Consider the following 112,378-nt stretch of genomic DNA (forward strand, 5'->3'; position numbering starts at 1 on the left):
AAAGCAGGTGGAAGAAGGGTCAGAGGTGTCTACAGTGTGCTGAAACTCAAGAAATGGGGATACTGCAGGTTTTTTCTGGTTTTTGTGGAAAAACATTCTCCTGTTCAACTGAGAGAAGCTGGTATATCCTCAGATAAGACAAACTGAAAGCTTTTAAAAAGTAGGAAATTAAAAGACTATTCAGTATTTGAACTCTTGCAGATACGAAGATACTTCTGATGCCATTTTCACAAATCCGATATCCAAATTCTGTCCCTCTGCTTTGACAGCCATTACAGTAATTTCTGATATAAAAGTGAAATAAAACCCAAGCTGCAATATATTCAGAGTGTCACCATGCCTGAACATAAAATTGAAGTCATACCCAAATTTCAAGTGCCTATAGTGTAGTGGTGCCTTACTTTGTGCTCATTGGAATTATTCTCACTCCATACAGCTGACTTGAGACCTTGGAAGCCACCAGGTGCCTACTCCTGTCAGAGCATGCACAGCTCAGAATGACAGAATGGCTGCTGTCCTTTTCATCACCTCTCTGTAATAATGAACCTCCAATATTCAGAAATAAAGACCTGTTCCTTCCTTTTTGTGTTTTTCTTGAAAGAAATATTGGAACACTAATTAAAACCCAAATTACATCAATGACTTACAGTCTGTATGGTATAGTTTCATTGCTTAAGAGGACTTTGCTGCCCTTGTCATACTCACACCATTCTGACTACGCTATATATGCTTCTACATCAGAGGTGAATGTACACATTTAATACCCAAAACATAAAGAAATGCAAGATGAATACATGAATAGGTACAAATAAGGATTATTATGTCAAATATTAGCTAAAAAAAATTATGTACTGATTTGTTTCACCTGTATTTTAAAATACGCATGAAACTTTGAGCAGCTATATTTCCACCCCTCTGGTCTGTGTTCCTACAAAGAGATTTAAACACAACCACCAGCACCTGTATTTGGCACCTTTGGTGAGGATGTGCAGAAGGGCTCTGCTCCAAGTGATTTTCCTTTAATGCCCTTTGCACAGACAGTGCTATTAGGCTACAGTGAGAAGCACTTCTCTAAAAAGTCACAGGGCGTGGTGGGGGAGGCTTTGTGAGGAAGGAACTCTGCCTATGCTTGGATAACATCAAAGTCCACCCTGCTCACTTCAGGAAACAGATGTCTGAGCAGGCCACTCTCAACAAACAGCCCTAAGAATGGAAGAGTCACTGGCAGGACCTGGCTTTTAAAAGCAGTCTTATCACTTAAATCAAGCATGCAACACACACAAAAAGCCAGAGATCCAGCTTAGCAGTTTTAAAACGCCTTGCAAAAAGCGCATTTGCTCCTTCTGTAAGTCTCATGTATTCAGAGTATTGCATATTAAATCCAAAATTCCTCTCCAAATATATTTCCAAAGGTATCGATCAGTAACTATGGTGCCAGGCTTGAACATCCCACTAGCACCTAGTTTTCATTTTGAAGGTAAGAAAAGTTTTATTCCTGTGACCATATAAGTAATTTAAAATTCATTTCATGGCTTTCCCTGAACAGGTTACACAAACACATTTTTTCTTACATAACCGCATGATGTTAAAATTGAGAGGGGCACTTTGAGAGAGACAGTACAATTACATTTTGGCATGACAGTAAAAGCCAAAAATTAAGCAAAGTGGACTCTGTGTATTCCTCTTTGCTCTTGGGGTTCAACAAGTAAATGGATCTTCAGAAGATGATTTCATCAAGTCTATTTATTAATGCATTTCAAGTTTCAAAAAACCTTACATATCTTTGCACAATACTTTATTTTTTGCATTTTTTAGTAAAAATTTCCAAAGTGAACAAAAAAGAGACTGTATAAAACACAGTGGACATGAAATCGACAGTAGTATTTCTGTTTCATTGTCTTGAACTTTCTTTCGGCTTTACCACATCTTGACTTGCAGTGGAGAGTTCAGTGCACATTTCTGTTTTCAAAAAACACTTAACTTAGACTCAAAATAAAATAGGGCAGCATTTGTCTGCCAAAATCCTACCACAGGATAACATTACAGGCAAAAAATTTACATGTTCCAAAGTCTACCACACTCAAGAAGTTACTAAGAACTCTTGCTGAATAGAAGTCACCATTTTAGAAATGCAAACCCACTTCCAATCTTTGCACAGTCTTAAAACAAATGTATTTAAAATTACTTAAAAGCAACTACATACACTTCTAACTAGTTAAGATCATTTAGAATTATTTATATCGTCTATTGGACCTGGGGTTTCATGTACAAAATTTGTCTCTAAACCATGTACAAAAAGCTGTATTTTGAAAAAGTTACCACATACTGTACAAGTTTACAAGGAAGAGATCCCATTATATTCTGTAACATTTTTGGCCTTGCTGGCTTGCGTCACATTATGAAAATGATTGTGTAAACCTTATACTCTTAAAAAACAAAACAAAACCAAAAAAAAAAAACCCAAACAAAGGACACCTGTCCAACCCTTAGTAAATTTTCTCCTAAGCAAAGCCAGGAAAATTATAGCCATTTGCATCTCTAATTAGCTTGGTGCTTTTGGGAAACAAGCAATAAATACATCACAAGCTTAAACATTTTGTAATGCCCCCTTTCATCTCCTGCATAGCAGTAAGCACCTTAAGACATCTTTTATTTCATCTTCAAAAATGCCAATTATTTACATTCGTAATAAAAACTCTGGAATGGGACATTGTGCTGTTGAACTTCACTACTGGTATAAATGTGGGAAAATTGGTAGTCCTAACTACAGTTTTAACGCTGCCACAGTAGCTGGGCAAATCACTACTTTAGTGGTTATCAATCAACAGTATCATGCTGAAAAGTTATCCAAACACTTGATAAATTAAAAAAGGAAATAAAAAACTACAGCTTTTCTTTCTTTCCACATCCCTTACAACATGAACTTGATTACCAAACTGTAAGAACATCTGAACAGCCCAAATAAAGTGGTTGCAATTTTTAAAACAAGTTGAATAAAGGCAGAACTTTCTAATAAAGCATGGAAATATTTGATCAAACTATTCATTATTTCACTGAATAATCAGACAAATTAAAAATATTTATGCTGAGCTACAAGGAAGACACTTACATAAAACATTTTTGCAACATTTCTGACATTTGCAAAGTTTGCAGAACACCTGTTAAATCTCTCTAAGACCATCCAGTCTTGTATGCTGTGTCTTAGCAGCTGTTGGATAAAGATGAAATGAGTGCTTGAAACAACTTTGATAATGATAAAAAAAGTGTGATTGGATTCAAAATTGCTGTGTAAAGCATCACAGGACCCTTGACCACTACACACCATCATCCTCTGTTATCCTGAGTATGTCAATTAAACAGTAATTTCTTCATTAATAGCGGAAAAGTTTTATAATACAAAGAAACATCCATATTGCAATTCTCTTGTTTACAATTGCACACAAGTACGGGTGTACGTTAGAAATACATGTCTGCATATAACAATGTATATACATTGCCAAGTAATGTCTCCAATGCTGAGGTGGTCTAGCTTCCTAGCCTTGTCTGGCAGTTGAAAAATATATATTTTTCTCAATTCTTGAGTAAAAGTTTTACTACAGCCATATTTGCCTGCAAGTGAAGAAAATGCAGCAATGAAGAGCACAGAAGGGGGAAAGAATCATGATATGCTAGGACTTTGTGCCACTAAATTAAAAATATTCAAGAAAAACATTTCTCTTCTTTTTGAGCTGGAAGATTCTCTCATTAAAAATTAACCACTTCCACTTGTTTTGAGGGCATATCATGCTTTTTGTTTCCTCTTCAATTTTTGAGAGTTAGGCTGGGGACAATGACTTAGTAGGTTTTCTTTGGAGTGAGTTTTCCCATTGTAGGCACTAGGAAGAACCAAGGCAAAAAGCTGCAGTCAGCGTCTCATATGTCCCATCTGATAACTCTCTCGGGGCCTTTGCCGCTGTGGGGGCTGAGTGGTTTGTGGTGGTCTCCTCCTTTTTAAAGTGCCTGTTTCAAAGAAAAGTAGCCATTATTAAAATAAATTGTAAAAACTCAAGTTATTTCCAGAAGTATTGCCCTGGCCACGCAAATTAAATACAACTATTTTTCTGGAAGGCTTCAGATTTAAACCTGCCAAGTTTTAACTAGATGGGTAACTGCATGGAGGACATACAGAATACATTTCAGGATCTCAACAGTAGTTCCTTGAACAGGCCAATTCTTACAAAGTGTAGCATGGAATAGGAAATAAAAGGAACTCTGACACTGGAAGTAGTCTTCAAAGCTTTCTTTTGATATGCATATTATGTTATAGGAAAATAAAACAAGAATTAGATTTTCATGAATTGTTTCACTGGCATCAATTCCATTTGTAGTATCACAGTGCCAGTGCCAGACTAAGAACTATAGGTAGAGACACCTGAAATTTCTCTTTAGGACAAAACACCTGAGGAGAAAACATTTCCCTGTAATTAGCTGGAGTACTCACCTGGAAGTGGTTTATGAGGAGGCAACTTTGGATTACTGCTTGGAGTATGAACACTGCATATCTTAATGAAGCCAGCCATTAGCATGATTAATGCAATTCCCATAAGCAACACTGCCCACCAATAAGCCTAAAAAACAAAACCACAACAACAACAAAAAGATTTTGTGGGGGCTGGCACACATGCACAAGAGACAGAGGACACTGAATATGGCTTTTCATTGCGTTTTAGAAGTCATCAAAAAGCTTTACTGAAACATCACCGAGAATATGAGACCATAACAGTCTAAAGAATGTCCCCAAACTTCTTCCACAGAAAAATCCCCAATACTTCCATTCCAGTATCAGAAGGGTACTTCACAGAAGATACACTCCAAGAGAGCTGGATAAGCCTAAAACAATCTATAGCTTACACAAAATTGCCTATGCAGCTCTCCAGTGTTTTACTCTAGCTCTTTTTCCAGTACATTATTATTAAAGTGTCATCCAGCACAATAAAAATGATGAATGCTAAAGATCAAAATATTTAGTTCTTTAAAAGAAGTCATAGCATTCAAATATGAAGAGTTAAAACATGAAAGAACAGTAAACTAAAAATGTGAATGAACAGAGGTAATAACAGATACTACTTATTTGTTTGTTATTTCTTTCCATTCCCTTCAACCTAGCAAACTTATTTGTTGCACACAGGGTACTTACAGAAAAACTAGTAAAAGGGCTAATTATATTTTGAAGAATGCTGAAGCACTCTGCATATAGAGCAACACTTATCAACTATGAATCTTGATTACCAAGAACATTTCATATTAGACTTGTAATATAAAAATAGACTTACCACAATCCATTCTGCAATGTTTTCATATAGTTCTGGATTAAAAATTGCTTTCTTTAATCTAGCTAGAGGGCCATCAGCATCTACTAGCCGACACCTCATAAACACATCACAGTAGCCTTTGAAATCATTACAGGGAGATCCAGGTTGCAAAGTAATGGTTTCAAGATGAAAGTATTCCTGCCATCGGCTCGAGCCTGTGCTTGCACAAGTAGCTGGGTCCACTGAAGTGAATAGAAATTAATCAAACCATTATTGTATTACAACATCTGTGTACAAATACCCACCCTAGTATTCAATTGTTCAAAATGCTTTTCTAATAATCTGTAAAAACACAAAATACGTTATTTCCTACAAAATACAACGCAACGTGTCTGAAACTACATATGAAAAAAATTCTCTCAAGCTCTCAAGCTAACAAAAACTCAAGTCCAAACACCATGAGCAGATTTCTCAGACCCCTCCTGCTCTATATACACTTATGATTCAGACAAATCTTACTTTTTCTCATGCAGCAGACATGGCACAGTTCTCTATCATCCTTGCCATCTGAACTAGCACATGTACACTCCTCCAAACCGTGCTTCTCACAGATAGAGCCGGCACATTGCTGTGGGAGACAAAAGCACACCACCACAAAAATCAATTTCACTTTTAAGCACACCAACATTAGGAAAGATATTAAAAATTAATACCTGAAAGCATAATTATAGGTCTAAATATGCTTATCAATAAAAGCAACTGCTTCAATTTTTTTCTAAAGCTTATAAATGAAAAATTATTACCGTTTTTTAACTACAATATTTTGGTATATTTTCTCATTTTTTAGAAGGTGATTTACCCTATTTTATTTTATAACACAGTATCTTCTTTTATAGCCTCAGAGTACCCTACAAAACACACACAGCAGAACAGTTCACATTGAAACACGACTACTCAAAACCATGGTCAGAAAAATAAATCAAACGTATGTATTCACAAATAATTCTCTAGGAAAATAATAAAAATTAATGGCAGAAAAGAGTCTGTATTTAATTTCACTGTGTGAGGATCCTTCAAACTCATAGTTCAGTGTATTTATAACCTTGTTTCAAAATCAGTAACTATACAAAGACAATTCCTCTATCTTTAAGACGGCTATAAATTAGCTGAAAAATATTACAAGCAGTATTTGATTAAAAACCTGGACTGTGGAAAACAGACTAGAGCAACACAAGTTACAAGTCTTTAAGAGGATGATTTTTGCTTGTGTCTGCTTTCAAGTAAACACAGATCAGCTTATAAGAGACTTCCCATCAATACTTCATAGCAACTGCCATGTTTCCTTTAAACCAGGAAACTAATGGCAGTTCAGAATAATTTTAATTCCATATGCTTTCACATCAGTGCTGTATGTACATGTTTGGAGGAACTGTGTATTACCAATAAACGAAATTCAACCTCTGTTGACAGTATATCCAGTTTTCTAAGTCAAAAGAATTACTTCACCAAGCCTGCAGAAAAATGAAAAGGTGGAACCAGAAAAGAAAACACTTTTATAATCCTGATTTTTACAAAAAACTTTAAATGTAACTTTCTCAGACAGTACAGCTACCATGGGACTTGTTGCCTACTTCTTAATCCTTGGTGTACTTTCACTGTTATCTTGACTGACACCAATAAATCAAACATCTGTACTGAAAAAAAGACTGAGCTTGCACTCCTCTGCAGTAAATATACAAACCACATCAATTCACAATACAGTGCCCTGCAATAAACAACATTAGCAGATACATAAGACTGTAAAAACCATACCCCTTTTATGCAAACTTGGGTGTTCCTGTTGCACACTGTGAAGTTTTCTTTGGGTTCAGATACAGGACAGAGAGCACTGACACCATTACACATTCCCTCCTTAGCACAGTCGGAATCATTCCGACACTTATCTGTCCTCGATTTGAAATCACACTGGGCAGTGCAACACGGGCCTTGGCTGGGGCTGGAAAGAAACACAAATTGTGGATGCCAAGAAAAAGCATGAACCATTCCAAATGAACTATTCACCCTGAAACCTACTCCACCACTCAAAAAATTTCTGATTTGTGCTAATCAAACTGTGACTTGAAAATAATTTTTTCCATGCCAAAATTATGAACTTCTCACTCATTTTAAAGCATTTTAAACAAAATCAATATTTTCATAAAAATGCAGGTAAGCAGATTCAGATTCTGAAATACCCATTAGAGTTCCCACTAAATGCCCAAAATTAAAATGTAGTGTAACAAACATGCACCATACCTGCAGTTTTTGCCTGGTTTTAACTTGCATTTTTTATCTTCTGGCTGGTTTGCATCATAACAGCATTCATCTTTACACTGGTCACTGTATCCACAATCACACTGTTCTCCTTGCTCAACCAGTCCATTACCACAGATGGGCTGCCCAGACTCTGAAAAATGCTAGCATATTTATGTACAAAGCAGGACAAAGCATATGCAAATACTTACAAACCTTAACAAGCATCCAGCTAATCACAACTGAAAGAGCCTGGTCAAGCTGGACTTCAGACTACAGCTCAAGTCAACTTGCATTACTGCTTGCCACCCAGCTTAGTCATTCCCACAATTCATAGAATTTTAAGCCTCTGAGTAAAAGGTTTTGGCTGATAAGAGTGGGAGTGTAAGAACAAGCTTTCTGCTCAGTCCCCAAAGGAGCTGCATCCTTTCCTGCACTCCTTTAACCACCAGAGGACCTTAAGGCAAAGGCTGATGATACTGGGGTGAACTACTCCAAAATCCAGACCTGAGTAGATGTGCAAACCTGCGTGAGCACAGACTCACAAAATTTGTGAGAGCTCACACGTCAGACTCCAGGAAGAAAAATTAATGCAAAATTCTTTTTAATGTCTAAATAGGATTCTCTGTAGTTTAATATGTGCTCCTTACTAGTCCTTTCACAATGAGCATGACTGAAAACAGTCTGACCCTGTTCGTTTACTCCCTCCCACCAGGCATTTACAAAGACAGAGAAGAGCCTCCCCCAGCCTTCTCTGCTCCAGACTAAACAGGCTCTCTTGGACTCTCCTCATAGTCAGATGCTCCAATCCCTTAATAATCCTTGTGGCCCTTTGCTGAACCTGCTCCAGTATGTCCTGCTGTTTCTGTGCTGGGCAGCCCAGAACTTTACATAGTACTGGAGATCTCAAATTCAATTCTTTACTTGCAGCATCTTTCAGTAAATTAAAAAAAAAAAAAAGATAAATAAAAATAAATAAAAGAAATTTTAAATTAAGCATTACAGTAGTATTTTAGCCATTCTGCTTTCAGGAGGATTAAATACATACCAACAAAACAATTATTTCTCTTTTTCTCTAGAACTTGGCTGATATTTCGAATACTACAGATTGAGAACTTATTGTTGTTAAGTTTGTCCCCAGACGTAGCTCTTGCATACATGATATAATTGCCATTTTCCTTCTGTCCCAAGTTCTTGGACTCTCCAGGAGTGCACTCCATTCCAGAATCATGCTGCAAAACAAATATTTTATAACTATCTCAATCATGGCAGGTGCAAAAGTAACCTGGATTTGGTAGCTTGAATGCAGAATTAAAAAAACAATAAAGCACCATCTTATGCTCTCAGATTTCTTTCAATACAAAAACTACATGTAAACTCAAGGTTTGATTTTGGGTTCTCTTTGTTCTGTTGTTGGTTCCCCCCCCCCCCCAACACAACAGTAGCAAGTATCTAATTTCTTAAGTTTCATCATATTTGTATGCTTGGTAATGTACCCCCAAGTGCATGTCCCAGAATGAATACTGACTTGGAAAAGCTGCCATCTCCTAAAAAGAGTGGCTTTATGATCACAAAAGGGTAATCAGTAGTCTCTGGAATAAAAGCAGGAGGAGTTAACAGAAACCACAGTCCATTCCTCTTGTTTGCTTTGAGGGAGGTACAAAGAGAACTTCAAAACAGAGCAGGAGTCTGTCAGCCAGGGACTACATCTACAATATCCAGCATGAGGAATGAAATGCATTCCACACTGGCAAGACAAAAAGCCTCATGCTTTCAAGCTTGCCACAAATAAGTTGCATCCCTAAATAACTGTTCTGTAAAGTTCTGTTCAAAAACATTCTTCTTGGTATCTTAATTCCCTCCACTTAGATAAACTTCTAAGTATAAATAATCTAACATAAGCATGAGCCATTTGTTGAATAAAGTGTCATCTTAATCAATTTTGCAGTGCTTCTTCCTCCTCTCCAGGATGAAGTACAATACATTTAACAAGATGCATGTGACTCTACTCTTCATAAAGACAGGGAAGTATTTAGGGAACAATAATAAAGCACCTTTGTAAGGGACTGAACTAATATAAACAAACAATTCACAAAATGCACTGTTGCACCAGTGCTGTCAAATAATCATAAAAGGGCTCAGTTGCCATCCATTTTGTTTGTATACAATGCACATATCTCATGGAGTCAGGATTCTACTTTCCTTCATTATAAGAAGTAAAACTTCCATTTGTAAATCACACCCTTTGAAATGGCTGAGAATGAGTTAACAGATCACCAGTAATACTTACAGGGGAACCAAAGTTATGCCCAACCTCATGTGCAAAAGTAATGTGAGAAACCTTGGGGGGCACATGAGAGCCATAGTTCTGGACAGTGATGATTCCAGTGTTCAGAGACTTCTTCTTACCATCTGAATACAATTTGCTTTTTTCACATATCCCACCAGAGCTTCCTGCATTCAGACAAAAGTACAACAGTCACACATTTAGGGAAAGAAGTGTTACTTACCTACCAACATCCAGAGCAACAAACAGTTTGCCTCTGCAGGTTTACAGACTAAGAGTTCTCTATAATCAATATCAACACAACCTTGAAAGTAGATTAGATTTATTCACACTAATGCTCTCAACAGTGATTGGATACATTCACACAAGAAGTTAGCTGGTTTAGAATAGCTTTTGAGAACTACTTTGGGCATTCAATGCACGGATGAGTGCTTATATCATCACACATGTAGTACAAGACTAGCAGGGTGCAATGTCCAACAGAAGTAGCTTCAATCTACATCCCATTTGGATTTCACTGAGTAAAAAAATCCATGGTAAATGCGGAGATCCTCTCTCATAGCAAGAGCATTTATATAAAATGCCTAAGGTTATCCATTTATCATTGTCAGAAAAAGTACAAACTAAAGCTGAAAATGCTTCTGATGTGTTGGTTAATGAGATCCACGTTTGGAAGGTTGGCAATCAAGTGCATCACATTTCCTGTTTAAAGTCAAAATTTTGGGAATTTACCAATTTCACCAAATTTTTCCATAACTTGGGTTTTTACTGAAGCATTATTAAGGTTCTAAAATTCAGCTATTCTATTGCTAATGCAAATGGTATCTAAAAATCACTCTAAAGAAGTTTTCCTTTCTGAAGTAAAATTTCGATTTAGGGACATATCCCATTTAATCTATGTCAGCATGTGTGTTAAGGATGAGAATCTCAAAGATCATAGTTTTTCTCAATTAAATTCAGCTTTGGAAGCAGTGTTTAGGGACTGCACATTCCAATTCATCCTGTGCTTGCTCAGTGTATACACTAGAAAAGTCATCACAGACCAAATTTCTCATTTCTATTCACCATCTGGGCATTATTTTTCTTATGGTTCTTCCACAGTCACTAAGGTTAGTCCACACAGGTCCCTCTAACATACTGCAGTCATGGGTCTATTGATCTCTTACCCTTTATGAACAGTTTCATGTTTCTTCCACCATTACTCAAATTCTGTTAAAGCTCTCAATAAAGTTCTCATTAAGGTATCCAGTCTCTTGCAAAGTCTCATAGATTGAGATTTTTTTACATCGAAGAACATACTTTAGACCCAAAATAAACAACTAGACTGAAACTAATGAGAATCAGTTCAAGAAGAGTCACACAGTAATTATTCTGTTATCTCCCAGAACAAGATCTCACTGATTTAAAAAAAAAATTCTTTCAATACTACCTAGAAAACCTAAAGGTTCTGCAGTGTAGTTCTACTACAAAATTTAAACTGCATAGTTGTAAGCTCTCTTTATATAGAGCAGAAATACTTGTTTCATCTGTCACTTTACTGGTCACTCATACCTACCATAAATAAAAAGCAATCCAAGTAATATCACCTTTGTATAACAAAATAAATACGCTTTTCTTTATTGTTCATATCCTGCTCATCAGAACTACAGAAAGATGAATTGAAAAGACACACTATACTAAAAAAAAAAGTAATAAACCTTCCAACCAAAATTGTGAAAAGCTAGGAGATTTTTGTGTTCGCTGTCAGTTTAAAAGACACAGTCTACCTTTCTCCTAGTGCCTACGTACAGTACTTCATCTCATAGCTCTGAAGGCTCATATAGAATTACCTGAAGGGGCTCCAACCCAAGCCAGACCAAGGACTCCATCATCAAAATCACGGTCTGTAAACACATAGGCCAAGCAATAATCATCATGATTCTGTTCTGAGTTCAGTTCCAGAAACTTTTCCACACCAATGTTAGGAAACCTAAAGGGATTGGAAGAGTCCTTCTCATCTACGGTTGTGTTAATCTAAAAGTAAATTGAAACAAACTGTAAGACAGGATTCATTTCCACTTGCACATGCCAGCTAAGAGGCTTACTGTTGTCAGTACCTTGCTATGTTACGTAGTTAAAGATGATGTCTAAAATTTACATGCCTTGACAAGCTACCATCCCAATATTTAGAAAAAAAAGTGCAACAATAAATGAAGAATTGCATTTGTGTAGTACATCACCATTCTCTTATTTCCTTCTATTTCTTTTCCATCAGTACCCAAAAATTTTTATTTATCCTCCTAAATTACCACTTTTACAAGGAAGCCTCAACCTGGATAGCCATTCTCTATTTTAGTAATAAAGTTCTTGGACAGTAGCAATAGTCTATTCACCACACAACAACGGTGCTGAAACAAAGTAAGTTGATTCCCATAGAAAAAGTGACCACAGCTTAGTAACAGAAGTAGTGGGCTTTTGACAATAAACACTAAAACCAAACCAAATAAATGGTTTAGGGCATCATTTACTGCAGAGACACTTGTGCTAAAGAACTGTAACAAAACTAAGTGAACAGGACCAGGACATTTGAAGAATACAGCCTCCAAACAGCATCAGTGAAGCTGAAAACATTTCCAACCCAACTTACTCTGATTCGTTTCACCATGAAGCTGATGTTACGGATCCCTGAAAAATCTGTTGACTGGTAAATTGTGTCAATCGCTTTAACATGGCTGGAAATCTGTCAAAAACAAAAGTATCTACAGTTCAAAGATCTGTGTGCTACACTATAGCTCATCTTAAACAGCAACAGCTGCAAGGCCTACAGTTCTACAATATATCATCTTGTGCTCTAGGAACTCTAACAAGCCTTTTTAATTAATGATGGCCCATGATGGAAATAAATCACTACCAGCACTTGCATCACCACCATGCCAGATACCACCAAGGGGTTTTGCCATTTGCCTTTATTTAAAGACATAATTCCATCAACTTTCAGATACCTGTTTGTGATACCTGTTTATTCACCGCTTTGGTAAGACAACACTGTAGTTCAAATCATATTCAAAGCACTGTATTTCTTTTTTTGAGAAAAAAATTTACTTGGTAAGAATTATTCTTTCATTTCTGGCAGAACACAAATGTGGAAAAACAAATCATTTACCTTTTCTAGGAGCACACAGAAATGCTAACACTAAAAAGCTGATTTTGAAGGTGACTTCAGAGCTTTGAAAAATATTACTCGAATTGCCTACATAGTGTGATGAATAAATAGTAAAATTCAGATCTGCAGGTGGCAATGAAACTTCAGACTTCAGGAGAAGTACATTAACATGCTTATTTTTAGCAAATTATGAGAAAACCACTAAATCAAATCGATCCTTTTCCCAGTTAATAGTATATTGACAAATGAAAAGCATCTGCCTTTAGCTGCCACTGCTTTTTTAAGCATCCACTCCACCAGATACTACAGGAATAGATCTCAGCATCATTAGCTCACAGTGTTTTGAGCTGAAATTTCAAAGGGAAGCCTATGCAAGTGCTAAAACAGAGGCTTGGCAGGCTGTCAAACAGGACAGAACTCTTCAGGAAATATTTTTCTGAGTAAGAATTGAGAACAGTCGGACTGCAAGTCCTGCTCACAGGTGCTAAACACACCACAGCTGCCATTAAAGGAGGCACAAGTGCCCAGGATTATTGTCACAGAAACAGCATTTTTTTAGCAAAATAAAAAAATGCTGTTTCAATTATGTCAAGACCACTTTAACAAATGAAACAAGAGATTATAAAGTAAATAAGCAAAAATACATGCAGATAAGTTACATGAAATTTATCAGGACTACACGAAGTAAAAGCAGGTGATTTAAAACAAAAGGATTGGAAATACCTGTGCAATCACAGCTTCCCTGGTTCCATAGTGCTTGTAGAATAAATGATCAGTCTGGATGTACAGCTGACACGTGTTTTTTTCAGCCTGAGTGGCACGCTTTTTTCTCAAAAGCTGTGGATCATCCTTCTTAGGCTCTTCGACAGGCTTCTACACATGCACAGGAAAGAAATACATTAATTTTGTAGCTCTACATGCTGAACTAGATTACCTAAAAACAACAATGAATTTTCATAAACATACTCCACTAATACAAACAGATTTTCATTCTTTTTCTTTAACTTGCAAAGTTTGATGAATTTTGAATTAAGTACATTATATTCAGTTTTCAAATACTTTGTATGTCATCTTAGCAAAAGCTCTCCCTGCATTTCATTTTATATTACAAAAGGCAGTTAATGTTACATAGATTTTTTTCATTCATGTGATCTTTGGAATTTTTCTTTTTTATAATCCTTTTCTAAGATGAACAAACAGTTGGTAGATTAGGAAAAAAATCAGTACTGGTGGGACCTAACTGCACCTTCCCTAACACCAGTTATTTCAAATTGTCAGTTATTTCAATTAGTCAGCTACCTCAGCAAACAGAAATGTTTAAGCACTCCAGCATGGAACAAATGGGACACTGAACATGAAGTTAAAGGAACACTGGTTAGTCAAAGTGGTATCTGGTAGCACATTGGCCTTACAGTACTCACTGGTTGATGGCCCTCTCTCTCTCCATGAAGTTTTACAAGCAAATTTTTGGAAAAGCATGTTATTGTTACCAATGCTGAAAAGTGCATTAATGTTGACAATTTCTGGAGTCACAACATAAATAAACTAAGTTGCTAATGCTATTTGACAAGCCATATTGCATAGTTTTCTTGATATATATTTAGCTGACACCACAAAATTATGCCAAGACTTGGAACAGCTCAGAACTCAGTCTAAGAGAAACTCAGTAACTTGCTGTTGGAAAAAAACATTTCATTACATGTGGTGCAAACCTCAAGGCAAACCCACTGTGGGACTCTACGTAGGTACACAAGTTCCTTCCACAGGACACTTACCTCTTACAGAAGCCAGTCTGCAATGTGTTGCAACCCCTTCAAGCTTACAGGGTTGTTAGGAAGACCCTCCCACCAATATCACTCAACTTTCCACTGAAATCACTCAGATATCCCAAGTGTGTTACATTAACATAACTCAAAAATCTAGAAGTTATTACTCTTTAGAACCAATGTATTACTTGGAGATCAAGGGATCTTGAGACTCCTCCTTCTCAACTGCAATTAAGTATATTCCTCATTTCAAGCTTGATTTCCACATCCATCTAAAATTCTAATTGTTTAAAAATTTGAGATCATACAGGATTCATATTAAGACTCTAAGTAGAACATCTATGCTACAAAAGCAATGAGAAAAACAATTTAGAAAAATTATGTAAAAGGAAACCTCCAGCAGTAATTTAAGTATCTCACAATGTAGAGGGACGACGGCTCACCAAAAGTAAAAGAGACAACATACAAGAAATAGGAAGTTACCACACTAACTACTAATCAACATAATCCATTAGCCTTTGTTGTACCTCTGTTGTTGGTTCTTCTATACCAGTCATCTGGTACTTCTGCATTCTTTCAAATACTGAATGATCTGCACAACCTCCTTGTGGTCCATATTTATGTGGATATTCTAAAAAGAGGAAGGCCAGGATGAGTTTTCAAATTCCAAGTACAAGTCCAAAATATGGCTGCATCACTGCAATTTATTCAGTTTGTGTCCAATATTGTGCATGTGGTTTGAGGGAAGCATTAGAAGATTCAAGGTTTATGCAGCCTTTATTCATTAAACATTTCTACTAAGACATTCTTAGTTTTACAAACAGAACAAAAGTGACATTTGCTTCTTAACATTATTTTCTCAGGCAGCACAAGAAAATACGATGAGCAATGTCTAACATAAAAATGAGAGCTTTTATTTACACATCTGTACCCACTTGCTTTAACTAAAAGCAGCCTTCAAAAAATGACATCACAATGGAAAGTTATTAAAGATCAAGTATACTAAAGACTGCTTGGATAAGAGAAAGGGGTTTTTTATGCTACTTGGTAAATGAGCTAAGAAACCTTGCTAACGTTCTTAGAGGATTTTATTATTTTATTCATCTTCCACAGATTTTTTGGAAGTATTCACATTATGCTACTTAGCTACCAATACATAAGAAGGGAATGGATAGAATATGCTAATGGGTAGAACCATGGTTTAGTTAACCACTACATGTTAGTTAAACATGCTGGAGAGCCATACTAGTGAGAATATCCTACAATCACCTGTTCAACAATAATAGTTGCAATAGTTGCTAGTGCAGACTTCATTGCATAAGGGAATGTGCTTCAGACACACACATGAAGGTTTTACTATCAGTACCTACTGCAGATTTGTAACCTGTACTTGCAGAAGCTTCCTCTGGAGAAGTACTGAATACTTGTCCCTTCAATTTTTTTGCAGATTGGACTCCATCATAAAGTGGTGCCCAAGTAAGAAATAATGGAATACAGATTATTGTTGCCACAAATTTGAAAACTTAACAAGTCAGTTTCTGTAGGGCAAACCACAGTTTTAGCATCTCAACAGAGTGCCACTTTTGTCAGAAATGTGCAAACTTTACCAAGATTTGTGGGTTTTGGGAGTTGTTGTTTGGTTTGTTTGTTTTTTATTTTTGTTTGGTGAGGGGATCCAAACTCACAGAGTAAACAGAACAGACATGTAAGAGTAGACTTGTAAAGCCTAGGCACCAAGGCCCACGTTATATGCATTTCAGGTGATTTTGCCCTGGACTAGCTCTAGTCTAAGTTGTGGAGTCAAGGCTTGGCAGCAGCTGGAGCACAGCAAATGTGCTCCCTTGGAGTATGGGCTCTGATATAGTTTCATCTGACAGCTGCCTTTAATTATCTTTGACTCTTGTGCCTGTTTCCTGCAGTCATACTGCATGATACTGCGAAACTATGTCAATATACAGCTTACCTGGTAAGATTATTTCATGACTTTCTGCATATTAGTTTCCCTCATTTCAATTTCTACCACCACCCAAATACCATTTTTGAACTACTGTCTCATCACATTCCTCCCAGCACAATTAGCCCTGGCACAGTGCCAGAAGAATGGAGCGAAAAAGAGAAAAAATATGCTCTTAGTGCAAGTCACCTCACCCAATTTGCTCCAGCACAATAGTGGAACACTGACTTGGCCACAACCAATATTAAACAAAAAGCACTATTCTGTTGGAGTCATCTTGTACTTTTCGGGATCCTGTTTAATACCACTAGATTGGAGTTACAAGCCAAGGACCGTAGATATGATCCTTCCCTTCTCCATCTCCACCACCCTTTTGTCCTCAAACAAGTATGAAAAAATTCTACTGTATTTAGTCTAATGCAAATTTTCATTACCTATGATCTGGCTTCACACCACTGACTTTATCTCTGCAACAACAGCAGGTTACCCAGGGCCCATCCTGCCTTTCCACCACACACTGCCCCTGCAGAAAACCACTGTACCCTGAAAGCAACTCCTGCAGGAGCCCCACTCCGAAGCATTATGACAACTGACAGAACAGTACTGGAAATAAATGCTCTCCGTGTATTACACAAAATAATCTGTCTTTTCTCTCTATCTTGTTTCCCAAAGATGTTAGGAAATCCCTTAACACATTTTTTATACTGACTGCCTGCAATTCAAATATTTCTCACTTCAAAAGTAATCTAGTAAGAAACACTTTAAAGCCATGACAGTTAAAATTACAAAAAACTGAACACAAAACAGTGTGCAATAGCCGAGGTTTTGTATATGCTGGAAAAGACAAATCCCCCATGGATAGATTTGAAACCTCCCTGCTAATCACAGGAGACAGGTAACACAGGATAGTTCATTTTGGAACCATTTCTAACTTACAGGGAAAGCTGCATATGAAGTTTTCATTTGCTAAATGCTGAACTGCCCCCAAACTGGAAGGCACCATTCTCTCTTCATCTTTTGAGACTTCCTATTTCCATCATCCCCTGCAGCAGTTCCATTTTTAAATTTCTGAAGCTAAGCAAGAACTACATGGTGCCAGATGACTTGGACAGTTTTGACCCACAAGACAGAAGTCTAATGCATGTTCTTGTTAAGCTTTTCAATGTTCTGAGATGTGCCAGCTTTCTGTGCAGCCTTCTGCCAGCTCTTTGGGATCAAGAGCTTCTTAGCCTATCCCTACCACAACCCTGTGAAGTGAAAAGGAAAAAAAACATGCCTTCACGACAAATTGATTGCTTACAGTGATTGCAGAGTTGAAGAGAAAGTAGAAGACTATTTTCCAAGAGAGCTACAGAAGAGGTTAATAGCAGGTTCCATCTTCTAACTAGAAAAAAATCATTAGGCAAAAAAACCCCCAACTTTTCCTTTTCTAGTACTGTCCATTTTTGTTTTTTGTACATCCCAGCAGAATGTTAAAAAATAATAAAGAGTAGAATATAGTAACAATAAAGCTAAAAACCACCCACAAAATCTTGTCATTTCATGCTTTCTGACAACCATGTCTTATTCTAACTAGATAGCAGATGATTTTTAATGATATATACAACTCCAGATGCTCAAAATAAGAATTTTTTCCTTTTAAGAAAGTGTACTACCTTCCACAAAGACATTCCTGAACATTTGGTTTTTCTTCTTCTAATTATCAGTAAATAGTATGATCTGTTAAGCATTTAGGTGAACTACTTAATAATTACTGGACTTAGGCATCTGGGACAAGGATGACATCAAATGTCCATTACAAATGAGGAAAACTCAATTCGTTAACAGCCACAGAGATTTGCCCAATACTAGCAAAAGCAATACTGTCAGAATAAAATTCAAATGCAAGCAGATACAAAAAAAAATCCTTATTACAGATTTCATTTGCAGCACTCTGTAACACTGTGCTCCTATGACAACTGTCATTGCAATGTGATGAAAAAGAAACCAGGCTCTCATTAATAACACAGTCTGCAATGGTCAGTCCATTTAGCAGATAGGGCTTTGCAAAATTACAAACGACACCACTTTCTGTTCTTAGTTGTATGGTTCTTCCAAGACCATAAAGAATGAAGTGACCATGTTAATTTTCCTGAAGGTCTGAACAGGATCTTCCTGTATACTGTTGTTCTGATGAAATACTGATTTTGTATTTTACAGTATGAACTCAGGGATACACTTGAAGCAAACATTATTTAAATAAAGTAAATATAGTTCAAATTAAATCCTCAGCCTTAATGTTTCCTAAATATCTTAAATGTAAACAGCAATTTGCATCTTTCTAGCCCTCAATTATAAAACAGTTTGATCAAGACTGGTTTAGAAACTAAAATCATTCAACTTGTGTTTCAAGTCATGAATAGAAGGCTGCCTTCCACTGGTCACCAGATCCACTGTAACGGACAAAAGCTGCCTTATAAAGTTGACAATATAATCCCCATTTACAAAACAACTTTTGTTTAACTACTGAAAAAGAACTCATTGAGATGCTAATCATATGTTGCATTGTGGTTTCTGAAAAGCACTAAAAAGCATATTGTTTCAAAAGGCTGAAAACATGGGTGACCAAAAAAATACCCAAATTAAGGCAAAGATGACTTTTTACCTCAGTCTCTCCGGAGTTAGAAATGTGATTATTTTTGTTGCTTTTGTCCTACGTAATATAGTAGTGGTTTGACTCTATTTCACAAGAGCTGGCTTTAGACTGGAGCAGTAACAACAAATTAACAACGAATCTACTATAAATCTTAGCTTTTTTGAGTTGTTGGGGTTTTTTAGAGCTGTAGTTCAATGCAAAAATAGGTCTCATGAAAGACAAAAATAATTTAGCTTCAAAAGCACTCTTCAGAAAGAGACAGAAGTAGTTTTACACTCCAGATATTTTAGACAACAGAAATCCTAGCAGCATCTATGATCCCTATGACTAAAGTGACACTATACAATCAGACCACATGCACATCAGACTGCACTGGCAGAAACCAACAGGAGTGATGAATTTTTAAATAGTGCTGCTTAGACTTCGCACCAGGATGGGCTATTTTCAACCCTGCTGAGCAAGCAGCAATGCTCACTCACTTGGTGATTTGGAAGCCATACTGTACTGCTGCTTTAATGTGGCTCACTGGAATAGATTTAGACCATACCCTCTGATAATACGATTTTGTTTCTAACTGATGGTTATGATGCACTAGACTCAAGAGGAAAAACAATGTAAGCCAAAATACCATCACCTGAATAATTAAAAACACCCCAACATATCCTGCTCCCATTCACCTTAATAAGATATTAGTAAGAAACCATTTCATCATTACTTTTTCCAGTTTCCAAAACAATCCATTTACTTTTCCAACAGAGATCAATCCTACAAAACAGCAGTAGTAACTCTCATAAAATCAATTTATCTGCTTCTTTAAGGCACAGTTCTATTTCTGTCAGTATTCGATAACAGTGAAGAATATTTTTAGTCACTCACTATTTACAGCACAAGGAACTGGGACACGAGACAATCTTCTTCCTTGTCTCAACCTTTGAAAACTGGGCACATCACTGCCTTACATCTCTTACTTTCCTCCTCCCCCTCTTTTGAACAGGGGTTAGTTAATAAAACCCTTTATGAAGCTGACAGTGACTTATTTACACGAAGTCCTACATAAGTGGAAGTCCCATATTCCCACTATCGGGAAGTGAACTGTTCAGTGAGACCTGTAAGATGCAACACAAAACTCAGAAGTATGTGTGAATTATTCACAGCAGTGTTATGAAAGATGTATCTCAGAGTTTCATGCCAGACTTCTGTAACTTTTTTATTACTTTTCCCCCACTACTTTCCTGCTACAGGAGCAAAGCCAGTAATACTCCAACTGCAGCTGACAGGGAAAAACTGCCTTCTCCCCTTTGGACTGACTTCCCCCCGGTGAACTGACCAGCAATGCTCTGCAGGGATGAAAATGAAGCTCACGCCGCAGCTTCTCTGATAATCAAAAATATGGAATGCAATCCTGTAAAGTTATTCTCAAGTATGGGTCTTGTGAGCACCAGGAAAATACACACTCGTGGGAAACACAAAAAGGTGGAAAAGCTCTTAGGTGTGAGAAAAAAGCAGATTTTAGAAATGAAGCAAAAGAATTTAAGAATCAGCTCTAGCTGCGAAAACTTGAAGATAGAAGAGGATACAATTATATAGCAAGCAAGGACATTAAAACAATGGTTAGAGTTTCTAGGTTTGGCTGAGATAGGTTTTGAAGTTGCAAAAAATATGCTTAGCAAGATAGATAAGTTTAAGCTTAATAATGGAATATTGTGCATTATATAAGGCATAACAAGCAAGTACTATGTACAACAGATGTACATGCGTTACTGAAGATTGGTTAAAACAGTTGTCTGTAAATTTTAGAAGCATGCTATTGGCTAAAAAGCTTTTAAGAATTCTTTGTAACAAGGAAGTCTTGGGATGCCTGTGACAGCGTGAGCTTTGCACCACCTCTGTCTCATCTCTATGTGAGATTGATAATGGAATAAAATAATAAAAGGCTCTTGGAATGCCTGTCCAGGCTCCTCGTCCCATTTGCTGGCCAAAAACGCTGACTCACAGATACTGCTCACAGAATCAGAAGTCAGAAACCAGATACTGTTCACAAATCCAGTAAACGCTTTCGTTCACAAGCTCTTTAAAATTATGGAAATTCTATCTGATTTTGGGTTAGTAATCATATTTACAGAATGAGATAACAGGAAGGACAAACATATTTGCTAGCTCACAGCAATTTTAATATACTCACAGACAGCACACTGCCATTGAAAGTAAAACAAAAACCCACCCAAATTTGCTGAATTTTTAGTAGAGAAAGATCACTTCTCTTCACTGCATTCACACAAGAGAAGTAATCAAGGAGAGCAATATGCAATAACCTTGTTCTTTCAGTGGCTTACAGCACCGAGAAAATTATAATATACAAATCCAAATCACAGAGAGAAATTTTCCTCATCTAACTTCCTATTCTTTGACACTGCTTTTCACAACACAGTCTCATTATGAAATACTTTGAAAATGATTTGTACATATATCATTATCAGAGTGGTTCAAGTCATTTCTAATGATCTAATCCAAGCCTCCTCATCCAATTGCAAACGAGATTTCAAACTCAAGTCCTCTAGGGTTTGCACAATGGCCTGATGGGACATGTTTTTAAATGAAGTTATGGTTTAAATTGATTTTTAAGCAAGATTGGAGTCCTGCAGTTAGCTGGAAAGACAGTTTATTAGCTTCAATAACCAAAAGTTAAACTGACTCTCTGCCAACATTTACTTGGAAGAATTTAGACTTGGAATCAAACTTTTTTGCAGTACTTTTGAGGTTCAGTATAACTTAAGCATCAAACAAAACTGATTTGTATTACATCTGAAGACTGATCATACATAAATAGGCAGGTAGAGTGCCGGTGAGCTCTGGTGCATCAGTTCTGAAGATGTAGAAGTATTTCATGGTACTTTTTCATCCTTCTGAGCATTTGCCACTAAAGCTAGATTTCTGGGGCTATAGGTGTCAAATTTAAGTACTATTCTCTGTACACTTCCATCAGCTATTGTGTAAAATGGGACATACTGGGTGTCACCACCTCTTCTAAAGAGCTCTCTGAAGGCACATGTGACAGACACATGCAAGGGAAGCTTTTATTTCACACAAATGTCACCCTCATGAGATACAGGTAATCATTTAGTGACTTGAACTTTTATTATCTTTTATTTTCCAGATCACATGGAAGGCCAATTAGTACGGATCGTTTTAAGAATGTATTTTCAAAGTATCCATTGGGTAGGAAACGTATTGCTTGCACACTTAAGCCTGACTGCTAAGTATTTCTTAAAATGGCAGAATAAAGAAGACTCATTTTGGTTTGCTATAAATCTCTTTCACACCATAACTGCATATGAATCACTTGAGGACAGCATGATTTACGGTGTCATACACAAGCCAAAGTCTCATTTGATGCTTACAAATGGCTTACAGGTCTTGACATTTAATAAAAAAAATATTTCATCTGTAGCACAAAATGGAAGTACTCACTGATATCATCTTCATGATAAATGACAGAGTGGAATGGTAGGTTTCTGTCCTTTATGTATCTCTCTGCTGGCTCAATATAAAAGGTCCCACTGTGAGTTTGGATGAATCCTTCAAATTTTCCATCAATAACAGACCCATGAGTAAAACTTCCCTGCTCACCTGTTAAGGGACAAAGTGCATTAGTTTTTTTATACCCTTCAAAAAGCTTTCAGCCCTGAGCAAACTTCAAACATCACACTACCCAAGGTGTTATGCTCACTGCTAACACAAGGTACTTGCATAATTATCCTAATCATGTACCAGTTCCCAACTACTAAAAATCTGCATGAATTCTGGGTAATAAGATTCTGGCTAACAAAGACATGTCTGATTTTTTAAGACTAAGATTATCCATCAGTAAGAGAAACAGTTACAGCAAAATCACAGTCACCAAGTTCAGTAGCTTCCCAATCAGGCACATAAATGACATGTTTAAAAAGCATATAAGGAATTCAACTCTGTATTTTAAAGCTGTTACATACACAGCATGTAATTCTATAGTGAAATCCTGTCCGTATACATCTGTTCATACAATCAGAAATATAAAATAAATAGTAAAATCAGAGCATATATGGAACTTTGAAAGCTTTTAAAGACTTTCCTATATTCAAGACATCCATTTTTCTCTTCAAGCATAATCCTCTTTTAAAACTGTAGCTAGGTTTAAACCTGGCAGACAGTGAATTTGTATTTGAAGCAGTCACAATCAGGGAAAAGTACAACTGTCAAAGTTTAATCACTGACTGCTACAACATGCAGCATCTCAACAGCCTTTCCCATATAAGGGAAGAAAGATCATTCTGCTAAAAGAATGTTTATATACGGTTCCATTGAGGAAAGTTCAGAATCCCACTATCAAAAAGCCTTCTGACCTACTCAAAATAACTGGTAAATAAGTCTGCTAAGATGCACATGAAGCCCTAACTGTGTTTATTACTTTTCAAAGTTGAAAATGCTCACTTCAAGACTTCATACAGAAGATCGCTAAGAAAGATCCTCTGGAAAACAGAACAAACAGTAGAAAGAGGGGCAGAGTAAATTTTAATCCATTTCTTCTTTCCATCTGCTTTTAATTCTGTAATTCTTCATTTTTAATCAATTTTATCTTTCGTATTCAGTGAATTCAGGTATATTACCCTTAAGGATGGTAACTCTATATTCCTTTTTTTCTTTTAAACTAAGAATGGCAGTTAATTTCTTTTTTATTCAATGCATACAATTTTTTCCTTTTTTTTTTAATGCATCAGACTTCCATAAGAGTATGTTTACAGAGTTGAAATTCAAGTTTTATGGGTATGAAAATTATTAGATAAAATACTCATTTGTTAAGTGTGACTCATATATGCAGATAGGAGTTTAAATACGTTAGATGCATTATTAAAGTTTAACAATAATCTAATAATACAGATATTAAATTTCTCCATGTACTATTGGAAAATTCCTGTTTAAAACTGCTTTCATCCACTTTGAAGGGTTACACTTACCATAAATGTGTCCAGTGTAAATATGGGAGGTATCATAATCAATTACTTGGTTCGATATTTCTACTTTGAAGTCATCACTAAAAAGAGATGTATCTCTCTTCATTCGAAGGTTGAATTGTCTAAAGTGAATAAAAAAAGAAGGTAAATTGACTTTGAGCTTCAGCTCCAAGAGCACTAAAAAAACTACTTCAAAACAACATTTTTATGCAAACAATTTGCAGACCTTGCAAAATTTATCTGTAGAAAATGTTTTTACTGTACAAGAATTAGACCAGAGCCTAGAAGGATTTTTTTAAGCCAAGATTATTTAGATGCTTTTGATCTAAGTAGCTAAATTTACAAGACTTAAGCCAGAAAGCATGTGAGACTTAAACACATAATTCTAAAATGCTGACTTGGACTATACACTTGTTCCCAGTTCTTCAGAAGACACTCGGGCAGCTTAGGAAAAATGCAACTATTTTACTTCACAGTACCATGAAGCAGAACAGATGAAAACAGCTATCACTTATTTTACTTTCATTGAAGACACTTAAGATTTAAAAAATGTAAATGTAGGTGAGCTACAACTCAGTTTTCAGTTCAGTTTTCAACTGAAACTCAAACAGTAAGATGGGCAACAACATCTAATAAAAATGCTCAAACTGGTAGAATTACATGAACAGCTATGTAAACAGCTCTCCTCATTGAATGACTGGGTTCAAATTGCAACACTACACACTTTAATGCAAATCCTATGACTCATCTTTCTATGAAACACCTTGCTCATATGACAACAGGAGTTTCATTCAAGCAAGCAACATAACTGAAGTGTTTTAAAATAACTGACATTATATGAATTCATACCTGTGACAACCATTAGCTTGCTTCATAATTTCATTTGGTATTCTCCTAAATTTTGTATAAACATTTGTGCAAATACAGATCATGAAGTTGTTGAAACTTCAGCCATTTCAATTTTAGTCCTGATTTTCTTTCTGTATTTTTGTTTTTCCGCACAATGATGAAATTGAAGGAATATTATAGTTACATCACCAATTCCTACACAAAAAGTAACTCAGACAAGTCGAGTACATCAGAGTTAAGAGTCTTCATCTAAAAACCATGACCAACAGAGATGACCTTCAGAGTGAAAGTTATTATCCAAGTATGCTACCAACAAAATAACCCAGGCAATTAAGTGCCATAGTGTAAAGTTGATTAAATCTAGTTACTTTCTACCAATTAGCTGAAGCAAACACAAAATGTATCTTCAGTCTCCACTTGCATGTTAAATACGACACCATACTTATAAGTATTTTGAAACATTAAGAGGTACATTAAGATGCAAACTTCAGGATCAAAAAAAAGCCATGCCTACACTTAAAACCTGGGAAGGGCTGTAGTGACTCATGTTGACCATTCTGTAATGCAAACAGCATTTCACAATCAAACTGTATTTATTATAATTATTGCCACAGTGTTAATAAAGCTTCAAAGCAACTACTCTCCTCTGGCAGTGTGTCAGTCACAGATATCTACTACAAGGTTATGAAATTCTGAGATGTGGCTGGTAGATGGGGAAGGTTAAACTTCAGCAATTCCCTGTGACTCAGGCTTTGTGCCAAGCCCAGCAGTACTCCTCTCACAGTTTCAGTACAGATGTATTTTATGAGGAAGATCCTCCTGTTACAAAGGAAGGAACAGTTCACTACAGGTGCACCAGGATACTGGCATCACTGAGAGACAAGAAATAAGAATTATTGTTCTCCAAGTTTGTCTTTTTACTACCTCTGCCACAACAGTCCTTTGGTAACCCAGAGGTTCATGAGGAAGAGGAAATAACATGAACAAGCAACCCAGAGATACATGGTAGGACAGAATGCTTCAAATTACCCAACATATTTTTCAAGGGTGGGGTGGTGGGCAGTGTGGAGACCTGAAGCCACTTTATGTGGCTCTCCTGGGCAGAAGTTAAAACTGAAGAGATAGAAAGAAATTAAGACCAACACTGATAAGAATATGACAAACTTGACTCAGGTACTTGAAAAAGTTATACTCACTTTGGATGTAATACATTGCTCAGGGCATTTTAGTTTGAGCTTTTTCTGTGACTGAGCTGTCCCACTTGAGGATGGATCAGACTCTCAGTGCATCTGAACTGAAGTTAAATGGCAAGTTCTGGACCCTTTAGAATCTCTCCTTCCTTCTCTAGTATTTGATAGAAGACTTCTTACCGTAAGAAGTCTGTAATTCTGTCTCTGTTATGAACTGAGATATCTACTAATCTCAGCAAGAGCACCTATCATGGCTAAAACTGCTTTTTCTTCATGAAAAAGTAAGTTTTTAGAAAAAAACCCTTCAATCTATATAGCACTTTTCTTTCAGAAGTGTAAACACCATTTCTTTAAAATTAAATTTTTCTGGTTGTATTCATGTGTTTCAAATAAAACTGAGGAGCAATTGTCTGTAACACTCAACTGCATCAGCAATTTTCTATGGCTTTGAAGTACACAGTGTAAGAGAATGCAGGACTTCTGATGTATTAACTCCCATCTATAACAGCAGAGTGGGGGAAAAAACTCAGGACTTGAGCCTGAAAGCTGGTAATGTACCAAGCTTAGCTTAGTAAAACCCCAAGTCCATAGATGGATGAGCCCTATGTATGAATTGTGAAGCCATCCAGGTTATCCTCAGTTGCTGCTCTCACCCTTACAAACCAGCAGGACAATCGTGGTGCACTCATGGACTACCCTCAGGGGCAACCATCTAACCATGCTTTAGGGCCAGCCTGGAGTTTTGCCTACACATCTGACACTACAGGACTCACTTTTAGGGGAGCAAGGGGAAGTTCAGTGCAGTTTAATGAAGCTGGGAATGGTTGTTCCTTCTGTGGGATACCCTTCCATCAACATTACCCATATGTCACTTCAAAATGGACTGTTAGAAGTTATATGTACCAAATAAAAAGTTTCACCAGTTTAAAACTGAGGAAGTCTCTATTCATTCTCCTTTAATTTTCACCCTCTTCTTACTTTCCACATTGCTATATAACAAACACTACAAATTCTAACCCATGTTGCCAATTATCTATCTTTTAATAAAATTAGCTCTGTTTGCAGGATTAGAGAACTATTTCAAATACAAAAAACGTCAGCTGTGCTTCACACTAACAATTCTCTACTTGATTTCTTAACTTAGTTAAACTATTAGATAACCTGATCATCACTCAGCTATTTTTAAACAGGTCTTTTCTTAGTCATTCAAACATGCTTGATGACAACAGGATTATCTGTCTGGACTGCTCACCTTCTTAATAATGAAAAATTGACAAATATTCCCTTACTTCTCCCCCACCAAAGGAGGGAGGAGACAACTTGGGACTGGGGGGCGAAGGGGCCAGGGAGGGTGGAGGAGTAAACAAGCATTTTAATTATCTCTACTTCCAGTAATTAACAACTTTAACAGATCACCAAACTTCAAACATAAATTCTACCATGGCTTAAATCCAGTAACTTCATGATTCTTCTGAGGACAGGAGACTCCAGGGAAGTTAAACAAATTTGTCTATATTATTACTGAGTATGGTCTCTAAGCTAGCCACAATGGAAGAAGTAAGAAGCTTCAAATAAGCCTTTTGGCAATTACCATTTCTACAGCATGCACTGAGTTCTCAGTGCAAACTAAGCTATTCCCTAGCCTAGCTACACACCAGGCAACAGATTAACTAACTTCAGAAAAATAATGCCTCTTATTTACACACTTTCTACCTCGCAGAAGAGATTCCCCAGCAGTAGTGATATCTAGAATAGAATTAAATCAATTAAGGCCAAGTTTTGACCTTGCTTATTTGTTACTGCTTCTGTCTTCCACGGATCTCAAAACTGATCTGGTAAGAGGACACTCCTCAGATCTATGTGGCTGCCCATTTGGTTGCAGACAGAATTTTGGTATAAATTACAGACACATATATACATATATGTATTTATACAATCTGCTTTGATAATAAACTACATCTTCTACATTAACAGCAGTACCCTGAAGGCTACCAAGAGGTAGGTTTTTATTTCTCTTTAGCTTAGCTCAGGGAGACTATGTCCAATTTGCAAGTAACATAGCAATTCAGTCATAATTAAAGAAAAATTATAGTTGAGAGCACCCAGTACTTAGCTAAAACCCAGTACTTTCCCATGGGCTCAAGTTATGTTGATCCTATGGCCTAATCAGAGCAAGTACTTGAAAGAAAAAAAAAAAAGCCACGTTTATATACTGGCAACATTTGGTAAAAGGCATATAAAGGCTTACATGCAAGAGTTAATGCCTAATCTATTATTCCATTTCTTTTTAATATGAGTTACCAATCAGTGATTTCACCAGCATGGAATGTCCAATATATTGGGTCACTGGTACCAAGTCGGCAGACTTTTACAGAACTGACAGAAAAAGCTGTTATCTGGTATACAAAAAGGGCACTTGGAGCTTTCACTTTTCTGTCTTTCCTCAGTCAAATTGCTGTAACTGGTGACAGGCTCACAGAACAACTCAGTGACCAGAGGAGGTTGTATAGAAAAGAGAAAGGGAAAAAAAAGAGATGGAGGAGTTACTCCACAGCTGGAAGAAGTGGCTGGCAAAAGGAAACTGAAGGGGATGGGTTGACAGCAGTATGGAATCTGACTTCAGTACAAGGTGAGTCCATTTAGGTTCACAGTCTTTTCTTCCCAGTAGGAACCAGAAAAACCCTGACAGCTGTGGCTGCATCAGCCTCCTCATAAGTCAGCACCTAGAAAATACTGTTCTGCTTGAGGTGCAAGTCTTTTATCCTTACTTTTCCTACCTAAGAACTCAAAGACTCTTCTCAGAAAAATGGAAGGGGGGGGTCTATAAATGGAAGGGGATAGTAACTTCTTTCCAACTGCTTCCATGTGGCACCCCACAATCTAAACTCAGTTCCCACAAGACTGTCAGACTCATTCCAGCTCTGAACTATAGTAAATAGAAGGCAGCTTAACAACCTAACACTGGATTTCTACTACCCACAATTCTACAGAACGATCACGTTTAAAGGGGTTTTTTTTTATTGTTTTAACTTACTATTAAATCCACACAACATACTTCATCACTTAACTGATAATTCCCATGGTCCTGCTACTTACACTAAAGAAAACTTATCTTTGAAGCAGCACATGATAGGGTCTCCAGGTTTATCACTGTTTCTTTGATCCGCCTAGATGCACACAGAATCATCCCCTGGTATTTATGTAAATCCCAATCTCTACAGCATTTCAACACTCAGCCATCTCAGCTAGAATGCTGGCAGCTTATGTTTATTTTCCATTAACATCTCTAGGATGATACTTGTGGTTATTCAGATGTCTTTCCTGACCTTCAGAAGTCAGACTTGCTAAACTTGGTATTCTAGAACACTACAATGAGGATGCAGCCTTCATTCCAAAGCATTTGCCACCGATTACTCTTGATAAACATAGCTGCAAACACAAGGTAGCTCAGATAACAGAAACCATCCAAGTAGGATTACAAGCATCTACATGTTGGCTAATTTACACTCTAAGAAAGTACCTCTCTGTCCTGAAGAGGACAGTGTACAGATTTTAAAATTAGAATAGCCTTTACCCAAGGTTTGCATTTTTATTTCCCTTCCAGTAAAACCTCTTTGGGAAGTTCAGTACAGATTCTACTCCCTCGTTTCCTTTTTCTTGAAAATAACCTTCCCATTTGTACTTACATAAAGTTGACTATTTACATGCAATGCTGTGTTCTAACAGAAACAACATATCAAAAATCATAAAACAGGTAAAGATGTACTAGAATAAAAGCACAAGCAAAGTTACTACATGAATTCAAACTATGAAAGCAATTAGGAAAGAAGCTTTCTTTAGTTCAACAAGTAAAAACACAAGAGAAATCCACTAGCTGATAATATGAGCACATAGCTTAGATACATTCATTTAAATATATTGCTTTCCATATTAAGAACATGACTTTTTCAGAGTATGGCTGTGTCTACTCAAGTTTGCTGGCCAAGGAGTAGAGCTGTAAACCATTATTACCAATTTCAGCAGTACAGTGGAAATGCTGCATCTCAGCTGGGCTGTCCCAGCAGTCCAACACCACTGTACCAGGTGTCTCCCAGACAAACCCAAGTCAAACATCAAATGCCTTTTTTCCTGAGGGCTACACATAATCCAGCTCACAGTATTTAAACACATAAAATGCAAGACATTTAACTGACAGATTCAGCCTCTAGAATTTTTTAACTTCATTTCAATTAAAAAACGTGTAAGAACTTAGGACTCTGCTTCCCAACTTTCTGCAAGACATATTTGCTTCACCTACATAGGTGAAGCACCAACATAAGGTGGGTTTGGTTTTGGGTTTTTTCAACAAAACAGGTGTAGGAAGTGATTCCTGATTCACAGGCCTCTTGCCTGGCAAGTTATCTGTCAAGGTATATAACTTAAAAGGTACAAAAGAGAGGTAATGATTGAAGAATTGTCACAGAGCAGTGAATAATACTAAAAAGACTACAGTAAGAACTAAAGACATGGTTTTTTATTTTCTTTTTAAATTCAGGACAGCCTAAAATGAGTTGCAGTAAGTGAACCTTGCAAAAAATTCACTTAGTAAAATTCATGAAAATAATTCTCCTAAGTCTCACAAAGCCAACCAGTAGGTTCTATTTGATGACCACTAAACCAACCTGCTTAAGAAGTTGAGCTGTTTAGGGGTGTGCACATGGAACTGAAAGAGACACAAAACATATTTTCAGATTAGTCCAGTAATACTGAGTCTGCTTTTTGTTCTGACAGGCTCATAGTACATAGAAGACAGAGCCATTTCATGGATTGAGCATTGTGCTGTACTCACAATTTTAAATCACTTAAATTAAATGCCATAAAAAGAACATCTAGTATAATAGAAACCTTAAGTTGACAATATAAAGTCCTCTTCAATCCAGGAGTAACCAGCTCAGTTACTTCAGTCCATCTCAGCATGGCAGCACGCTCAGAACACCACTTTTAAAATTCAACTTATCAAGTATTATTTCTCTGCAGGTATCCTTTGTTTTCATAACCTACTCAAGTATGGCCAACAATTATCTTGTTTAAACACAAACATTTACCAGCTCTGAATAATGAGGGCAATATGAAGGATTACAGATTACTACAGAACCAAGAATTAAAAAAAACCCCTCAGACTTAATTAGGAACTGAAAATTTTTGGTCCACAATTTTCCTATAAGGACCGTGTACAGACCATACATTCCTATAAACATGTCTGAACAACTTACAGTATTTTTCAAAAAATAAAATTTTAGGTAAAAATCTACAGAAAAATGTAGCTGTATTGTAAAACATCTTTCAGAAGTTCTCAACATATCTTTAATTTAATAGTAAGCAAGTGTTATCATGTGTTCAAGTACCACTTGAACATTCAACTGTTCACTCAAGTTGTGTGGGCACCTTTCCCAAGCAAGACTCAACAACTAATCTAGGAGAAGGAGTGAAAGTGGGTGTGGATGGACCATTAACAGGATCAAGCAAAGAATTAGAAAGCATAAGTTACTAGTAGCGTATTAAATAAAAAGTTGACCGAAAAAGAGAGTTAAACAATACATAGAGATACTTTTTCCCTTCTGAATGCATCAGCATCTCAGGAATTCATTGTTTTGTCACTAGGTAAAGAAGTACAGTTAGAGCATTAGACATCATCCAAGTTTTTTAAGCTGTCCTTGAAAACACTATGAAGTATTCAGCATGTTTCTGACATTCTACAGTTGATAGGAATTCAGTTCAAGATATTCTATGATTAATATACTGCAAATGTTTATACTGAAAAAGTGAAGAAAACTTTCCAGTTTCTCTGCAGAGGAAGAGTTTTGTCCAGTAAATGAACAAGTGCAAGTACACATTTTGTGATCAGGTGAAAAGTGTGTATGAAATCCAACATCGGGTTAAGTGACATCCTGACTTCCTTTTTGAAACTACTGACATTACCTTGACATGCAAAAGGAAGTTACTCTATTTAAAATGCTTCACTGTATCTCAAGCCAGTGCCAAAGGCATTGTTCTCATTTGAATCAATCCATGTATTTTGGGGAGTGTGTCTGTGCTGTGTTTTGCTTTTTGGGTTGTTTTTTTGGGGGGGAAGGGTTGTGGGGTGGGTTCAAAAACTACTTTATATTAACCAAATTCCTGGTATTAACACTGTGCATTCATTAACTTTGTGTGAGCCTTCCCTGGACTCAAAGGGCACCTTAAATTAACTCACTCTAAAACACTCAATATAGACTGGCAGGTGGAAGAGCTACGATACACAACCAGGATTGTTTCAAACCTTCAGATTCCTTCCAACTTGAAGCATTTTACAAATAAGCACATTTTGCACCACTGGGGAACCAATAATGCCAATTAATCTAATACACGGTTTATTATTCAAAAGAATTAATAAGGATTTGTAGCTCAGTTTCAGCAATTTTAACTGTCCTACTAAGTTAGTATTTCAGCATTGAATAGTGTGGCTGGCTCAGTCTAGTTCATTGCATTTACTGTAAGTTGTATTTTATATAACCAAACAACAAAAATTTTGAAACATTTATATTCTGAACAGTATACTGTGTGGTATCTAACTTTCAGATGAAAGTTAAATAGAGAAGGTTTTTCAAGGATGGCATATTATACATCCATTTGTTGAATTACTGAGTCTGGTGTGAAAAAAGGTAGTTTTGGGTTTAATTCCACCATTTCAGTTTCTATTTCATTATTAAACTATTAGCCCATAGTTAAATGGTCCCTTAAACTTGGTATAAATATGTAATATTTAAATTGTGGTTTTATTTTTTCCTTTTCCAACAGAAGGGTACTATGAGATACAGTTCTTAAATCCAAACAGCCTATGAAAAGAACAGATGCTACTTACACAATCCTAAAATACTGGTAGCTGCCAGCCGTTTTCTGGACAATGGAACTGTAAGTTTGATGAATGCTTATCTGGCATATGTCAGCACTGCCATTGAAAAGGCTGGTACTGCATCCTCCCTCTCACCACTGCTACTTAGTTCTGCACTCTTTCTTCTCACAGCAAATTTGCCTCTACACTGAACAGAAGAACTAATTAACCTCACTGAAAAATAAGCAGCCAAATCACTCTCCCATCTTGACTGGCCACGTGACCAGCAGGTGCTTCCTTTGGCATACACCAAAAGATTAAGTTTAGAAGTTCCAACTGGTCACAGAGATACAGCCTGAGAACCACTGTGGCCCAGCTTCACTTGCTGCTGCCAGCAGAGAATGGTAGTAAATATTAGGACAGCTTTTCCATTGTTTCCTGGCTACAAAACACAGCCATTTCATTAGAATCCAAATCAAGAGACTGTAATTTCAGTCCTCATAAGTAGAAGCTGTTTATTATATTTTTTAAGGGGATGCAAGCTGGACTGCTGTGTGCCAATAAACCACTACACCTGGACAAATCCTAAGGAGCCATTTGGTAAAAGACCAAAAGACCATTCAAAAAAGATCAGGTGTTAGTTTTCAGAATCTCAAATCTCATATTGACTGAATACCTTTAAGTTTCACCATCTGTATTTAAATACCACAGCACTTTAAAAGTCCATGGCCTCTATCTAAATGGTTTAAGTGTTTTGCAAAAACTTTATTTTCCTATCTTCACACAAAGGAACTCGAATACTTGATAGAAAGGTTTTGCTTTTGTCCTTCTCAGTGATGACATAAATCACTTAGTTATTTACAATGAGCCAGCTGAAACAAGCCAATCCTATTTATACAGCTGCTCAAACTGCTACACACCTTCAAAGCAAATAAACAGACTCTGTGAAGTAAAACCCAATTCACTTGATCCTTCCTAACTCATATTTAAAACAAAATGAAAATATTTCATAAGAGCACATCCAAATTGATTAACAGGAACTTTGGACTAAATTTACATCCTGCCAACTACCCTCTCTTTGGCAGGAAGCGTTAGATGTGCCACAGGAAACTACCAAAATCCTAAATTATGGACTGGTTTGACCTTACAGTCAGTTTCCAATCAGCCTAGGCAGTTAATGACGGATTTGTGTCTCAAACCATAGGAATTTAGGATCAATTCCACATATAAACACCAACATTTTCCTTCCTGAGTAACAGTAGCTGTTATCAAAATATTTTTAAACCTGATTGACTTAAGTCTGGTCTTTCTCTGTGAAGTAAGAGAGGAAATTTTTTTTTTAGATCTCATGATCCTAGGCGCAACTACCATTTTTACAGGATAAGGATTTTCAAACCACCTTCACACCACAAAGAGAACTCAGAGGCTAAGCTAGCAGCTCTATCTTACAGAAGATGATTATGGGATCTTTACCAATGACAAGATGAACCTGCTCAAGTGGCCTGAAATGTGGCCTGCTCCCAGAAAGGTCTCATTCTTCTTCTATAACCCCTTCAAGTCATACTGATTTTTTTCCCAAATAATTTTTAGATGGATTAGTTCCCAGATGCTATTCCTTGCATGGCTTTAACACTAGCAGTGTTAGCACAAGGATGATACTGGGAATGTGGTTAGGCCTGTTTCTCTCTGCAGCAGTGCACACTTCAGTGAGTCTAAATTATCCACTAGCCTGCAGCTTAGAAGTAGCAGCATTAGACTTAACTTCACTGTCTTGCTACCTTGCTGGAGATTTAAAAGTAGAGAGGTTTACACTGTGAGGAGCCTCTGAAGCATTCTACTCTGCAGTCTTGTTTATTACAATAATTTAACAGGGAAGACTAGAGACTGCCAGTGAAGTTACAGCAAAGACAGCGGCAATATGACTCTTCTTAGAACAATAAAATTCCCTGGACTAAAAGCACACTTCAAAACGTGGTTTTAAGGACAGGACTTCAAATTCGTGACTTGGGTTGCATTTCTATGGCACTTAGAAACACAACCCTAATGCTAACCTTCTGGGAGCATGCACTGAAATCCAGTCATTACATCATAAACCTCCAGGAACAACCCTTCACTCCCTGAAGAAATGACAAGCTGGCACAAAAAGAAAACACTTACTCATAAAACAATATCCCAGACAGATTCAGGAGACCTGGTTTTACATTTTCTCTGTTAAACTTCTTTCCCTTCTACATATGGCTAATAAATATTTCTCAAGCTCTAAATACTTAAATTGTAACTGAAATAACGAGAAAAACAAGAGGATTACACATTCCTAAAATAAATTAAAAGTGTGGTGCTGCAAAGGAGGGAGTGATAGAAACTAAGATACAGACACAAATATTTTAACTTTCTTCCTGTTTCTCTTGAGTTGTACAAAAAGCAGGCAATTCTAAATTGCAACGAGATCTTCCTAAGGGAAAACGTACAAATTATACTTCAGTTGGTCACACTGAATATCTAACTTTTGTACTGGATCTTACATGTTAAATGCAAGGCAAAGCATGTCTTGTAACACGTAATCATCTTTCCCCATGTCAAATAATTTTTAAATTTCACCACAGGACAAAAAAATCAGATAACACCAGTACACACAAAACAGAACATTTTTTTGGTCTATTTTGTAGCTTCAAATGCAATTTGAAATGTTACTTTTTCTCAATTAAATCTCCTCAGGCAGTTTGGCAAAATTTTTGAAAAAAACAAAAAAAAAAACAAACAAACCCAAAGCTGCATTATAAACCCAGAATCAACTACCATTCTGTTCCCAGTATGATTCCATTGTTTAAGCTTCAAAGTGTAGTAATAGCTACCATCAGATGTTTGAATAAGTGCTTACAAGCAACAATTTCATATTTAAACTGGACATGTGAGAAAATACTTCATAGATGCTGTAAACAGTGAAATTTAGTGTATTCTAGCTAACGTTATTTTGGTGGCTGTATTTCATCCTTTACATTTCTCTACAACTAAGACACATATGAATAAAATATTTAAAACAAACATCTTTTAAGATATCACTAACCTTCCATGAGCATGAAAATCTAGGCGCAAGAACTGATCTTCATGTGATACTGCTCTTTTGGCACGCTGGTGTTTTTGGTGTAACAAATCCACATCATAGGACAATCCTTCATAGTGTCTAATGTACTTATTTAGAGGATTTCCATACTGGCCTGAAAAACAGAGACAAGTAAGGTTATAACCACACTACCAGGCATGGCAGATCCGTGGGGCAAAGCAGTTGGTGACAAGGACCCAAATTCCACATTATATCCATTTTAACTTTTTTTTTTCTCCTTTGTACACTTCACATTCACTGTACTCTGGTCCCACAGACTGGAGACACAATCTGCAGCTATGAATGCATCAGGTGGACCTTGGAAGGCATCTTCCACTTGTAGTGGAAGTACAGTTCATTTACTCCAAAACTACCCCACAATGCAAACTACATCACTGTAGACAGGAATGCTTCAGAGATGTTTCAGAAAAGCACTCCTGAATCAAAATAAGAAGTCCAACAGCTGAATATCTTTCTTCAGGTTCCCTGAAATTGTGCTTCCAACTTCACTGCAGTCATAACACCACAGTATCTGCTCAGAATGTTTGTATTCTACATGTGAAATATCATGGGAAATTAAGAGGAAATCGTGCCACCTAGCAACACATATTGTATCACATGGAATGTTCCACCACATGGAAAAGTTTTATTAAGACATATCTCCAGAGATGTAGATTTAGTTCAGTCTATTTTGCACAATTCCTTCTAGGGTAGTATTTATGACTCATACTAACATGAGTTCATTGCAGAAAATGGGGAAGATTTTGACCCCCTCATCCTGATGGAGGAAGAGACACTAATCACCAAAAAAAAAAATCCCAAAATACAACTTGTGGAGAAAATCAGAAGAACTCTGAATTCTGCAAGAAAAAAAATTAGTATCGCAATCAATTTAACTTCAAACCAACCTAAATGTGAGTTCTCAGGGACTACATTTTTCTTCAGATATCTAAAAAGATGACTAAGTGAATTAATATGTTCAAATGCATTGCTTGCATTTAGCAGCCATGTGCACAGGATGATACTGCCATATCTGTTTAAAATTCAATTAATGCTATACTGCAGAGAAATCACATTCAAATTTCCCCACAGTATTGTAGGCTTCTGCAAACGTTGACTCTTCATTGTTAACTGCAAATACAGCCCAGTATCAAAACTTCATTCTACTTTCCTCTTACTCTTACATGTCCATTCTCATTCAGCTTTCCAGAAAGGGAAGTGTCTTAGGTGTCTGAAAACGTTTAAAATGTGTGGTTCAGGAAAGTCTACATTAATTCCAATCCAAATAAGACACAGACACAGGACCATTGCATAGTTTCAGTAACTAGCAAGAGTTCTGAGGATGCAGGATGTTGTCTGTGCCTGACATTTCTCTCATCACTTCCAACATAATCCCACCAAAATGAACCATAAACACCTCCTATAACCCAAAAACTCCTATAAACCAAACCAGATTAGCCTGAGACTATGCACAATATACATGTGCCTGACTACAGATACATGCTTTCCAATTCCATGTTCATGACCCAGAAATATCAATATTAAAGAAAACAAGCTCCAAAATTAGCTGATATAAGCTAAACTTAAAAGTTTTAATTGTTAAATGAACCTGAATCTAGAATACACTATTAATAACTTGCTTTAAGAACTTGATCAACTAGAGAGTTAGTACGCTGCAGAATGTGTAAACTCCTGTGCTCCAGAATTTAACTTTTCTGTGGTAGAAAGCTTTTATAAGGAACTCCTTAAATTGTTGCAGACCATTTTTTTTCTCAGTGTTGCAAGATACACTTTGAACAGCTTCAGGCACCTAGAAAAAAAGTTTTGAAGTATGACAACTTACTGAAGACCCAATAACACTTGGCACTTGATCCAGGTCTCATGACCACGTGAAAAGATGAGCGACAGCATTTGACTGAGACACAAAGAATAGTTTTTAAGTGCTAACTACTGTGACAAGACAGCAAAAGACTACTGACATTTGAAGTTTTATAACTGTTCTCTCCGCTAAGGAAAAGCAGAGAGAGAGGGTTTTAAGCAAAAACCTTTCTTCTTAACAAAAAAATGTATACACTTGCTGTGATCACACAGGGAAACAACACTCTTTCTTTTTCCCTTTCTCCAAAACTTAAAGAACTCCTTATGTTTTAAGTACTCTCATAGCAAACACTTAACACAAACACTCCTGCTGCTCTCTTCTTGCTTAAGCAGAGCAGCTGCATACCACCTAGAGCATTATGGCTTCTCCAAAAAGGGACTTAAAGCTTCAAAATGAACACTTCCAGAAGCCTCTATAACATCAGCATTGCTACAGCATTCAAAGTCTGCAACTGATCACAATCTCCTTCTAATCAAACCAGCTACCTATCAAAAGGAATTATCTTCTTCACAAAGGTAGCTTAATAAATAGCTCAACCTTGGTAACACAAGAATCTATAGAGGATTCTGAGGCAAAAGTTCATTACACTGGAAAGAAAACTTCACCAAGGTACATGAGGTAGGTACAGCTGCTAGCTCCAGTTTCTGTAATTAGAAGACTCTGCATCAAAAAGGAGGAAGTCTATCACAGAATCTGGAAGTGGCAGACCCCAAGAAATCATTATAATAGCACACACCAGATCCCGACCTCTCTTACAAACTACTGCCGTTACCTTCTCTAAATGAAAGACTAGGGGTTTGGCTTTTTTTTTACAGATATCGCATGACAAAGATCTTTTCAATTAAGGATACAATCAGGAAGCCTGCAGTAAGAAACACCGAACCATGAACGCCTAAATGTAGTTCATGGGAACTGCTCTACAAATTACATGTCATGTTGCCATCAACAAAACAAAGACAGTGTGATGCCTTTCCAGGCAATCTGGTGGAATAAGACAACATTACACTTCACCTAAACACTAAGCTAGAAGACGAAACCCTTTAGGACACAGACATTGGAGAGTGACAAGGGGATGGCTTTTGAACCTGACAGTATAGTCTTCTAAAGACTTGCTAAACTAGATGTGGCATTTCCTATGACAAATTCCCTGCAGGAATGAAGCTTTACTCTCATGGGCTTATATCTAAACACAAGGAAGGACTTTAAACAGAATCCAGCAGAGCATTTAGGCAAATGTCTCAGTGTGCCAGTCCCAGTGAAAGATGTTTTGTGCATGTGGTTATACAACAACTCTTCAGTATCCCCAGAGAGCTGTGAAGTAAAGTATCTACAGTTGTTGTTGTGAACAAACAAATCCCACTGGACAGGTATGGAGTTCAAGGCATGTATTCTCACCTAACCAGGCATATGCAAAGGGCAAAATGGATCATCCACATGATTTTAGCTATAAGCTTCCTGGCACAACATGAGCATCTGCATGTAACAGTTATCTGGTGGTCTGTGCTAAATGATTCCCTGGTCAGTTATTTTCCCAGAGAAAACCATGAAGAGTTTCTCCCCCCAGACAAACCCTTCCCAGTCTGCAGGACAGAAATGAGATGAAACGAGCTAGGGAACACATCAGCCACTTGGATATACAGAAATCCACAGGATCAGATGGCATGCATCCAGGAGTGCTGAGGGGGCTGGCTGACACCATTTCAAGGCTTCTCTAAACTTTTTGAAAAGTTACTGTTATAGAGGGGAGTTGCTGACAAATGTCATCCACATCTCCAAGGAGGACAGCCTGGAGATTTACAGGCTGGTCAGACTAATCTCAGTGTCTGCGAAGATGCTGGAGTAAATTTTTATAGAAGCTAGCTCCATGCACAAAAAGATGACTAGTAATAAACAGCAGTGAAAGTTTACCAATGTAAATATAAATACCTATTAATTTATACACATCATTGTAAAAGAGAACAACATTTAACTTCCCATAAGAGGATAAACTGTTCTAAAAGATGAAGTTTACATTAAACCACTCAGATTAAGACGTGCATGACAAATGCAAATAGTTCAGACACAACTCAAGTTTGTTAGTGGAGTGGAAAAAAGCACAGAATACGACTTGATAGAGTATCAGAAATTGTTCAGAAGCCAAGCTAACTCACCAGACAACTCCTATTACTGCAAGCGTCATCATTAATTTGCAGATTTAAAATGCCAGCATGTGATAAACATCTTGTAGAGAATTATTATTATAATTTTAATTAAGATAATCAAAGCAACTTTTGCTTCAAGTTGTTTTCAATATAGAGTTTATCTATCTTTAAAAAGCTCCCTTTACATGGGGCATTGAAGAATGTACACTGCATTCAGATTTAGCAAGCCAGAAATCCTACCATATACCTCCTGACTTGGACTTCTCTGAAGAATTTATTCAGGCTGTTGTTTCATAACTGCCAGCAGAAGGGCAGGCCCTGCTGCTCTTTTACATCTACGCTGTTTCTATTCTTCCCTTGCACTGGCACTAGGTTCAGCTGAAAAAATATTCTCTCTCTTGTGGTAAAGTGAGTTTTTGGTGAAAGAAAAACATGTAATCAAGAAGTCAAGTCAGGATCATTTCACTTCACTGAGGCCTCAATTTAGGGCACTGTCAGACAGTGTAAGCAGATGTCTGCTTTTTATTGACCCTCTTCCTCTCCACCCTGTGAAAGTCCCAGTTCTTCTTCCCCATCGGGCCCGGGTTTGCTCAACAGAGCAACTCTAGTTAACACATCTGGCAGGAACTGATTAATTTTTTTTTTTTTTGATTGGCTTCTCATGCCAGGAGGAGAGGCGGGAGTGCATGGCAGGGGCAGGACCACCAGACAGCAGGAACTCAGTAGAGTGGCTCTGCCATACTGCAAAAACGAACCTCTGGATCTTTTAAAAGCATAAAGAAACTGCAGTCTGAGGCTTTTGGGCAACAGTGTTTCAAAGTAACCACCTAAACACCTGATTTCATTTATTTCTAATTACCACCAGCATTTCTGAAACAACCATCTGACAGCTGTCTTGACTAGACACCGTCTCATCCAATCACGTAAAATGAATAATGTTTTTATTTTAAACTCCAAATAAATGCTGGAGGCTGAATGCTGCCATATTTATGACGGCTACTGTTCTTCTCAATTTATACTAAGAACACAAACTAAATCACTCAGATGGTGATAGCTCATAAATGCCTTCCCACAACTCCCCCATGTGTCCAGAAAAAAAACAGAATTTCTCCCATGCTCACTGGGAAATAGGTAGTTCAATATCCAGCAGCACAAGACACTAAGAAACAACTTGGAACTCCTAGCAACATAAAAAGAGCATGTTGTACCAGTGAAAACAAACTATTTATCATATATTTGCAATGATATTCAGCATTTGATCAGCCTAGTCAAAGCATGGTCACTCTTGTTGAATCCAAGCTTTTCGGAAGTCTCAATAGCTCTCTTTTGTGTTTGCTATTGCCCTTTCCCTTTTTTTAATGACCCTTAGGTAGAAAGAGAGGTTAAATTAGTTATTTCCATTCCTCTAGGAACATCATTATGAATGGATAATTAAGTACTGATTAATATATCTGCATGCATCTTTCTCACGTGCAACAAAGCTACGAAAAGCTGCCAATAATATTGCCCAACCTAAGTACCACTTCACACACATCAAAATTCATAACAGCACCAGAGTGAATAGATCCCTTAAGCCAAGCAATTCCAGGGGTGTTGGGTAAAATGCTGAGATTCACTTTTAAAAAAAAGAATTCTTAAAAGTCAGGGTACATATATCTTATCTCAAGTAGACACTATATACTAGAAACTAAATTCTAGCTTTCCCCAAATACTAACAGAAACAAAACAAAACAAAAATTCCTTCTTATACTATTTAAACAGTATTCACACTGACCTACTAGACCACTGGTTTTATGAAGGTAATATCTATGCAGTGGAAGCAAAGAAAGAAAAAGAGAGCACTAAAAGTGATCTAATACCAAAACCCGATCAAGAATGTTTCTGGGCCTGTTAGGCCAAACTTCTGATAACCCGTCTGCTTTAACCATACAGACAAAACATATCAAAAGCTATAAAGCAGCCCAAGACAGACACTGCAGTACACTTCACTACTGCAGCAGCACTACTGATTGCTTTTGATTGCACTCCCCTCACATAATTTTAAGAGTAATATAAACTACAACAGAAAATAATTTTTTAACAAAACAAAGATATTTCACTAAACCTTCTCAAATAAACCATCCAAATTATGCTGTACCATTTTTTAAAAGTTGATTTTATGATTCATACTTAGCTGTGAGCTAACATTACAATTGGTTCTGTTAATCTTTACCTTTATATCTAAAGACTATTAAAACAGAGTATGTAGAGTGCCTGCACAGTACACAGGCACAAAGCCTTGTGTAACTCTGAAAGAGTTCAAACTCAGGTATCCTGTAAAAATACTCCAATCTTAGACCCAACATACAAACCCCTAATTATTTCTAAAGTGCAGATTAATGAAACTTCCAAAAGTATTACTGTTTAATACCTGTGTGGCTTAAAACCAGACAACTTTACAGATAAATATAACTTAGCTTCAAGATCTTGTAAAATTAACAAGCACGAGATGCACTGCCCGTAAATGTAATTTGTTGGGTTCTTTTCAGTTCTTTCCAGTTTGCACTGCTCTCACAGTAACTTCTTTAAGAATCACGAAGTTGCCCTTTCCACACAGATATTAATGCCTGTCTAGAAGGAAAAATACACCAGTGAAGAACCCTATTTTTCAATAAATAAAAACACAGTATATAAGAAACTCTAGAAACGTGAACACAGGTAAAATAGACCTTCCTAAACTTAAAAGACTATTTTTAATTTACCATAGAACTATAGCAAATCTTTCATAATTACATTCAGACTTTTATCAATAAAGTTCCACTGGATGTTTTAGAGATGTGTATTGGCATTATCACTAGATTTCTATCCAGCATTATTAATCTTTCTTTAAAGATTTACCTGCACTGATACATACCAAAGACATGTACTTGTGCCACCTGCCAGTGAGGTGTGCTTCCTAGTGCCCAGAAATGTTGAAAGTGCCCATTCTTCTCTCAAAAAAAAGTTAACATGAATTTCTGAAATACATTTCATGAACGTTCTTCTATATATCCAGGACGGTACTTTACATGTTTACTACGATTTTTAAGGCACAACTGCCTGCCTGGAATTAAACAGTGAAAACAACCCTCACAACTGGTTAATGAATTATTTTGAGTTAGTTCTGTGCCAGCACCATTCAGTTTAGAAAACAAAGAGGCCTTGAAAGCATGCCAACAATTAAGTCAGAAATATCTTGACAGCTTACAAGAATTTACGAAGAACAACCTAAATTCTTTTGTGTATCCCACTCCTAATCATATAAATAATGGGATGGCTTCGGACCATGAAAATCATCCCGCTTCTTATCTCACAGCTTAGCCACAAGTACAACCTACTGAAGTTTCCCATAGTTTGATGTTACTTTTTGCGAATGCGTGAAAGACCAGCATTTAACGCTAGCTTCTTTGTTAATAAACCTACATATCGATGCACACAGAGGCAGAGCCCAGATAAATCGGTGAGGTGCCAAATGAAATAGAGGAAGTCTTTATCAGCTGTTCCACCCACAGTTCTCTAGAAACACCCTCTCAAGTACACCCTTTTTCTGTACAAAGTCGAAACTATTTTCCCTGCCACGACTTGACCAATTAAACATTACCAGGAGCAGTGGAGAAACTGGCCGGTTCCGAATGCTGACAAACTCCTAACGGGAGCCGATACAGTTACACGTCCCCATAAACACAAGGGAGTTTTCCCTCGGCCTGGGAGAGGGGAGACCCTCCTGGAAGTCACGGTCACGCTTAGGGAAGAACCCGGGCTCGTCTTTTATTTCCTTAAGCTGAACTTTCCGCCTGCCAGTGCTTCCTGGTTTCGGGGACAGGGAAGCGGCCACGGGGGCGAGGGAAGGGAGCCGGGAAGCGGCCACCAGGACCGGGCGGGAAGCCCCGAGGGACGGAAGCGGAGCCGGGAGGGGAAAACACAGCCGAGCGCGGAGAGAAGAAGGACCCGAGGGAGAGAGGAGCAGAAGGCAACTGACCCGGTCCTCGGCGGGGAAAGTCCCGGGGAAGGGGCGGGGGCGCCAGGCCAGCCGCGGACGGCGGGGGAGAGGCCCGGGCGGGCTGAAGCGGCGAGCGGAATGGGGAGCCCGGCGGCGGCCCAGCCGCGGCCCTGGCGCCGGAGCGCCCCAGAGAGCGGGGCCCGCCGCCCCCGGCCCCGAGGGCTGGAGACAGGAGAAAGAGAGGGAAGAAAGAGGGAGAGAGGAAGGGAGACAGCCCCGAACCAGGGCCCCGCGAGGCCGGGCGGCTCCTCACCTCCAGCGCCCGCCGCGCAGGAGCACAGCAGGATTATCGTCCCCGCCAGATCCATCTCCGCCGGGCGCAGGCCCCGCCGCCGCCGCCGCCGCCGCCGCCTACCCACGGCACATCCGCCCCAGCCGGACGGGATGGGGAGGGGCGAGTTGGGCGCCTCCCTCCGCTTTGTCCCCCGCCGCTCCGGAGGACTGTTCCCGCCCACAGAACGGCCGCGGATCGGCCGGGATCAGTGGCCCTCCCAGCAGCGCTGCCTCCACTCGGCGCACCGCCGCTCCCTCCGCCCTCGCGCGCGCCAGACGCTGCTGGCGGGGCGGGGCCGCGTGACACGCCCAGAGCGCGCGGAACGCCCCGCCCCTCCCGCGCGCAAGGGGGCGGGGCCGCCGCGGGCGGGGCCTCCCTGCCGCTTCCGGCGCGCCCGAGAACGGCGTTACGGAGCCTTCAGCGAATCGAGCCGTGAGCACGCCGCACCGGCTGCTGTCCTTTATCCCCTTACCGGATACACGTTTTTTCCTTGTAGAAAACTAATTTACTTTTAAAGTATTACTCTGGTTTCCTTCATCCTCTTACCAGATACACATTTTTTCCTTGCACAAACTAACTTACTTACTTTAAGAGTTCTGTTTTAGGTCACCGACTTCTCCCGATGCTCTACGTGTTGTGAAGTGTTGCAGTGTCCCCACTGAACAGGGACTTGTCATTCTGACACTGTCTTGAACAACCTTCACAGTTCAAGGGTGCAGCAAATTCCTCCCGTAGAAATACAAACGTGAGACATCTGAACAAAATGTTTCCTCTCTTGTTTGTCCACATGCTAATTCTTTCATTAACTGCGCCATCTCAAAGATTTATTTTTATATTAGGGTTTGTGACAAGTTTCTCAGTTTACCGTCAGCCCATTATACTTGTGCTTTTCCATTCCTATTACCATGTCAGAATAAAAAAAAAAACTTCCCTCTGAACACTGATACAGCTGAGAAAAGGTTTTATGGAAATGCACATAGAAAGCAAAATTACAGTGAATGTACCTCAGGTAAGGCTGCAGAAGTTGATGCAAATGTTTACAGAGTTCAAATTAGAGAGCTGCTGAGAATAAAATGAGAGGATAAATCCTTATCATATGAAGACTGTTTAAAATTTGTGATTAAAAGCTGAAGATTTCTGTAGGGAGAGGAGAGGTTCATTGGGGTAAAGTCTGAGTAATATACCCACATTAGTTCTTAGAGAATCATAGAATGTTAAGGGGTTGGAATGGACCTTAAGGAACATTTTGTTCCAACCCCCTGCTATGGACAGGGACGCCTCACGCTCAACCAGATTGCTCAAGGCCTTATCCAACCCGGCTTCGAACGCTTCCAGGGATGGGGCATCTGCAGCCTCTCTGTGCAAACCTGTGCCAGTGCCTCACCACCCTCACAGTAAAGAACTTCTTCCTAATATGTAACTTACATTTCCTCTCTTTTAATTAGTTTATTCAATCAAATTGTTCAAGTTATCTATTACACTCACTACAGCCGTATTTTTTATACTACGACTGTCTAACAAGCCGAAAGGAAAAACACCGAGCACCCTTGGGAGAGCCGGACTCACCTGTTTCCCTCCCCTTCCCGCCGCCCGCCCCGCCCCGGGGCCCCCCCGCCCCGAGCCCCGCCGTGACCCGCGGCCGCTCCCCCCCCGCCCGCACGTCCCCGGCGGGGCGGAGCCGGCGCCGCTGCTGTGATGGCGTCGCGGGCGCTGCGGGCGGAGGCGCAGCTGCTGCGGTGCCAATAGAGAGCGGAGCGGCCGGGCCGGGCATGGAGAGCCTGGCGCAGCCCCCGCCGCCCCCGGGCTCGCTGCAGACGGGCGGCGGGGGCGCTGCCAGCCAGCTCCGCCTGGGAGAGGCGGCGGCGGGCGAGGGCGGCTGCAGGGAGGCCGAGGAGGGCGGCGGGCGGCGCAGCCCTTCCCCTCCGCCGGCTCCCGCTCCCGCCACGGCCCCTCGGACGGCGTCCCCCTCCCAGGCCTCGGAGGGTGGCGCGGCGGCCGAGGGCGGGGGGCTGGCGGTGCCGGAGAGTCCCGGAGCGGCGCCCGCCTCAGAGAGCGGTCCCGCGGGAGCCGGCTCCGGGAGCAGCGGCGCTCCCAGCCCGCCGGGGGAGGAGTCCCGCAGCCTGGACTCGCTGGAGTCCTTCTCCAACCTGCACTCCTGCTGCCCGAGCAGCTCCGAGCTCAACAGCGACGCCGACGAGGCGGTGGTGGCGGGGGCCTCCTCGGGGGGCCCGGCCCCAGAGCCCGAAGGGGACAGGCCGGCGGCGGGCTCCCAGCTTCTCTCCGCCTCCAAGGAGCGCTTCCCGGGGCAGTCGGTCTATCACATCAAGTGGGTCCGCTGGAAGGAGGAGAATACGCCCGTCATCACCCAGAACGAGAACGGCCCCTGCCCGTTGCTGGCCATCATGAACGTGCTGCTCCTGGCCTGGAAGGTACCGGGCGAGCGGGCGCCATGGCGGGGCCGGGCGGGCGGTGCCGCTCGGGCAGCGCGGGCGGCTCGTGTGGCGCTGGCAGCGCTCGGGGCTCTTGAGCCAACGCGGCGTGAGAGCACCGCGGGAAGTTTGTGCTGTTTAGGACAAGGACATTATCGAGAACGCTGGAGAGGGACTTCTGACAAGGGCATGTGGCGATAGGACAAGGGGGAATGGCTTTAAATTAGCAGAGGGCAAGTTTAGATGCAAGGAAGAAATTCTTCCCCATGAGGGTGGTGAGGCAGTGGCATAGGTTGCCCAGGGAACCTGTGGATGCCCCATCCCTGATAATGTCCAAGGCCATGTTGGATGGCTCTCTGGGCAACGTGGTCTAGTAAAAGGTGTCCCTGCCCATGGCAGAGGGGTTGGAACTAGATGATCTTTCAGGTCTCTTTCAACCCAAACCATTCTGTCATTCTTTCAAGACATACACAGGTTTATTTCTGCTGTTAAGCACATGTCTCACATATAGAACTTGGAAAATAAGTATTGCCGTGCAGTCTGTTGCCAGTATACTTAGGTGCTGCTGTCATATATGGGCTTGCTTTGTTATTGTCTTAAATACAGTATCTAGAAGATGTTTACTAACCTGAACAGTATATAGTTTGCAGATGTGTACAGGTTTCTAGTAAGCAAATATTACTATTTATAGCACTGAACACATAGATGATATTTTTGGAAAATAGGTTGGTTTCATATAATAAAGTGTACGCAGAGTTGTACGAAATGCAGAATTGTACAAAATACAGATTTGTACAAGTAACTGCCTGAGTAATAGGGACACATTCATACGGTTATGCAGTATAGATTGTATTTAAATTAATGAGCAAATCAGGTAAATTAATGAGCAAATCGGGTAGTGATCAAGTCCCACTTTGAGACGTGGAAGTTCTTGTGCTCCATAGCCATTGTGGATGTGGACTTCTCACAGTCTTAAAATAATTTTTTTTCAATCTTTTAAGTAATTAAAATCTGAGGCATAGTGTAGTTCACATGTATATGTGAAAGGAGTATCTGTTGGAGAAAAGCTATAAGATTGTGTGCATTGCAAAACAAGGATGAGGGGCATATCTCGGGAAATGCTGGCAGTTCGGCCCCAGAAGACTGAAGAGCTGATAGAAAGGAGTTCTGAAACAGGACAGCTTTACAGGAATGGCTTTTATGTTGTAGTAGCAAGGGGAAGAAATTTGGTATTGGAAGAGTAAGAGGTTGTTTGCAGTGTAACAGGTCACTTAGGAAAAGGTCAAAATGGAAATATGTTAATGAGAAGAAATTTGTTTAGATGCAGGTAACTCCAGAAGGTTATTGCTCTTGGTTGAGTTACAATTGCTACACATTTTTCTGAGCAGAATAACTCAGACATCAGGAGGAAGACTCTGGGTACAGTGATGTTGATATTGAAGCATCAGTGAAAGCAGTATAGGGAAGCTGTGAGTGACTTTAAGGTATTGCTTTGTGTGGGTTCTGCCACCTTCAAGAGGGTGGGAAGGTTGTCATGGGCTTCAGTATTGAACACTTGCTTTCTGTGCTCCCTCTTCAACATCTAGGGGTGACTTGAAAAACTTAACCATACCTTATCATTTTGTGTGATGGCATTTTAAAAGAAACTGCTAGTTACAGGATTTTCCTTTTTAATCTTTGATTTAATGAAATATGTAAATGGGACAGCACTGGTCCTGATGTTTGAATTAAAGTTTTTGGAGGTTTTGTTCCTTAGCATTCTTCCTTTTCCTTCTGCTGCTGCTCTCCAACCAGAATTTTAACTGACATTCTGCTGTGATCAAGTATTACATTAATGAGGATTAAGGTAATATCCAGTTTTATAAATAGGCGAAAACCAAAATACCCTTTGGGAGTGCCATGCTGTTTCTTACTGCTCAGATTACAGGAAGTTTTCTATAGTTCTATCTATGTAAAACCTCAACAGAATTTACATGAGTTGCAGACAGGCAGCTAAACTGGTGAAACTGTCATCATGAGTTATTATTTATAGGCTTGAGGGTTTTCCTGTTAGTTTGCCATATATCTTAGTTGCTTGTAATTGATTTTCCTAATTACTGCCTCTCCAAATTAGCCTTTCTTTTTCCCAGTTCATAGTTAAGGACCACATTGACAGTGGTTGGGGTAGCAGCTCATCTGTACATCACTGAGAGTAGCATGCTACGTGTGGAGGCTTGAGGATGGACATCCACCTTCTCACTCCTCCTGAAACAAAATGAACCCTAGACTGGGTCAAGTAATTATAATTTGAGAACAAGAAGGCAGACCAAAAGATGAAAATAGGCAAAAGTAGAGTGAGAATACCTTAATACATACTAGGTGAAAAGAAGCTACATGTAATGGGGAAAAAAGGGCATAAGAAGGAGATGAGGAGGGAAAATAGAATCACAACAGGGAATAAGAAGGTACTCTTTTGGTTCTATTCCCTATATCAGCCATCATCTTTCCTTCTCAGAACTTTGTCCTGACCAGGTTGAGCGTTCTGGTCATCCTGTGGATAGATGTAGTCTCAGACAACCTAAGTGCAGTACTGTTTTGGCAGTTGGGGTTTTGTAAATCCTGAAATACGAGCACGCACTGTGGCTGTTCAAATTCCATTTTGAAAATACCAGGTTTTGGAACTTAACTTGTAATAAAACTTCTACCTCTCTTTTATTCACTACTTTCAAAGGATACATAAAACTTTGAGGTGGCAGATTGCAGAAGCTGTATTTTAAATAATAAAATTATGAAATTGCTTTTCTTTTGAAGTGTTTTTGCAGTCTGCTTGTCTAAGTGTAACTTGCAGTTTAGCCCTAGGAGGGAGAGCTGAGGAGTTCTGCTACAGAAGTGTTACAGTAATGTTCTTCTAAGAAGAAAAACTAAAGCACTGTGATATCAACTTGAAAAAGTAGCTGTTGTGCAAAAGAGTGTGGTAACCACTTAGACCTGTGTGATGAAAATGAAAGCAGAAGTAGAGATTGAAACAAATATTTTTAAATGTATGTACAAATGTGAGTTGTGTCCTCTGATGTTGAGTAGTGTAGCACACTGTTTTTTCAGCTTATTTAAATCTGGAGAGTGCTCAGTTTTTGCTCAGGCCTGTGGCTCACTATGTGGTTAAACTTAGCAATGCAGAGTTGGCTTTCCCAAGTGCCTTTTGTGATCTTTGTTAGATGTAGTTCATGCAACACTTTCTGCTAAGTTCTGGCACTGCACTAAATGTAATTTGGGGGGGGGAGGGTTGTGGCAATCATCAGATGCTAGAAGCTTAATGGGGTTTCCATGTGATTCTGCTCTCTGCTTCTTAGGTAGAATGTGATGTCTTGTAGCTGAAGAACTCTGTGAACCTTAGCACGCTGCACAGAAATGACATATCTGAAATGTCCAGGGAAGATTTTGAAAAATAAAATAAGCAAAGGGAAAACATTATACAATTAGAATATAAATAGTATTAATATTGTCTTGAGAAGTGCGTGCATATGGGATATCTTGTCCTTACGTAGGAGAGCAATGCTGGTAGCATATTCGATAGTGCATTTGAAAGTTTTTGTGTCATAATCCTCTCAACAAATGGAAGGAGCTGTGTTCCCTACACACCTAGTTCTACTAAAATTTTGGTAACTTTTAGAACTGTGTGAATAAGTAAATGTTATATAACCATTTTCTTGCTTAGATGTATCCAAACTGATTTGCAGGGAAGAGGTAGAGTAAAAAATTCTAGTTAGAAATGTTTAGGTTTTCATAAAATTGGCCTGTTTCAGAGGAGCTGTGCACAGTGTACTCCTGCTGATATCCACTTCATTAGTGAGAGCCTGCAGTGGTGGTGCCTGGTCTGAGGTCTGGCACTGGCCCTTCACACGTGATGTACTGTCCCTGTTGCTGAGCTGCCCGGCCGTATGGCCGGAGTTTGCACAGATTGCTCGGATGCGCTGGCGCGGGCTCCGGGACACGCTCAGCGGGGCCCTTGGCAGCCTCCCTTCCTCCGGCACCTGTGGGATGAGGTGAGCCCGCAGATCAGGGGGCCTGGAGCTGTGCCCAGTCACAGCAACAAGCCCACTCCGAGGGGCTGAGGGAAACCTGGCTGAGGGGGAGGCGCTGAGGACATGGAGTGGCAGCACACGCTGTCGGGCTGCCATGTGACGGGTTCATGAAGCTGTTCCTGCAAGGCTGGGAGCACTTATTTGCAAAGAATATTAATTGGTTTTTGTCAAAGCTGCTTGAAGCTACCCTTACCTTTCTAGAACACTGTGTTCAGAGGAGTTGCATGTTTTAGATAAACATGTTTTGAGACCATAATATAAGTCTTATATAAGACTTATTATATAAGCCATTAGAAATTTTCTTAGGCCCTTTCTATATTCACAGTATTTTTGGAAGTGTTATCCTCTGTGCATGACTATATAACTTAATTTTTTTTAAGCCCTTCTGTAGTGTGGAAGAATACGGTGGAAAATTAATATTATGTACTTTCGGGGTTTGTAGTCTAATTCATAGAAACTGTGTAAGTTTTATTAAACAATCTGCTCCATATGAAAATTTGTTTACCATTCTTGTCTTTTAATTAATATATGTCTCAGCTGTATGTCGTGCTGTAGTTGTGTGAGAAGGGCTAAGTTTCCCACTCCTGAGTGTAGGAAATAAAATGTAGCTAGAGTCAGAAAGAGCCATCAGGACGAAAGACCAGGAAACTGCAGTAGAGGGGTACAGGAAATGGGTGGGAGTTGAGGAAATGCATTTTTCCTAAAGTGTGGAATTGATGTAAAATCTAGCAACTAAACATTGAAACCTGATGAGAAAATGTGTCCCTCAAAATAATAGATTGTTATGGACAACCGCAGCTTTTACTGCTGTTGCTTACATTGTTTTCTTCTGTTGATTTATCTGGATAATGACTGTGGTTCTGTATGGTTTTTTGCTCTCCCTTAAGTTTTAAGGTATTTTTCTATCCCATTTCTTCTTCACTGTATGCTTGTTGTCGCTTGAGTGCTTGCAATGAAGCTCTGAACAGCTGGGAAATGTCATGTTCTCTCTATATCCTTAAGTCAGCTCTGTTCAGAAGTACTTAGAACTGTGTTGGAACCCCATTAGCCTACTTTAAAGGTGTGATCAAGGTCCCACTACACATGCCAGCCCTAAAATTACGCCAAGAGGTAACCAATTAACTTTATTTAGTGTTTAATCAAGCAGTTAATTTTGAGATGTAGCTTGTTAAAATATCCAGCTTTGAGAGATCGTGTAGATATGAGCAAAACCACTTTGCTTTTTCTGCAGTAAAAAAAGTAAATGATTAGCATTACAGTTGTGGGGGGAAGTTCCAGTTGTTAACCAGTGATATAAATATTATGTAGTGCTATTTGTGCATAGAGCTCAAATATAGGCAAGCCATGTAATTGTGCTTTAGAGTTGCTGTTTATCGTGTAGGCATGCTTCTAGAGATTCCAAATGCGCAGAGCAGAAACCCCCAAGTAATGCTGGCTGAGCTGACACAAATGGTTTAAATAAATAATAAAAAGAGCTAGCTTCAGTCCTGAAAGAATCATCACAGTAGCCCAGTTAACAGTTGAGGGAGCAATGCTCATTTTCCTTCATATTATACTGGCACATCTGTGCTGTTTGTAGTGCCAGCAGCACTTCAGGCAGGGCTGGTGAAGGCGGTGCTGTTTGATGCCTTAGGAGCTGTGATGAGCCAGACCTGGCTCAGGGGTGTGCACAGCTAGTGTTGCTAAGACTTGAATGCTGCCAATCCCAACTGGGAGTTTAAGAAGCAGCTTTTTGAACTTGTCCTATTGTTTACATGGCTCAATATATTATATTTATGTGAATACTCAATATGAATATTATGAATGGGATCAAGGAGTGTGAAAGCATTTAGCCTATTGAGCATTAGTTTTGGGAAGAGTTAAGAATTTCTGCAAGTTACAGTCAGTTGTTACTCATTTAATATTTTCAAAAAAACATGTGCCTATGCTTGCATGGCAGATTTTTCTTCTTTAATTCCTTTCCCAGATCCCATTACTATCAATTTCTTTATATGCCCACCATCTCTGGCATACGTGGTATATGCCATATCTAACCAAAGTATGGACATATTTCTTAGAGTACAAATAACAAAGCTGTAATAACTTGGGTCTCTTTCTTCTTCCAAATTTAATGAAACTTCTTGTGAATTCATATATTTAACACGTTTACCTTTTGTCAAATATAATTAAAATTGATAAGACACATGTAGGCCAATCACACCTCATTTTCTCTGCAAAGTTATTAAAATACCTCAGTTTTTATATTGAAAACTCTCTCCATCACAATGTGAATAGAGTAGTGTGTTGCTATACTGTATTTTTGAGTTTGAGGTGCTGCATCAAGGGCCTTATGTATATTGTTCTTCCATCACCTGGTTTTCTACTTCTTCCTTCTTCTCCGCAACCAGAAAAGTAGGTGGAACCTATTAAATCTCAAACATGAGTTAACAGTCTCACATCATGTCTTTCTATATGTGTCAAGGAAAGCAGTGATCAGTATTGAGGAACTTAATTTAAAAATTCCCACTATAATAAATACCAGAGTTTCTTGACTTTCAGTGGTAAGATGTTGGAGAGTGATAGGATGAGAAGATTAGAAACTGAAGAGAGAGCTTAAAAATCAACCCCCAGACAAACCAACCCCAAACCCTAGAAAAATAAAATTCACATTTATGCAGAGAAAAACTGAGTGCACTAAAGTCTATATCTGCCTGTGGTATTTCTTCAGATTGCCAGAAGCAACCTTTGGCTGTTGCATTTCTCCCCGCAGTAAAAGGAAGCGTTCAACCAAAACATTTACTCGGGATGCTGGAAGAGATGAGGATGCAGGAGCTTTTAGCTCTGGCTGGTGGCAAGGTGGTTGGTTTTAGCCAGTGGTGATGGTGGGAATAGATCAGGGAGGAGGGGAATGGAAACCTCACCACAGAGTTCTGCGTGTCTGGTCTGCTCTGTGTGGAGCTAAACCAAACCCTTGGAATGTGATTGTGGGATTAGAGGCTGGGAGGTCGTTTCCTTGTACCTGCACAAGTCTTTGGCTTCCCTGTCCCAGCAGCTACTGACACTAGATCCTTTGAAAACTTTGTCTGTACGCAGGAACTTCTTGAGCTAATACTCAGTTAAGAATTTTAATGAAGGTAAGTAGTCAAAGACTTGAGGAAGATGGAGTTTTCTTAACAGTTCCCAGTCTGTTAATTTTGGGTGCTTGTAGTTGAGCCACTGCAGCGAGTGGTGTGAGCTCCTGTGAAGTGGAGGTGGATGCTAGAGAAGTGTTTTGATAGGGGAAGGGAGCACTATGCAGAGATGTCCACGTGGGAGAAAGTGCTGTGTGCATGTGGTTTCTCTAAAAACCAAAATGCCTTTTTAATCTCTTCTTGTGGCTGCTGTTTAGTAGAGGTCCAGTATGCTAATAGCCTTATAAACTGGTGAGGAAAATGTAATCAGAAGTCTTCTGTTAGAAATACCATGTTGATACTTTTAAAATTGTAGTGTTTTGGTGTTCTAAAGAGAATATACTTTTACTTTCACAGATTAAACTGCCACCAATGATGGAAATCATAACAGCTGAACAGCTGATGGAATACTTAGGTTAGTAATTACAATAAATTGCTTTAACTTGTATGTTACACTTCATAGTATGTAGTAATATAGAACTGATTTATTTATTTACTATTTTATTCAGCTTTTTATTTGATCCAGGAAAACTACTTACAGCATTCAGTTACTCATGCTTTTCCTTAACTGCTTTTAGAAGTTTTCTGTACTGCTTTCCAAAATGATTGGTCTAGTTGATGCAGTTGGTGTGGCTTAGTGCACCAATGCATTGATGGATTTAAAATTATTCATGTCTCTTACAATGTTGTGTTATTATAATTGACAGACTCTAGTAAGTCAACTCTAATTGTCTGCAGTAACTCTAATCCTTGAAAGTATGACCCAATTAAAATAGGAAAAAAAGTTAATGTAGTCCTCACAGTGATTAGGGTTTCATTTGCAGGCACTACTCTGGTATCATACTCACCTGTTCAGCAAAACTGCAGCTCTTTCTATCTGACAGGGCTCAAACTTTAGTACCCCTGATGATCCAGGTGTTAAAAATGCAGTTGTGATAGTACTTAAGATGTATATACCACCTTTCTTTCCCTTGTAGCCTGACATACATAAAATGTTTGAACTTAATAGGCTAGGTTTGATTTTTCTTAAGCAGGAGAAGAAACCTTACTATATTTTCTTTTTCCTTTTAAAGAATGTAACTTGCGCTTTTCAGAAGCAAATTGCTGAATCTTGTGGTTGAATAAAAAAGTTACCTACATAATTTTTTAAAAAAAATAAATCTTGCTCCCTGTGTCTAAACATTTCTTATAATTGTGTTGATGGCATAATCCTATCTAAAATCACTACATAATTCCAGTTGTCTATATATTTATTCTTTCTTGAGGGCATATATTAGCTTCTAGAATTGTCTTACTAAATTTAATAATAAAATTGTGTTCAAATTATTTAGGTTCCCATTCAATCAACAGGATTAGCAGTTACAGTTCTTCCACAGCTGAAAAAAACCCCAACAAAACAGCCTTCAACCACTTTCAAGTTAAAAGAGTATAAATTAGGAAACCTATAATGATACTTTTCTGAGTTTAGTAATGGAGCTAGGGAATAAGTACAAAAACTGTCAACTGATTTATTACCTTTGTGTTGTAGACAAAGGTGGAATACAAGTGTTGTGGTTTAAGCCTAGGCAGCCTCTTGCTCACTCCCCTACCAGTGATACCAGGGAGAGAATGGGAAAGGTAAAAGGCAGAAAACCTGTGGGTTGTTAAAGACAGATGAATCGGAAAAGCAGAGCAAAACAGGGAATTGATTCACTGCTTCCTGCAGGCAGGCAGGTGTTCAGCCATCCCCAGGAGGGTAGGGCCCTGTCACATGCAGTGACTTGGGAAGAAAAACACCATCACTCCAAGTGTTTCCCCTTCCTCCTTCTTCCCTCCACTTTATATACTGGGCAGGATGTCGTGTGGTCTGGAACATCCCTGTGGTCAGTGGGGGTCACTTGTCCTGGCTCTGTCTCCTCATAACCTCCCGTACATCCTCAGCCCTCACCAGCGTGGCCCTGCGAAAAGCGGGAAAGGCCTTGGGTCTGTGTGAGCCCTGCTGAGCAGTAACAAAAACATCTCTCTATTATCACCACTGTGTTCAGCACAAATCCAAAGCACAGCCCCATACCAGCCACTGAGAAGAAAGTTAACTATACCCCAGTCAAAACCAGCACAAGTTTTATAGAATTACTGGTGTATAAAACATGGCAAAACATTTACAGTATCAGTCGGGATAAGTTGTTGCCTTTTTGATTGTGTACAGAATTACATACCTTACTGTGAACAGTTTGACCTTTTTATACTTTTCAGCTGAAGCACAGAGGGAAGTCACTTTTTGAATAATGAAGAGATTGGTATGGTACCCCAAGAGATGATGAAATGTTATTTTAGTAACAGTGTTGGCCATCTGAATTTTATTTCTTAATATTATCTTACTATGTTTTTATATTCATATTTTACTCCATAATTATAATTCAGTTTAGAAAACAATGTGATATCATTAATTTGGTAGAAAACTTCAGTTGTGGAGTTGGGGTATTTATTATCAGTCAGCTTCAGTCAGAAGTATTCATAGAAATGTTGAAGCTTTGATTGTGGAATAAATTTAGTTTCATTTTTGCTTTCTTTTAGGAGACTACATTCTTGACGCAAAACCTAAAGAGATATCTGAAATTCAGCGACTTAATTATGAGCAGGTAAGGAACTGCTGCTAAGATACAGTTGCTTATGTCTGAAGAAACTAAAACTGCGTTCCTCACCTAGGGTTTGTCACCTTGTTAAAAACCAGAAGCATACAGACCATTGTTTGTAGTTTGCTTTTTTCTGGGCTTGATGTAGAGTATCATTTTTATATATGTGCTATTAGTGAAGAAAAACTCAGTATCTATTAACGCAAGACTTTATTTTTTCCTGTTATGAGTGTAATGAAGTAATTGGCTTTTATTGAGGAACTGTAACATAAAGGTACTAATAAAAGTATATAACAGAGTGGTTGCTTTTTGAAGTCTTCTGTTACATGTCCTTCAGTGTGCTCTGTTCTGTGGTGCCTGCCAGAGTTTCTCTGACCATGTAAACTGAGTAAGAGAGAGATCTTTGTTCTTCATTGTGATGGACAAGTAACTTGAGATTGATTTGTATCAGATAATAGGAATTACTTTTGTAATAACAAAACTGGCTATTTTTTCCACACAATTCTGTGCTGTAGAAGGTTATAGCTATAATCAACTTACAGGAGGGTGATGAAAACTATTATGCCTGGTGAAAGTACAACCTCTATAGCTTTCTTATGTTCAAATATATGGGTTTACTACATAAATGTCACATACCTTAAGTTTTTAACTGTAATTTCAAAGAAGCCTTCTGTTCTAGAAATCTTCTAAGTTGTTTTGAAGGTTCCAAAATAGCTAAAGTAGAAGTGATGATGTTGAAATTGTAGTGAGAAACTTCTGTGGTTTTCTGGTCTGTTTGATGTAATCCTGCTTGTTTACAAAGTAAACATTACAAAATAAATGCAACTATTGTCTGTAGATGTATGATCTGAATTTGTGGATGGCAGTGCTGGCTTACTACGGACTTATTATTCATTTAGCAGAGTAAGATTATGGCAAAATTTCTTTCAAAACATTTCAGACAAGTTTTTATGTTTGATATCTGGTCCCTACTAATGACATGCACTTGTTAAGGTGGTTTGGTTTGCTTTTAAAATGATAAAAACTTAAAAGTTGAAGCCAGTTTTTAGAATTACTTCAAAATCTTGCTAAATTCTAAACCTTGTGACATAGCAAAGTTGTCAGTAGGATGAAGCAACGTGTAGTAAGGTAGTGGGACCTGTTACTTTCCTGGTCATGGAAACTTGACAGAACAGTGCAGTTAAAAGGCCACAAGCATTAAAACTCTCATTTACAGCAGCCATGCTCAAGTGCAGATTCTGATCGGAAGACAACAGAAGCAACTGTCTTTAGCTGTCAGTGGTTTTAGTCTGTGAATCTTTGCGGTCTCCATCTCCTGTCCAATCTGTATTTCTGGTCTTTGTCATGCTATTTTCCCATTGTTGTGAGCCTGAATTCCCCTTAAGCAACAGAATGTTGCAAACCCCAAAAACCTCCAAACAAACAAAAAAGTCCCTCAGTTTCCCCAAATCTTTTGCAAAGACTTTCTAATTGTACTCTTTGTGGGCTTTTCTCACTTAGTGGAAGATTCTTTTTCCTGCATGTCAGAATTTTTTTTTTTATCTGTTGGTTCAAGATAACTGTCTCACAAAGCATGTTTTCTTTGGTTCATCTTTCCTTTCTGTGATTGGAACTTCATAACTTGATAATTCTCCTTAGGATTCCATTGGGATCACTACTATAATAAGTGCTACTTTCATGCCTTGTTTCTACAGTAGAATCTACAGGCCATTTAAAGGTATGCCCAAAATAAGACAGAAAATGTTTTTTTATGAAAGAAAAGAGGTGGTGAACAATTAACACTCTGATTCTTAGTACTGAACCCTGAAATTAGAGTTGTCAAGTGGGTCTGTGTCGATCATTTTGTTCATTCATTATGTAGTGACAAGTACTTCAGCCTGACTTGTAAGGGAAGGCTTAAGAGGGGAGAAGAAACATCAAGAAAAGTCCCTTGAAGATTCCCTTATAATTCAGTTTTCTTTCAAACATCTGGCTTGTGGCTTTGGGAAACAGACCTAAAAGCAATCAGAGCTGCCTAGAAGTAAAAACTGGGTGTAAAAGAAGAAGCAGTCAGATAGAGGTCATTAGAGGGAGATTCTTATTTTTCAGATATCTTCTGGCACAATGAGAATGTGTAGCGTGAATGTGCATAGAAGTTGTTCATGTAATTTACCCTTTTAATTTTTGTTTATTTTGAAGTGTTGAGTTGATGAGTACTAAATGATGAGGGGTTACAAGAGTAACTACCAAGTGTACAAAGCTCTATTTGGTCATCTGTTTTTCTTTTCTGTTGTCAGAATATGAGTGATGCAATGGCAATTCTACATAAGTTGCAGACGGGTCTAGATGTCAATGTGAAGTTCACAGGTGTTCGAGTATTTGAATACACACCTGAATGCATAGTGTTTGATCTTCTTGATATCCCCTTGTACCATGGATGGTTAGTGGACCCTCAGGTAATTTACTCTGTTTCAAATATTTTTTAAAAAAATTATTCTGAATGTTATTGGTGGGAGGGGAGATATTCCAGAATTTTAACAAGTCAGTAATGATTATGGTAATGAAATTTTTAAATCTAGTCAGAAAAATTGAGGAGTGAATACTGACTGTGTTTTTTAGTGCAGGAGCTTTGCAGAGCCTGGGTCTATAGTCAAACTACTTTATAAGCCTTCTGTGACTCTGTAAAGGAGAATTGTTTTTCTCGGGGAAGTAGCAAATTGCCCCAGATATGGTGTCATTTTTGAAAGCTTGTTAGAGAACACTTGGAAGGAATAACAAAGTTACTTTCCTCCTTTTTTAAATTCTGATTTATTAGTCACTGCTATTGAGAAATGAGGAGGATGGAACTGGTTGGAGAGAACTGCATCTTTAGCAAGCATGTAATTTATTTTTAGTTATATTATTTAATAAACAATAAAGTGATATTGTTAACTTAGGGGGAAACTGGTGAGTTTGGCTGGAATAATAATGCCCAAGAGTTTTTCTTTTCATGCCTTGCTGGTGAGATTTGCTGTTCTCTTACCCTAGCCCAGCTGATCTAACTCATGCCCTGTTCTCCATCTGCCTTAGCTTTTGATGTGAAGGGTTAACTCAAGGATTTAAAACAGGGTCTGAGGTAGCAAAATGTGTAGCACTCTGGGCTAAAACTTTTTTGCCTCGATTTTTTAAGGGGATAACACTCTATCTTTATTGAATTCTTATTGTCTTCTTCATGATTGCCACTGGCTTGCAGTTGTGTTCTGTTCTTCCCAAAGGTAAATTCTCCGTGTTGTTCCTTCCTGCTGCAGGTTGCAGACATAGTAAAAGCAGTTGGTAACTGCAGTTACAATCAGCTGGTGGAGAAGATCATTTCTTGTAAACAGTCAGACAACAGTGAACTGGTTAGTGAAGGTGGGTGATGTTTTTCTGTGTTTTATCAAAGTATGTGCCCTACCAAATCTAAGTCACATATTTTCCATGTGGGTCATGCTGAGTAGAGATACAAGTGGGAAGAGCTGCATTCTGTGTGCTGATGTCTGTGTGCTGCTTTCCCTGGGCAGCATTCAGATTTCAACTTAGCTATGTATTATCTCTTATAATTAGAATATGAATTATATACTCCATTAAAACAAGGTAAAACATTAGTAGTGCTAGAAGTGGATATAGCATTTCTGAGCATGAGAAGGATTGTCTACAATGCTGTGGTTTTAGAACTTTCAAACTTGTTGTGCCCTCTCTGAATGTGTTCCCTAAGACTTGTGGCAATATGGGGACATCTGTGTAGGGGGGACATAGGAAAATACTACTGTTGTTACCAGGTCTTACATTAGCGAATGTGTAATAGACACACATAACAGTATGTGTTGCTTTTGTAGGGTTTGTAGCTGAGCAGTTTCTAAATAACACAGCTACACAATTGACATACCATGGACTGTGTGAGTTGACTTCAGCTGTCCAGGAGGGAGAGCTTTGTGTGTTCTTCAGGAACAACCATTTTAGCACCATGACCAAATACAAGGTACATTCAACATTTTTGTATTTATTGTTGGGTTTTGTATGCTCTTTTCAAAGCAAATAATGGTTTTTCACTGTCTTGAAATAGAATTAAATTCCAGGTTGTTATATGTAAATATTGCTTACAGTGAATGTAAGGTCTGTAGCAAATATTACTTGGGAAATATTGATTACAGTGGTTTAGACACTGGGATCCATTACTACGTTAAATCTTCTTGTAGCCTTTCCCTTTATGTTCAGTTTGCTCCCTGTGTTAACTCTTTGTGGTTATGTATAGTTACATACACTTCTTATATGGCTTAAATTTTCTTGCAGTTTGTGGTTGCGATGATGAGGTTCATTTAATTAATTTCTTGTTTCTGAGGATCTAAGTTTGCATTACATCTGGACAAGTAGATGAATAGGTCCGTGTTCAAAATCCCAAATGTTGGGAGAAGTTGAGATGAGCTACAATAATTGGTTCCCTTTGTTAGGGAAGAGAGGGGTTTTTTTTGATATATATTTTTTAATCTGAATCTGGGGAATAAAATGGTGGCAATTGTGAAAGGAGTATTCCAGGATACAAAAAGCAAGTGTCAGCTTGGTTTGTGCTACTGGGACTCCTTCCTCCATGGAATGGAGAATCTGGCTTGGCAAGTTTACATTCATTTATGGAGCATCTTCATGCTAAAACAACTTTACTTTTGCTAGGATGGTAGTGTATGAGTTTTTACCCTTGTATAGAACTTAAAATTCTGTTTTGGTTATCTGTTATTTAATAAGACTTCAATTTCATGTACACTTGTACTTACGAATAATGGTAATAAAAGCAAAAAAGAAAGAGGTGTGTAACATGCAAAAAGGTTAAGAAACCACTGGTTTTGCCATTATATGATAATGTTATATACCTCATGTGAATGACACTTTAATTTGTCACTACTAGTCCTTTTTTCCTCCTGCTGTTAATATTAACTGTCAATGCTAATTTTTGGTATTTTGAGTAACTACTCATAAGCTGAGCTAAAGGTCTGAACAGTCCTGATAAATAATGATTAACTCTACAAGCAGGTAACACATTTGGTTTTCTGATTAGAGTACATCTGAGATCTGTTTTAAATCTGTCTACAATGCCACTCTCTTACAGTAGTAGGGCAAGTAAAAGAATCTTTCTCCTCCCTTCCTCCGTTTAAATAACCAAAAGCTACGAAATATATCTGTTTGTGGTCAAATATTACACTTCCTGATGCAGCTCATTTAAATCAAAGCTTTAAGTATAGTTTTTCTCCTCTTTGCTTTTCTAAATTTAGTTCTTGGATTAGCTGGTAGTAGCTCGTGAAGCAAGCCTGTACATTGTTTTATGCTTTCATTATGGAGTGGGGAGGGAAGAACAAACCCCAACCTCAAAACAGTTTGGTTTTAAAAAAGAAAATACTAAGTAAAAGCACAGCTGTACTTTCTGCATACAAATGGTACCTAGAAGTGCAGGATACCTCTTTTACTTTGCTTAAAGGATGTTCCAGATAAAATACATATATCTTCCTGGAAATAATGCATTTTTGTGTTATTATTAAAGCCTCTAAAATACTGTGTTAAATATAGTCACTGAGTATCACTTTGACCTGTGGATTATAAATACAGATTAGTTTTATAAAACATAGACTGTAGTCTTTTGCAGCCCGGTATTTAGATTGAAGGCCAGAACCTGGTGTGTGTTTGTCTGTGCTTTATCAGCATCGTACTTGTAAACGTGTACTTCTCAGTTGAGATCCTTTTTCCTTATAGAAATAAAATGCAATGTTTCAATCAGTTAAATATCCTTAACCAACAGTAATAATACAGAACAGTGTAAGGCAGTGAGTAAAAATCTGTATCTTGACTTTTACCTGTAAGAACTAAATCCAGGTTCTAAGAAATACAAAGTTAAAATATTTGAAGAAGAGTGTTATTTGTTTGTATATTTAAGGTTTGCTGCTGCTGAGTCACAGTGGTTCTCAGCTTGTGCTTCTTGAGAAGTCTTAGAATTCTGAAATGCTGAGTTTTGAAATAGAGGCCATTATTCTTGTTTTTCATAGTCACTATGGGGACCTCCCATGTAGTTAGTGTTTAATTTCCATGTTATCTACATGGTTTAGTTCCTGAAGTTATTGCTTGTAAGTAGTGTTCATTTTGATTTGGATTTCTGGTGAGTGGTACATGACAGAATTTGAGATATCAAGAAACTTATTTTAATAAAGACAGAAAAGAATTTTAAAATTGGTGTTTAATGGCCAGCAGTAACTCTTCTGTCTGCTTCTAACCTACCCGGCTGTTTGCAGTAGCTGTATGACTAGGAGGTCTTTCATATCAAGTCAGAGATAGACTTAATGTGGTCTTTTAGCCAAGATCAGCTATCCAGAAATTTTTGGACCTCCAGGATACTCGTGTGAGTGCCAAATGCATTGTTACTACAGAGCTGAGATTTTTTTCAACTGCTTCACTTTCCATCTACTGGGTTTAATGCTCACTCTGCAGATGCAGTTTCCTCACAGTTTGAGCAGTAGTCAGCAGTAGCTGGACTATGGAGAAAAGTCCATCAGTGGGGAAAACTGGAGACACAACATATGCCAGGGAAAATGGAGGTGTAGATCTTCTAGAGCAAGAACAATGCAAGTGTTTTGTCTTTCTCTAATACTGCCTTTCCCTCTTTCCCCTCCAAATCAATACATGGAAACCTGTAAATAAAGCAGCTGCCGAGTTAATTAAAAGGGAATTACACACTTAATAAGTTATGTCCATGTAATAAAATTGGTATATTTTTAGAAACACACTTTGAGTAGTTAGTGATTATTATTCTAATTAAGCTAATGCTTCAACTTTTATTTGGCACCTTTAATGTACAGCTGATACAATGAGATGTACACTGGGGATGTCTTTTAAGTTCAGTTTGGGTTTTTTAAGGCTGGTATTTTAGTGAAAGGACTTGGATTTCAATACCTTGTCCATTTGCCCAAGTAATCATTTTTCCTACTTCCTGTCCCTTTGATTGCATACTTATAGTCTTGGCTCATGTGATTATACAGTAATAATTTTCAGCAGTTAAAAATGTGATTTTATTTTTTTGCCTTTGCTTTTCATTATGCAGATAATAAATACATCAAATGATAATTCCCTAGATCAAGGAAAAACAGGACTGTAAAGAGGGGATCAGTTTGGTAAGATCTTAGTTCAGTTGGAATGTTTTCCCACAGACTTGTTTGTAATAGAACCTGTGTTTTTTACTGAAAAGTATCAAGACACCTGTTTGGATTTTTAAGTATATGTGTTTTCTACTTTATAAATGTTGTGTTTCTGCTTCAGAACTCGACAGATACTTTTATTCCAATACAAAGTGTATTTCATAACAGTAATTGCACTTTTTCCTTGGGCATTTAAGATTGGCACAGTAGGACAATGAATATAGCTGCATAAAAACATATTTATTTTTCAATTTCTTAGTAAGTGTACAGTTCTTATGCTGAGGGTTACGCTGAATCCAATAGTAGCTGCTTTTAAAAAAATCTTTTTAATATTAGGATATCTGAATGTTTTAACTGTTAAGAGAAAATTAAAAGAGCACTCATTCATCAGCTTAAAACACCTTCACAAAACCGAAGGGATCTGATCCAGAAGTCCAAGAGAATATTTACATATTATTTAAAACATAAGGCTTAAAATGTTTGTCTTTACTGTATGAAGCTACTGGACAGGTGTTTGGTTTTGTTTTTCAGTTTTCTGAATTGCTGGGAACTTGGTAATTGGCATTAGAACAAGTAGTTTAGAAACATTAATCTTAATAATTTAATCTGATTATGAAATTATCCAGGGAAAGGAGGTCTAGTAACATCACCTGTAGCCTACATCTGTGCATTTCAGAGATTGGTTTTTTTGTGCAAACCAGAAGACTGAGAGATCCCTGTTCAGGAGAATAATCTTGCTTTATCCTCAGCTTTATTTCAAGGGTTTTATATATGAAACTATAAAATCTGGGCATTAGTCTACAATATCTAGATACTGATTCTTAGGGTAAATAATTACTCGTAACTTTGTTAAAGTAAACTGTGTCTACAATAGTTGTGCACTTGAGACTTTCTTTTTTTTTTTTTGTTTTACTCCCCATTGACGATAGTTAGTAGTAGATATTTTTGCTGTCTGTTATGTGCTGGTATATGGGGGGGACAGTGTTAACTCATCAGACTGGGTATTTGTTAAAAATCCTCCACATTTAAAACAAATCTAAAAGTTAAGCTGGTAATACTTTAGAAATGGCCAGTTAAGATTTTTGTGTAGGTAGAAACATTTTATCAAGTGTGATTCTGTTCTTGGCGAGGGGCATTTGAAAGGCATTTTTGTGTGCACTGGTTCCTCAATTACCCGAGCCCAGTGTGCTGCTCAGCCTTTTGAGCTGTGCCCTGGTCCCAGCTGCACAGGCCGGAGCTGTGTCCCTCGTGTCCCTCGTGTCCCTCGTGTCCCTCGTGTCCCTCGTGTCCCTCGTGTCCCTCGTGTCCCTCGTGTCCCTGTCCCTGACAGCCAGACCCAGCCCGGGAGCTGGCGCGTGCCTGGGAAGGGCGGCCGCTGCCTGGCACCAGGCATGGCCTTGCTCGCTGCAGCTCCAGCTCAGAGGCAGCATGAAGGTCAGAGGATAAAAGGCTTTTCTCGGATCACAGGGTCTCCTTGCTGGAATCTGGGTGTGCCAGTGAAGGTGCCTTTAGCATAGGGAAGAGAACGTGCCTGGTGTTAAAACTGAGCCTACAAAGCCAGCCTGTAGATAGGGCCTCAATTTTCTTGTTGCAAGTAGAAGGAACAAAACCATGATGAGAGGCTACATTACAGCTCATAGCAAGAGAGCCAACACCTCTTACTTTGTACATGAAATTACTGACAAAAGTGCCATGAATATTAGCAATATTGTGAAGGGTCCTGGTTGTTTTGGTTTGGTTTTGTTTTTTTTTTTGCAGAATTCAATTTAATTATACTAATATGATGTAGAGATCAGAGAACTTGGTAAAAAACAAGGGAAAGGTGACTTTGGATCGCTGAGCTGTGATTTCCCATTGTTCTTTTACTCCAGTAATGTAAACAGGAACTCTCTCTCTTATCAGGTACTAGGGAGCCTGTGTTTGTTGGTTTGCTAAGCTTGTTCAAGTGAAGCAGAATGTTGTAAGCTATGCAATTGGCATTGGAATTGCAGTGGTGGTGTTTAGGTAATGTGGTGATAAGTAATGCATTTTATTGCTTCATTAGGGAGCTGTGTTACATTTATTTTTTATTCTTTACTCTAATGTGATATTTTTACAGTGTTCAACTGAGAAATTCTTACAATGTAAGAATATAAATTTTATTTAAGATTTGAAACAGGTTTCTATTTCAAACAAGTGTTAGCTTTAATCCATCCTTAGATGACAGATACTAGATTCTAATTCCATAAAGGCAGTGATATACCTTAATATTTGTGTGTGGAAAAATTAGGCTTATAATAGTTTGGAGATTATGAAAATATTAGTTTTCCTATTTCAGTATTATTATTAAGCTACACAGTTTATGGGCTGTAAAAAATCTATGGCATAATAGAGGGACACCTGAGAGGCACACACACCACCCTGTTTTTTAGGTTTTGTTTGAGTCAATGTACTGTTCAAAATAAAACTTAAAAGTTCAAATACATTTTATCTTAAAAATTCTGGGTGGTTTTTTTTTTTACATCTTTTTGAAGACTTTTTATATACAAAGTGCTATGAAATAGGTATTCTGTGCAAACTGGAAATATTGTGAAATTACTTCGTATTATTTTCTTTGGGTGATTTTTAGGTGTCAGGAGTATCATTCAGTTCTTAGGCAGGTTTCCAAGGGAAAGATGATTTCTTAGATCATGGTATGTGATCAGACTTGTTGCTGACACTTGTATTTATGTCTGGGAAGCCCCCCTGTGCTGGTTATCTCCCATTCCAAAGCTTGAACGTACAGCAGTGTTACCTGTTCGGTTTTGGTTTGGCTTTTTTGTCCATTCTGTTTGGCCTTGTGTGTAAGTGCATGTTATGGTATTAGGTAATATTGGAATAATTGCTGCATGTGAATCTTCAAATAATACTTTTGTTACATCAAGTGACCTCCCAGCCCCAGGAGGAGTGGCTGTAAATAGAGTGGGATTGACGAGATCTGATTGGAATTTCAGCATCTCCCTTAGACAGTCATTTAATGACTTCAGAGAAGTCAGGGAGCTTGTTCTGTATGTGTTGAATGTGGACAATGTTTCCATTTCTTGCCTGTTTAGCCTTAGAAATCATTAGAACAGGATCTGCCTCTTGCTTTGGTACAGCTTTAGCACAGCAATCTTTGAGAACCCTTTGTGTGCTGCTGGAATACAAATAGCAAATTTTTGTGGCTGTCACAATAAACTGCTTTGATTTTTACAGCTAAACCACTGCTACAAGTTTTGTATTGAGTGTCTGATCATTCAGTAAATATTAATGGAAGCTTCAGTGTTAATGTGCTGTGTGGTCAGTAACAACATTCTTGATTTGGAGTATAATTCTAAAAACATGATAAAAAGGGTAGGATGAGATAAATGGATTAATTTAAATGGAAGTTTAAACAGGGGTATTTTGTGCTGCTTTGCTGACCCTCAGATGCACAGCACCATCTCCTTTTACTTAGGGCCTACTTCGGTAATTTCCCTTTGATTTCAGCTCCTCTCCCACTCCTTCAACCTAAGCTTACATTTCATCCTTCCAGTACCTTGGTATTTGCACTTGTTAGCATTGTCTCCTTCACTCCAGGCCAGCCCATTTTATAATTTCAGACTCTGAAATCAAGAAATTTGGCCTTAAGGAACTGTAAAAACACTAAAATGCCAACAAAAGCAGTTATTGGTGATAAGTGATAGCAAGAATCTTAAATTTAGAGCTTTCAATTGACACAGATCTCAAATTCCATCAAAACTCATTATGAAACATGAAGTCTGAGATGTGGCCATTTTGAGGTAATGCCTCTTGGATTGTTTGGAAAGATCATCTTTGTCTCTGTATCTTGCCTTTGGAATTTAATACGATTGCTTCTGGGATTTAAAGAGTTCATTGGGAGTTTTTAAGTCTACTTCTTAGTTGTGTTTCCAAAGAGCTATCAAGGTATATAGCTTGATACATATCAATATAGTCATTCATATATATATATTCATGTTTTATATTAATTTCTAGTCAATGTGAATTTTCATTAAGAATAAAGAGTTGCAAGATGGAATGCAGAAATTGTGTGGCTGTTAATTTAGCAGTGAATACTAGTATCTGGTGGTTTAATGCTGTATGCTGATTTACTTAATTATTAAACTTGCCAAAAACTCTAAATGAATGTTGTAGTGGAATGCAACGTTGTATCATTTTTGCTACTTAGATTGTAAAAAGTAATTTTTTTAGTTTAACAAGTTTTCCTTGTTCTTCTGTATAGGGTCAGCTTTACCTGCTGGTGACAGACCAGGGCTTTCTTACAGAAGAGAAGGTTGTGTGGGAAAGCTTACACAATGTGGATGGTGACGGGAATTTCTGTGACTCTGAATTCCACCTGCGGCCTCCATCAGACCCTGAAACTGTCTACAGAGGGCAGCAGGATCAAATAGATCAGGTACTGGATTTCTGCCTTTCCATTGTAAGTTAGTACTGATTTTTAGTCACATTTATGTATAATTCCACAGACGTGTATGTGTGTATATTCATGCATATGTGGGACTATAAAACTCCTTTAGATAATTAGATTGGGGTTCCCAAAAGTGCCACTTGAAAGTATTAATATGGTTTTGAGGAAGGAAAAGTAAGACTAACCGAGTGGTTTGGAAAATGGGATTTTATCTCTCAGAATCCACTTCTGCACAGTCCTCGCTCAGGTGAAATGTCACCTCTGCCTTGTATAAGGAAACAGAAGCAGACTGTGGAATTTCTTCCTACATGACAAACTCTCTTCAGCTCATTAAGATTGTCATAGCTGAACTTTGCCTTCTGCTGCCCACTTGGCTGAACGTAGGACAAGTCCCACAGCAGACTGTGTGTCATGGTGGGTGTTTGTTATTCTTAATGAGACACACAGTTTGCAGAAGTCATGTCTGAGGTGGAGCTGAGTTGTACCAGTTAATGCATAAGCACAGAGCAAGACCACGTTCCTTGGAAATCTTACATTCTGAACAAGTTTATAATAATCACCATGAATATTTTTTAAATACTGGGGAAAAATGAGTAAGATTCTTATTAATAAGTTGAAGCACTGCATCTCTCTCTCAGAATAAAAATCTGACAAAGATAATTTGCTGCTGTCCAGGTAATGGAATTTAAACCTGAAAGCAAAATTTTTAATTAGTTTTTGTGTTTTCTGTGCTGCAACTTAGGCATTGTGAAAGTAGACATGTAAAGTAGCTGTTCTCAGCCTTTCTGCAGTTGAGGTTATGGATGGTTCTGAAACAAATTCCTGTTCTCCATTTGAAGATAAGGCTGGGAGAAAAGTGATGGTACTGTGTAGCTGCACATGCTGAAAAATTCACTTGATATGATTTGACTCTTTTCTATGTGTAAGAGCATTAATAAACAGGTGTACTGTTTAGGATTATCTGATGGCATTGTCTCTACAACAAGAGCAGCAGAATCAAGAGATTAACTGGGAACAGATCCCAGAAGGAATCAGTGATCTAGAGCTAGCAAAGAAGCTCCAGGAAGAGGAAGACAGAAGAGCTTCTCAGTACTATCAGGAACAAGAACAAGCAGCTGCTCAGGTCCAGGTAAGAAAACAGCACTAAAGATTATAATAAATTTTAAAAAGTGTTATTAATTGCACAGACACATCTGTGCTTGTACATATTTCAGCCTGTGGTGAATATAGGAATCTTTAGGAATATGCCACAATTGTTGGAGTATGCATCCAGATGTGGCAATTGCAAACATTTAAATACTTTAAAGCAGGCTTAACCATCTAAACTAGGGTTTCATTTATACTGCTTAATTTGGAATGATGGGATGAGTTAATCTGTCAGGTTACAAAGATGGTACTAGCAGGTATTTTATATTACTTGCAAAAGAGCATTCAAATTAGAACTTTTTGATAGTAGTTGAAGCTATGTCTTTATTTTGTCTTGCAGAAGTCTGTTGCTGTATGTTTTAGGTGATTCCGAGTGTGATCTCATGTGAATCTATTCCGTTGCTCCAAATTAGGCAATTCACAGTTTCTCCCAGTACACCTTTCCATCCCATACCCATAAGCAGCTTTCAAAATGCTCTGAAAATCCGATTCATGCACATGTCTATGCTAAAATGCAATTTAACTAAATCTTCTGTGCAAGAGGCAATATTTAAGTTGATCTGGATTTAGAGAGTTCTTAACCACTGACGACTTTTAGAACTGCTTTTATTTACAAATACGTAAGAAATAATCTATATAAAGCCTTTATCTTTGCCCTGAAACAATTCAGGGCCATTAACTGATAAGTTTGTTAAGCATGAAACAAGAATTTTGACAGCTAAAAGCGGTGTTATTTGCACTGCTTGTTGCTTTGATAGAACCAGCAGTACCTACTCCTGAGACACAGATTCATTACTACTGGCTGCCAAAGGTAGAAGGAACTGAAGAACCTGCTGAACAGGATTAAGAGCCTGCTCATTTGCAACTATGAATGCGTAACAGTGGTAATAGATGATGAATTAACAAAACTTATGTGGTCTTTTTTATAACCCCCTTGCCAAGTTATTAGTTTCTAGTCACAAAAAGCTGCTGCCTTACCATTATCTCGCTGTCCACACCAGCACTTTGACTCTGCAAATAGTGAAATGTGGATTATGTACTTACAAGAGAAACTAAGAAAAAATTCTAGTACAATAACACAGAAGTGGCAGAAAATGTTTGAAACCATATTTTATTTGAAACAACTTATCTGAATAGGTGGACACAACAAAAGGGACACATGAGACTTGAAATACGTTTTCAGCTGACTTAATTTTCAGTTAATATGCAGTTTTGTGGAGGTCCTGGAGTAGGTATACCAAAAACCCCTCCCTAAATTCTGCTGGTTTGCATCATACTTAAACGTTTTGTTTGTGAAATTGACCACATAGTAATAGTTCAGGCTGTATCTGCAATAGTGCTGGGTTTATTCCCCATGCTATTTTCTCTACACAGCAGGTACAAGGTGCTGCCTCTCCAGCCAGCGCAAGACAATCCGGGAGTAATGAACGCAAACGCAAAGAGCCTCGAGAGAAGGAGAGGGAGAAAGAGAAGAACAGCTGTGTTCTCTTGTAACAGAAAATGGATCCCGTCTGGAGCCAAGTGCATGTCCTCAGAAGCAAAAACAAGGAGTAAAATGGAAGACAAACCTGTTACATGCCGCCTGTGCCTGATTACCCCATGGATTTTGTTCATGTTCCAAGAGAGGATGGATGACTTTGTTACAATCAGACAGACTTCTTCAAAGTCATAGCGCGTGCTGCTCAAGAGGGAATTCCAAATCACAGTTGGATGCGGCTGTGCTTTGAGTTAGTCATAAGAAATACTGCACCTTGTAGCTGAACACACAACTCATGGCAAGTCCTGTGTCATAGTGACATCCATTACTCATTACATCAGTTAGTAAGCTATTTTATCTTCTACTCTAAACAAAGGAGGTAATTCATTTTGTGTAAGGCTTTTTCCTGAAGTCTGTACACAAGCACAACGGAGTTCTGTGTTGCTTCCATAGTATGAAACTGTATCTTAGGCTGGGTAGTCTCCACGACACAAGAGCCCAAATAACAGCTGGGCACTGCCTCCTCAGTGTGTCCAGATTTCTTTGCTTCTGAATCTGGTATGTTCTTTTTTTGAACCCAGATTTATACTTGTTACTGCTATCACTGCATCTCCTGGCCAGCTTTCTTGCCCCAAGAATATGTGACTTGATAGGCACCATAAAAAATTTGTCATTAAAAAATGGGGCATTTATTAAAAAGCAAGATGAATATTGTTTGCTTTTCTTGCAACTACAAACTGGGTATGGCAACTCAGATGTTATCAGGGTTAAACAAGTAATTTTATAGATAACTTCTTTTTCTTGTATTATTTTTTTCCTCTTGTAGGTAAACTGGACCAGATAAGCTTTTATTTATTGACCTCTCCATATGGTAGATGAATGATGAGAGGAAACTAAAGTCTATAATAATCATTATTCTATATAAGAATGCAGAGTTAAAATAACTAACTATCTGCCTTTTATCCAGAAGTACCTTGAACTTTAACATGACGTTAACGTGTCCACTTGTGTATTTAAGCAAGTGTACTGTAGTTAAAAACACACTTTTTTGTTTGTTTTATAAATCATGTATTCTTAAAAAAGCACACTTCTGAAGGGTGAGAGAGGAGTGAAGCTGCTCTCTGAGATGGTTTGAAAGGTGGTCAGGTGTAATATTTTGTTTTTTAAATCACTAATTTAGAATTTTTGGAAACCAGATTTTTCTAATTTATGGGAACCAAATAAACATGTTGCGTCTTGTAGTATTTATAGAATGCAGAAATAGAACACTTGATGAATTTTGAGGGAACCACAAATCTTCCTCCACTTCCATTAAATCAATAGCAATTACCTTCTTGCATAACCTTTTGATAAAAATTTCTATTTAGCAATTTGTAGATACTTTTGAAAAAGGCTGCTTCTCCTGGACAAGTTCTGTATCCATGCTCTAAGCCTTAGTGTTCACACAGAATAACCTGGGCAAGCTAAGGCAACCAGGTGGAATATGACATTCCTGCTTCCAGGTGTTTGGAGAATGTCTGTAAAGTGGGTTCTAATGCAAGTCCACCAGGAAAAAGCCACTTTACAATTATTTCAAGCAGACTTGCTGCAGTGATGGCAACCAGTCATCACACACATCTGGTACCAACCTAGAACGAAAATTAGATAAAGGAAGAATGTCTTACTAACTAAAGGGCCAATTTATATCACTTTTATTCCATGCCTTTTCCTCTTTTGTTTTTTTCCACTTTTGTTACAATTTCCCTTTTATAATGATGAAGTAATGAACAGTAGGAGGTCTCTAATATGTAAACTGTAAATTTAAAAATATCTTCTCTAGAAAAGTCATGCCCAGAGAAGTAATTTTAACACTTAATGTGTGCAGTTCAGATAATTTTCTACATCAGAGCAAAGGTTGATGTCTTCTTTTCCTTTGCAGCAGCCTAACTTCTTTGAACGAATTAATGTGATGGAGGATCACCAACATAATGACTTAGCTACTTTAAGTAGATAAGAAACTATTCCAGTAGTGTCAATAACAGAGACTTTAAGCCAGAATGTTGTTTAAAAACATTCTGTTACTAAGATTTTTCCAAATTTGTGTATTTACATTTATTTATTGACCTTGAAAAATAAATATGTCAAGCTAAGTGTTTGTTATTATTTTCAGTGACACTATTGCCACTTTAACTCCTTTTGGAAGGAATAGAGGTGTTGTGGCTATGGACTATATCTCTTTGCCTAAGATACTTGCTCATATTAGAAGAATTCATGTAACATTGCCAGTTTCAGACGGATGTGCCTGAAACCTAATATACTGTAGTTAAAGGAATTATTGTCATTTGGTCCCAGAAGAAGAAGAGTTAAATGCAATGCTCATCATGAAGTTGCAACTCCCAGATAATTCAGTTTCTTTCAATGAAGGAGTAAAGGGTTTCAGGGTATTTGAGATGGAAGGCATGCTATGAAAACAGTCCTCTGTTAATATCCTTTTTTCTTTACAGGTCTTGAAGCTTTGGAAAAAAGGTAAAGAATTCCTGAAATCTAGGGCTGCATGAGTTGAACTTGTTAGTGGCAAAAGTTGTAAGCAGTTGAGCTTCCTAATACCCAAAATGAAATACATCTGGAAGCTTAATTTATGCCCTACTGGGAGTAACCATTCCAAAAGCACCTGTCACAGTTGGTGTCTCTGACAGTATCTGAGGATCAAAAAATCTGAACAGAATTGCTTTTATCTATATGAAGTGAGCTTGAAAAATGATATTGCACAGTACAGTCCTGGAGTACCAGGAAGACAGTATCTACTTCATTTGCCTTTTTTTCTTTTTTTTTTCTCCAGCTCATGTTCTGGCAAAAGGGTATAGATTTATACTTTAAATCTGTTTATACAATTTAGCATGCACATGCTCCAAATACCTACATAATATATATGAAAGTGTCCAGAAAAGTAGAGTAGAACTTGTTTTCCACTAGATAAATGCTAGCACAGAAAACAGAATCATAGAATTTTTGTTGTTGCATTATAGTTGTGACATAAAAAAACCTACATACAAGTATTCTTAAAATTAGCAAAAATTTGAGCACTGCCGTAGAGATAAATGTTTTTCTATAAGGCACTTTGTAAATGCTCAAATCCACCACTTTTCTTGTGACACTCACAGAATCTGTAACCCAACAAAGCAGATCCAAGGGAGGGTTGTAACACCAGAGAAGGACATTAGCATTCCTGAAAATTCACATAAACACAAGACAAAAACTACATTTTGTAGCTGTCCATGTAGTTCATATAAGAAATAATGTGTTCAGTGTCTTTGCAGAGCTGCTCTTGTGGCTCAAGGCACACGAGCTCCAAGGGAAGCACAGGCTCTGCTGGGAACCTCGGATTGCCAGGCAGGCTCTTACTTGGTATTTCACATTATTGTCATGTTTCTTCAAACTTGTATAAGCAAGCTCTTGAAAAAATTTTCCAGTATGTAATAAAAGGCAATTTTGAGTTCTTGAAATGGAATTTTCTTGTGCATTCAGCAGGAAATACTTGAGTAAAAGGTAAAGCTGATATATTTTTAACTGAACCTTTCTTTGTTCCTGCTACACTGGTTCTGTAACAAAGTCAGCTCATTGCTTGGATCAGCTCTTTGCAATTAGGATGCTTATTACAGAATCTATACAAACTACATCCTTCAATACAACATACTCAATTAAGAGGTTATTTTATATAAAAGTAGATTTTTAAAGGTTGCAGCATTAAACAGGTGACTCAGAAAATGCATGTTAATTGGTGCAGAACCTCATTAGAAAGCATATTACAGAACAGCAAAAATAACAAGCTGTAGTTTGGTTGCAATAGAGTGCTCCTATTTTTTCCGTCTGTGCTATGACAAATAACACCTTAGTAGCAAGAAAAATCCAACACTGAAAAACATTCATACCATTCAGTCCAGGCATAGCAAATGTCACATGCAAGGCCTGAAAATGGCATTTCATCTTGATGAGTGCACCTCCTCACATCCTTTTTTATTAAGCATAACTAGCAATAGACTATTATTGTCAAGTGGGAAAATTGGGACAGGTGAGTGACACCTTCTCAAACCACATCATTTACACAGAGTCTGCCTGATGTTCAGTGTTTCTGTACAGCTCCCCCTCTTTCACAGCTTGGCCAGTAGAAAAGCAATGGATTGAAGCTCGGCTGTGATCTGCTTTGATGGGGAGGAAGTGCCACAGGGGATTGCTAAGGAGGAAAGAGAGGCTGGAACATAAATGTTCCTATGCTACCTCTTGAGATTGTTAAAGGCTCTGTCCTTAATTTTGCTGTTATTTTGGACACAAATAGCTGTGGCACAGCGTGCAGTGGCCGGATTTTCTCACCTAGGTAATGCCCAGCAGGTTCATTTCCTGGCAGGTTGGCAGTGTCTCTCCCTGGACACACTGCTCTTCACTCTTACTGTGCTTTAAAGTCAGGACTAGCTGTGCTGATCCTCTGATAGCTCCAAATTGTCTTACTAAATGTCAGTTGCCCACTGTTCAGTTTTGGTCAATGTCAGCTCCTATCACTCTGAGCTCTCTTTGCTGGAGAGTTCTCTCTAGAGAACTTGCTGAAATCTGCCTTCCCCATTCCTTTTCTGGTTTGTAGGATTTTTTGTGTTCATAGAGAAGCTTCATGTGCTGAAATGGGCAATTCCTTGTTTTTCAAAGTTAAAACCTTTAAATACTTAGTTAATTATCATTAGAAGTCCAAGATCCTCTGTTTGCCTCTACTTTACAGAATTAGACACATTTAGAAAAATGTGCAAAGAAAATAGTGTTATTTTTGGGAAATCCTAGGGAACAATTTCAATGAAGTTTCAGCACTCAAACTTACTGAGATGTTTGCTAGCTCAGTCTAAATAGTGCTTACAAATAGTGTAACACTGCTGAAAACAAAGGCAGCTGCTGCTCTGACTGTAATCAGTGTAGACACAAGCTGAGGTGCTGCCCTCCAGCCGAGCTGTGCACTCAGGGCAGCAGGTGCTGGGGCAGTGTTGCTGGGGCCAAAAGTGAATGAAATGGGCTTGTTTGATGGAGTCAAACACTCAGCCAAATGTACAGAGATCTTGGAGGTGAACAGGGACACAAACTCAGCTAAGTTTTGGTTTGGTTTTTTTAAATTACTCTCTTGAACTTCCCTTAGTGCTGAGCCAATTTCAGTTTAGGTCCCATCCAGCGTGATACCTATTGTGAAGCATATGGGGATTGATCTAATAGTGTCTCAGGAGCCAAAGCCTTTAGCTGAGACAAACTGAGGTTCTCCAGCACAGAGCTGGATGAAATAATGGGACACTTGGTCTGTCTTGAAGTTCACGTTCTCTCCTTGTTGAAGCCTTTAGCAAAATTTGGATGGGGTTCCTGAGTTAAAACTTCACCTGTAACTTTTCAAAGTTAAGCTTATACTAATCAGTTTTGAAAATTTTCACCTGACTTAGTTAAACATTTTTAGATTTCTTCTGAATGTGTTTCCAAAACAGCTAGGTTAATTGTATTTTTGTCAGAAACTTTGTGTGGGCTTTTGTTCCTGCTTACTGGCACATGCCAAGGAAAAGGTCAAAGTTGCAATTAGAAGAAACACCGGTGTGTCTTAAATTATTTTTAAAACTTAAATCAGCTGAGTAATGGGAACACCCTTGGGTTTGGTCATCTCATAATTTAGGGAACTCCAAAATAACTATGAAAACAGATAATTTTCTCTCTAGTATTTTGGTATCAGGGCATCAATAGGTCTCTTAATTTTAGGGCTTTTTTATTGCAGATTAACCAGAGCCAGAAACTGGTTTATATTAGTTACTGTTTTGTTTACAATTGAGTTTTAGTGAAGCCCTTCACACTGAAAGTTTGAAACCAAGTTCTCTGTGAGGTAAGTAATAATATGGGGATTTTGGCCAATTGCACAGGTAGATACTACCACTGATTGTATTAACTGTAGAAAAAAGTATTGCTGTGGAAATAAAATCCTTCTTTTGCTGGGAAAAGCATAGTAGTGGCTTCAAGACACTGCAGGTAGATAGAGTGAACCTAGGAACCTACTTGTAGACTTTCAAACTGCTTGTAATCCAGCTTTTGCATTTTTTTTTTATCATGAGTAGTTGCAATAATTACATGTTTGCATTCCATATACTCGGGTTACAGCAGTGTGCTTCTATTTCTGGATTTCTTACATGCTTTCTCTTAGGCACTGGCAAGCAAAAATAACTTTGGAGAACCCCTTAAAAAAGTGACCATAGGTACAATGACTTCAAGAGACAAACCTATTGTAGCAAGGGTTTCTTCACCTCTATTTTGGTAACTCTTGAAATCACTAGTGCTGTAACATTATGCTGGAAAGTATGACTGGTCAGGGACTTACAGTACAGACATTGATGAAATAAGCAGGATTCTGGTTTGGATACAGTTTGTACTTGCAAAACCACCCCAATTAATGCAGGTTGCTGTCAGATTGTACTGGACAGGTCATGGCACATGTGAATGTTTTTTCCCTGTGTTTTTGCAGTATGTAGTTGCTGTTTACAGGTTGAGCCTCACGACTTTGGTAGCAGTACTTAGAACTATAGAAGTATCAAGTACTTGTCCTGTGCCACAGAAATATATTCTAAGTCTGTTACATCTTGCTCAGTATTATGTTAATTCCTCACAGCAGTTTCTTTATAAGGGAGTGAGAAATACTGTCAGCAGTTTCCCCACAATACCCTGATAGAGCTTTAATGTTAAATTACACAGTTTTGGTTTGTATTACAGCTTTCAGCAAAACAAGTTCTTATCAAAGTTTTTTAAAATAATTTTCAATTATCCTTTTATCTGCTCACCAGCTGCATAGCCATTATTTGTACAACTTGTGATAATCACCTTTTACACACACATATAAAGCTTAATGAAGAAATTACTCATAGAACATACAAAAATGAACCCTTTCATGAATGAAGTTGCCCCAAATTCTTCAGTGTTAAGTATTTGTTGTCTTAACTACCTTGACTGGGTCTTTTTACAATAATTTTTTTTTTTTTTTAAAAAGCCCCACACACAAAACCCTGTTGTATCTTAGGAAAGTTCCAAAAGTCTTCCAGATTACTAATGTCTTCAGATGCCACCAGAACTGTGCAATTCCTGTGTTAAATCAGCAGTTTAGCTGTGAGTCTTTTAGTCACCCAATGTTTACCTGATCTCTAAATGTAGTCTTAAAGGAAATGCAAAATAAAGCTGATGTAAGTGACTGTGGATTTACCAAGAGAGGGGAGAAGTTAAATCTCTTTAAGTTGTATTTTAGAGGTGCGTGACAATTAAATCTAGTCATGCAGTATCATTTGTACCAATGTATGTGAATGAAACCCTTTTCATCATGTTACACCATTATCCAACATTGTAATGGCATCTACAAGTTCAACTACTGAATGTTCTGCATTTTAAAAGCCTTAATTGTTTATATTGTATTAATGTGTTTTTAAAGACTATAAGGAAATAACATTTTCCTTGTAAATTGTTAAAATAATTTTGAACACAAATAATTTTCAGAGAAATCCAATTCTGTATCTTAATACCCCTTTTTGTTTGTGTACCACAAAGCTGTTAAATTCTGTTACCTTTTAAATAGTGTCTCCCCTTAACAGCCTCTCTCTAGTTCAAGGTCTTACCCAACTGAGATTTATTTTGGTTAACAGTCTTCTGAAACTCATTGTATGTAAATAAATTTAAGTGAGCAAACTTAAATAAATATTTCATTTAGATATTTAAGTTCTTTCCTAATAATAAAGGTTGGATGATATACTTAAAAACCCCAACAAACAATAACCCAACAAAAACTCACTCTGGAAAAGGACAGACTTCTGGTGCTCTTACATATTTGATAAATTCAAAGGTCTTGGCAGTTTTCACTCAGTTTTTTTCCCCATTGTCCTAGTTTGTTTTAGTGTTTTAAGTGAAATACAGACACCTGCACAATCAATCACATTTTTAATTTAATTAAGCTTTAACTGTTGGAATGCCCATCTAGACTTTTACAGGAAACCAAGCACACTTCAAGTTTTATTTTAATACCTCTCTATAGCTTTGTCTTTTAAGCTTATAAACTTCCAACTTGCCCATTTGATCCATTAGCCACTATAAATTCATCTTAGAGCAAATACTTTTTGTGTGTGTTGTCAGACCTGATGAAGAGCACAGGCTGCAGCCAAATGCACAAGTACTTTTGACAATACACTCTTGAACTTGTACTTTTCTCCTGGAAACTCCTACAGCAAAACTCAGTAAAATTGGTCTTCTTCAATTTTTCTTTTAAGAAGTGAGCAAGATGTATTAAATATATCAAGGTAAGTGACACACTTGCTGAGACAGTGCCTTCCTTTTGTTTAAACCTAAATATTTGTCAGATGTGAATATCCATATGGGATTAATTAGAGACAATGCTGTTACACCACCACATTACTCCTCCATCGTTCCTGAAAGGCTACTTACTGAAAACCAGTTTAGTTTAACTCATTCTCTGCTCTGCTCTTAATTCCCTTGGAACACTGCAGGTGCTTAGTAGTTCTTCCACACAGTGAGCAGAAATCAGCATCTTCTTACTGCCTCATGCCTTAAAAAATGTAACTTGAATCCTTTTGTCACAGGCAATCTACCAGTAAGCACTTCCAGCTCTTATTCAAGGACTACTTCCTAAGCTCTTCTGGTAGGAGTCTCCTATTCATTTGGGTAACCATCCACCACCCAGCTTTTCCAAATGGGATTTATTTGCTCTTCTCCCTTGCTGAATAGCAGTGACCCTGGCTGGGTGATAAATGAGTCCTGGCATGGCTGCCTGGCATTTCTATTCCAGCCAGGTGCAGAAAGGTTTAACACAGACCCTTACTGACCCAAACCAAAAGGCTTAACAAGATGCAGCCCTTTTGCTCAAGGCCACATTAGTCAGCAGCTGAAGGAGTCCCCAAGCCGTGTAAGCAGAGTGTGTGGTAGTCTGGTGTAAAAACCCAGCTGTTTCAGAGTTCCACAGAGTTTTGCTGAACACAAAGAGCAAACTAAAATTATTTCTTTGGGCCTTGCTTGAGTGTTCTGTTTTTTAGTTCTAATCTTTCTTCTGTGAGCAAATGTGCTTTTAAGTTTTCAATTCAGTAACAGTGAAGGAGACAAAGGAGTTTTAGTTAGAACCTAATGGCACTCATGTTTTGATTTGCTATACCAACGTATCTGTTTAATTCTGCCTTCCTGCCCCAAATACTGCTTTAAAGACTTACTAGAAGCTATACAGAATATGAAGGTTTATTTCAAAAGAATACATTTGCAAGAATACACATAAATGCACTCAATGTAACAGTACCTTCTGCAAAAATAGGTTACATAATACCCAGTAATGAAAGAACAAATCTTATTTCTCTACAAATTAGAAAGCAGAGATAATAGCCTGGACAACCTTCAAAATGGAGGTTACTGTGGATGTTGTGAGAAGTAGCTAACTTTAAAGCATGACACCACAGAGCTAATGTTGGTAAATCAAACTACTAGCACACAGCTGCAACCTATTCTTTTATACAGGATTAACAAATATTTTGGTTCCAATTTCTTTTTACACAGCTCTAGTGCCTCAGGGAAAATGCTTATCAAAGATACACAAAAACTATCCAAAATTACAACGTAACTATTAAAATGCCTCCAAAATTGAGAGGAAAATAATCATGTTAAATTAAAAAAATTTAACCAGGATTTCCAGATAAGATTTCCTGTTCTTAATCAGAGAAAGTTTACAAGAGATTTCAATAAGTTATCTTGAAACCAAGCAGCTGTAGATCTTAGAATCTTCGTGGAGGTCCACCTTTAAATGGCTTAAATCCTGAGCCACTTCCCCTCTGCATGGAATTGCCTGTGATCTGTACAACTCTATTAATGGGTGAAGAGTTACTGGAAACAGAAGTTTTAAAAAAAGTGTTACGATACATATCTAAACTCCTGGTGCACAGGTAATAATGTTCTTACCTCTCTTATCACTCAACTGTTAAACTGTAAGTCTCAAAAGAGACTTTAAAACATGCAGGAAGAGACTTTGCAAGAAGTCCCTGACTCCTGTGCTGCTGGACCACGCTGCCAGCAGCAATACCCCTGGGGAGCCCTGTGCTGGCAGGGCAGGTGGGGCTGAGTGTGTAGCAACGACAGGGAATCACCCTGCTGCTACTGACACTGCTGCACTTCCTAAGGACACCAAAGCTTGCCGGGGCTCAGTAGGGAGGAGAGGAAGGAGTGGTTTCTGTACCTTGTATGTGGAGCCATCATGCCCCCTCCTCCACGGCCATCTCCCATTCTCCTTGTGTCATGATAGCCACTTCCTTGAGAACTAGGTCCATGCCATTCTTTCCTTGGTCCAGTTTCACGACTGTGGCGTTCTACAACGTGTCTGTCCTCGTTATAGTGCTGGTGAGAAAGCGACAGTCGGTCATTCTCAGAAAGAAAAGGCTGTTCTATCTACAGCAAACAAACTTTTCAAGAAAAGTAAGCTTAAGCTGATAAAATAAACCTAACTCCAGCACCTTTTAAGATTTCAGTCCATAGGCTGCTCACACATGTTTACAATATTCCTGTTAATTCTAGGTAACAGAAACTTGTTGCAACAGCAAGTGTGTGGGTATGGAGGAAGTTCCATGAACTCATACTTTACTCCCGATTCTGCCCTGATCTCATGATCACTGGCATAAAACTCAGTAAGAAGAACATTAATACTTTTTAAATGCTTCAGGATTTACTAGCAGGAGTAAGTTAGTCTGTAGTCTTTAAAGAAAAGTCTTGCAAAAGGATTTTCTCTCAGTATCACAAATTACAAACTGCACTGAAAGTAGCAGGCAGTGTATGGTTAAGACCCTGAAAAGGTGATGACAAATTCTCAAAAGCTTAATTGACTACTCTCTCAGGTATTTTTCTGATCTATCATAAAGATGCCAGACAAGGAGAATAGGGTAATTTTTCTGCAGTTTCTTGGGTTATTAAAAAAAGAACCTTAAACATAAAGAAAACTGACTTGAAAACAGCCAGAATGCTTGTGAATCATTTTGATGATGCTGTATGGTCATTTTTCCAGCATGAGTCTGCATTTTCCAGCCTCTCCTTCATGCTCACAAACACAAGAAGGTGACTCACTTGTCCTCCACCTCTCTCTCCCATCACGCCCCGTTCTCCTTCCCTGCCTCCATAGCTGGAGGCGCTGCTGCGGCTCCCGGGAGGTGCTCCCCTCACGTGGCCGGACACTTCCCTTCCCGAGCGATCCGGCCTCTCGCCTCTGTAAAAATTGCTTTCATCAAAATTTTGGTTTCAGTATAGTTGAATTGGTACCAAGTCATAGCACATGTAGACAGCAGAGATTCCTGTGGTTCCTAGCAACCTGCATCTGACTTCTTAGAAACATTCTTTTAGATGTGTGGCTCTTTAAATAATTACAGCTCACATGTTACTCATTTACATCTGCATTCTACACAAAAGCCTCCTTAACTCTGTGTTAAATCCCATCTAGGAACTGGATGCAATTTAGTATTTGATAACCTACAGATGTCTTCTAATGCTTTTGAAAAGTCATGTTGCCATTCTTTAGGAGGGGAGGGTCTATTCTCTCTTAACACACTAATTCTTGAGGGATTGCTACTATGGATAAATTCTACAAGAATCAGTACTTTCACAGGTTAGTCAGCAAATTTACCTGCCATCCCGTTTGTCTGTGCTTATGCTTCCCTCACTCTTCCAATTTGTTTGCCTAGGTGGGTTGGAACCAGTTTCTCTGGGATGTCGGCCGTGTGGAATTTCTGGTCTGTCATGAATTATCACTGTTCTCCTTTCATCTCTGTCTCCTCGCACTTCCCGTCTGTCCGTGTCCCGGAGTTCACTTCTTGGCTGTGGTGGTTCATTTCTTCTGGACTCACTGAAACTCTTGGGATATCTCTCAAACCCAGGCTCTTCTCTTCTTGCTGTTGGGCGGGTCTTTTTTGCCTCGCCTTGATTTACAAAACGATCTCGCCTAAGTTGTTAAAGTAGGAAAGAGTCATTTGCTCGTTTCCCATTTTCACCTTTCTCTGCACATGTAAGCACAAGCATGAGTATATAAAATATCATCTTTGTATTACTTGTTTGTTACTATATACGTGGAATAGAAATCAAAGATCCTTCCCAAATTGTATTTATTTCTACAATTGTAATTTTGAGCTTGAGTTCTAACAGCCAGTTAAACATTTCTTTATGCGCTTATTTGTTCCTATTTTGGCCAGTGTAATTTAAGCAATTATGGGGCTGCCATTTTGCCCAGTATGGGCAAAACAGAGGGAATGCTAGATTTCTCAAGTCAGAATTGTATTTACAATTCTAGTTCACTGAAACCTAAAAGTAGAAGTCCAGAAGCTACAATTATGTGATCTTAGCTTTATAAGTGGTTACTGGAGATGTTTAATGGAACCATGAAGTTGCATCTGGAACCAGCATTTACTGCACAGTTAATGGATTGTGAGGAATGCTTTTAACTCTCCTTCAATCAGTTGCTTTTAGCCTTGCTTCTTAAGGAGGCAAGTTACTAAGTTGGACACAGGAAATCCATGAGAACTTATGACTAGATGTGAAAGAGGAAGGAATAATTGCAAAAATCCTTTTGAAATGTCTCACAAAAAAGGCCACCAGGTAGCTAATTTAAAGCCCTCAGAGAAAAGCAATTAGATTGCATGATAAAAGTGGCCAGTCCTGAGGAAATGTCAGGACAGTACTCCAATTCTATTACATCAGAACTGTATAAAGCCTTTAGCACCACGTTCAGTTTTGAACAGTTAAGAGTAAAATCCACAGAGATACTGGCAGACAAATACCTGCTCCATTATCTAAACTTACCTATCAAAAGAAGATGATGGAACAGAAGAACCTTCTGGATATCGGCCTCGTTCTCTGTGATCAAAGTCATTGAACCTGTTCTGCTGGCGGCTGTAATCTGAGCCATGGCCAAAACGTGCATCTGTATCAAGAGCCATCTTCTTACTCTCACTCCAGTAAGGATCATCTCTCCTTTAGCCAAAACAAAGGAACCCTCATCAGTCATATGAAGCCAAATCAAGGCCTAATACACAGAAAACTGTTGAGAGTCAGTTGTCTATTTCAGAAGATGCTCATTTGACCTTTGGAAAGCCACTGACAAAGGTAGACTCCTTAAGAGTAGTGGACAAAACCATTTAAGAAAACACACAAAACTAACCATCCATTTAGCAGAAATATGAACTCTTAAAGTAGAAGCTAGAAGCTTCAACCATTAAGGCAGAACAGCTTTTCTCAGCAAATGCTCTGAATTGTGTTTTTTTCACACAATATGAATTAATTCATGGCATGCTTCTCTAATTTCAAAGCTCCCTCCTACAGATAAGGAGTGTTTCATGTTTGTAATAAACTAATGTTAAACCAAACAAATACCAGAAATCCAGTTCTTCTGTGAAGACCTGCTTCAGGTACAAATGCATTTTCAAGTCTGATACAAGGCTTGTAGCTGTTTCTTTTTATTATGCACTGAAAAAAAAAAAAAAACCAGTTTGAGAATTACCTGTGATCTACATCCCGTGGACGTTTCAAAGAATTCCTCTTCTCCTGTTCATACCGGAGCTGCTGCTGCTGCCGCCGAAGTTCCTCCCTCTCCCGTGCAATTCGCTCCGCTTCTTTTCGGCGTTCCTGCCATGAAAGACACCACAAGCAGAACAGGTCTTTACTAGAGATACCCAAAGAACAGTTAGCAAGGATACAGACCTATCCCTTGACATTTTTCTGCTAAAGGTTATCTGATAAAATTCATCCTTGGGTAGCATCCAAGACTAAAGAGCACAGGGAATTACTTCTCTAAAAAAGTAGACAACAGATCTGGAGATGCTATTGGCTGTTACATAGAAATGTGTCCAGGTAATTTCTTGTATTACTACTGTATTTATTGCCCAGAAACACTTCTTGAAATTTGCAGTGGTATTCTATAGGAAAAATCTAGTACAATTATGAGGAGTGGTATAGGCAAAATGATCTATTGTGCTTCAAGTTTAGAGACTGATTTGTATAGCTCCTACAGTAGCAAGCATTTTACATCAAGTTACTCCCAAGCAAACAAGATAAAGATTGCTGTTGTTGTACATTGTGGATTATGTAATGCGTGGCTGGTTTTCTATGAAAGAAAAAGGGCTGGGTGGAAGGGTGAAGAGCAAAATTCCCCACAAGTGCAAACTCTGCCATCCCCCAAAAAGCTCCTCCAGAGTCCAGAGCCCAAGTGCCCACCTGTTCAATCCGAACACGCTCTCTCTCCAAACGCTCCCGTTCCATCCTCTCCCTCTCCAGCTTTTGCCTCTCAATTTCAAGTCGTTCCCTTTCCCTCTGCAGGCACTCTTCTCTCTCGTGCATTATTCGTATCCGTTCTCGCTCGCGGCGCTCTCGCTCGGCAATTTCTCTTCGCCTGAAGAAAAAAAAAAAGAGGTAGCAGAAATTCATCTAAAAAATTTTGCCATCCAAAGCTAACATCACCTTAGGCAGAGACATTAAAAAACTATTTCAGAGTAAGCTTTTCACAGAAGTCCTTGCGCCAGAAGTCTACTCCTTTTAGCCCCAAGTAGCCGAAATGGTTTTAGCTTATCTACAGAACCATCAGCAGATAACTGATAGGAAAAGTTATTTCAAGAATAATTTCTTGATGTATTTTATTCTTAATGTGGATTTCTCATTTGTCATGTGGCACACAGTAACAACAGTATTCAGTAGCCAAGAATATGATTGGATCTAAAAAATAAATGCTATTTTAGCTCTTGTCCTCTTCAAGCTAACAAAAAATTTACTTGTGGTTTTCTGTCCAAAAAGTAAGACAGCCAATCATAACCACTCTGAGTTGCACATGAGTAGACTCATGAACAGCTTCATTTTTCTTTCATCTTTCTACCTCCCATAGTACAGCCTAGAGGAGATGCAAAAGGCATTTTCTCCTTTAAGGTTTATGTTTGCTGGGAATTCCTTTGTTTAGGATTCATTTTCCTTTGTTTAGGGAAACCCAGCTGACAACACAGCTCATTTAACTGCTCTTTGCAAGCTTTTAGCCATACGAAAACAGCAGAACAGAACAGTCCAGCCATTTGGTCCTTCTATTTAAAGGGTCAAGATTGTATTATGCTTGAGTTGTCATTTAGATACACAACATTATGTTGAAAAGCAAACAAACCAACCCTAAACACTACTTTGGGCCCTGTCTCCTAGTCTACCTCTCACCTTTTCAAAAAGAAAACTGGCATGCAGTAACACTTATGAGATACACCCCCCACTGAAACAAACTCTAAGCTGTGTGTGTACATGTATAGCTATTAAAAGATAACACAAGAATTTTGGAGTCTGTTAATTCACATAAAGATACTGTCAGGTAAAGTACCAGACTTTAACATCTGGTTAGGAGGCTTGACAGAATGCATTCTGATTAGATTTCTAAATATAGTAGCTGATCAATTAATGTATAAAATAGCCTTTAGCAAGAAGTTGAATTACTACCTTCGCAGTTCAACAGCTCGTCGTATTCTTTCCAATCGAACCATGTGTTCTCGCAATCTCTGTTCCTTCATCTTTTCAAAAGGCAAGATATCCTTTCTACCCCTGTATTCCCTGAATTTCACTTTATCTTGAATAATACGCTCTTTGTTCCTCAATATCTGTGGCTATAGATAGAGATTACAATGGTTATTTCAGAAGTCTCATTCATTTAGGGAGATTTCTGGATGTTACGTTCAAGTATCATTAACGACTTAGCAATCCCAAAGCATACAAAGCTTCTATCTAAGCTTAACAGTTTGTGATAGTTTATTGACTCTTCAGTGCAAATATCAACTGCAAGGTAGGATCAAATAAGGTAAGGATTGCATCAAATCTATAGATACTTACTTTATCAAACCTTCCCCTTCTAACTGTCCTAGTGTGGCCTTGGTCTCCTTTTGTTTGGTCTAAAACTACAACTTGACCTGGGCTTTTACCACCTAGTGAAGGGGGGAAACAAAAAAAAAAAAAATAAAAGGAGGTTTAAAAACACACACACACATAACTATCTCTATTTGCCTATTATAAATTTTCCTTAGTGAAATTTCTAAATCTCTGAAGTGAACTGGTATTGGTAGGAGAAGCATACCAGCACATGCCTGTAATTAAGTATTAGTATAAAGTATGGAAGTAGTAAATGTGTTACTGGAGTCTAAAAAAAGAACAGGTGTTTAATTGTCTGGTTTCCAGTAAGAGCAAGAACATGCCCCCAAGACAAGTCAGACACACAGATTGAACAGGAGGAAATATGGCTATATGGCATACTTATTCTTTTCTTTTCTTCAGTTTTTTTAGTGGATTCTTGATTAGGGCCACTTGTTCCATTATCACTCTTCTCATCTTTACCTTCTGTTTTCTTGGCTTCTTTACTTTCTTTTTTTTCAGATTTCTCTGATTTCTTTTCTTCTTTTTTGGTTGATGGAGTTCTTATTAGGAAAAAGAACACATAAATCCAATGAGGAAAATTCAACTTAGAGGATTTTCACAATTTCAGAAGATGTGAAATTTCTTACTTGCTGGCTTTGTCACTTGATGCAGTCTTCTTATCTCCTATGCTCCTACCCGAACTAGATTTCTCATCACTTTCCTTCTTCAATTCTTTTTTGGAGGGATCACCTTTCACCTATTTTTTTTCAAAAGCAAATAGGTTAATACAGATTCTTGTTAAAGATGGTCTATTTTGGGAAAAGTCTTCATGTTATGAAACCTACTTTCTCCACAGAGATTTGCTGTCCGTGCAGCTCTGTTCTGTGCAGGTGTGCAATACATCTGGCCACTTCTGTGCTAGAGGACATTGTTACTATGCCATAGCATTTTGCCCCTGGGCTTCGTGCATTTGTGACCACCTTTGCACCAAGTACCTATGCAAACAGGAAGAATTTAGGTTCTGAGAGAGACATTTCTACTAAGGAAGCTATGGTATTCCAGTAAGATTTGTACCCTAGTATATAAGAAAACTAAACAAATTCACCCCAACAGCAACATAACTCCCGCCCCATTAGAAAGACTGACTGACACTCCCAAGCTATCAAAAGCTTTGAGAACTTTATCCCAACTTGCACATCAAGGCATATTAATGCTTGCATCCTGCTTTGACCAGTCACCTCCTCATGCCCATTATCTAAATGCTTCTCTTCAGTTATTTTCAAAATTCATTCACAGAAATACCACTGACCTGAATTTGATGGTTCATCTCTGACAGATGAACCCCCACAGAAAGTCAGCAGCTGCCAATTAATGGCAGGAACATATAAGCAGTATTATGTAGTAACTTATGAAGGGAGGATTCTTCAAAGTCATCTAGCAAGTGTGTCAGTTAAGCCATTTTAGCATTCAGCTCTGACATCTGCTTCTTGAGAAGGTATTAAGCTTTGTGTTCTCCCACCTTGCTAGAATTTCTATGGCCACTGAAGCCAGTCTTTTTGCCATAGTCAGGCTCTAAAGGCAACAATTTTATCTTTCTAGCAGACTGTCATGGTACAGTCATTAAGTATTTCCCAATCAATTTTAAAACTGGGAAGCCACGTAAATATAACTACCAACCAGTTTTACAGAGAAAACAGCCAAAGTTTCAACAAAATATACTCTCAGGTGTCCACACTTGTGAATGCATTAAATAAAATCGCCTAATAAATTCATTAGAAAAATCAGATATGCAATAATCAATACACATACTTGATATTCACAGTGCTCAGGTGCTAACTAGTTCCCAAGATACAATACTGCCATTACCTGCACAGGCTTACACAAACACTACAAATTCACATGGTTATCAGCAACTCCTTTGGGAAAATGACAACAACCCTGGGTTTAGAAGACTGCTTAGCTTTTAAGATTTCCGCATTGTTCTATGGCATTTGTATGTTTAAATTAACCAAAAGTGGGAAAACAGACTTAATTTAAGCAGCCCGTAAAAAAGAAAATCTTTAAGTCATTGAAAGAGTCCCTAAAGGATCATACATTAAATGTCACATCTTTTTACCTATTCTTCCTATTCATAAGCCTTCAGAACACATTTTAAAAACAGTCTCCCAAAGCAGGATGTTCCATAAAGACTGTTTATATTACGATTTTATCATTTAGTACTTTATCTCGCACTCATGGTTAAACGCAGTTGCTACAAAGGAACATAGCCATCATTACTTTAAAAGCCAGTCCTGACCAGAATATTCAAGTATTTGTGAAATTTCTTTTATACTTATCTTACCTCCACAGGAAGAAAAACTTCTTATAAAATGAACATAGGGTTCTTCCTGTAAGCATACACTCTTACTGCTGCAAGTATGGGGTTCTAGATTGCACTGGCCAGACATTTCCTCTAAAACCTTTATTTAAATCAAGTATTACTCAATTTGTGTAACTGAATAGAGATGGGGGAATAGACACACACCCACACACATGGTATCACACCCCATGAAATACCTTTCCATATTTGCCAAAGAGATTTTTCAAGTCAGCAGCTTTTGTGTTGGAAGACAGTCCGCTAACCCACAGGTTTCTAGTTGAACTTCCACTGCTACCACTAACACTGCTCGCGCTTCCTGAAACAAGTTTTACAAAACAGCCAAAAAATTAAGGAGACAAAGGTACCACCAATATTTAACTGAAGTGTTGCTGAAAAGAGAAACATAGCATGTTACCTCTAAGTAACTGTTTATCTGGTTACCTTTCTTGAAAAGACTTCTATAGAAAAAAAATATATATGCCATAAGATTTCATTCATTTAACCGTGTATTGAGACCAACAGCTTATCTAACTTGCACCCAAAGGACAAAGACAGAAAAATAATACAAATCTTTATTAAAGGCATGCTTTACCCCTCATTTGGGTATGTACATTTAGCTTCAATATCTGGCTTTTATCATTAGCTTCCATCCAAGAAATTGTTTTTTGCATACAGTATTTGTTCTCTGTCATGATGTCTGTACACTGCTCAAGGTACCAGAGACAGCAGCAAGGCAAATACAGAAGACTTAGATAATCCCAGCCTCCAGAATCATGCAGTCAATTTCCACAACTTCTTGAAGTATCCGCTTCATCCAGAGCAGATTTTTAATAATGCTACTGGATATAGAACTGGATACAACCTAGAAAAATTATTTCCCACATACTAAGGAAAATACTAAATAAAAGCTGGAAAAACATTATGTGCCTTAAATACTCCCCCCACCCCATGTATTAGGTATTTTTGCAACAACACAGCAATAACAACTCAAGAGATTCATGTAATCTCACTCCCAGTATCTTTTAGTCTTCAGTTAGGTAGTTCAGCTTGTTGTTGTTTGCTGCTAAACGTATGAGCTGCTTTAGAATATGTTAAAGTGTAGCCAGTCCTACAGGCAAGACCAGAACTGGATCTCTGGCTTAACAGATGGAAAATCTGGTGATGTGCAGTTTTAAAAGGTAATTTAACCATCTTGAGAAAAAAAGGATAGCTTTGTTTCTTCAATGCATCAAGATTAACCAACAGAAAAAGGCAACAAATTTCAGTTATGGTCATACTAGGGTTATCTTGATATTAGATTAGACATATAAGGAAGAAATTCCTCTCTGTGGGCCCTGGCACAGGCTGCCCAGAGAAGCTGTGGCTGCCCCATCCCTGGAAGTGTCCAAGGCCAGGCTGGATGGGGCTCAGAGCAACCTGGAATAGTGGAAGGTGTCCCTGCCCACAGCAGGACATTGGAACAAGATGATCTTTAAAGTCCATTCCAACCCATAACACTCTATGGTTCTGTGATACACTTAGAAAAATCAGTAAATATCATTAAACAGCCACTGTCCTGGCTTTGGCTGTGTATATTAGAGAAAGCCTTACAACGGTTACAGTTATCACATACACTACATAAATGAAGATAACATGCTTACAATGAAACTGAAAGCAGATGTGCTGTAACTGTAATGAAAAGACACATCTACAGAAGACCCAATTATGTCTGCCACAAAAATTTCCTCTCAAATTGAGTTATCAGGTAAAGTTTCATTCATCCATTAGTGTTATGCCAGAGATTCTGTGACAAAGGTTTTTGGCAGAAAGGGAGTAGGTAAAATAAAGAAACACATGAGCTCACACAAATGCATTTGTTCAACCATGAAGCATCAGTATAACCGGTGACATTAATGTGCTCTTGAGCGCCACTCTTCAAACTTGTAATCACAATACAGGGTTTTATGGAACCAGATGGAAATGCCAAGGCAGAAAAATAGGTTCAAATTTAATACATTGAGGAACCACAAGTGCAATTTTGCAAGCTGGCATCTCGCTATAATACTTGGTTGAGAGTTCTGTTTATTTAAAAATGAGCTAGAATTACAAACAAGACAAAAAAATCCTTGGCATTACATTTAAGTACTTGCAATTATCTTTTGCTTGTTTTGCTGTAAATTACAGCAGGCCTATCTGAAAATTATAGCTTCTCATCAAAACAAAGACTTGGGAAATGTTAAATGGAATTGGCTCCCAAAAGTATTTTTGAAACAGGAGAACATATCTTCATCAAGCCTTTATAGTAAGTATTTTTGATCTTATGACAAACCTGGCATAAGGAGAAACAAAATATATGGACACATACATATAGCAAATGATTACTGTACCTCTAGCATAATTTACTACAGATGGCCGAGTTCAATCATATAAGCCATTTTATCACATCGCAAGCAATTTCTCCATCAGGAAAGCATTTAGGGTTGTATTGTCTTGAACTAATTTGTAATAGTTACCTTTATCATCCTTTGATGTGGTCTTGCTTTCTTTAGATTCCTTAGTAGAGCTAGAGAAGCAAATTAAAAAAATCAGAAGAAAGTTGAAACTACAGAATTTGGTGTTGCATTTTATACTACTAACACTAACAGACAAGTTAACATTTCAAAAAATAAAAATGAAAAAGGGCCAGACTGTATATTTGAACAAATGATTCCCTTATGGATTCTTGCACTGATTTTCCCCAAGATGCCTGAAGATCTAGATTTTCTGACAACTCTATTCAGTGGATATATGGCAATCTTCTCCAGATTTCAGGACGGGGACTTGACTTCACTTTGTGTTCTTAGAACTGATAGCTGTTCATTACCATCATCACAAGGACATTTAAAAAAATCGTCAATTTGAAAAAAATAAATAAATGCTGACAATTCGACAATGCAATCAGTAGGACATAGTGTCTATACGAAGATCTTGAATTTTAAAAAGTAACTTATGGCGGTCAAAAAACCTATAGGCAGGAGCATAGGATACTAATTATAAGATTCTTGCTGCTACCCCCTTAATGCAGAGTGATCTTATTGAATGCTGGTACTCAGTATCGTAAAGAACTGACATAGAAAAACAAACCTCTTTGCTTGACCAGAGGCCCCAGTAGACGAGGGACCTTTCTTCAAAGTATCCTTTTCTTTGTCTCCAGATTCTGCTTTCTTTGAACCTTCTCTGGCTTCCTTCTTGACGGGATCACCCTTCACGCAGTCTTCCTTCTTACCATCTTTATGGTTCTCAGTCATCTCATAGTCCTTGCTTTCCTTCTCCAGGCTCTGTGAAATGGTATCCTGCACATCCTTTGGCTTACTTGCTTCAGAATCTGTAATTTTCACATTTTTACCTGTTTCTAGGAGGTCATCACCATCAAAATCCAGAGTGATGGCATCTTCGGCCTGGATTGTAACCGATATGTTATCATCCTCAGCTTCTTTCACAGAGGTGTTAGCTTCCATCTCTTCATGAGCCGTGTGAGCAGCCTCAGCTAGGCTTTCTTCTGAGGGAAGAGGTTTAGATACTTCTTGTGTACCATCACCAGAACCTGCTTTATCTAAGAGGATTTAACAGGAATAAATATGGCAAAACAAGAAGTTTAAACAATTTCATATGCATAAGCTAGAATAGGACCTAGAAAATACAAAGCCAGTTATTAGCACTGATGGAAGGTTAGAAAAAAACACAAGGTGTATTAACACAAATATAAATCCTTTACCCAGGATCACTTATTCTTCATGGCAAAACACATTTTCTAGAGACAAATACCAAAACATTAGGAGGGAGAATATGGTTCCATCCTGGAGATACCCGTTCTTCATAAGAAGTATCCATTTTCCAGTTTAGGATTTAGCATTCCAGAAGAAAATAGTTGCTTTGGACGTTCACAGTTTGATTTAATCTGTCTGAATCTTCCTGGTTCCAGAACTTCCAACATTTCGCAATCCGAAAGAATTACAGTCTTGGAGAATTCCAGCCAGTCTTCCACGTGGGTGTTCTCTGTTCCTTTCCTTTCCAAGCAGTTGCTTGGCAGTCAAGTGACTTGTACAAGGCTGCTGCAGAACATGGATGGGTGAGCCTTAATCCAGAGTTCGTAGACAAAGGGTCCTCAGTCTTCATCCATTGGAAAGATTTCCCATCTCAGTCCCACAGAGACATCTCCAACCGTATTCTTGGATTTGCGTAGATGAGACACTTCCGCCATAGGGTCCCTCGTAAACACGGAGTCTGTAGCTTTATCCTGTAGCTTCAGTAATGTGTTTATTCCATCTTGTGTAAATTGATGGTGTTCCATGTCCTTTCGAGTCCACAAAATGTAGAATCCTTAAGACTTCTGTCCAGGAAGTCTGTTTGCCCAAATGCATTAGATTCCTTCTACAGTTTCACTAATGAGCACAGCTTAAAAAATGGTAGCCACTCCACAGGTTTTCAAACACTTGTTTTACCATCCTGTGTACAACTGGTATTTCTAAGTGACAGTAAGCCAGGCATATGATGGTCCATACATTTGTGGGGTGCTCAACTTCAGTGTGAGAGTGTAGCATTTCACTCAACTAAACATCAGTTACTGCAGTGCAAGTTGGAAGCTTTGGCATCAAGACTTACCGTATATTAAAATCAGAGTCCTTGAATACTATGGGTTTTTATTAAGAATCATAGTATTACAACTGTATCATACATCCACCACAGTAACTGATAAGTACTGTAATCAACTCTTAAGAGTAAAGTAACTCTTAGGAGTGAAATAAACTGACTGCAGTGATTCCAGGTGCTGAACTCAATGAGGAGACAACTGATACTTAGTGCTGGAGATAAGCCTAGTATTAGTAGAGATTGAATGTTACAAGATAAAGTTGCCTGCTCTACCAGAGTAAGACCTCTGAACTCTATTAAACTTTAGACATACCTTTGTCATTTTCTTCATCTTCACCATCCTGCAAGACAAGGAAGTCAACACTAAATGTCTCCTATTTTGAAACTTTAAGCAGAACAGTTCGTATTTTTCACAGAATTTCTACTGTATGAAGGCAAATACTGAAATGAAAACTGTTTCCAAAGATTATCCAGGAACCAAACCTGTGCATCTCCCTTGTCAAATCACTAAAAAATTTTATGAAACTTCTTTATGAAACAACTAGGTATTTATCTGCAACGCTTGCAGGTTGCAGTTGGTTGGGACATGCAGATACTGTCTCACCCTTAACTCAATGGGACATTTCTAAACTATTCCACGTCTTGCTAAAGCCTTCAGAACAGATGTCACACTGCTGACTGCTGCTTTCAAGAAATGGAAGCAGTCCGTCATTAGCTTTAAAAGCTCAAGAGAGAAGTCAGAAACTAGGTCGCCTCTCTCCAGTAAGTACTTAAAAATTAAACTCTGATTTCAATAGGTATTTACTTCTTTCTCATTAATTTTACTGAGCAAGAGATGCTGTATGACTCATCACTTTTCAGACATCAGTTCCATGTAACTCAGAATGAATTTCTGAACTTAGAGATACCGGATACCACCAAAACACCGAAAAGCAACTCTAAACAGCCATGCCCAGTTCCACACTCCGGACATTCTCTAAGGGCAAACTTCTACATTAAACAGAAGTTCTGAACTCCTGTACAGGCTGTATATAGTACAACAGCATCTGGCATAGCCCTCTGAGTGTGAAACAGTCTTTGTGAAGTCTATGCACTGAACACTCCCAAACTGTAGACAGGAATTATGTCTTTAAATAGGTCAACTCACTTGGTATCACAATTATCTGTAGTATTAAATATTTGAATGAAAGCTTCCCATACTGTTTATTGTCATACATCACCTGACTAACACGCACACTGGAACAGAAAAACCAATCTAAAGTGATCTTTTCCAACTAAACATACATGAAAATCAGCTTAACAGAATGGAATTAGAACTCACATGGACAGCTGGAAAAGTGTAATCTTCTATGTCTGGACGTGCATTTTCCTACAGAAATAGAAAAGGGACTTGATTAGCAAACTATAAGACACTCAAACATTCAGAAAGTCAAGAGATTCAGTTAACTCATAAAACATTTAAGTGGATACACCATGTGAACATCAACGAGCAGTTCTCCTGATGTAAATAATCTGAACACTAAACACTACTAGTACAAGGGAAAAGGACCACTTAGGAACTAACTCTGTATGGACTCTGGTAGAATTTTATCAATCAGTGCCACATTTGTTTCAGGACTATTCAAATATAAATCAAGGCAAATAGAAAGAAAAGAGTAAAGTAGAGTAAAAGGTAAAAAAACCCCTATATTTTAGAGATAAGCAAGACAAACTGAAAAACTAGTTCTGACTTCCTAGTAACAAACACTAGGAAAAATGTACATTTTGCTGATAAAAATTCATGTAAAATATAGCCAAGTACCTGACTTTCGGAATCCTTCTCCACATCTGTTGTCTCTGCTGGCTCCAGGTCACGGTATCTTTTCCTTTCTGCAGATGGTAGTTCTTTAGAATTCAAGTTCTCATCGTCAACAGATTCTTTGAAGTCCTTCAATTCATCATTTCCATCTTGATCACTTGCATCTTGAGTCTCCAGTTCACCTTCCTTTTGGTGTGAACACAAATATTTGGTATAACGGGAAGTATTAGCTTTATTCTGAAAAAATCACTGCTAGAATCAGTGTTTCACTGCTGGATCAGTGTCTCACACACATAATAAAACTCAGAGTATGTTTTAAAAATCCCCCCGCTTCACACCCTTAGGCATCACACTGTGAATACAGTAAAAACAATGCTCCAAATTTCCACATAAATTACCACAAAGAAAATGGAAATTTTTTCATTAACTGAAGTCAAACATTGACCTTAAATACAAAATGGGAAAAGTTTTTACATACTTTTATTACCTTGACAAAGGAATCCTCTTCTACTGAAGCATCACCAGTCAATTCATCAGCTTCCTGCTTTTTACCTGAAATCATGGGATATGCTGTGACTAGACCTGCTATGTAGAGCACACTTTTAACACTGATTATGTGTTTGGCCTTAGTTTATTACTCTACATGTTCAAGTTTAGCTAGATGGTTCACTACAGTATAACCCTCCAAAAACTGAGTAATTTTTAAGGCGATAAAGTATCAGCTGAGTGAAGATGAACAATCAGTGCTGTTGAATAAACAAGTGGTTACATCCAAGTTAGAGATTTTAATACCAATCCTTTTGAGTGACAATGGAATTCAGGAGAATATTGAACTAGAAACTAAACATTTCTAGAATTACTGAAGTTAACTAGTCATTATGACTTTGAAAAGGTCTTGCTTTATAGAATAAGTAACATCACTGAGAAATTAGGTTAGAACAAACCTCTAAAGATCACCTAGTCCACCCAACCTCCTGCTGAAAACTACAGTCAAGTTCCAAAGATGATGGAAGGGCTCAGGGCTTTATTTAGCTGCAGCATGGCAATTACAAGCCTCTCCAAGCCACTTTTTTCAGTACTTTTCATCGCTAGAGGATGAAGTGAGGCAGAAGAATTGAGTAGGTGAAGCCCTTCTGCTTTCTACATATGCTTTACTGTACTAAGGGCTTGTTTCATTGAGGAATTCTGTTCTTCCAGCACAGGCACACTCTTCTCTATTAGAGATGTCTCTGCGGGGATGACAACTAGACACAGTTCCCTTTGGAACCCACTGCATTTCCTTAATCTTCTGAAAAACAAGACCTAAGAACACTAGATAGAAACATCTCTACACAAACACACCCTTTGAAGAACATTCTCTTTGATTCAGTCTATCAAAGATTAGTCTATGCAACAGTTTTCAGTAGCACAAGGTACAAAAGCAGTTCTGTTAGGAAGCAGCTTTACCGAATCTTCTGCTGAAACTCTGTGTCAATTCAAATGCAAATGAGATGGCAGTCATAATTAGCACTTAATGCTTCATTTTTTGGCATCGAATCTTCCCTCCTCCCCTCATCCTCTAATGAATGGCTAAATCAATTCTATAATTATTCCAAAGGAATAGAAAAGAAAACCATAAGCCAAAGTTTGACACAGTATGGACATCCCTGCTAGCTGAACTACTCAATTTTTTCAGCCATTAATTTCCATGGTCTTTCATATACAGTTCTTAAATTGCATTTCAAAGCTGGAAAGTACTCAACTACAGGGCAAGAAGAGACACTTGGTTTGGGTTTTCTTGGATTCCAGTTGGTTTTACTCATTTCCCTGAAAGGCAGCACTCTGACCATACTCCTAGAAAAAGTACATTGTTGTTTTCAGTACAGGCACACACTGATCTCCAGGTAAAGGCACATGGCAGAAACTATTTCTGTGACTGAAAACATGAGATTCAAACTTCCAGATCTAAAGTCAGCATCAGTGATTTTACTTCACTTAAAACAAACCAACCCCAAAACACACAAAGTGTCTCATTTTATACTTGTAATGCAATAGGTTTGAGAGATTTTGGTGCAAAAAGCCAGCTGCACAGGCATACTAAGGGAAGCCAGCTCTTCTCAGGAAGAGGACTTACATTGGAAAGAACAGTTTCTGATGTACATCACAGCTGATGCCTGAAACCAAGACTAACTCAAATTTTGTGTTAGCATTTTAGCATTCTATGACAGAATCTCCAGATTCCAAGTATCTTCAACATAAATAAAAAGCAGTGAGAAACAACAAGGATTTCTACAATCAACTGCTTTCTGTTTTACACATTCCAGTTTGTTTGTTAAACCTGAAAGACCAAGTTTTTCCTGCATCCTATATCCAGCTAAGCATACACAGAGACAGGCAAGCACACACAGTAGATGCTCAACACATTTAGCAACTATCTAGCATAGACCATCATGAAAGCTATTTAATCATTCATTTTGCCTGAGGAAATACAGCAGGTGAACTAGAACCGAGGCTTTATAGGGAATAGAAGAGAAAACCAAACCAATGACAAAGCTACCTCAAGTTAGCCCCACCATTATGCAATAGCAGCTAGAGAACTGTATTTTATTGACTAGTCTTCATCAAGAGCAAGTTACAGCATTCAGTAATGAAGCGAGTTGTATCTTTTATTTGCTACTATATTGAGTAATGACTTCATTAGCCCTTCTTTACTATGTCTGCTGTCTTTGTAGCAAATCCCATTTGCTCTGAGTACCAGAGGTATTCCCAGGCATAACAAGACCTTCACTTTTCAGCTTCAAGCCAAAAAGTGGTATAAGTTTGCTCTCCCTCTCAAGTTCTGTGTTTCAGGTTGTTTTGCTCTGGTTAGAGTATCATTGCTCAAAAGTGGCACTTCAAGGTTCTGATACAGATGGTTTTCAGATGTTGGTACAGTAACTTGCCAAAAAGCCAGCATCCACAAAAATTCAGCATTTGTCTGACTGACTCTCATCCACCGTGGGCTACTGAAAGGCAAACCTAGCTCTTAAATTCACATAACTAAAATCAGATTGCAACAAATATCTTGCAAAAAATAACTGTTTTTCCGAACTTATTCAAGACCAGTGTTGATGTGATTGAAGGGTAAATTAACAAACAGCCAGAACAGCTGGACCTTCTGCAGATAACAGGCATAGATGGTCTCAAGTCACACAAGTTGTCAACACCTGATACAATTTCGGTACAGGTTTATCCAAGCAGTGTCTGTTGAAAATGTCAGTGTGTATGCAGCATTCACCACAGATCTGGGTGCCTAACAACACAAACACTCATTTACCTTGGAATGATGGCACTCCTTTACAAGCCATGCTCAATCCCTTTGCTGGCAACAGCAATTGCTACACACCATAAAATTGCAACAGACTATTACACAGAGAACAAATATTCTCCTTATAAGTAAGCAGAAGAATTAGAACATCTTTAAAATGTTGGTTTAACATTATGCAGTCTAGCTTTCATTTCATTTAAGCCTTACAGTAGCATAAGGTTATCCTACCTATTCATGGTCCTCCACGTGAGAAATTCAGGCTACCTGAGTGTTTACAGAATTATAGAAGACTGTATTCCGGACAACTCTCGAACTAGACATTTGCATGTCAGGCAGGAGCAGAGTGACACACTCATCAGAAAATTTTTGAAGAATTAAGAGTTTGTATTTCTTCTGGTATTCCTGCTGAAACTCTCAACAGGGTTCTGTCACACCTAATGCTAAAGATTCATCAAAAACACAGGATAGGACATAAACAGGAGATAAATCTTTACAATGGAATAAACTATAGCATTAAGAGTTAGTGCAATTTGAAATGTCTCCTTTGCCCCAATATTAAGAAAAGTAAATGATCCTTCTCTATTTCTGTATTCTGAAATGGTATCATGAGGCACAAGAATATTTAAGTCTTCTACTGTGTCTACAAGATACAGTTCTTAGTCATTGTTTTTAGAAAGAAAGGTCTGTGAAAACCAAGTGTACAACTTAGTTTACTTTGTTTTGTTCTTATATTTAAGTAACTGAATGGTTTTAATAAAGAAGTCAAAATTATCTGGGCAACAGTACAAGCCAGCCACTGTCAGTTGCCAGCTTTTGATCCAAGAAACAGTAATGTCAAACTGGAAATTCAGTTGCCAACTAGATTGTTACTTAAGACATAAACTAACGGGGTAGCTAACTGACCTCAGAAATGTGTAGAGCAGCAAATAAACGTCTTTGCTCACATGAATTCTGCAAGGTTAAAAATTATCAGCCTAAAATTTGTCCTTCATCCAAAACTCATCAGGAAAGTAACTTTCAATCACCAATTTTAATATTCAACAACATTTTTGACGGCAGATCCTTCAAAGGAGCATTCAAATCAGAAACATTTGAAAAGTATTTCATACTAGTAGTAAGGTAACTTCCTCTAGATACCAGACTAGGCAGCAGAACGGTTAGTCTTGAAAAGATAAGTTTTTTCTAAAAACTGTCATCTTTTTACAAAACAAGAAATTCATCCATAGCTACTAAATGCTACAGTGGAGAGGCACAGCTGAGGCACTTAAAAAAGGAGCACTTGGCATTTTTTCCTTTCAAACTTTAATTGGCAAAACCAACTGATCTTACCTGTATAACTCTCCTGATTAGCTGCTCTGCAGTTCTTTATCCTAATTATTTAATTAAAGTAACACCTGGAAAAAGTGTTAAATTTTTACTAACTTTGCATGAGGATTGATCAAGGATTCTTGTTTGATTACAGAATCCTTCTGAAAGCATTTTTTAAGTTGTATGAAATGAAGCCCCACTCAATCTTGTTAGCATTCTTCTCCCTTTTTGTAAGCATACACACAAAAAAAACCAAGGAAAGACAAATGTATCATTCCCTCCCCTCACACACACCCCATTCCCACTCTAATTTGGCCTGTATCAATATTCCAGACCAGGTTTTCAGAAGAGACAGTGCTAGGCAATCAGACATCACGCTTTTTCCACAGACCCTAAGAGCTCCAGCAAAACTGGTTACAGAAGACTTTCAGATCTAAACCCTGGACCTGGCCACCTGACACACTTTGTGACTTTTTGCAATGACAGCCTCCTTTCTTCCCTCCCACTGGCCTTCCTCTCTGGCTGCTATGAGGAGGTTTAATCATCACTTCCACGCCCTGCCCTTTCCTGAAGATGGGTTTTTTTTGTAAATTAATATCTAATACTCCCTTGTACAGCAATAATAGCAGAGGGAAAATACTATAAAACTGGCAATGTCATTAATTATTTTACTGCTGGACAGCGGTAAAATTAAAGACCCATCAGTATTAGTCTGAAGTTGGGGGGGTGGGGTGTGTGGAAACAAGCATTAGCAAAGGCCTGGATCAGTCAGCAAAATCAGCAAGGAGGAAAAACGTCTCCCAGTGAATAGTTAAAAAACAAAAAATATATTTCATACAGTTAGAAATAAACCAATAGAATAAAAAAATATTTCCCCTAGACTAACCAGAGAATTCTTCATGTTCCACCATGAACTTCCCATACTTTTGACACAAAATTTGCTCATAAGACTTTTGTAATCTAAAAAGTAATGAGGAAAAACTCCTGAGCTTGCAAAGTGAGCTGATAAGAACTTCACAAACGCTGTGTTTTCCTTTGTGGCTTACCAAGAACGCACATGTCATATGTATGCATGACGATTTGGTGCACAGGAGAGGTGGCAGGGAAGAGCTACTGAAGCCCTGCCTCAGGCAGCAGCAGTACTGGTTGGCAAACTACCTCTGAACTACCCAAGAAACCAGTTCAAGAACATTATGCATATCATGATATTAGTTTGGAGACTAGGAGGATAAAAAACAGGAGATAAGAGAAGTGTTTGTCAAAGCAGAACATGGTGCCATTTAGAGCTCCACATGGAAAATTGTGGAAGAGTTTCCTTATTTAGCTGCCATGTAATTATCTTAATCATCAGTTACCTTTCTAAAGCAGGGAATAAAGTAATGTGACAGAAAAAAAATGAAACCACATTTGAAAGTTTATTTCCTTTCACTTCTCTAATGTGCGAAAAGTACGGAGAAGCTACTCATACTTTCTAAGCAGACAGATTTTCTTACTAATTTCACCATTCACAGCACCAGACTGATTGAATAATCACTTTCACCACAAATCCCAGCCCATGACAAGTGACAGTGGTATAAGACTGCTCATGTCCAAAACACGCCCCTGTAGCACATGTGTGAACATTCTTAGTGTGTATGTTCAATGAAGAACACGGTGCATAAAGCAGACAGGTCCTTTCCCAGTACTAATAGATCATGGATGCTCCCAGAAAAACTGAAAACACAATCCCAAACAAAAATCCCCCAGACTCCAAACTCACAAAACAGTATTTAAATTCTCAGGCAAAAGAAAACGGAGGTGAAAAATCTGAAAAAGAATCACTGCCAAACAGATCAGCACAAAATCTAAATATTAATGTCTCACAATAGAAAAACTAAAATCTCTTAATTAGACATTCCACGGTGAGGCTTCAGCACCTATTCAGAAGATTCATGTTTATAAACCCTGTCTTCAGTAGAGAGCATGCTAATACACCCACACAACACAGTCCCCTTCAGAGAGTGACCCCCTACCACATATTGCTGTGCCCTCATCACCAGCAGGGTCCAGCACCTGCTCACAGCTGAAGAACCTCTGCTGTTACACAGATCCTTCTGGACACGGCAGACACCCCACAGCACCTCCTGCTCCCACCCTGCACCTGCACCACCCCACATTCAGCATCTCTGAGCACAGCACACTCCAAACCCCTCACAGCTCATCTACAGCACCTCAGCACACACAGCTCAGGTCTCCAGGAGCTGTGAGCAGTACAGCCCCTACCTCATAACGCACATCTCTTAACCCAGTCATTTTCCACCTATCTGTAGCTCTCTCTACATGTATTGCTCCAGCACTCCCATATACTGTCTATATACGGAGACTGAAAACAGACATGCAAGGCAAAGGATGTCTTATATGACAGAAGTTATGAAAAGTAAAGTCACAACTGCCCCCAAACTACAGACCACAGTCCTACAGTCCTTCTTTAACGTGATATATGGAAAAAAAAAACTGCATAAGAATATAAAATATATCAACAGATCCTAACCTTTGCCTTTAGTTGGTTTCTTGGTGGGTGTGTCAGCTGAAACATTTATTTCAATATTATCTGGATCACCTCCTTCCTCTTCAATAGCCTAAATGAGACAAAAAAAAAAAAAAAACAACCCAAACAATTTTTAATGGCTTTCAGTGGAAAGCTAGGCAGTTTGACTTCAGTAGAAGTGTGTAAGCCAAACAGTTCTTTCGGCATCTCAAAAATATTTTATAAAACGCTTTGGGTTAAACCTTTCACTTAAGAGCGGGAGAAGAGCAAGAGGACACTAATAATAATGACTGAGAGTTTCAGCTGTTTAAATGACACTTTGGAAGTACAGCTTATCAAGGATCCACACATTTCTCTTTGGAAACGTAACACTAGAAGGCCACAACGACGTCCATAATGGCATTAAGGGCAGCTCAAAAACAGGACAGCGGGAAGCACAGACAGCCCTCAGCAACAACCTGCCCCGGGGCTCGCCCGACGAGCTCCGGCGCCCAGGGCGGCGGGCGGGCCTCAAGGCCGCGGGGCGAGCTCCGCCAGCCGGGGCGGGGAGCTCCGCCAGCCGGGACACCGCGCCCAGCCCGGCCCAAAGGGGCCATACAGCGCCGGGGACTCGGTGGGGCGGACCCTCGCCCGGGCACTGGAGGCACGGCGGGGACAGACCCCGCCCCCCCACACCGGGACAGCGGCAGGGCCGCCAGCGCCCTGCCTCCGGAGCCGGGCGGCAGCGGCGGCCACCAGGGTGGGCCGGGCCTGCGCCCGCCGCTCACCTGCTTGAGCCGGGCGATGAGTACCGTCTTCACGCCGGTGATGTCCAGGTTGCGCCGCTTCAGCTCCGACTTGAGGTCGATGACGCGCAGGTCGCTGATCCTCTTGCTCTCGGTGGGCGGCGCCGCGGGCACGGCGGGAGCCGCGGGAGCCCCCGCAGCAGCGGCGGCGGGAGTGGAGGCGGCGGCGGCCATTTTAGAGCGGGCGGGCGAGCGCGGCGGCCGCGCGCACAATGAGCGCGGTGCCCGGATGGAGCGCGGCCGGCGCGCGGCTCTGCGCAGGCGCGGAGTGGCGCACCTGGCCTGGAGCGCCCGCCCCGCCTGCGGCCTGCCCCGCCTGGGGCCCGCCCTGCGCGTGAGGGGAGCGGGTTCCGCCGTGCCCCGGCACCGCTGGAGCGCGGGCGAGATCCCGAGTGCTGGGAAAGGCGGCGGAGCTGGGGAGGGGTCTGGGGCGGCTGTCCTGTGCGGAGCAGCTGAGGGAGCTGGGGGCTCAGCCTGGAGAAGAGGCTCAGGGGTGACCTTATCACTCGCCACAACTCCCTGACAGGAGGGTGTAGCCAGGTGGGGGTCGGTCTCTTCTCCCAGGGAACAGCGCCGGGACGAGAGGACGTGGCCTCAAGCTGCAGTAGGGGAGGTTTAGGTCTGACATTAAGAAGAATTTTTTCACAAAAACCGTGGTTAGACGCTGGAACAGACTGCCCAGGGAGGTGGTGAAGTCACTGTCCCTGAAGGTTTTTAAGGAAAAACTGGAGGTGGCACTTGATGCCATGTTCTAGTTGGCATCATGGTTTTCGTCCATAGGTTGGACTCGATCTCAGACGTCTTTTCCGACCTACCTACTACTGTGATTCTTGCGTGCTCTGGTCACTGGGTTGTCAGAGTTTAGGAAATGAACAGTTGATCTGTTTGTGTAACAGTTTTTAATTGGAAGTATTCCAGAAGTACAATATTAATGTTTTTAATTGTTACCAAAGGACCTCTTCTGATGATTTATTAGGCTGTATTTGTACCAGGTAATGGAAGACGTTACTTTTTAGTTCCATTTCATTCATTTTCTATAAGGAACGCTTGAAATTATTTTGTCAATAATGGATATTACAGCTTGTACTAAATCTTCAAATGAGGCAGAATCTGTAAATTTAAGTGCCTGTAAATTAATTGAAGTCACAACAGTCCTCGTGTTCTGTTTCTTCACTCAGAAATTACATATAGATAAAAATGAAAAAATTAATGTTTTTTTAACAAGTCTTTGTTAAACAACCTTTCGTGCAAATTAAGTTCTGAATCCTGAAAGGTTTATTACACCATTCTCTTTTTTTCTTTTCAAAGTGAGCTTGGAAGTGCATTTCAAAATTACCTGAAGTAATGCTTTGATAAGGAGTTATCAGTTAGCAAAAGGTAAAATCTATGTATTTAAAAACTAAACATCCACAGAAGCCTTAAAGCACGCTTTGGACTGATAATTTCATGTATGTCTTAGCTATGTAATGCTACTGTTGCAGTAGATACAAAGATTTTTATAAAAAGAACAATCTTAAATAATATATATTTTTGATTATGCTGTCTTTTGTGACAACGTTTGTATTAACATCAAATATAATAGGACTGACTTTGTAGTTAATAGATGAACTCCAGCTTAACTTTAGGCTACAGAAACATTTTTGTGAGTGTATGAAAAAGACTTTTATTTTCATATAACCTTGAATTCAGCAATGCAGCAAAATTTTAATCAGGGCTGTCAGGTTTACTGTGGCTAACTGTTGTACAAATACACACAAAACCCACTGTGTGGGTTCCAGTATTAGTGAAGGCAAGTTTAGTGTGTCTAATTTCTGGAAAGAAGATGAGAGGGATAACAAATACAGCACTTGCACTGGTTTTTAGGGATTTCTTACATACCTAAACCTCAGTGGTTGTTGGTTGGTGTCATATAGATGTTAAAGCTTTACACTTAACACCTCCCCTCCCCAAATAAAAGGCAACCAAGAGAGCCAAAAGTGACATTACCTGGATTCTCAGTCATCCTCCTGCCTCAAGGCACAATAAACTATTATGAAAACAACCTCAAAGGGTGTTTGCATAACCTGTTCTTAAAGCCTTAAACACAGATTCCACTCATTCCTCAGGCAGTCTAGTCTAGTCCTTAACTCTCCTTTTTCGAATGTCTGGATTAAATACCTTTTCCTGCTGTTTAGCTGATTTATTCCAAGTGAATATGGGCAGTGTTCCCTTTCTTTTTGCAGGACCCTTTTACATAAATTAATACTGTTACCATATTCTTGTTCAATCTTTCTCTTTTGGCTTGGTTTTTTATTAAAAGCATGTATTATTTCTTTTCTTTTAATCAGTTCTGAAACACGTGACCTTTTGTTGTTGTACCCCTCCAGCTCCCATCCAATCTTTTCACAGCTTCCCAAAGTTACCTTGGTGCCAGCTCTTCTGATTATATATCTCAGCAGAGTGGATCTCAGCCTTTTCCGACCTCATGAACTTGTTCTGCTTGTGATCCACTCTGCCTACTGGTTTCTTTTCTGCAAGTTTATTACAACATTTACTCTTCTCTGTGCAGCTAATTTCTTGCTAAGTGCAGAACTTTGCACTCGTGTTTGTAGAATCATCATCCCCCTGTTGCAATGATTTCAAACTCTGGTCTTACTTCTCCTCTTTGAAGTACCTCCCAGCCAGTGTCAGCTCCAGGTTTATAAGCATGGTCTCTAAGCCTTTATGCAAAGATATTACAATATAGAAGTGTATGAGGAATTTTGTTTGATGTCAATTTAATTTTTGAATTCATCCAGGAATTTTAATCAAGTTGACTGGATTCTTATTTCCTGTTTGATTGTTGTATCGGTTTTTGTTTTGTTTTGTTTTTGTTTTTGTTTTTTTTTTGGTTGGTTGGTTGGTTGTTTTTTTTTTAAAGAAAAATACTCAGTCCTTTACTAGTCTCTTGAAACATCCGCTAGTTTTCAAAATAAAGCTTGTTTTATACCATTAAGTTCTGAAATTTGTAGAGAGGTTGGGTTAGGAAATGATAATAGACTTCCAAAGAGGAGAAATGTTTGGTCCAGATATTAGTATTTAAACAAGTACAGACCTGTGCTCCTCTGAATTCTTTTTCGTCTACTTTGTATGTGAGACAGCTGGAAGCTGTGAGTGTCCTTAGATTTGTCACATTTTCCCCCGGGCTCTATATCTTTGGGGTTTTTTCCTGTGTAGATTATCCCAGTTCCAACTTCGCTGACCAGTCTGTTCCCAACCTCACACTGAAGCACAATGCAGGACCAAACACCAGTTTTCTCATCTTTTTAATGGCTTAATGCAGTTGGTAAATGCATTTTTAAATTCATTGAAACTGCAGTTTTAATGCATTTGAGCTCTGTAAAACTAAAGGGATATTCAGTGTTATTAAACATAGAGAAGTAGCTCTTGCCTCTCTTTTGTAAGGAAGCCTGGCTAGAACATTCAACTAGAATCAACAGGCTGTCCCAGTTTCCTCTTCTTCACACAGCCACCCATTTGTCCATATCCCCTTCTTAAAAAAAGATATGTTGGTTTAGGAAAAGGGGAAGGGTTTGGGGTGCTGGAAGGTCACCTCCAAATACAATCCCTACAGTTAAACAGAATCCTGTCTCATATGAAACACGTTTCTGTTTTTTATCAGCAAAGCTCTATGTGCTTCTCTGCTTAACATGCTGCTTCTTTAAAAACTGACTTTTGCAGTCTGTGTTTTCACTCTTAACTCTAGTTAACAACTGTAACAAACTTTTGTTTGTTTGCTTCAGAAATCCAAGTTTCTAATACAGATTTTTGGATCTGCTTTGGGGGCTGACTACACAAAAGCTAGGTTTTACAGGAATGTATGATGCAGTGACTCGGTTCCTTTTTCAATCTAACCCATTTTAAAAGTGTGAGGCTGGGCTGATGCTGGATTAACTGAAATAGTGGGAAGAATCCTTTTTACTTTGAAAGACACTGGGTCTTGTCCCAGTTCTCATGTTACATTGCCTGGTTGCTACAATTTTAAACTGCACTATTTCTCTCCTCTGTAGACAAAGCAAGAGTAACCATTTGAGACATTTCAGTGAATGCCTGACAATAGATACACTTTGAGATAAAAATCACTGATAATTTAATATGTATCACTGCTATAAAAAATAGCTTTTTCCACTCTGAATGTATAGTTTTCTTTTTGATGTATTATTGATATACTGCATGATGAGCAGTCAGAGGAAGGTTGTAGAAATGAATTTCTGATCTCTCAATTGCTCTTGTAATAATTCTTCTACCGAACAGCAAGGAAAAGAACATAAAGCCAACTATAAATCAAACACAAATATTTTTCTTTATTTTACCACTGAAACTATATGTACATGCTAGGAAATGGCTATTGAATTTCTTAGTGTAGAGTCAGATCATTAAATGCAGGATGCTTTTGTTTGTTTCAAACCTAATTGCTCTAAAAATAGCTGCTGATTCATCATTAAAACACAAAAATATATTTGACCCCATTATTGTACAAGCACTAAAATAGGAATATCTCATGATCTTTCTATTAAGAGCTTGGTGGCATAGTTGTTTTTGAATAAGAACTATTAAAAATACTGTCAACAAACTAGCTATTTCCAAGTAATTATATATACCACACCTACTTAATTATATGGCAACTTAAATACTTAAGCCGTCAGATATCTCAGAAAGATACTGTGAGACTTTAGCAGGGATTTGCATAATTTCTGAAGTCATGTGTTGTGAAAGTGCTGTTTCTAACCTTACAGAGCCTTATCAGGCTGTACAACATGAAATCAAATGAGTGACTGGTGGGTCATTTCCATATCAACATTATACTGTAATGCAGGGTATTTTGTTCTTCCATATATCTTAAAAATATACATTGCCTGAATGGTGCATGTTATTTTCCAGAGCTTTTGAAAACTCTTTGATCAATCACATTCAAAAATTTCCATCAGAAAATGTATAGCACAGACAACCATCAAGTTTTATTTTTGATTCTGCAAATGATCAGTCTTTTCTTGTTTCCTAGTAGCAGATATAAATCATTCTGGGTTTTTATCTCTTCCCTATGTCTCCCATTTTCACTGGTAAGATCTTCATCTGGGCTGACTGGAGCTGTGACTGTTTATCATCCAAGTATCAATCTCACAGTTTTTGTGATCTAACACAGAAATATTTCTGTTATCTGGTTTTCTGTATCAACCTCACAGCATACTACCACAAGAGGCTTTACAGTTTATTACTATTACTAGTAACTGTAAATTGACTTAGCACGTGCAAACATTTAAATGTATGCTTAAGTGTGGTCCATGTTAGGTCTGCACAAGTACATCTGATGTAAATGTCAAGGATGGCCTGATGAATACCCTGGCTGCAAGGGACAGCTCCCCCTGCAGCAGTGTGTGTGGGACAGATCCACACTTCTGTCTATGGCCGGGAGTTTTAGAGCTGGGTACTTTCCATACTGTCCTGGAGGCTACCAGGCTTCAGCTAGCAGGGCTCAGAGCAAAGACAGCCCTTTGTGAGAGTGCGCAGCTCGCCCCTTGGCCCCGTGCCCGGTGGGGCTGTGGCACCGTGTTCCAGAAGCTGGTGCTCGCATCTGGAAAAAGCTGCGCCTTGCTTTCATTTGTGAGCGAGCAAACTGCTACAGCAGCCCTGCATAGAGCTGTATCCAGCCAGGAAGCCAAGCTGCTGAAGGAACCTCAGGATAAGGGGTTTGCTTTTTTGTCTTTTTGCCAAAAATGTAAAGTGCAATCTCCTGCTGGCTGGCATGTTTTGATCTTGGATAAGATCATTTCTTCTCCATGTCTTTAGTTCTGCCAGGCCCTGGGGTGTGCATATAAATGGTTTTGTTCAGCTCTAGTTAGAAGAAGTTGAAGAGTTCAGTATGATTTGATGACACCATAACCTGAAAGCCATTCTGAAACTTGCATTAGTGATTTAGAATTATTCCATTTAACCTTTTGGTTTTCTGTACCTAAGAAGCGTGAGAAGGAGAATCTTTTGGTTTGTTCCAAGGAATCAATAATCTATTTTCAAGACAACTGTCTGTCTCTGCAAGATACTAAGCTAATGGCAGAAATAACTTTAATAAATACATGAAAGAGCATAGATAGAAGGTTGGGTTTTTTAAAATAGTGAATAGTTCTGGTCACTGAAGTGTTTTCTACATCACATTTCTTTAAAAATTAGGTTAATAACCAGTCAATAATGGACAAAATAATTTTTATCAAGAGTTTGTTTAAGGGCGAGCTGGCCCACAAATTACAACATTCTTGTCAGCTGGTGGTCCATATTGAAATAGGTATTAGGAAATCTTAGCCAATAAAGATCCTAGAAATTCTGCCTTTATGTTACAGAAAGGTTTACAGAATCATACAGAGAACATTTACAGATCATTTGGCCACTCTGACTTTGCACTGGGAGGAAATCAAAATGGACTGCATTTGCTTTTTAATTCATGAACTGAAAAATTTAGCCACTCCATAAGCCCTTGTTTTTGTTTTCAAAATGATCTTTTGTATGTCAGTTGGTGAGCACAGAGTGACTCTGTACATTTTCTCTCCCAAGAGCTACCTTTCTATCACATTTGGCACAAGTGTTCAAACCAATTATTACATAAATAGGTAAATACATAACTAGTTGGTGTTTTTTGTTGGTATTATTCTTGGATCAGCTTATTCACAATGCTCCTCTGTCTCATTTCTTAAAGTAATCCAGCCAAATTTTATTAGCTTCCTCTCATATTGTCTATACTGTGTTTTCTTGAGTGTCCCATTAAGATTAGAGTTCATCTTCCTTGGATACATATTAAAAAAAAAGCTGCATAAGGTAGTTGTAAGACTACATCAGGAATAATTTTTACAATAGCATTGAAACCTCTCTCTCTCCAAAAATTATTGAAATTATTATACAGACATGTTTGCTTTTTTCATGTCTACATCATGTTGTTGACTGGTGGTCATTTACTTAATTACAGTGGTAATTGAAGTTCTCATCCAACTGCCTTTTACCTGACAAATACCCCAAACTTTTGGTCATTAACATTCAAGTGCACATTCTTTATATTTGATGTTTTTTCACTTTGCTTCTATTAGTCCTCAGCGTCATTCATGTCTTCCCATATATTGTCTTGATTATTTTTTCCCCAGCTGATTTTTAGTAAAGTATTTCAACTTTGGATGTAGTACTTAATGGAAAATACTAAAATTGCTTATACAGTCAAGACACTAGTGACCTCCATCGAATGATATGACCTTCTTTGCAATGTCTGTTGCTATCTTCATGTTCTCCCCAGTCTCACTGGTTATTTAATCTGTGGCTCAGTGTCTTTGTTTAGTGAAATTGGCTGGATGTGACATGACAAAAAATGAAAACTACACATGAAATATATAGAGAAAGGTAGCAAGTTAATGCTGGATAACCTGTGTTTTTGTCTTTATTGCAAACTGAAATTAATTAGTGCTTTGCTTATGGAACTACATGAGATAACCTGTGATCCTTTTTTCCACCTTTGCTATATGTGGGTCTCGCTTCTTCCTGTGTTCTTGCTTCACACATAAAGCTGAAAAAAATCTTTATTTTCGTATAATTTGTGTTATATAGTGCTTTTTGCATTCTGTACATTTTTGGACATATATTGAAGTAGAGTCTAATTTCCATGTTGTTCTATCCACTTTTGCTTTAAGGAAATTCCATTCAGAAACTCATGCAATGAATAGTATCAACAAGCATTTTTTCCCAGTGACCATTTCTTTTGTAATGATGCATGCAGGTTGGTTAGCTCCTCTGAAACACATAGGAACGCTGTGTACTGATGACTCTGTGGTGCCAGTGTGTTCTGAGTAAGATCTTTAACTCTTGGTAGACCAGACTGTACCGTTCTGCTCCAAAGCCTTGGGTTTGTGTAGCTGTTGGTCACTGAGAGTATACGACCCTTGTCTATCCGGTGTTTCAATTTGGAACTGGAATGTGTACCCTGAAATTGATGGAAGGTCATCTCTGGCAGAGAGACTACACTGGCCTTTTGCAGCTGCAAAGTTAGCAAACACTCAGGCTTGCTGCTATATGAGAGCCTTCCCAAAGCTGAGGAGTTTGCTGTGCTGTCCGTGTGACGCACAGCCACTGTACGGGACAGGTCCCTTACAGTGTGTGTGGACATCAGTAATGTACAGGGGGAAGGCTCACCTCATCCCGAGTCAGCGACTGCATCGTGCAGTAAAGGCAAACAAATTCCTGTTTCTAAAGAGCTGGGAGGGGGAGTTGGCATTTGTCGGCCTTTCTTCGCAGCTGCACCTTGGCTCCAGGACAGGCAGCCGTGAGACACTGCAGTATGAAGGGAAGAGACAGCGCTGGGCAAAATCCGTAAGCTTTTAGACAGGTCCTAGCAGGGGACATCACAGGGTCAGGTCGGAGCGGACCACAGAGGGTCCCCCTCTGCTCCGACCTCCCTGCCCAAGCCGGGTCATCTCAGAGGACACGGCACACGACTGCATCCATTTCTCGGATACCTGGGCAGCCTGTTCCAGTGCTCGCCCACTGCACAGTGAAGAAGCTCTTTCTCAGTTCTGGTGGAACTTTCTGTGCATCAGTTTCTGCCTTGTGTCCTATTGCTCGGCACCACCGAGCAGAGCCTGGTCCATCCGCTGGCACCCCCGCTTTAGATATTTACACACAACCGCATAAATA

At 38.6% G+C, this 112,378-nt stretch overlaps 3 protein-coding genes across 9 annotated transcripts; 1 reads left to right on the forward strand and 2 right to left on the reverse strand.

Moving 5' to 3' along the window:
- Positions 1 to 1,728: 1,728 nt before the first annotated feature.
- On the reverse strand, positions 1,729 to 44,878 carry ADAM10 (ADAM metallopeptidase domain 10). The gene is made up of 16 exons (XM_069025877.1): positions 44,636 to 44,878; positions 36,309 to 36,459; positions 24,359 to 24,477; positions 22,836 to 22,994; positions 15,306 to 15,409; positions 13,736 to 13,885; positions 12,497 to 12,589; positions 11,700 to 11,883; positions 9,874 to 10,037; positions 8,632 to 8,815; positions 7,587 to 7,737; positions 7,104 to 7,287; positions 5,811 to 5,919; positions 5,313 to 5,533; positions 4,481 to 4,607; positions 1,729 to 3,999 (listed from the first exon to the last, which is right to left on the reverse strand). Exons 1-16 carry the CDS (start codon positions 44,688 to 44,690, stop codon positions 3,905 to 3,907), a joined length of 2,250 nt encoding a protein of 749 aa, XP_068881978.1. The 5' UTR covers positions 44,691 to 44,878; the 3' UTR covers positions 1,729 to 3,904.
- A 1,457-nt stretch (positions 44,879 to 46,335) lies between these two features.
- MINDY2 (MINDY lysine 48 deubiquitinase 2) lies at positions 46,336 to 78,852 on the forward strand. Its single transcript, XM_069025815.1, has 9 exons — positions 46,336 to 47,085; positions 54,653 to 54,710; positions 56,849 to 56,913; positions 59,184 to 59,342; positions 60,174 to 60,276; positions 60,741 to 60,883; positions 68,314 to 68,487; positions 69,455 to 69,628; positions 71,020 to 78,852. The coding sequence occupies exons 1-9, from the start codon at positions 46,426 to 46,428 to the stop codon at positions 71,137 to 71,139; spliced, it is 1,656 nt and encodes a 551-aa protein (XP_068881916.1). The 5' UTR covers positions 46,336 to 46,425; the 3' UTR covers positions 71,140 to 78,852.
- A 1,512-nt stretch (positions 78,853 to 80,364) lies between these two features.
- On the reverse strand, positions 80,365 to 103,903 carry SLTM (SAFB like transcription modulator). Of its 7 annotated transcripts, none has more exons than XM_069025812.1 (21): positions 103,682 to 103,903; positions 102,918 to 103,005; positions 96,272 to 96,345; positions 95,797 to 95,979; positions 95,317 to 95,364; positions 94,309 to 94,336; positions 92,490 to 92,958; positions 91,880 to 91,929; positions 89,585 to 89,703; positions 87,874 to 88,023; positions 87,676 to 87,785; positions 87,509 to 87,588; positions 87,011 to 87,102; positions 86,624 to 86,787; positions 85,376 to 85,550; positions 84,663 to 84,787; positions 83,966 to 84,136; positions 82,797 to 83,111; positions 82,244 to 82,394; positions 81,366 to 81,523; positions 80,365 to 81,016 (listed from the first exon to the last, which is right to left on the reverse strand). In XM_069025812.1, exons 1-21 carry the CDS (start codon positions 103,871 to 103,873, stop codon positions 80,908 to 80,910), a joined length of 3,051 nt encoding a protein of 1,016 aa, XP_068881913.1. In that variant the 5' UTR covers positions 103,874 to 103,903; the 3' UTR covers positions 80,365 to 80,907. The 7 variants fall into 7 exon arrangements, with proteins under 7 accessions (XP_068881913.1, XP_068881910.1, XP_068881912.1 ...); XM_069025809.1 differs by having other exon boundaries at positions 87,428 to 87,588; positions 96,281 to 96,345; positions 103,682 to 103,902; XM_069025811.1 differs by having other exon boundaries at positions 87,428 to 87,588; positions 92,490 to 92,904; positions 103,682 to 103,902.
- Positions 103,904 to 112,378: the final 8,475 nt, after the last annotated feature.

Source organism: Aphelocoma coerulescens, chromosome 10, assembly GCF_041296385.1.
Source record: "Aphelocoma coerulescens isolate FSJ_1873_10779 chromosome 10, UR_Acoe_1.0, whole genome shotgun sequence".
NCBI lineage: Eukaryota > Metazoa > Chordata > Aves > Passeriformes > Corvidae > Aphelocoma > Aphelocoma coerulescens.

Excerpts from the sequence above, each read along its gene's own strand:
- MINDY2 (XM_069025815.1), top strand. The coding sequence starts at position 46,426 with ATGGAGAGCCTGGCGCAGCCCCCGCCGCCCCCGGGCTCGCTGCAGACG. Across the intron at positions 47,086-54,652 it reads TGCTGCTCCTGGCCTGGAAG|ATTAAACTGCCACCAATGAT; the intron begins GTACCGGGCGAG and ends TTACTTTCACAG. Across the intron at positions 69,629-71,019 it reads AAGCAGCTGCTCAGGTCCAG|CAGGTACAAGGTGCTGCCTC; the intron begins GTAAGAAAACAG and ends TTCTCTACACAG.
- ADAM10 (XM_069025877.1), bottom strand. The coding sequence starts at position 44,690 with ATGGATCTGGCGGGGACGATAATCCTGCTGTGCTCCTGCGCGGCGGGC. Across the intron at positions 24,478-36,308 it reads GATTTTCATGCTCATGGAAG|ACAATTCAACCTTCGAATGA; the intron begins GTTAGTGATATC and ends TATTCACTTTAG. Across the intron at positions 13,886-15,305 it reads TAGAAGAACCAACAACAGAG|AAGCCTGTCGAAGAGCCTAA; the intron begins GTACAACAAAGG and ends GTGCATGTGTAG.
- SLTM (XM_069025808.1), bottom strand. The coding sequence starts at position 103,873 with ATGGCCGCCGCCGCCTCCACTCCCGCCGCCGCTGCTGCGGGGGCTCCC. Across the intron at positions 94,337-95,316 it reads ACACTTTTCCAGCTGTCCAT|GATGGTGAAGATGAAGAAAA; the intron begins GTGAGTTCTAAT and ends CTTGTCTTGCAG. Across the intron at positions 81,017-81,365 it reads ATGATGGCTCCACATACAAG|TAACTCTTCACCCATTAATA; the intron begins GTACAGAAACCA and ends TTCTGTTTCCAG.